Genomic DNA, 140,486 nt, shown 5'->3' on the forward strand with positions numbered 1-140,486 from the left:
GTTCTGGAGCCCCTATTACAAGAGGGATGTGGAGGTGCTGGAACGTGTCCAGAGAAGGGCCACAAGGATGATCAGAGGGCTGGAGCACCTCTCCTATGAGGACAGACTGAAGGAGTTGGGGCTGTTCAGTCTGCAGAAGAGAAGGCTCCGAGGTGACCTAATTGTGGCCTTCCAGTATTTGAAGGGGGCCTACAGGAAGGCTGGGGAAGGACTTCTCAGGATCTCAGGTAGTGATAGGACTAGGGGGAATGGAATGAAGCTGGAGGTGGGGAGATTCAGGCTAGATGTGAGGAGGAGGTTCTTCCCCATGAGAGTGGTGAAACCCTGGAATGGGTTGTCCAGGGAGGTGGTCAAGGCCCCGTCCCTGGGGGTGTTTAAGAGCAGGCTGGATGAGGCTCTGTCCAGCCTGATCTAGTGTGGGGTGTCCCTGCCCATGGCAGGGGGGTTGGAACTAGATGATCCTTGTGGTCCCTTCCAACCCTGAATGAAACTATGAAACTATGAAAGGCAAACCTCTGCAAGCCAGCATTGGGGCGTGCCATGTGCCTGGGCCCTGCCCACCTACATGTGCCATAGGCTGCTGTGCTCCCCTGCCTCTCAGCTCCCCACCGGGAGCTGCGAGTCTGCCGCAGCCATCTGTGACCTCCCTGTGTTTGCACAGCACCTGAGGTCTGATGCATGGCAGAGATCTTAGGATGTCAGCCTCTGAAGCCTTCATTTCTGCAGACTGTGGCATAGTTCAGGTCTTGCTGCCACTCTTCTGGGTCAGTGTTCTCCTCTCTCATGTGCTGGGCAAAGTGTACCCAGGGGTCAGAGCCAGCTCTGACATCATCAGTGGCCATCATCTGCTGTGAGAATCACACACAAGCACCGAGTCCTGCCTCACAACCTGAAACCTGCCCGAACTCTCAGGCTGCTTCTGGAGTAAACCCAGGACCTCCCCATGGCAGGCTCAGGCAGTGGCTGTGCGTTGTGTGTGCCAGCAGTGGCCCTTGGCACCAGTGATGACTTGACCATGGCAGGAGACAGTCCTCTGCACCAGCCAGAGGTGCAGCCTGTAGGCTGATGGACGCAGTGCTGGGCTATGGGGCAGCCAGGCAGCCCTCCCTGTGCCCCAGGGCAGCAAGGGCCCTGCCTGGAGGCAAATCGAGGAGGGGAAACAGCAGGAACATGTGGCCACAGTCTTCTGCCAACAAATGCTTTTCCAGTGCCCTCTTCTGGAAAACATTCTCGGCCCATGCAGCTGCATTTTGTGAGGGAACTTGAGACTGGTGGCGACTTGCAAGGAGCTGCAGGAGCATCTCCCAGCTCTTCAGACTCAGGATCTGCTCTGCCCCTGTCACCCGTGGGCCTGTGCATCTCCTCATGCCCTTGAACGCAGCTGGGGCAGACCCTCAGGGCACTGGCCAGAAAGCAGGCAGCGAAGGATGTGCTTCCTTGCTCCCCTGATCTGCCTGAAGGCTGTACTTGGTTGATTCCTGGCACCGAGACTCAAATCCAGATACCTTCCCTCCCTGTTCTGGGTCACGTCCTGAAACCTCATGCTCCTCACACCCAGCCCTTGCCACCAAAAGCTCTCAAAGAGCCTCCAGAGGCAAAAACTGGCAGCAGGGTAAAACGTTTTGGTTGATGGCTGATGGCACATTGCTGTTAATCACCACAGGCAGCTAAGGAATGCAGCAGCTGCTTGGATAATTGCACCCCATGGCTGCTCCTGCAGCCCCTGGAGCAGCCCAGGCTCAGGTACCAGTCCCTGTTGTCTCACATCTGTACCCGAGAGGTGCTCCCATCCTGCCCCAGGTGAGGTCGGTCAGCCCAGACTCTAGTGGAGCCAGAGCTGCAGGCTCTCCTCCAGCCTCAGCCTGGGGGTGAAAAGGGAAGGGGGAACAAAAGCTGGTAGCAGGGACATGGCGAGCACTGGGGCTGGGGGATATCATCATCCCTAACCTTTTCTGCCAGATGGTGGGCAGCTGGCTCCTGCCATGGTGGCATAGCCCTTCACTTCCCTTCTCTGCTCACTGTTCCAACACCTAACTTGCCTCTGTTGCCAACAGACCCAAATCCAGAGGCTTGCAAGCCCCACAATTTGCCCTGTTAACAGGCAGGGAAGGTGGTGTGGAAATCCTGCCTGATGTTGGTGAGTTAGCTCAGCACAGGCACTGCTCACACAGTGCCAGGGACAGCTGTGGAGGGGAGTGCCCTGGGAGCCTGCTGCTGTGGGTGGCACAGGCTGGCACGGGTCCTATTGCCTGCCTGCTGTTTTTTAGAAAACCTTCCCTGGTCGGTGCCTGCCTGTGGCTACCTACACAGGTGCCAAATGTGTATTTCTTAACCTTTCAGGAGCTTCTGCTCCTTTTTCAATGATTCTAACCAAAGGCAGTTTGTCTCCAGCCATTTCTCCTGGCCATGGCCCAACCTCCCTTTTGTTTTGTATCTGCTTGATCTTGGTGCTTCCCTTCATTCAAACCCTTCAAAGGATTCTCCTGCAGCCTCAGCCTTGCTCCCTCCCCGTAACCAGCTGAGGCAGCCAGGGCCTGGGCATGTGACACAGACATGCCCTTGACGGTTCTCCAGCTGGAGACCTGAGAGCTCAGTGGGCACAGAGCTCACCAGAGGATCCTGCAGCAGCTGGCACTGCTCAGCAGCTCTCCACCATATGCAGGCATTCCCTGCAGCACCATGCCCACCTGCCAGCTCTGAGGAGGGGCAGGAGCCAGCCACCTGTCTCTGCCTTCAGGAAGCCACCAGGGACTCAGAGGTGAGGAGCAGGAGCACTCCGAGCTCCATCCTGCAGCTTGGGCTGCAGGAAGGTTTCCTGCCCATCTTATCAATGCCCCAGAGCCACAGGGTGTGAAAACCAGCCCAATCCTTCAGAGCTCCACATGCAGTGCCAGGACAGGGGCCCAATTCCTAGGGCATCTCCTCTGCTGTGGGAGAGTGGAGAGGAGTTCTAAAGAGAGGGGCAGAAAGTGCCTGTTTCAGAGTGGTCAGAAAGTGCAGGCCTGGCAGGGCTGGAGCAAGAGGCAGGCTAAAGGAAGCAGGGCACTCATCCCAGCTTGTGCCCACATTGGTGCCTGCTCACCACCTCACCCAGAGCTCATTTTGTAAGTGCACAGGGACAGAGTGACCTGAGAGTGGGAACAGGTGTCCGTGTTGGAGCAAACCCGAGGGACAAAACCGGTGCCATGGGAAGTGTCTGGATAGCAGGGGGCATGGATGGTGCAGGAGCAGCAGCCAGTGCCAACAAGGGACATGCAGCAGCTGCAGGAATGGCTTTGCGCAGACCAGCGTGTCCAGAGCATCACCGTACTGACCCTGTGGGCATAACACTTCGGGTCTCTGGCACAGTGCTGCACTTCGGGTCCCTGGCACTGCGCTTCCTCTCCCCGCACCTGCCAGAGGCGCCGCTCGCAGCCGGAGCCCCGCGGCCGGGCAGGAGGTGCTGGGGCTCCGGGGCCGCTGCAGCGCTGGCGGGGTCGGGGCCAGGGCCAGGGCCAGGGCCAGGGCCGGGCACCTGCCCGCGGCGGGCGGCGCCGGGGGCGCGCACAGCGCTGCGCGGGTCCGCGCTCGCAGTCTGGGGCGGGTCGTGCGCGTGTCGCCGCCGACGTCACAATAGCGGCCGGGCCCAGTCCCCACCCGGTCGCGGCCGATCGGGGCTGGTTTGAGCTGGTGGTTGCCATAGCGACCGGCTGCCCTATATATGGCAGCGCCGCGCCAGTGGCGCTCCTGTCTCTGCTGGCCTCGCTCCTCTGCACCGGCTAGGGCGCCTCCTGCTCGGCTCCGTGCACCGCGCCCGGCTCGCAGGAGGAGGAGGCGGCGGCTCGGACCGACGGGACCGGCTGCTGAGGCCTGGCAGTCGCTTGCACTGAGGCGAGGTGAGGCGGGCGGCGGCGCCGTGCCGGAGCGGGACCGAGCCACGTGTACGCGGGGGCGCTGCCACTGGGCAAGGGGTCTCCATCTTCGCCCAGGAAATGTGCGGCCCCGCGGGCTCCGGGGCGACTGCGAACGGCTCGGGCCGGCTTGCCGGGGAAGGTGCTGGCGGCGCGGCCCAGGAGTGGGGGAGGCGGCGGCCCCGCTGAGGCCATCTTCCAGGCGGGGAGCGGCAGGTGCGTGGCGTGGGGCCCGGGCTTGGCCTGCGGGCCCAGGGCCGAGCGGCAGGGCCGTGCGGGCTCTGTTGGGGCCGTGCCGGCGCCGGGAGCTCCTGGGGAGCCGCCGTGCCCCCGGTCAGCTCGGGGCTGCGCGGATTTGGAGGGAGAAGGCCGCCAGCCACGGCGGGCGGGCAGCCCCGGGGCCGGCAGCGGCGTTGGGGCGGCGCCGCGGGCGTGACTCAGTGGCTCCAGACACCGCTGCGGAGAGGGGAGAATGTTCTGGAGAGCGGCTTCCAGAGGAGCAGGGATTGTCTCTTTCTGGGGAGCTGCAGGCGCTTTGCCCACAGCCCAAACAGCAGTACACACCGGAGGCTGCCGGTTGTCTCGTCGTGAGCGTTCTGTCTCTGCTCTGTGTAGAGTTGTGCCGCGGGGTGGAGGTGGAAGGGCTTGCAGGAACTTTTTGGCGGAGTCTGCCGTACCCGGCACCAGCGCTTCCCCATACCGGGCTCAGAGGAGAGCAGTGTTGGAGGCAGCTCTGGCTGTGCAGGGGGGGACATGCGAAGCCCTCCCTGGTGCTGCTCACGCAGCCACAGCCAGAAGCGTCTCAGCTGTTTGCGGAGCTGCAGCGTCCTGTTGAAGTCGTCTCACCATAGGATGCAGCTTCTCCTTAATCATCATTTCCCGAAAAGTATTTAATTTGCTTTTTCTTAAAATCCTTTCAAAGCGGCTTTTAACAGAGGACTTAAATCTAGCTTGTGCGGAATTAAGGCTGTATGTGAGTGAGAGCAGGGGGAGGATGAGGCTGTGTGGATTGCTGGGGTTTACTTCATTAGAGTTAAAGCTTAGTCTGGTTTGGTAAGTGATCAGATCACAAGATGTGAAGTAGTTCTAGACACTGACAGTTCAGGTGCCATACGCTTTTGAGGGCTGCAGTGGAGCTGAGGTGTCCCTGACTTCTCAGTCCTCCAGTAGCAAAGTTTTGTGACTTTTACTCCCCACAGTGTGTGGGATGGAGTCTGCTGGTCTTAGAGCCTCCTGAACCTCCAGCAGCAGCAGAATGCCTGAGTTTACATATGCTTGTACAAACAGACTTGGTGAGAATGGAGCAGTGGTCTGACCAGTAGTGAATAATTCTGAGTTTATACGGTCTGCAGGCACATCTGTGCCTAGATGGGTGCAAAAACGCTGAGAGAAGCAGAGGGCTGGACCTGGTTGATGAAACCAGATCCTTCAATGAGTCACTTGCAGTGATGAGGTCTTTAAAAGGTAGCACACTTCAGCTGGAGCTCATAGCTCCATAGAGACTGTCCTCTGGCCTGCCCAGGGAATGGATCACCCACGTGCTGTGCCATGGGCTTCCCGGGCCTGGGTGGCACAAGAATGTGCTTTTGCCCTTTAGTTCTGGTCCTCAAGGAGCTTTGTGAAGGCTTTATGAAGTGTTGGTTGGGATCACTGCTAGGAGACTGTCTGCATACCACAGGTAAGAGCCACTCTGGCAGAGTGTATCTGACACTCCTGACAGCTGAGACTTTCCTCCCATGTATCCTGGAGGTCTTGGGTAGAGCAGGGAAGCTCTGGCTACCAACAGAGCAACTTCAAGGAAAGCCCTGATCCCATGGCTGGCATTGTCTGACCTGTGGTGGGAATGTGGGTGCTCAGCTGGCTGTGAACTGGGAAGAGTTAGCTGTAAGTGCTGAAACACCTTCAGTGTCTCAGTGCTGATCCATGCAGGAGTGCCCAGGAGCTGTGGTGAGCGTGCTGGCATTGGCACTGGTTATGGCAGTATCAGCTGTGGTGTGGAGGTGAAGGCAGTGACAGTGGCACCTGCCAGGGACTTAGCCCAGTAAGCCTGGGCACCACTGATGTGGTTTGGGTTGGTGCATCATGCAGTTGGTGGGCAGGGGAGAACTTGGCCTTGGGCTGGCAGGGTTGTGGGGCTCCCTGGTCCTGATGAGCTCTGACCTGCCCTTGTGTACATTCCTGGTGTGTGCTGCTGCTGGTGGTCCCTGGAGGGGCTGTGCAGTTGTGGAAGAGAGAGGCCCCGTGGAGCAGTGAGCTGTGAGTGGGAGCTGTGGATCTCGGTGACAAGTGTTTGCTGGTGTGTGTGTCCACAGGTTGTGCTTGAGCCATTCCACCTGAAACTGATCCTTGGGAATCATGAGCAGCTGCAGCAATGAAGAGTTCGAATTCACCTTCCTTGACGAAGGCTTCACTGCCAAGGACATCCTTGACCAGAAAATCAATGAAGTGTCATCTTCTGTAAGTATGGCAGGAGGCTCCCTGCCTGCTGTGGTGCTGCCAGGGTTGGAAAGGGTGGAACCAGCTGTCTGCAGACCTCCTGCCAGGCAGCCTCCTCAGTGCTGGCCTCTAGGCTCATCCTGTTGGCCACTGCTAGGAGCTGCAAGCTGTACATTTGCTCTAGGATGACAAAGATGCCTTCTACGTGGCTGACCTCGGGGACATAGTGAAGAAGCACCTGCGGTGGCACAAGGCCCTGCCTCGGGTGACTCCCTTCTACGCTGTGAAGTGCAATGACAGCAGAGCTGTGGTGAAGACCCTGGCTACCCTTGGGGCAGGTTTTGACTGTGCCAGCAAGGTGAGGTGGTCTGTACTCTGCAGCAGCTGTTGGCATGCAGTGAAGGAAGTGCTGTCAGCTCTGCTGGGCTAGGAGTTTGCCCACCCATCATCAGTCCCTCACCAGTGGGCTCTGCTCTGTCTGCAGATGGAGATCCAGCTGGTGCAGAGCCTTGGGGTGCCTCCAGAGCGAATCATCTATGCAAATCCCTGCAAGCAAGTCTCCCAGATCAAACATGCTGCCAGCAGTGGTGTGCAGATGATGACCTTTGATAGTGAAGTAGAGCTAATGAAAGTTGCAAGGGCCCACCCAAAAGCCAAGTAAGTTCTTCCAGTTGTTCTGTAATTCCCCCTTGGGTTTGCCAGGGATGGGAGCATCTCCTGTTACCTGACACTTGGCCTTCACTGGCTGAGATGGGCTGCAGAGCTACAAGGACATAAACCTGCTGTCAGCCAGTGTAAACCCTGTAGTATGAAGAAATTCTGTAGAGTAAGGGTAGTGAGACAGGTTGGATAAGGCCTTGAGCAACCTGGGCTGGTGGGAGGTGTCCCTGCCCATGGCAGGGGGTTGGGACTGGAGGATCTCTGAAGCCCCATCCAACCCAACCCACTCTGTGAACATGAATTGTCTGCCCTACTGGCACGTTAGGGAAAGGCAGGGAGCTCAGCCTCATTCTAGGGTCATAGCTACCTGCTAGTGATGTCTTCTGTGGTAGAGCTGAGGCCCTTCTGTTCCCCACTTCAGGCTGGTCCTGCGCATCACCACTGATGACTCCAAGGCAGTTTGCCGCCTGAGCGTCAAGTTCGGAGCCACGCTGAAGGCCAGCAGGCTGCTGCTGGAGCGTGCCAGGGAGCTGCACCTGGCCATCGTGGGAGTCAGGTAAGTTGGTGCCCAGAGATGGAGGATTGCAGTCATCTGCCTGAAGAAGCCTTTCATGGTGGCTTGAGTTTTCTGTAAGCACCTTGACTAATACAGTGTGGGGCAGAGGGCAGGAGTAGGGGGGCACATGCAGGAGCAGGCAGCTCTGATTTTGTGTCTCTTTGCAGTTTCCATGTTGGCAGTGGATGCACAGACCCAGAGACCTTTGTCCAAGCAATCTCTGATGCCCGCTGTGTGTTTGATATGGGAGTAAGTCTGGTTCTGCTTGATCTGGAGCTGCTGCTCAGGGCTGGTGGCAAGACTGAGTCAGACATAGAGCCATGAGGGGTGGCCAGAGGGGGCTGCTTCCCCTGGCTGGCGTGCTAGGGGTCACAGAGGGTTCTGCAAAACTGGCTTATGGGTGTGCTGAAACTGGCAGCTGAGACTCAAGTGCTGCTGCTGGAAGAGGAGTTTGCTCTGTTCTGAGCATTAATTCTGTGGTGGGTGGTGGCCTTTGAAGCTAAAATAACTGAGAGTTGCTTTCTTAACAGCATCTCTCTTCATTTCACTTTAGGCTGAACTGGGCTTCAATATGCATCTGCTGGATATTGGCGGCGGCTTCCCTGGTTCTGAAGATGTCAAGCTGAAGTTTGAAGAGGTACAGCTTTGAAGACTCCTTAGCTTGCAGAGTCCTGCTGAGTGTTAGCTGGGGGAAGTGCTGTCTTGCTTCTCTACTGGTGTGCAGACAGGCTTGTAAGAACCTGCCTGCTTTGAGAAATGGAACCCAGGGAAAAGGAGGGGAATCTGTCTCAAGCCTGATAATGAGCTGCTGGGTACTCTTGTCACAGCTCCTGCCAGGCTGAAGCTGCATCGAGGGATGCCACATTTGCACAGGGAGACAGCAAATCAGTTACAGTGACTTTTCTGCTACTAATGATGGGGGCAGGCCTGGCCCAGCTTGGGGTGCTCCGGCCTGGCTCGGGGCAGTCTTTGCTCCATGGCACGCCACCAGCAAATATGTTGGGCTGTGGTGTGATTGAGTCCTGCTGCAGTTGGAGGGAGCTTCAGAGCTTGGGAGATCAGTGTTGATGGAGGCAGCTGGAAGCGAGAGCTGATGGCAGAACACTGTGGTGTTGAGGCCTTGGGGAACAGTGAGCTGGGGGTACTGCCATGGTCAGTAGAAGAGCTGAAGTGTGGGGCCTTGGGGGGCATCAGTGCTGGTTTAATAAGACTAGGACAGGCATTTCTCTGACCTCCAACTGAGCTGTTTGGTCACTTAAGTTCAAGTGATGTCGTTGCTGTGTGCAGGCTTAATCCCAGACAGAAGTTGGATTAAGAAAATAAAGACACGAAGAGGGGTTACAATAGCACAGACTGGCTCAGGGTGGGAGGGACTTCAGAGCTCCTCTGCTCCAACCTCCCCACCATGGGCAGGGACACCTCTCAACTAGATTCAGCTGCTCAAGGCCTCATCCAGCCTGGCCTGCAGCACCCCCAGGCAGGAGGCAGCCACAGCCTCCCTGGGCAGCCTGTGCCAGAGGCTCACCACCCTCCTGCTGAAGAACTTCTTCCTCAGCTCCACTCTAACCCTGCTCTGTCTCAGCTCCAAACTATTCCCCTTTGGCCTGTCTCTCAATCCCCTCAGGAGAAGTCTCTCTGCAGCCTTCCTGCAGGCTTCAGGTATTGGAAGGGTTAGGGAAGGCAGCTCTTAAGGTCCCCTGGAGCCTTTCCGAAGCTGAACACGTGCACAGTCACTGCAGCCTGGCCAGTTTGTCACTGCAGTTCCAGGTGCTGCTGTAGAACATCAGTGCTGTGGCAGTGTGAGAGAGCACTGAAGCAGTGGTGCTGCCACCTGCTTCCTCCCTAGATCACAAGTGTCATCAACCCAGCCCTGGATAAGTACTTCCCTGTGGATTCCAGTGTGAGGATCATCGCTGAGCCAGGCCGGTACTACGTCGCTTCAGCCTTCACACTGGCAGTCAACATCATTGCCAAAAAGATGGTGCTGAAGGAGCAAGCAAGTTCTGATGGTGTGTAAGCCCAGCCCTAGCCCTGCTGCTAGCCCCCTCTCCTGTTTCTTCCCAACATTCTCTTACTGCTGTCTTGCCTGCCTGCAGATGAGGAGGAGGCAGCTGACAAAACCCTCATGTACTATGTGAATGATGGAGTCTATGGATCCTTCAACTGCATCTTGTATGACCATGCCCATGTGAAGCCAGTCCTGCAGAAGGTATGTCCCTGCAGGGGGACACAGGCGTGTCATGGTGTAGAAGAGTCCCTGTCTCAGCAGTCTCCTCTCAGTTCACTGCTCCCTTCCCTCAGTTCACAGCCCACATGCTGCCAGAGTGTGGCATTTGCCCCACAAAGCCTGCAGTGGAAGGTTAATGCCAGGGTGCAGCAGGACCTGCAAGCAGCTCTTCCTCCTGGCTGGGAGGGGCAGTGTTGCACTGATGAGGATGCTCCTTCTGGAGCTCTGCCCTGCTGGTCTCACTGCCCTCCCCTCTCTCCCACAGCGGCCCAAGCCAGAGGAGAGCTGCTACTACTGCAGCATCTGGGGCCCGACATGCGATGGGCTAGACCGCATTGTGGAGCGCTGTGCCCTGCCCGAGATGCAGGTGGGTGACTGGGTGCTGTTTGAGAACATGGGAGCCTACACTGTGACAGCAGCCTCCACCTTCAACGGCTTCCAGAGGCCAGCAATACACTATGTCATCTCTAGGCCAGCCTGGTGAGTAGCAGTGCTTGTGCCACAGCCTGAAGGCTTCTGCTGTGTGCCTAGGACAGCCCTAGCCCTACCAATTACCCTCTCCTTTCTCTCATGGACTCTGCAGGAGAGCTGCTTTTAAAGGGGTAATGTTAGGAGTCTTGCTCTTTAACCTGGGCTGCCTCAGTCTTGCACAGCATACAGAATCATTACAGGCTCTTCACACTTAGCTTCTGCAACCAGTTACTAGTCCAGTCAGTCCTAGCTCTATCAGCATACTGCCCTCTGGAGTAATAGCTTGCTGAATCCTAACTGCAGGAACCAGGAGCACTCAGCAGCACTGCTTCATGATGGGATCTGTTTATCTGGGAGCTCTTCTGTGGTTTAGGTTCAGCTCTGGCTCACTGCTTGGTGTAGGGTGCTAGAGCTCCAAGGGAGTTACTTAAACAGGTGAACAAAGGGAGCAGAACTACCTCTGGACTTGGAGGGTGCTGTGAAACTGCCCCTTAAACAGTAGCTTAAAGTAACCTGTCTGCTGTTCTGTGCAAGGCTAACAGACTGCATCTGTGCCAAGATTGGGGGTGCAAGAGTCTGCCTGCTGAAGTGGCAGAGCACCTTGGAGCAGCAGGGTTATCCTAAAGCAGGATTCACTTTGCTCTTGGGCTCTTCTCAGTGCCACTGATCTGGCAATTCCTGCTGTAAAAGTAAGAAGAAGCTTCTTCCATTCCTTTGCCAGCCTTGCATTTGTAAGGCTTGGCTTCTCTCTAGTGAAACCTCCAACTGGAGCATTCATCAGACCAAAGGAAGCTTTTGGATTTCCCCCAAGACTCCAAACTGGTGTCTAATTGAACTGGAAGTGTCTCTGCAGGAGAAGAATTAGCTTTTCACTGCAGTACTTGGTGTGTGGTGAGCTTTATGCAGAGCCATCAGCTAGCTGCAGCCGTCTGCCAGCCCTGCAGGGCTGCCTGCCTGTCATGCAGCTGGGGAGGAAGCAGCAAAGTGGTGGTGCAGAGCTTTGTAGAACAAGCAGAGGCTTTTTGAAATGCAGTCGCAGAAAGGTGTGCAAATAAACCTGTGGGCAGAGAGCTGTGAAGGAACAAGGTGACTGCAGCTGTCAGTGGTCCCTGGGGAGCTTCCTGCCTTGGATGTGTTGTAGGCTGCTGCAGTGTGAGGTAAGAGTCCTAAATACTCAGCTGAAGTTCTGAGCTTGTCTTTCAGCACAGTTCCTGCCTGAGCATGGGAGGGGTTGGGTGCTCCTCACTGGTCAGCTCCTTTGCGTTCCCAGTCTGTTACCTGTGCTTTGACTTGAGTCAGGGGCCCCAGGAACATGGTGTGGGGCAAGGGAGAGCCAGTGGCGTGGCTCTGAAGTTCTGAACTAATGCCTGAGCCATTAACTCTGGCACATTAACATGGCACACAGGTGTGGGTGCAGCTTTGCAGGTCTAGATCCTGCCCAGCAACCAGCTTGGTGTTGGCACTTGCCCTGAAGCCTCAGCAGCCAGAGTGGGCTGCACTGGTTTCTTGGGTTTGGGTTTGTTTCTTTTCTCTGTCAGTGCTCCCTGAACTGCAGGTGATGAGCAAAGAGCTGATTAGAAGTTTCCTGGCACTTACAGATGCCTTGCCCAGCTGTTGGGGTACCTGGAGGTGAAATGCTCCTTTAACAGTTGCTCTTTTCCTTTCTAGGCAACTAATGCAGCAGCTGAAGGAGCAAGGGTTCCTGGCTGAAGCGGAGGAGCAGGATGTCAGTCTGCCACTCTCCTGTGCCTGGGAAAGCGGAATTGAACACCCAGTGCCCTGTGCTTCAGCTAGTATTAATGTATAGGTAATCAGCTATTATTGATGTATAGGTAATCATCAGTAATTCACTGCCAGGTCAGTTGTGGGGTTTAGGGCATTTGGGGGACCATTAACTTAATTCTTGCTAAAATTTCCAAGTGGGGTTGTTTGGGTTTTTTAAAGCTTAGGTTTGGCACAAATGAAACAACGGACTAGGAGCTGGGTCACAATTATCTGTGTTCCTATGGAAACTATTTGAATATTGTTTTATATGGATTTTTATTCACTTTTCATCTATGCTACTAAAGACTGATCCTCAACTGTCAGCCAAGTATTTGTAGCTTGGGTATGACAGACTGGGCTGAGCTTAGTGTTTTGTGACCTCCCTGTTTTAAAATAAAGTATATTGAAGTAACTGGTCCTGTGTTTGCCTCATCTGTAGGGAATGAGCCTGTCCTGGGTGGCTCTTGCAGCACTTCTAAAGGCAACCCTGGGTGCTGTGAGCTCTGAGCTCACTAACGAGTGAATTACAGAGTTGCCATCTCCTCCCTGCCCCTTGGTGGGCAGGGAAGCTCCTCTGTGTCTATTGCTGGGCTCTGCAGCAGCCTGGGTGCTGTGGGGGTTGTGCTCAGCTGTCACAGGGCAAGTGCAATGCTGGCCTGGCTCTGGCCTGTCCCTGCTGTGCCCAGGGTTGCTTCTGGCTGTTCAGACAGCCCCCTGGCTACCACTGACAAGCTGCTTGTTCTGTGTCTGAGGGTTCAGTTATGTCCTGGGGAGAGTTAGGAAGCTGAAAGTGTAGGTGATGGTTGCTCTAAGCCTTGTTGCTTTAGTATAAAATGGGCAAGAGCTGGGACTCAGCATCCTTTGTGCATGCAGTGGGGTTAGAAGCTCTTACTGAAGGTCATGACAGTGCTTGCTGGCTGTGGTAGGTGATAGTAAACAGCAGGAGCAGGGGGAGCTGCTGGCAAACCCAGTGGGTTCTGCCTGGAGCAGAGCTTTCTGGCTCCTGCTGGATTACTGCCAATTGCTGCACTAATACTGCAAAGTTTCTGCCAGACTAACTGGTGCCAGGCCTGGATCTCCCCAGTTGTCAGAAGGTCTTGGGTTGCAGGCATCCCTGAGCAAATGCCTGGTGTGTAGAGAGGAAAACCTTCAGGTGTCCAAGTGTATAAAGCCTAAGGTAGTGTGGTGCTTACAGGCTCACCCCTCAGGCTGAGAGGTTCTCATCAGTGCTTACAAGTACCTAGGGGCTGGGTGTCAGGAGGATGGGGCCAGGCTCTTCTCAGTGCTGCACAGTGACAGGACAAGGGGTAATGGGCATAAGCTTTGAAGGTCAGAAGCTCCATCTAGACATGAGGAACTTCTTTAAGGGTGTCAGAGCCCTAGAGCAGGCTGCCTGGAGAGGTGGTGGAGTCTCCATCTCTGGATATGTTCCAAACCCACCTGGATGTGTTCCTGTGTGACCAGGTTCCCCTGCCTTGGCAGGGGCTTGGACTGGATGATCTCCAGAGGTCCCTTCCAACCCTACCATTGGGTGTGATCCAAAAGGCAGCACTGCTGGTGGGAGCAGTGGCTCCAGCAGGGTGAGAAATTAAGCTGAAGGAGTCAGCCTCCCTTCTGTGCTTTCAGCTGAGGCCACTCCTCACTGGGGAGTAGTGCAGGGCAAAGAGGTGCTGGTGCCTCCTGCCTGAGCCTTCTGAAGCATCCCAAGGGATTTATTTTAATTTCTTTCTTTGCTTTATTCCTAGCTTCAGGCCTGTCCCTGAGCTGGCACTTGCCTTTGTTCTCATGCATGAAGGAGTTGGGGTTTTGCCATGGGTGGGAGGAGGGCTGGCAAGGAGTTGTCTGCTGGAGGCCAGGGCTGGCAGTGTGCTAATAATTAGCATTTTGATTAACTTCTCCCTAAAAGAGCTGTAGCTGACCTTCATTCTTTGCCTTCCTCTTCCAGGGCAGGTGTGTCATAACCTGAACTGGTGCTCTGTAAGTTGTGTCCATGAAGAGTACCCAGGGCTGCAGGAGCTGTTACTCCTCTTGGACATCATCTGTGTGCAAGCAAATAAAGAGCACCCCAAACCTAGAGGCCTTTGCTAGCTGACAGTGCTTGGAGGAGCAAATCCTGAGCAGGGGGTGGTGATTCTCGCTATGCTGAGCAGATGTTCTGGGCTTTGGACACTGAGTGGCCCTCATCTGACAGCTGCCCTGCTCTTGACTTCCAGAGATCTGTAGTGGTCCAGTTCCATTCTCAGAACACCCAAGTGGCAGGAGCTGGTTATGTCTGCAGGGGTTTGCTCCCACTCAAACTAGGGAAAGTGGTTTCCTAGTGCAAGCTGGAGCACTGTGTAGGCCAGCAAAGGTGGAGCAAGGCATGTACTGGACCCAGGGTTTAGTTTGACCTCTTCTCCCTGAGGCTTGGACCACCAAAGCTTTTGCCCTGTTTTGCCATGGTCATTGGCTAAATCCAGTTGTTCTAATTGCAACTCTTCATTATTCCTCCCTGGAGCAAGCCTGTCTGGGGGAGGGAGGAGCTGCATGTCTCATGGTTAGCTCAGCAAACAGCAGTGAGAGTCAGGAGCAGCCCAGGTCACTTCTTGCAGCACCATGCATCAGGGTTAGGTTCTGCCTTGCTGTGGCCATCTCTGTGCAGAGACTCTGGCATTCCTGCTCCTCACTTAAGCCCTGCTCACTTCTCTCTAGCACCTGTTCTCTTGGGCTCACTCCTGGAAAAAGGGAGGGACAGCTAAGGCCAATACTGGGCTAAGGGCACAGCTTCTCTTCACCCCACTTTGAGGCTTCAGGAGTGTTCCTCTGGCTGTACCTGGCCTGCCCTGGGCTCCAGCTGCTGTCCTTTGGGGCAGATGTAGTTTCACACACCAAAGGTGGTGAAGCAGGGGTCCTCTAAGACTGCCTCAGGTGGAAAGGCAAAGGTGGGGATATGTGAAGTAGAGGGAGAATACTCACCTGTGAGCAGACAGGGACAGGGTGGGGAGCTGCTGTGGCTGTGTGCAGGGGGCAGCCTGCTCCTAGCTTGCTGCAGGAATATTTAATGGAACTTGCAGGCTGCAGCATGGGTGCCTGAAGCCCCTGCAAGAGCCAAGTCTGTGGCCCCCTTTGCACCCCCAAACCAGAGGAAGGAGCAGCAGGAGCAGGGACCCCACAGCTCCACCTGCAGGAATGAGGCTTCCTCTGGGACCAGGCCTGGAGCTGGAGAGGGCTCCCCTCACAAGCAGGGGGCATGGTTTGGACTCAGAGGGAATTAGACTGGAGAGAAGGAAGATGAATGTTTGCACAGTGATGGTGGTTGAAAGCCTAGCCCAGGGTGCCCAGAGAGCTGGGAGCTGCCCCACCCCAGGAGCTGGTCTGGGTCAGGTTGCTTGGGGCTCTGAGCAGCCTCCTCTGGTTGGGGATGTCCCTCCTGGCTTCAGGGGCTTGGACTGGATGAGCTTGGAAGATCCTTTCCAATATAAACCTTTCTCTGACACTTGCTGTTCCTGCTCTCTCCTGGCCAAAGGCAGCCCTAGGCTGCAGTAACTGACTTGGGAGTTTGCTCTCCAGCTTCAGGCCAAACCTCTTTGGTCGCTGGCCACAGCTACTGCAGGAAGAGCTGAGACCAGCTGGGGTTTGACTGTTAGAAGGTGAACTATCATCAATGACTGCAGCAGTAATAATTGTTGTCTGTTTTCACTTGCAATAAGCAATGGGCAGTGCCAGGGGAAGTGAGAGTAACCTGCTGCAGGGCAGTGTCCCTGGGTTGGGCATGCAGCACCTGCCAGTCCCTATGGCTCTGAGGACAGTTGAGGCCTCTGGCTGTGGTCTGCTTTCAGTGGCCACCTTCTGAAGGTCTCCAGTTCATCCCTAGGTACTTAGAACACTGCTCTAGACTGCCCTGAGAATGTACAGATAGGTATGGGCCTGGCACTTGTGTTTGGGCACGATGAGCTTGTGGTCCTCTGTATCTGGGAGTGTTCAGAGCAGCTCAAGCACAGCAGTGCTGCTTTTGGGGAGCTGATGCTGAGCACTCAGAGCACTGCAGCCACCAAGATGTTCTTTGCAGGGTGAGAAGGTAGAATCTTGGGCATGAGCAAGAGTGGCCCTTTGCATCCCTGTTTTGGTAAGGAGGGGCTGCCCAGGTTACAGGCAAGTACTGGAGCCCTGGCAGAGGAAGGGAGGTCCCTTGGGAGCATGCTGCAGGCCTGTGTGCCCTTGCCTTGCAAGCATCGCTGTAGGCCGGCTCATGCTAGACCTTTACTTGCCTGTGTTCCTTGACACATCCACTACAGCAGCAGTTTCCCTGAGCCCACAGTGTGCCTTGGCACACTGAAACCTGCCCTCATTCCAGGGAGCTGGCCCCAGCCTTGTACACGCTTGTCCCCCAGAACAGAAGTGGCTTCATGCTCCTGAATTCCTGCTCTGGTCTCAGCCTCCCCTTGTGCTACTGCCCTGCTGCAGGCTAGAAAGTGGTCAAGCAGCAGCAAAGCTGAGCAGGGAAGGAAGCCAGGGCAGAAATGTTCCAGAGCAGTGCTGCCAGCTGATGCTCCACCATCCTGCTTCTCCAGCCACTTGCTGCCAGCTACACCCAGCAGCAGCATTTCACCACTGGGCTATTCTTTGCAGCCAGACTCACACCAAGCCAGCACAGCATCTGACCAAAGGGAAAAGCAAACCCCAAATCTGGCTTGCCATGGGGGGGAGTCCTCCTCCACTCGACAGAGGTGGTGGCCAAGCTCCTTGGATGGGTGCTGCAGGGCTCTTCTGCTTGTGCCCTGAGGGTGTCATCCCCCCATGGGTGCCTTTGCCTGGAACCTGGCAGGAGCCAGGGTGCTCCTCTGGGCAGGGCCAGCGCAGCTCCCCAGATGAGCCAAGCAGGAGCCACAAGGCGGCGCTCGGCTCAAAGGAAAGCATCGAGAACGCCTCTCCGACAGCCAGGGAAAGCTTCCAGGCCAATCCTACACCGAGTGCTCCGGGCTGCAAAAGACCCCCCAAGAGCATCTCGTCCAAGCCCCTGCAGTCAGCAGGGACAGCTGCAGCTAGAGCAGGCTGCCCAGGGCCACATCCAGGCTGGTCTGATATCAGCCTGTGGCATGAGCCAGCTGTGGTCAGAGCAAGTGCAGAGAAGGAAGGCCAAGGAAAAGAATGAGAACAAAGCCATAAAGGATTGCACAGCTCAAAACCCCCCACAGCTCCTGCCCCAGCTGTCCACTGGAACGGGAAACAGAGGGTTTGAGGGGTTTCATACACAGAAAGCATCAACATTAGTGACTTTTACAAGGGATTGAGTAGGGCATTACCTTCTATCAGCTTCCACCCTGCTGCCTAAGGCCCAGCCTAAGGCTTGGCTCTTCAGTCGCTGAGTGCCACTTTTTATTCTGCCCCTTGACTGCTGTGGGTGACTGCAGGTCAGTGTTGTCAGGGGCTCGGGGAAGTCCAAGCAGCTGATTCTGTGCTGTCTTTCATAGCGCTGCTTGGCAGGGGGGGCCTGATGTTATGTGACAGTGGACACAAGCTGGAGCCAAGGGGTCAGGCTGGGTGCAAGGAGAAACCAGGAGAGGACCAGGCTCTAGCTCTGGAGGCTTTTGAGACCTGATGGGCTGAAGTCTTGGGCAACCACCATCTTGCAGCTCATCCTGCTTGGAGCAGGAGCTTTTGATAGAGACCTCCTGAAGTCCCTTCCAGTGACAGCATAATTGTCCCCACCCTGCTCCCCAGTGGGGCTGGCAGTGCCATGGGGCTGAGCCTCTCAGTGGCTTTGCCAATGCTACCTCCTTGGCTGCCTTCCCACTGGTGGGACTCTGCTTGGTGAGGCGTCTGTTGCCCCAGTGCTGAAATGGATCTGAACTGGACAAGTGCCTTTGAGGAGCTGCTGAAGAAGGGGGACCCACTGCTGCCTCAAAGAAGTCAAATGGGGTAGGGCAGAACTGGCAGTGGCTGCTGAACCAAAGCCCAGTGTGGCTGTTGGGGGAAAGGAAGGAACCACAGCCTGGGCCATGGCCTGAAGCAGGTTCCTCACTAGAGAGCCCTGACCCTTGTAAGGTGGCATCTTGCCTTGCTGAAGCAGTTTCCCCATGCCCCCAGCTGCATGTGCTGCCCACCAGGCCAGGGCTGCTCCTCCTGGTTCAGCCAACAGCTCCAAAGGGCTCCCAGAGAGAGCTGCTGCCAGCCCCAGGACAGATCTGCTGGGACCAATGTGCACACCAGCACCAGGGCATAGCAGGTGTCTGTCCCCAGGGGAGGAGACTCTCACTGTGGGGGAGGATGCAACCCAGCAAGCACTGGAGCAGGGGAGAACAGCCACCATGTGCCATCCTGGTGTGGCCTCCCAGCTGCTGCCTGGCCTGGCCCTACCTAACACAGCAGCTCTGCCAGCAGCCTCAGGAGGGGTGGGCTCAGCAAGGAGGCCTTGGGAGATCTCTTCTCTTTGATGGCTCAGAAGGGGAAGGAGACAGTACCCCAGTGACTGCACAGACAGCACCCTGAGCAGGGCACGTGGGCGAGGGCTGTGCCCAGTGCCAGGCATGGCTAGATGACAGCAGCAGCCTGTGCTGCAGCCTCACTGCTCCCTGCTGCATCCCGAAGCTGGCAGCTGAGGCTTGAGCCCTTCCAGTCTGGGACCTTCCCGGGGCTCTGGGTACTGCCTGTGCACCTCACTTTGGGGGCAGAGAGGAGAGCTCTTCACTACCAGCAGATAAAGTGACCTGCCCCGAGGGAAGCAGGGGGGACCAGAGCTTGCAGGACAACTCCTTTGGTTTTTGAGTTGAGGGAGAGCAGTGGGGAGAAGGTCAGAGCAGGCAGCACCAGTGTGCCCTGCCCAGGATGCATCCCCCGAGAAGGGTTCCCAGCAGCTTCAGGCATCCTTCTGCCCAGCGCCACCAAGTCCAGAGGCTTGTGGGGCACAGGGAGGGCAGGCTGTGGAGCAAGGGCTCCCTTGCAGCCCAGCTAGCAGCCTCCACTCCGTGTGCAGTGCAGCTGCTTGGGCATGAGCCTGGCTGACAGCAGCCAGCAGCACATTTGGGGGCAGGGAGCTTCAGACCCCTGGCTCCCCACCATGGAGTGCCACCCACAGCCAGCAGGGCACGGCTTCCAGGAGCCATGGATGTTCATGCCACTGGAAATGCCAACTGCTGGCAACTGGGTATGTCTGAGAGTGCCACGGGCCATCAGAGAGCAAGCAAGCAGCAGATCCTCACCCTGGCAGGAGGCACAGCTGTCCCATGGCCACCTGCCACAGGCAGGTTCAGCTGCAAGGAGGCTTGCAAAGACTTGTGGCACACCCAGGCCAAGCAGGTGTGGCCTGGGGGGGAACCACCCTCAATTGGTGCTGGCTGAGGCGTGAAGAGGAAGGTGACAAACCACCCAGATGAAGGCACCAAAGTTTGTGGCTGGCACAGAACCAACTACAGAAATGTTGGTAGCACTGCAAAGGGCAGCAGGAACCTCAACAGCTACTGGAGGAGTGGTGTCAGCTTTGAGAACCAGCTACCAGCATATGGCAACTCATCAGAACTGTCCTCCAGCATCCCCTCTATCGCCTGCCCTGTGCCCTGGATGGTGCCAAATCCCACCCTGAGCCTCAGGGCAATGCAGGGCTCAGCTGCCCCAGCAGCAGCTCTGCCAGAAGGGTGCTGCAGTGCAGTCCCCTCTTGCCACCTCACTGGCTCATGCCAGGCATGGTCACACAGCTGCTGCTTGGTAGAGGCTTTCTGGCCCAGCCTGGATGTGTTTCCTCTGCAGAGCAGGTGGGCATGGGGGGGCTGCACATCACCCACGAGCACCTGAGAGCTTTCTACAGGAAGTTGCTTTGCTTTGGGTGGGGAAAATATCATCCAACTCCTGGCTGCTATTTGGGTGCTGCCAGAGCAGTGGAGCAGACCCCAGGCTCCAAGCAGTGGGCACAAGAGCTACATGGAGGTGTGGGCAGCGGGGGCAGCACAGGCAGCTGGTCCCTGCACAAGCACTATGGGACAGCATCACACTCAAGGGGGAAAAAGAAACTCCCTTTTTCCTGTTTCTGTTTTCCAGCAGCAGCTGCACTGGCAGGGACCAAGAGGGCTGGTCACAGAGTGGGGGTGGAGATCACCCAGTGCAAGCCCCCTGCCAAAGGAGGGTGATCTACAGAAGGTCACACAGGATCACACCCAGGTGGGTCTGGAATGACTCCAGAGATGGAGACTCCACCACTCCTCTGGGCAGCCTGCTCCAGGGCTCCAGCACCCTCACATTAAAGCAGCTCCTCTCATGTTTACCAGCCCCACCAGTCCTGGCAGCACCAAACACCATGTGTGGAGAGGAGCAGGGAGGGGACCTTGCTTCTCAGCTTCAGGTGAGACACAATTCCCTCTGGTGACAGCCCAGGCAGCTAGGATTTTGTTTGGGAAGGGCCAGCCGGCTGTGGTCCTGGTACACAACCTGCCCAGCCTCTGGCCATGGCCTTCCTCTTGTGCCTCTGAAGACAGCATGCAGCTTTTTGTCTCCTTCTGCCCAGTGGCTTCTGACTTATGTGCACTGGCCACCAGCCTGGGATTCAGGTGACCCTCTGGGGCTGCACTGGCTGCCCTTTAGCCACAGTGACCAGGAGGGAGGACCAGCGGTAGGGTCTGCTTGCAGGCTCACTGCTCCCAGCAGTGCAGGCACATCTCCCAGGCTTCCACACAGGGATGCTCTGCTCTCCTCACCTCCTCTTCCCTCCCAAAAGAGGCAACAGCAATCCTTGGGTTCAGCAGCAGCAGCTCTGCCATCACAGCTCAGGGAGCTCCAAATGCCAGCCTGCCCACGGGGCCATGGAAGCCAGTGACTGTTCCTAACCTTTAAATATTAATAGAGGGTGCCCTGCACCAGGGCCCATCCATGGAGACCATCTGCCTGCTGGCTGCAGAAATGCTCAGCCTGTTCTTTGCAGGAGTTTATTACTCAGAGGCTAATGCTAAAAATATGTTGCAAGGGCTTTACTTAAAACAAAGCCAATGGAACAGACCCCAGCGCGTGGCTGAGGAGAGAGGCAGCTTGAGCAGCGCAGCTCAGCCTTCTCACTGACAGGGAAAAAAAAAAAAAAAAAAAAAAAAGCCGCGTGGAGAGGGTGGTTGCTGCAAGATGGTCACCACTAGAGCAAAGGCTAGCAGAAGGACAGTGGGCACCCAAACAGAGACCACACACAAGCATGCAGATGTTCAGGCAGGTGGCTGCAGTGAGTGCTGGAACCTGGCACTCGACATGGAGGCTGGAGGGAGCAGCTCCTGTTTCAGGTGTGAGCAGGTCAGTGACCTGATGAGCATGGTGGTCAAACTAAAAGAAGAGGTGGAAAGGCTAAGAGCTAGAAGAGATGGCGAGCAGAAAATTGACAATTCCCATAATGTAATCTCTTCTAAAGCAGAACAGGGGGTAACACTTAGGGGAACAGGGAGTTTGATACCTTCCCAGAAGCAAGATTCTCAACCTCCCTGTAGTAACCCCCATGAGCAGGGCCAATGGGAACAGGTCTCTGCCCGACGGAAGAAATGCAAACAAAGGAAGTCTGCTCCTGTGAGCAGCACGCTGCCTCCAGTGCAGTTACAGAACAGGTATGAGGCTCTGCAGGAGGAACAGGTCATTGGTAAGGTCGAGGACCCAAGCAGGTCAGAAGCTGCACCAATGAGAGGTTGCCTCAGGCCAGCCATCAAAACTTACCCAGAAAAGAAACCTCGCAGGGTCATCGTCATAGGAGACTCCCTACTGAGGGGAACAGAGGGCCCAATATGCAGACCAGACCCATTTCATAGAGCGGTCAGCTGCCTCCCTGATGCCCAAGTAAAAGATGTTGTAGATAGAATTCCCAACCTCGTGAGTCCTTCGGACTACTACCCACTGCTGGTCTTTCAGGTGGGCAGTGACGATGTAACAATGAGAGGCTCACAATCTATTAAAAAAGACTTCAGAACCTTAGGGCAAATGCTAAAGGGATCAGGGGCTCAAGTCGTGTTCTCTACTATCCCTCTAACGTCAGCAATGGATGAGGACACACTGAGGAAGGGCCAACAGATCAATTCATGGCTCAGGGGCTGGTGCCATCGACAGGGCTTTGGGTTCCACAATCATGGATTGGTTTTCAAGGCACCTGAGCTGAAAACAACTCATGGGACACACTTGTCCCAGAGTGGGATAAGAATCCTGGGGCAGGAATTGGCAGGGCTCATTGATAGGGCTTTAAACTAGATTTGAAGGGGGAAGGGGTTAATAGTCTCCTGCTGGCTGGTGACAAACAGAGGGGCAGCTCACCAGCAGTAGAGAGAAGGAGAGCTGGTAAGGGCTCTCAACTTGCTACCCTGAGGCAAGCCACGAATGATCCATCAGGACATTCTGTGGAAACCGAGGGGATTTGGCACAAGAGGAGGACAGGGCCAGCCCAGCTGAAGTGCTTCTATGCGAATGCGCGCAGCTTGGGCAACAAACAGGATGAGTTAAGGGCCACTGTGCTGCTGGGATGCCACGACATAGTGGCTGTTACTGAAACTTGGTGGGATGAATCCCATGACTGGGATGTAGGCATAGATGGGTATAAACTCTTTAGGAAGGATAGGCAGGGAAGGAGAGGAGGAGGTGTTGCCCTCTATGTCAATAGCCAGTTGGAATCATTGGAGCTCCAACTGGGGAGGGATGATAAGCTAGTTGAGAGTGTATGGGTCAAAATTAAAGGCAGGACAGGGGAAGAAGATATTACTGTGGGGGTCTCCTACAGGCCACCTGACCAGCAGATCCAAGCAGATGAGGCCCTCCATAGGCAAATAGAAGCAGCTTCCAGGTCACAAGCCCTGGTCCTCATGGGTGATTTCAACCACCCGGATATCTGCTGGAGGGACAACACAGCAAGGCACCAGCAATCCAGGATGTTCCTGGACTGCATAGAAGACAACTTCCTCCTCCAAATGGTGGAGGAACCAACAAGAAATGGTGCTATGCTGGACCTTGTTCTCACCAACAGGGAAGGGCTGGTAAGCAATGTGAGGCTCATAGACGGCCTTGGCTGCAGTGACCATGAAGCAGTTGAATTTAACATCCTCAGGGCAATCAGGAGGAAGTATTCCAAGCTCACGACCCTAGACTTTAGGCATGCAGATTTTGATCGCTTCAGGGATCTGCTAGCCAAAGTGTCATGGGACAAAGCCCTGGAGGGAAGAGGGACCCAGGACAGCTGGTCAGTATTCAAGGACCACCTCCTCTGTGTCCAGGAGCTCTGTGTACCAACAAAGAGAAAAGCAGGTAAGAATGCTAGGAGGCCTGCCTGGATGGGCAAGGAGCTACTGGACACACTATTACTTAAAAGGAAACTCTACAGGAAGTGGAGGGAAGGACAGGTAGAACAGGGGGAATACAAGGAAGCTACCCGAGCAGCAAGAGTCCTGGTCAGGAAAGCCAAAGCAGAGTTTGAGTTGAATCTAGCCAGGGAGATTAAAGGGAATACTAAGAACTTTTACAGGTATATTAATGGGAAGAAGAAGACTAGGGAAGGTGTGGGCCCCCTCAGAATGGAAAATGGTGACATGGTCACATGTGATGAGGAAAAGGCTGAGGTACTTAATAACTTCTTTACCTCAGTCTTCACTGCAAGGGCCTCTAGCCACACTCCTGATGTTATGGAAGTCAAAGCCAGGGACGGGGAGGAAGAACTGCCCATTGTAAGTGCAGATCAGGTTCGTGATCATCTGAAGAACCTGAAAGTGTTCAAGTCCATGGGACCCGACGGGTTACACCCACGGGTACTGAGAGAACTGGCAGATGAGGTTGCTAAACCCCTCTCTATTATATTTCAAAAGTCCTGGCAGTCTGGTGAAGTCCCCACAGACTGGAAAAGGGGAAACATTGCCCCCATCTTCAAAAAGGGCAAGAAGGAGGAACCAGGGAACTACAGGCCAGTCAGTCTCACCTCTGTGCCTGGAAAGATCATGGAACAGATCCTCCTGGAGTCACTACTCACTCAAAAGAATAGTGAAGAGGTGATTGGGAACAGTCAGCATGGCTTTGCCAAGGGCAAATCCTGCCTGACCAACCTGGTGGCCTTCTATGAGCAGGTGACAAAATTAATAGATGAGGGGCGAGCAACTGATGTCATTTACCTGGACCTGAGCAAAGCCTTCGACACTGTCCCACACCACATCCTGGTCTCCAAACTGGTGACACATGGGTTTGATTGGTGGACCACTAGATGGATAAGGAACTGGCTTGATGGCCGCACCCAAAGAGTGGCTGTCAATGGCTCCATGTCCCAGTGGAGGCCAGTGACAAGTGGAGTCCCTCAGGGATCAGTCCTGGGACCTGTCTTATTCAACATCTTTGTGGGGGACATGGACAGTGGCATTGAGTGCACCCTCAGCAAGTTTGCTGATGACACCAAGCTGTGTGGTGCAGCAGACACGCTGGAGGGAAGGGAGGCCATCCAGAGGGACCTTGACAGGCTGGAGAGGCGGGCACAAGCCAACCTCATGAAGTTCAATAAGAGCAAGTGCAGGGTCCTGCATCTGGGTCGAGGCAATCCCAGGCACAAATACAGGCTGGGCAGTGACTGGCTGGAGGGTAGCCCTGAGGAGAGAGACTTGGGGGTGCTGGTGGACAAAAAGCTCAACATGAGCTCTCAGTGTGCACTTGCAGCCCGCAAAGCCAATCAGATCCTGGGCTGCATCAGGAGAAGTGTGGCTAGCAGGTCGAGGGAGGTGATCCTCCCCCTCTACTCAGCCCTGGTGAGACCCCACCTGGAGTACTGTGTCCAGTTCTGGAGCCCCTATTACAAGAGGGATGTGGAGGTGCTGGAACGTGTCCAGAGAAGGGCCACGAGGATGATCAGAGGGCTGGAGCACCTCTCCTATGAGGACAGACTGAGGGAGTTGGGGCTGTACAGTCTGCAGAAGAGAAGGCTCCGAGGAGACCTAATTGTCGCCTTCCAGTATCTGAAGGGGGCCTACAGGAAGGCTGGGGAAGGACTTCTCAGGATCTCAGGTAGTGATAGGACTAGGGGGAATGGAATGAAGCTGGAGGTGGGGAGATTCAGGCTAGATGTGAGGAGGAGGTTCTTCACCATGAGAGTGGTGAAACCCTGGAATGGGTTGTCCAGGGAGGTGGTCGAGGCCCCGTCCCTGGGGGTGTTTAAGAGCAGGCTGGATGAGGCTCTGTCCAGCCTGATCTAGTGTGGGGTGTCCCTGCCCATGGCAGGGGGGTTGGAACTAGATGATCCTTGTGGTCCCTTCCAACCCTGAATGAAACTATGAAACTATGAAACTATGAAACCTGGTGGCAGGGAAACACAAGACCAAATCTAAGCCTCTCTGCACCCCAGCTGCAGCTAAGGTGCAGCCAGACAGGTCCTGATGCAGTGTGAAAGGCAAGGGCAGGATCCTGACCAAGCTTAGCAGGGCCTGCAGCTCACACTCCATGGTGAGACAATAATTACACAGCTCATTAAGGGAGGTAAAAAGGGACCCCCTGATGGGGTTTGGTGCCAGACTCAGCTGTCACCAGTCCCACTTCATTTTTTGTTAACCATACAGTTCACCAAAACACCAAAGCCCCTTAACAAGTTGGAGCTTTCCACTGCTCACTTGGACATCGTTGCACAAGTGATGAAGCCCCAGCATGTCAGTGCCTGCCCGGACAGTGACCCTGGCAAAGCTTTTCCTTGACTTCTCCATCGGTTTGACCTCTGCCTGGACCAGCTCTCCAATGACACATCCTGGAGCAGCAGTCTGGAAACTGCTCTCCCCTCCTTGTCCTGATTACCAGCCAGGGAAGCAGCCATGTCCTCAGAGGAGCTCTTCAAAGCACAGCTGGGATGTTCAAAGTCACAGCTTCAGCCTCTGCAGCAGGTCTGATTTTCTCAGGAGAGCTGCTTGGCAGCAGCAGGTGAAGCCTTCCCCAGTACTGAGCTGGCCTCTGATCAAAAGGTTCCTGGTATCAGAAGCCACCTTTGAAGAGCTCATCCTGGTGGGTCCTAAGAGCATCTCCCTGACCTGGCCAGCATTCCATGTGTGCCCACCTCTCCTGGGAATCCTCCCCACTGGTTTTCTGAAGGCCAGCTGGCAGTGCCTTGGCCTATGCCAGCCCATGTCCAGCTGACCTGCTCTGCCCTGAAAAGAAGAAACTCCTTAAAAGCTGGGAAAGCAGTGGGGGAACAACCTAAAAACCATCAAAGCTGAGACTGGGATGTTTGAAGAGGTAGAGAAAGGCAGGAGGAAGTGGGTGGGGTGAAGCAGGACACAAGCCATGTGTCTGCAGGGCCCTGCTCCTCAGCCCATGGCAGGCAGCAAACCGCACTGGCACAGCTCAGAGAAAATGAGAAAGGCACAGAAACAGGAAGTCAGTGCCCACTGGATACAGACTCCTGCAGTTTGTTACTGCAAAGACAAGGACAAAATGAGCTCTTGCAGGGAGATGTTTGTCCTGCTCAAATGAGAAGAGCTTGGGCTTTGTTATGCTGCTCCTTAAACCTGCTGCTCACTGCAGACTGAAATGGAACCAGGAGAGGGGCGATGCCAGGAGAACGTGGCAAAGCTGCCAAAAGCCTCAGTTCCAGGAGCAGCTCAAGGATGCCAGAGAGCTGCTGCACTTGTGAGGGCCACAGCCAAGCAGCTTTCATGGCCTTGGGTACCCAAGAACAGGACTTCATGCCTGACACAAACCAGACTGCAGTGCTGTGGCCCTCGCAGAGGCACCATCCTGCCACAAGGTCAGAGATGCTTTCCCAGGGTGCCCCTGCAAGGAGCTGCCAGAGCCCATGGTGCCCACCAACAACTAAGTCTTGTGCACCTCAGCGAGCACTGCCCAGCTAGGGCAGAAAGCCATCAGTGTAAGAGCATCTGCAGCACCTTCACCACCAGCACATCTGCTGGCAGCCAGCCAGGCCGCACCAACACAAAGGGCTGCAGACAGACTTTAAGCACCCATTAATTGCTTTTTTTAATTAACTTTTCTTGCTGGGTCCTCCTGGGAAAGGCAGGCAGGCTCCTGACTGCCCTCCCTACCTCTCAGGGCTGCAGCCCCCAGTTCAAGGTTCTGTAGCTCAGATACAGATTGCCAGGAAAAAAATGAGCACAGTTCTCTGCCTGGCAGTGCCACACGACCCTGAGCTGCAGACCATGGCTGGCCCAGCAGGGCCTTCCCTTTGGACATGGCATCCACCTCTCTTCTGAGAGCAGTGGCAGCTGCCCACTGCCAGGACACTGCACAAAGGACTTAGCTGTGTGCCAAACACTTCCCCAGGCCACAGCCTTTGACACTGAGCCCTGCACCAGGGGCAGGCTGGAGCCTGCAGACTTGAAGCTGGGAGATGCTCTCCAGGCTGCCAACGCCAAAGGCTGCTGCAGCAGCACATCCCTGGTACCTGACAGGGCAGAGATGCCATTGCTCCATAAATCCCTGGTCATAGCAGCCCACACATGGGCCAGCAGCTTCCCCTGCATGGCCTTGAGCTGCCCTACGTCCAGCACACCCTGAGTTGTCACCTTGCTGCCATCCTCACCATGGAACTGCCCAGCTGGCATGGAGCAGGAATGGCGTGGCCAGGAGGAGCAGGGAAGTGACCATGGCTGTGTTGGGCACTGGGGAGGCCACAGCTTGAGTGCTGGGTTCAGGTTTGGGAGCCTCACTCCAATAAGGACATTGAGGAGCTGGGGCAGGTCCAGAGAAGCTGGGGAAGGGTCTGGAGAACAGGGCTGTGGAGAGGGCCCTGGGGATGCTCAGTGTGGAGAAGAGGAGGCTGAGGGAGACCTCATTGATCTGTACAGCTCCCTGAGAAGAGGCTGCAGGGAGCTGGGGTTGGGCTCTGCTCCCCAGTCTCAGGTGAGAGAAGGTGAGGCAATGGCCTGGAGTGTGCCAGGGGAGGGCTGGGTTGGAGAGGAGGAAAAATGTCTTTGGTGCAGGAGTGGTCAGGGACTGGCAGAGGCTGCCCAGGGAGGTGGTGGAGTCCCCATGGCTGGAGGGGTTCCAGAGCCCTGTAGCCATGGCACTTTGGTTTAGTGGCCATGGTGGTGTTGGGCTGCTGGTTGGACTGGATGCTCTCAGAGGGCTCTTCCAACCCAAACCATTCCCTGATGCTGTGGAGCAGGATCCCACAGCACCAACACTGCTGCCCTACCCCAGCCACAGCCGCCGCTGTGCGCCGTGGCGAGGCTGGGAGGCTGGAGCAGGCAGGCCAGTCCTGCTCCCAGGCACATGACACTGGGAGCTTGTGGGTTAGGCAAGAGAGGCAGTGACAAGAAAAGTAGCCTTTTATTTTAATTAATATCTCTTGGCATTAGGCAGATATTAAATAACACTGGAATGCACGAGACTACCACAGACAGAGAGCAGGTGAGGAGGTGCAGCCAGGTGCAGCACAGCAGTGGCAGCCACCTCACCTCGGGGCACCAGAAGCCACTGAACCACCAGCGAGTTGGACTCCAGTGAGAAACACAACATGAGGGGGGGCTCCTGCCAGGCCTTGGTTAATGCAGAGGTGCTGGAGCACTGGCAGCAGAGAGGGACAAAGGTTTGCATTCAGGAGTGACAGGGAACCAGGGACTGCTAGGCATGCACTGCTGCAACAGCCACTTGCTAAAGCATGAGCACCACACACGAACCCCAGCCCCAGAGCTGGACCAGACACAGACAGCTAGAGGAAACAAAGCTCAGGTTCTATTTTATGCCTTAAATAGATGCCCTAAATATTTAAAATTTGACTTCACCATATATATATAATTTATATCTATTAAAAGAAACAGAAGACCATTAGGTAAGTGCAAGCAGTTCCCTCAAAAGAAAATTGGAACCATGCCCAGAAAAGCTTTTTTTTTTGCCTTTTTTGCCTTTTTTTTGCCCTCCCTACTCCACTCAGTCCATTTTCATTTAACACAGGAATTCCTCAAGCAAAATAAATTATCTGCATTGGTCAAGGCCCTACCCAGCATCCAGAGCATCTGCAAGCTCCCTTCCAACCCAAACCACTCTACGAACCTTCTTGGACACCACCCTCCCAAGGGCCTCGATGCGGTGTCCCAGCAGTGCCTCGCGCTCCTCCCCAGCTGCATGTGAACACCTTCTGATGAGCACTGGACATGCCTGCAGCAGCAGCACTGCATGGAGGTGCAGCATTGCTTGGAGCTGCGGCGCTGCACGGAGCCACAACACTGCATGGAGCCGCGGCGCCGCACAGAGCCCAGGGGAGCTCCCAACAGGGAGCTGCACTGGTGTCGCTGGGGACGCACATGGAGGGTCTGCCAGTGGGGAGGTGGGGGAGAAGGCATCCATTTGTGAGCAAAGCCTGGGGCAGGCCAGCCGGGGCAGGCCGGCTGGGGCCAGGCCAGCCAGGGGGGAGGCCGGCCCAGGGGGAGGCCGGCCTGGCGTGCTGGGCGCAATGTCCGCTGCAGTCAGAACTGGCTGGTGCTGCTGGGGTCGCACTGTAGCAACCGCACGATGGAGGGGTCGCTCTTGGCACCTTTGATGAACTCTTCCAGGGATAGCTTACCTGAAAGGCAGGAAGAACAAAGCTGTCTCTTTTCTAAGGTCACTTGATGCCACCAACCAACATTTAAACCGCCAGACGAACCCGAGGCTCAGCAAGGCCAAGTGCAGAGTCCAGCACCCAGGCTGGGTCTGCCATGGGCAAGGGGAAAGGACTGAGCTTGGTGGCCAGCACCCAAGCCCGGTCAGACAGGGAGGGATGAGCCAAGCTCCTTGCAGCAGGCACAGAAACTCAAAACCTTGTGGCACACTTCTGTCCACAGGTCTGGCTTTCAGGCTGTGCTCCCAAGCTATTTCCCAAAGTTTTTATCATCTTGGAAAGGAATCCTTAAGAGCCGTCAGGACATCTATCAGCTTCACCCTCTCCTTGCAACACTGCAAAGCACAAATCAAAACCTTTCTGCGATGTGCCACAGCCAGATGGGGCAGCAGAAACGTTTCCAGCCACCAGGAGCACTTTCCCACGCTTGGCACTGCAGGGCTGGCACCTTCTGGGGAGCAGGAGGGATTTTTCTCAGCAGCAAAGTGCAGCAGATGGAGGCTGCCTACAGCCGGTGCTGCGGCCACCTCTCTGTTGCATCTCTGCCGGTGCCGCAGCTTTCTGCAGAGCAGGAACACTGCAATGGTCTTGTTTGAGGGCCCTCCATGTGTGGAGCCACGGGATGAAATGCTCCTTTGGATGAAGTCAAAGATCAAATACTTGAGTACTACATCAAGGAATCTGCCCCAGGGGCTGCAGCAGCAGATGCAAAATGCAGCCATCAAATTACCTTGGTGGGTAGCAAGTTCTGCATGGGACAGCAATGTGCCCTGGTGGCCAAGAAGGCCAATGGGCTCCTGGGGTGTATTCAGAGAGTGTGTCCAGCAGATCCAGGGAGGTTCTCTTCCCCTCTACTCTGCCCTGGTGAGACCTCACCTAGAATATTGCATCCAGTTCTGGGCTCCCCAGTTCAAGAGGGACAGGGATCTGCTGGAGGCAAGGGTGGTGAAGGGACTGGAGCACTGCCTGGTGAGGAAAGGCTCAGACCTGGGGCTTTCTAGTCTGGAGAAGACTTGAGAGGGGATCTAATAAATCTCCAGAGGTCCCTTCCAGTCCCTAACATCCAGTGATCCTGTGAGCCAAACCCTTTCTCTGATAAGGTCACATCTTTCCAGCTCAGTGCTGGGACCAAATCTTTGCTCCTGCTGAGCACAGCAGTGGGACACAGCTCCATGATTTGGACATGGGCAGCTGCTGCCACCTCTGCCACTACCATTCCACCTTGGCTGGGATGAGAGGAAACACATCAGCAGGGCAGAGGGAATGGCTCCACTTTCCCTGGTGTTTCTGAGCCTAAGGCAATAAACCAGCTCAGGTGGAGGGGCTATGGGGGGCAGGCTGTCAGATCACTGCTCAGGTGGCTCCCTCACTGGCTCGGGAGCTGCTGTGATCCTCTGCTGTGCACACTGCAATGGAGTGAACACTGCAGGAGCCATGGGGACAGGCACACGTCACACACATGCACAGGAAGCATCATGGAGCCAGAGGATTTTTGTCATTCAGGCACCCAAGCACACCCCCAGCTTTCATCACTAACAGCCAGCACTGCAGAGCAACCCTACCAAGGGCATCAGGAGCAAAACCTGCCTGGGTCATGCTGCCCCCAGAGAAAACAACCAAAGGCCCTGCACTCAGAAGAGTTTCAGAAGAGCCTTTGCAAAGGGTATTAACCATGAAATGCTGGGGGACTGCCTTCCCACCACCCCTTCCCCTGCTGCCCACTTCCTCACCCTGTCTGTTATGGACTGGAGGTGCTCACCGAGGCCAGGCAGAGACCAAAGGCACTGGCAGGGACACCCTTGCTCTCCACCCCCTGTCCCCAAATACCCTCCCTCTGCCTCTACTAATGCTGGACCTCTATTTCCAGAGCCTCCCAAGGGGTGCTGGTGGAGACCCTACCATCATTGTTTGTGTCCATCTGTCTGAAGATCTTGTCTGTTCGCTTCTCAGGAGTGGATTCGTCCTCTGGCATTTTCATTACTGATGAAACCATTTTGTAGATTGCCTGAGTGTTAAAAAAAGGAAAACCCAAAAGATACAGAGAGTCGGGATTCGACCAGCAAAGCACCAGGGCTGAGACACAGGGCTAAAGAATGCAAGCCTGTAAGCAACACAAGAGGTAGCTGCCCACGGCAGGGCTTCACAAACCCCAATGGGCAGCAACTTCTGACCGCAGCTTTTGTGGCGTTCACTCTGCTCCAGCAGGAGCTCCCATGCTGCTGGGGCAGCTGAACTGAGAGTCAGGGCCCAGATGAGAGCTGAAGTACAGGAGGCAATGGTCTGTGGTTGTGCTGGCTGCAGCTGGGCTGAGCCCTTGCCCCTCTGGTGGCTCTGGGGTGGACGTGTGGGGCCAGCAGCAAATCTGAGCAAGCAGAGTGGGGAGCGCCAGCTGCACAGGGCCCTGTTTGTCTCCTGGGCCCCTTCCTCATCTGCACCCCAGAGGTCCCACCATAGACCCCTGCCCAGTGTCCCTCTGGGGACCATGTGCCCAGCAGCCTCCCCAGGGCAGGAGGAGCAGAGGCTACAGCAGAGCCCATCAGGGCCATCCTGTGAGCCAGCCCAGCTCAGTGCTGAGCTGAGGCTATGGCAGAACCCACCCACAGGGGTCGGGGCCTCACCTGCACGATCTCAAGCATCTCGCCGCGGCTGATGTAGCCATTGCCGTCCAGGTCGTACATGCTGAACGCCCACTTGAGCTTCTGCTCCAGCTTGCCGCGGGAGGTGACGCTGAGCGCAATGATGAACTCCCTGAAGTCGATGGTGCCGTCGCCGTTGGTGTCGAAGGTGCGGAAGACGTGCTCGGCGAACTTGGAGGCATCGCCGTAGGGGAAGAAGTTGGCATAGATCTTCTTAAACTCCTCCACGGTCAAGTGGCCTGTGGGGCAGTCCTTCAGGAAGCCCTTGTACCACTCCTGCAGCTCGTGGTCTGTGAACTCGGTGTTCTCACGCAGGTCCTGCAGCACCTCGGGGCGCAGTTTGCTGTTCTGCTTCCCCATCCTCTGCCAGGCGCGAGGGCAGCACTGCAGGGCGGAACAGCGGCAGCCTGAACCCCAGCCCCATGGAGCCGACCGGCAAGGGGCCGGGCAGCCCAGCGAGCATGCAGACCCTGCCTAGCCAGGCTGGGGAGGAGCAGAGAAAGGCTGGCACAAGCCACCCTGAAAACACCTCCTCTCCTCTGGCCTCCTCTAGGCTCTCAGCTACCAGCAAAGACGAGGGCAGGCGGTTTGGGAGGGACTGCCTGGGACATACTGACCCTTGTCATTGATCACTGGTATTTGGTTGATAATCACACTCATCATCTGATCTCTCTGCTAGGGTCTTGCTCCTCTGTCGTGCCCAGGTCTGGGTCCCAAAGCCTGGCCCAGCCCAAAGGGTGCCCTGCTGCCATGATGGAGCAGAAGGGGACAGCAGTGGCCATACAGAGTCAAGCCTGTCTGCTCCCAAGTGAAAGCAGGGAGGCATGAAGGAAGGGGCAGGCAGGGCAGGTGGCTCTGTGCCAGCTGCATGTGCATCAGCCTGATGCTCTCCAAACTCCCTGACTTAGGGAGCATCTCCTCCCTCCTGCAGGGATAGCAGCACAAGGGGCTTTATCCTTTCCAGAGTGAGACCCTCTGCCCCCAGATAAGCACAGCAAAGGTTTTTGAAAGCAGGTTTCCACAGCAGCCCTCTCCAGGTCTGTGGGGTGAAGCTTCTTCAGTAAGCTCAGGATGCCTGATGAAGGCAGAGGGCAGTCCAGCTGCAGGATTTTATGGGGATCCTGGGAGGGGGCTGGGTTTGTGCCCTCCTCTGGCAGTGCCTGTGGTGCCTGGGTGACAGTGCAGGGGACACTGCCCAGCCACAGGACAGTTCCCTCAGCACGATGAGACATGGTCAATCTGCACTTGTGAAACAACAGCAAAGAAGGGAACCATGAGGTACTTTTGGCTTTCATCCCTTCCAGCCTTTCATGGCTTCCCAGAAACACCAACTGGAGCTGCCAAGCCAGAGGCTGGGCTGCACCTCCTCCCCCAGGCTCCAGAGCCTTATTCACAAGCTTTGTACAAGGCCACATCCATGCCCCCACAACTGGTCCAGCACAGACCTGGTGCACAGCCTGGTGCAAAGGCAGGTAAGCAACACTGCGCTGTGTGACTGTTTGAGGCTGTCCCTTTAAGAAAGGGGACATTGTGGCTGAATGTTTATAAACGAAAGACAGATCTAAACTAATTTCATTGGCAGATTGGTAGAAAGCACCTTTGAACTTGTAGTACAGTCGAGTATTCTAGGCAGTCTTGCACTTCTCCCCCTTCCTTGAGCAGCTTGCAGCTTTTCTGGGCTTTCGGCCAGGCTGACCTTGGAGCTGATAAAGCGTGAGGCCTCCACTAACAAATTCTGCTTAAATTAATAGTCTCTCTTTTTCTCTATTTCTAACGTTCTTCGGGAAAAAGGGGGAGAGAAGGGGGTACAGGGGTGGGGAACCCTCCTCAGCGGAGGAGGGGGATCTCATTCCTGTGTGACTTTGTTGTATATTTTTAGAATAAACCTTTATTTAGAATAAACCAAACCAGGTTGGAAGAGACCTTCAAGATCATCACGTCCAACCCATCAACCAATCCAACCCACCCAAACAGCTAACCCATGGCACCAAGTACCCCATCAAGTCTCCTCCTGAACACCTCCAATGACGGCGACTCCACCACCTCCCCGGGCAGCCCATTCCAATGGGCAATCACTCTTTCTGTATAGAACTTCTTCCTAACATCCAGCCTAAACCTCCCCTGGCGCAGCCTGAGACTGTGTCCTCTTGTTCTGGTACTGGCTGCCTGGGAGAAGAGACCATCATCCGCCTGTCTACAACCTCCCTTCAGGTAGTTGTAGAGAGTGATAAGGTCACCCCTGAGTCTCCTCTTCTCCAGGCTGAGCAACCCCAGCTCCTTCAGTCTTTCCTCATAGGGCTTGTGTTTCAAACCCCTCACCAACTTTGTTGCTCTTCTCTGGACTCGTTCCAGCAAGTCAACATCCTTCCTAAACTGAGGGGCCCAGAACTGGACACAGTACTCGAGGTGTGGCCTAACCAGTGCAGTATACAGGGGCAGAATGACCTCCCTGCTCCTGCTGGTCACACTGTTCCTGATGCAGGCCAGGATGCCATTGGCCCTCTTGGCTGCCTGGGCACACAGCAGGCTCATGTTCAGCCTACCATCAACCAGTACCCCCAGGTCCCTCTCTGCCTGGCTGCTCTCCAGCCACTCTGACCCCAGCCTGTAGCACTGCATGGGGTTGTTGTGGCCAATGTGCAGAACCCGGCACTCGGATGTGTTAAATCTCATGCCGTTGGATTCTGCCCATCTGTCCAGCCTGTCGAGGTCCCTCTGCAGAGCCTCTCCTACCCTCCAGCAGATCAACTCCTGCCCCCAGCTTGGTGTTGTCAGCAAATTTACTGATGATGGACTCAATGCCCTCATCCAGATCATCAATAAAGATGTTAAAGAGCACAGGGCCCAGCACTGATCCTTGGGGCACACCACTAGTGACTGGCCGCCAGCTGGATGTGGCACCACTCACCACCACTCTCTGGGCTCGGCCATCCAGCCAGTTCCTAACCCATCGCAGTGTGCTCCCGTCCAAGCCATGGGCTGACAGCTTGGCCAGCAGTTTGCTATGGGGGACGGTGTCAAAGGCCTTGCTGAGGTCCAGGTAGACTACATCCACAGGCCTCCCCACATCCACCAGGCGGGTCACCTGATCATAGAAGGAGATCAGGTTGGTCAGGCAGGACCTGCCCTTCCTAAATCCATGCTGGCTAGGCCTGATCCCTTGGCCTGTAAGTGCTGTGTTATTGCACTCAGGATGACCTGTTCCATGATCTTGCCTGGCACTGAGGTCAGGCTGACAGGCCTATAATTCCCTGGCTCATCCAACCGGCCCTTCTTATGGATGGGCACCACGTTGGCCAGCTTCCAGTCCTCTGGGACCTCTCCAGTGAGCCAGGACTGCTGGAAAATTATGGATAGTGGCTTGGCCAGCTCACCTGCCAGCTCTCTCAGCACCCTAGGATGAATCCCATCTGGTCCCATGGACTTGTCGGGATCCAAGCTGCTAAGGAGAGTTCCAACCACCTCCTCATGGAACATAGGGAAACTGTGCAGCTCCCTGGCTCCTTCTGCCAGCTCTGCAGGCCAGCTGTCAGGAAGACGTTCTGCCCTTCTAGTAAAAATTGAGGCAAAGAAGGTGTTAATTATCTCTGCCTTTTCCTCATCCTTTGTTACAATGTTCCCCTCCGTGTCCACCAAGGAGTGGAGGTTGTCCTTGCCCTTCCTCTTGCTATTAATGTATTTATAGAAGGACTTTTTGTTGTCCTTCACAGTAGAGGCCAGTTTAAGCTCCAAGTGTGCTTTTGCCTCCCTAATTCTCTTCCTACAAGACCTAGCAACATCCTTAAACATTCTGTGGGTTGCCTCCTCTCTCTTACAAAGGTGATACACCCTCTTTTTTTCCCTCAGTTCTATTAAAAGTTCATTACCCATCCAGGCTGGCCGTCTGCCCCGGCGGCTCATCTTCCGGCACATTGGCACAGCCTGTCCCTGAGCCTTCAACAATTTTTCCTTGAAGTAGGTCCAGCTCTCCTGGACCCCCTTATTATTAAGGGCTTTATCCCATGGAACCCTCTGAATTAGTTCCTTGAGTAACCCAAAGTCTGCCCTCCGGAAGTCCAGAGTGGAGGTCTTCTTGCCGCCCCTCTTGGCTTGACCAAAAACCAAGAATTCAATTATCTCGTGGTCACTGGACCCCAAACACCCTCCAACCACCACATCACCCACCAGCACTTCCCTGTTGGTGAAGAGGAGGTCAAGCATAGCCTTGCCCCTGGTAGGCTCTCGCAGCACCTGGGATAAGAAGCTGTCCTCCATGCATTCTAAGAACCTCCTAGACTGTCTCCTCTCTGCTGTGTTGAGATCCCAGCAGATGTCGGGCAGGTTGAAGTCGCCCATGAGAACAAGGTCTGGATATCTTGAGACAGCCCTAAGCTGCCTATAGAATGCTTCATCAACATCTTCCTCCTGGTTGGGTGGTCTATAACAGACTCCAACCAGGGTGTCTGCCCTGCTGGTCGTCCTGGTCTTCCCTCTAATTCTTATCTACAAGCATTCAACCTGATCGTCCCCAATCTCCATCTCAATGGCATCTAGTGCCTTCCTGATGTACAGGGCCACCCCTCCACCTCTTCTTCCTTGCCTGTCTCTCCTGAAGAGCTTGTAACCGTCAATTGCAGCTCTCCAGTCATGTGAGTCATCCCACCACGTCTCTGTGATGGCAACTACATCATAACTTTCCTGCTGCAACAAGGCTTCCAGCTCCTCCTGTTTGTTACCCATGCTTCGTGCATTAGTGTACATGCACTTCATCTGGGCTGCTGGTTTCACCTCTGACTCTTGCTTATTGCCCCCAGGCTCTTGTCTGAGGGGACAAGTTTCAGCCCCTTCCCCCTTCGAAACTAGTTTAAAGCCTTGTCGATGAGACCTGCTGTGGCCGGTTGACGTTGCCCCCTTAAGAAAGGGAATATGGTGGACGGAAGTTGGTAAACGGAAGGAATAGTCTAAACTAATTTCATTGGTGAAGTGGGAGGAAGCACTTTTCGGAACTGGGAGTGAACTGGACATTTCCACGACTTTTCTATCAGTCTTGCTTCCGCCTTTCTACGGTGCAGCAGCTCTGCAGCTATCTCTGTGCTGGGCTTTCTGCCAAGGCCTCGTCCTTGAAATCCAGACACCAGGCCTGTATACTAACTCCCTTCCAATTTACACGAACTGCTTCTAACTTTTTTTTCCTCTCTTTCTCTTTCTATCCCACTCTGGGGAAAGGGGGGGGAGAGAGGGGAGAGCGGAGGTGGGGGACCCCTCTGCCGAGGGGGGATTACTCTCATTTCTGTGTTGCTTTGTTGTATATCTTTGTATATATTGTAGATATTGTAAATTTGTAAATATTCCCCTGCATTCCCTACATCGCTTTGTAAATATAGCTCCACTGCTTTGCTAATTCAGCTTGCGAGTTTTTTTTTCCTTTCCCTTCAATTTTTTTTCCCTTTTACCTTACAAGGGGGAAGGGAGGAGGCTTCTTGGCCTTACCCTTTCACCCACCACATTTTTTTTTATTGGCGCCCAACGTGGGGCAGATAATTAGTTCAATTTATTATTTGATTGATTTAGTGTTTTCCAGCTGAATTAGCAAACATGAAGGTATTGTGGTTTGTGGAGCGATTATTCTTTTCAATTTTTGGGGCTCTGGTTTACAGGTATTGTTTGGGTTTGATTTTGGATTACCTGGGTAAATATTTGGTGCGGACAATTTATATGTGGGTTATGTATAGAGTTAAATTATGGTATGGAAAATGTATTAATTTGTTATGGCCAGTGAGATACAGGAATGTTACCTCCACCACTCTCCCAATTGAGATAAAGAGTTTTAAGATTCCGCCTGAGGAGACAGTAACTTTAGGTGATGCCTGGGATCCAAAGGTGATTTATGTGATGTGTATAAATCTGTTGCTGGTGATGGTAATTGCATATTTACTGTTCTCTCTGCGGCGAGAGAGAAAGATATCCAGAGCTTGTTTTGTTATTAAAACCAGATCAAAAAGAAAACGCCGTGGCTCTCGATCAGTCCCAGAGTCATCTAGTGACGAGGACTGTGGAGAACCCGTGTCAGTTAAAAAGAAGGCTAAAAAGTTAATTGGTAAAGCAGCTCTAAATGACTTTGCTGATTCTGGCAAGCAGCCAAGGGCATCGGCTGGTATCAACATGGCACCTACTCCTTCTCCCACTCCTTCTCCTTCTTCTTCTTCTCCGTCGGCCATTAACGGAGCAACGTCACTTCCACCCACTTCCTCGGTGGGATCGGAAGTCACTGCCCCAGCAGCTGATTTATCTCAGGACCTGTCAGCTTCCATTAAGGTGGCTGTAAATTCGAACACAGCTCCAGTTAAGGTGGCTCCTTTAAAGACTAGAGCTGGAAAGGGCAAAGATGGAGAAGAGGAGGAGGAGACTGATCCTGGTGAGGGGCCCTCTACTCTAAAAGATCCTGCTCAGGAGGAAGAGAAGGTTTGTTTTAAAGATCTAGCTAACCTAGTGAGATCAAAGCAGGATAGAGATGAAGCTAGGAAAGCAGCTGGCAAAGGTGGTTCTCAGCTTAAAGAGATCCTTAGGAGAATGACAGCAGGATTTTATGGGCAAAGAATTCAGGGAGATGAAGATGAAGATGACATTACGGACTGTTCTTCGCCCCGGGAGGAATTGCGAAATGTCCGTAAAGATTTCACCAGGGCAGATAAGGAGCCAGTTCTAGCTTGGCTTAGTAGATGTTATGATACAGGTGCTTCAGCTCTAACAGTTGGAGACAAGTCAGCAGCTCAATTAGGAACTCTCTCAAGGGACAATGGAATAGATAGACATCTAGGTGAAGCTCTCGGTAAGGTTAATCTGTGGATACGCCTTATAATAGCGGTTGCCCTGAGATACCCTTCCCGAGATGATCTTCCCTGGAATCCTAAACCCTGGACTACCATAGATGAGGGAATTAAGCGCTTGAGAGAATTTGCTGTTAGAGAGCTACTCTATGGTGAACATGAAACTCTGAATCCTGATGACGTTCCTGTGGGTATTGGTCTTGCTAAAAAGATCATCAAACTTGCTCCTTCTAATTATGCAAACATTCTGGCAAGCAGAATTGTGTCAAGAAGTTATGGTGGAGCTTCTCCTACGGTTGGCCAATTCAGTGATCAAATGAGACAATTGGAGGATAGCATGACACGTGGTTCTTTGGTTTCAGCCATCAAAACTATGTCTGGTGATATTCAGAATTGCATAAGAGAGTTAAAAGATGAATTTAGAAATTCCATATACCAATTGGCACAGAAGGATAATTTCAATTCTTCCTCCAGATGGGTACAAGTCTCATCTGTGAGGAATACACGTCCTCCAAGGAGGTCATTCCAAAACAGGACATTCCAAAACAGGTCATTCCAAAACAGACCACCAAGGCAATCACGTAGAACTATTTGGATAACTCTGCGTGATCAGTTTGGTGAGAACATGAACCGCTGGGATGGCCAACCAACTTCTAATCTTTTCAGGAGACTGAGGGAATTGCAAAGTGGCAGAACCCGAGGTAGCAATACCAGAAGGGTAGCTGTTACTTCCACAGTTCCCCAGAACGACTCTTATGGCTCCAACAGTGGCTCCAGTTATAACATGCAAAGTTATAACCCTGCAAACTATGTGCAATGCACATGTGCGCATGTTCCCCATAACTAGGGGTGCCCTGCCTCCCGCCAGGGGGAGGAGAGGGATAACAGAGATAACAGAATCTATTGGGATGTGTACATCCAGTGGCCTGGCACTTCGCAATTTCGGAAGTACAGGGCCTTGGTTGACACAGGAGCTCAGTGCACCATAATACCATCAAATTATCAGGGATCAGAGTCTATAACTATTCTGGGAGTCACTGGTGGATCTCAAGAGTTAAGTAAGGTAGAGGTTAATATAAGTTTAACTGGTAAACAATGGAGGAAGCATACAGTTGTGACCGGACCTGACGCACCTTGTATTTTGGGAATTGATTTTCTGAGAGAAGGGCGTTTCAAAGACCCTAGAGGTTACAAATGGGCTTTTGGAGTAGCTTCAATAGAAATTGATGGACAAAAATTGAAGCTGTCTGCCAGACCTGAACTTTCTGATGAATCTGCAGTTGTGGGACAACATAAGATACAGGACATTCAATTGCCCATTGCTTCTCAGACTGTGCATCACAGACAATACAGAACCAACCGTGACTCTTTGTTGCCCATTCAGAATCTGATTCGTCAGTTGGAGAGTCAGAAAGTCGTCAGCAAAACTCATTCACCTTTCAACAGTCCAGTGTGGCCTGTGCGGAAGCAGAATGGAGACTGGCGTCTGACGGTAGACTACCGAGCCCTAAATGAGGTTCCACACCACATCATGCCACAGACTCAACATGGTCTAAGTGGATGGCTCTGATAACACAGAGAGCTCGAATGGGAAATCTTGAAAGACCTGGTCTAGTGGAGGTGATCTCAAGTTGGCCTGAAGGCATCAACTGTGCTAAACCTCCAGAGGAGAAAGTAACTCGTGCAGAGGAAGCTCCTCCTTACAATGACCTTTCTGATGATGAAAAGAAATATGCTTTGTTCACAGACGGTTCCTGTCGTCTTGTTGGAAACAAGCGAAGGTGGAAGTCTGCAGTGTGGAGTCCAACACGCCGAGTTGCAGAAGCGAAAGATGGAGAAGGAGAATCCAGTCAGTTCGCGGAGGTAAAAGCTGTCCAGCTAGCTCTCGACGTGGCTGAACGTGAGAGATGGCCAAAGCTTTATCTCTACACCGACTCATGGATGGTAGCCAATGCTCTATGGGGTTGGCTAAAGAACTGGAAGAAGAGTGGTTGGCAGAGGAAAGGAAAACCCATTTGGGCAGCCAACCTGTGGCAGGACATTGCTGATCGAATCGAGAGAATTCCAGTGAAAGTGAGACACATCGATGCTCACATTCCTAAGAGCAAAGCTACTGAGGAACAGCAACACAACCATCAGGCAGATCTAGCTGCAAGAGTTTCTCAAGTAGACATGGACTCTAATCTTGATCTCGACTGGAAACACCGAGGTGAGATGTTCTTAGCTCGGTGGGCTCACGATTCGTCAGGACATCAAGGCAGAGATGCAACATACCAATGGGCTCGTGACAGATCCATAGACATTTCCATGGATGCTATCACGCAAGTCATCCATGACTGTGACATTTGTGCTGCTATTAAGCAGGCAAAACGACTTAAGCCCTTGTGGTATGGTGACAGATGGTCCAAGTACAAGTATGGTGAAGCTTGGCAGATTGACTACATCACTCTACCACGTTCTCGTTCTGGTAAGCAATACGTGCTTACTATGGTAGAGGCAAACACTGGATGGTTGGAAACTTATCCAGTTCCACATGCAACTGCACGCAACACCATTCTCGGTCTGGAGAAACAAATCCTGTGGAGACACGGAACTCCAGAGAGGATTGAGTCAGACAACGGAACTCATTTCAAGAACAACCTTGTAAAGAACTGGGCAAAAGAGCACGGTATTGAGTGGATATTCCACATTCCCTACTATGCACCAGCTTCAGGGAAGATTGAACGCTACAATGGTTTGTTGAAGACCACTCTCAAAGCCATGGGAGGTGGATCTTTGAAAAACTGGGAAAAACATTTAGCACAAGCAACCTGGCTGGTAAATAGTAGAGGTTCAGTGAACCGAGCTGGACCTGCACATTCAGATTTGCTACGGAAAGTAGAAGGTGATAGAGTTCCTGTTGTTAGAGAAAAGAATCTGTTAGGTAAAACTGTTTGGGTATTTTCACCCTCAGGAGAGGCTAAACCTGTCCGAGGGGTGGTTTCAGCTGAAGGTCCGGGTCACACTTATTGGGTAATGCAAGAGAATGGTGAAATTCAGTGTATTCCACAAAGAAATTTAACTTTAGCTGAAAGAGGTTAATTTTGAACTGCTGTACAGCTACATCGCGTCCAAAGGAAGAATCAACGAAGACATCTACGGTGCACGAACCCTGAGATCCCTGAGAGCCCTGAGTCAACTAAGAGACCCTGAGAATCCCTGTTTCCCTTTTCTTCGCTTCATCAGTGAAGAAATGAACTGTTTTCCATTTTTCTCATTTTCTGATTTTCTTGGACTTTTGAATCATCTACATCTGAGCATAGCCGGAATGGACTATGAGCAGCCAATGAAATTGTTTAGAAGGGGTGGACTGTGGCCGGTTGACGTTGCCCCCTTAAGAAAGGGAATATGGTGGACGGAAGTTGGTAAACGGAAGGAATAGTCTAAACTAATTTCATTGGTGAAGTGGGAGGAAGCACTTTTCGGAACTGGGAGTGAACTGGACATTTCCACGACTTTTCTATCAGTCTTGCTTCCGCCTTTCTACGGTGCAGCAGCTCTGCAGCTATCTCTGTGCTGGGCTTTCTGCCAAGGCCTCGTCCTTGAAATCCAGACACCAGGCCTGTATACTAACTCCCTTCCAATTAACACGAACTGCTTCTAACTTTTTTTCCTCTCTTTCTCTTTCTATCCCACTCTGGGGAAAGGGGGGGGAGAGAGGGGAGAGCGGAGGTGGGGGACCCCTCTGCCGAGGGGGGATTACTCTCATTTCTGTGTTGCTTTGTTGTATATCTTTGTATATATTGTAGATATTGTAAATTTGTAAATATTCCCCTGCATTCCCTACATCGCTTTGTAAATATAGCTCCACTGCTTTGCTAATTCAGCTTGCGAGTTTTTTTTTCCTTTCCCTTCAATTTTTTTTCCCTTTTACCTTACAAGGGGGAAGGGAGGAGGCTTCTTGGCCTTACCCTTTCACCCACCACACCTGCCAATTCCCTTCCCAGGATCTTTTTACCTTTGGGGGACAGGCTGTTCCCATATACAGTGATCTTTCCCCTTCTCTGGGACAGATGTTCTCCATCTGTTGCCAGCTGGCCTGGTGCAGTAGAAAGTTTCTCAAGATCAAAAAACCCAAAATTCTTTTGACTGCACCAGCCTCTAAGCCACTTGTTAACTATAGCTGCTGACCTGTTCCTTACTGTATTCCCTCCTGCAGCTAAGGGTATTGATGAAAAAATTATTTGTGCCCCTGACCCCTCAACCAGGTCTCCCAGGGCCCTGACGTCATCTTTGATAGCCCTGGGAGTTCTGGTTGCAACATCATCATTCCCTAACTGCATAACTAGTAAGGGGTAGTAGTCAGAGGGCTGCACCAGTCTAGGCAGGCTACTGGTAACATCATTAACTTGGGCTCCTGGCAGACAACAGAGTTCTCTATGAGATGGGTCAGGCCGACATATAGGGCTCTCCATTCCCCTCAGAAGGGAATCACCAATAACAATTACCCTCCTCTTTTTTTTGAGGGAACAGGTCCTGATGCCAGCGGAAGGCTGTTTAACCTTAGGCTGCTTTGCCTTAGGCTGTTTAACCTTAGGCTGCTTTGCCTTAGGCTGTTTAACCTTAGGCTGCTTAGCCTTAGGGAGAATCCCAAATGGTGTGTCCTCCGGCATCAGGACCACCTCACCCTCAATTTCCAGTGCTCCATATCTGTTTTCCAAGAGCAGCGGGGAAGGTGAGGGGAGGCAAGGAGGTTTAACTTTGCGTCTTTTGAGAGGAACCTGCGTCCATTCCCCTCTGCTTTTTGAATAACCAGCCTCTGCTGGGGGAGCCTGCAGAGCCTGCTTACTCCGATTCAACTCTTTCCTCTTCTGGTTCACCTCTCTCCTCCTTTGGTCCATCTCCTTCCTCCTCTGGTTCATCTCTTTCCTACATTTCCTTACATTTCTAAGGCTAGCAACCTTATCCTTCAGTCTGGCCACCATACTAAGCAGATAGTCAACCTGCTCACACCTTATACAAGAGTTGCCCCCACTACCCTGCATCTCAAGTGCCAGGCTCCAGCATTCTCTACAGCCAGATACCTGGACAGCTACCTGCTTCTGTTCTACCTCGGTCTGGGTCGACACTGATTTTTTTAGGGAGATTTTGCTGCGAGTTACAACCATGGCTGTCCCTGGCCACAGCACCTACTGCCAATTAAAAAAAAAAAAAAGTGGGGCGGCTCGTGAGAGTACAAGAGAATACGGGCTGCCCGATGAAGAGAGCCCGCGTGAGCCGCAGCTGTGCCTTTTAAATTCAGCCACTCCTGCCGCTGGGATCACGAGTCTGACCACGTGAAAGGTCGGCTGCTCCTTCCTCGCGGCAAAACTCGGCAGCGATGGCGATTCCCGCAGCCCGAAAAGGAGAGCAGCGGCTGGTCCCCGGCAGTTGCTGGTCTTGGTGCTGTCCTGAGCGAGCTGCCCGACGTGTATATATTGTAAATGTTGTAAATTCTGTATATAAACCTGCATTCCCTAAACTGCTTTGTAAATATAGCACATTCCTCTTGCTAATCCAGCTGTGTTTTTTTTTTCCTTTCAATTTTCTTTCCCTTCACTTTACGGCGGGGGAGAAGGCCCGGCCTTCCCCTTCAACCCTCAACATTTTTTTTCTTGGCTTCCCAACGTGCGGCAGATAATTAGCTTGATTTATTGCGTTAGTGTTTTATAGCCGGATTAGCAAACATGAAGGTGCTGTGGTTTTTAGAACGTTTATTTTTTTCAATTTTAGGGGTCTGGTTTACAGATATTCTTTGGGTTTGATTTTGGATTACCTGGGTAAATATTTGGTGCGAACAATTTATCTGTGGTTTATGTATAGAGTTAGACTATGGTATGGAAACTGCGTGGATTTCTTGTGGCCAGCGAGATACAGAAATGTAACCTCTAGCACTCTCCCAATTGAGATAAAAGGCTTTAAGATTCTGCCGGAGGAGAGAGTAACTTTAAGTGATGGCTGGGATCCAAAGGTGATTTATTTTATGGGTGTAATTCTGCTGCTGGTGATAATTATCGTGTATCTGCTGATTTCTCTGCAGCGGGAGAGAAAGGTGACCAGACCGTGTTTTGTTATTAAAACTAGATCAAAGAGGAAGTGATGTGACTCTGGGTCAGTCCCAGAGACATCTAGTGATGAGGAATGTGGAGAATCTGTTTCAGTAAAAAGAACAGATAAAAAGTTAATTGGAAAAGCTGCCTTGAACAGTTTCGCTACTGATTCTGGCAAGCTGCCAGGGGCGGCGGCAGATATCAACATGCCCCCTACTCCTTCTCCTCCTCCTTCTTCTCCGTCGGCCATTAACAGAGCAACGTCAGTTCCGCCCACTTTCTCGGTGGGACCAGAAGTCACTGCCCCAGCAGCTGATTTATCTCAGGACCTGTCAGCTTCTATTAAGGTGGCTGTAAATTCAAACACAGCTCCAGTTAAGGTGGCTGTTTTAAAGACTAGAAGTGGAAAGACCAAAGCTGATCCAGGAGCTGATGGAGAAGAACAGCAGGAGACTGATCCTGGTGAGGGGCCCTCTACTAGAAGAGATCCTGCTGAGGAGGAATAGAAGATTTGTTTTAAAGATCTAGCTGATCAAGTGAGAGCAAACCAGGATAGAGATGCAGCTAGGACAGGAGCTGGCAAAGGTGGTTCTCAGCTTAAAGAGATCTTTGAAAAAATGGCAACAGGATTATTAGGACAACAAATTGAGGAAGAAGGGGATGACATTTCGGAATGTTCTTCACGATGGGGAGAATTGCGAAATGTCCGTAAAGATTACACCAGGGCAGATAAGGAGCCAGTTCTAGCTTGGTTTAGTAGATGCTATGATACAGGTGCTCCAGCTCTAACAGTTGGAGACAAGTCAGCAGCTCAGTTAGGAACTCTCTCAAGGGATAATGGAATAGATAGACATCTAGGCAGGGTTCTTGGTAAGGTTAATCTGTGGATACGCCTTTTAATGGCGGTTGCCCTGAGATACCCTTCCCGAGATGATCTTCCATGGAATCCTAAACCCTGGACTACCATAAATGAGGGAATTAAGCGCTTGAGAAAATTTGCTGTTAGAGAGCTACTCTATGGTGAACATGAAACTCTGAATCCTGATGACATTCCTGTGGGTATTGGTCTTGCTAAAAAGATCATCAAACTTGCTCCTTCTAATTATGCAAACATTCTGGCAAGCAGAATTGTGTCAAGAAATTATGGTGGAGCTTCTCCTACAGTTGGCCAATTCAGTGATCAAATGAGACAATTGGAGGATAGCATGACACGTGTTTCTTTGGTTTCGGCCATTAAAACTATGTCTGGAGATATACAGAATTGCATAAGAGAGTTAAAGGATGAATTTAAAAATTCCATAGCCCAATTGGCACAAAGGGACAATTTCAATTCTTCCTCCAGGTGGGTACAAGCTTCATCTGTGAGGAATACACGTACTCCAAGGAGGTCATTCCAAAACAGGTCATTCCAAAACAGACCACCAAGGCAATCACGTAGAACTATTTGGATAACTCTGCGTGATCAGTTTGGTGAGAACATGAACAGGTGGGATGGCCAACCAACTTCTAATCTTTTCAGGAGACTGAGAGAATTGCAAAGTGGCAGAACCCAAGGTAGCAATACCAGAAGGGTAGCTGTTACTTCCACAGTTCCCCAGAACAACCCTAGTAGCTCCAACAGTGGCTCCAGTTATAACATGCAAAGTTATAACCCTGCAAACTATGTGCAATGCACATGTGCGCATGTTCCCCATAACTAGGGGTGCCCTGTCTCCCGCCAGGGGGAGGAGAGGGATAACAGAGATAACAGAATCTACTGGGATGTGTACATCCAGTGGCCTGGCACTTCACAATTTCTGAAGTACAGGGCCTTGGTTGACACAGGAGCTCAGTGCACCATAATGCCATCAAATTATCAGGGATCAGAGTCTATAACTATTCTGGGAGTCACTGGTGGATCTCAAGAGTTAAGTAAGGTGGAGGTTAATATAAGTTTAACTGGTAAACAATGGAGGAAGCATACAGTTGTGACCGGACCTGATGCACCTTGTATTTTGGGAATTGATTTTCTGAGAGAAGGGCGTTTCAAAGACCCTAGAGGTTACAAATGGGCTTTTGGAGTAGCTTCAATAGAAATTGATGGACAAAAATTGAAGCTGTCTGCCAGACCTGAGCTTTCTGATGAATCTGCAGTTGTGGGACAACACAAGATACAGGACATTCAATTGCCCATTGCTTCTCAGACTGTGCATCACAGACAATACAGAACCCAACCGTGACTCTTTGTTGCCCATTCAGAATCTGATTCCTCAGTGGGAGAGTCAGAAAGTCATCAGCAAAACTCATTCATCTTTCAACAGTCCAGTGTGGCCTGTGCGGAAGCAGAATGGAGACTGGCGTCTGACGGTAGACTACCGAGCCCTAAATGAAGTGACACCACCTATGAGTGCAGCAGTGCCAGACATGATGGAACTACAGTATGAGCTGGAATCCAAAGAGGCCAAATGGTATGCTACCATAGACATTGCTAATGCATTTTTCTCTATTCCCATAGCAGAGGAATGCAGGCCTCAGTTTGCTTTCACCTGGAGAGGAATCCAGTACACTTTCAACAGATTGCCAATGGGCTGGGTCCACAGCTCAAGCATCTGTCATGCAGTGATCCATGATGCTCTGGAGAAGGGCGGTGCTCCAGAACACATCCAGTTCATCGATGATATCATCGTCTGGGGTAAAACTGCTGAAGAAGTCTTCAGGAAAGGTAACAAAATCATTGCAGGTTTTGCCATCAAGCGAGACAAGGTGAAAGGACCTACCACAGAAATTCAGTTTCTGGGAGTGCGGTGGCAGGATGGACACCAACACATTCCAGTGGATGTGGTAAATAGAGTCTCCACCATGGCAAATCCCACAAACAAGCAAGAGACCTTACGTTTCTTGGGGATATTGGGATTTTGGAGACTGCACATTCCTGGATACAGTCAGATTGTGAAACCTCTGTATGATGTGACTCGAAAGAGAAACCATTTCCACTGGGGACCTGAACAACAAGCAGCCTTTGACCAGATAAAGCAAGAGGTAGTTCAAGCAATGGGTCTGGGACCTGTCTGAGATGGTCCAGACATGAAGAACATTTTGTACACGGCTGCAAGTGACAATGGTCCAACCTGGTGCTTGTGGCAAAAAGCTCCAGGTGAGACACGTGGACGACCTCTTGGTTTCTGGAGTCGAGGTTACAGAGGTTCAGAGGCTAATTATACTCCAACAGAGAAAGAAATTTTAGCTGCCTATGAAGGAGTAAAAGCATCTTCTGAAGTAATTGGAACTGAATCACAACTTCTCTTAGCTCCCCGATTACCACTTTTGAATTGGATGTTCAAAGGCAAAGGCTCCACACCACATCACGCTATAGACTCAACCTGGTCTAAGTGGATGGCTCTGATAACACAGAGAGCTCGAATGGGAAATCTTGAAAGGCCTGGTTTAGTGGAGGTGATCTCAAGTTGGCCTGAAGGTATCAACTGTGCTAAACCTCCAGAGGAGAAAGTAACTCGTGCTGAGGAAGCTCCTCCTTACAATGACCTCTCTGATGATGAAAAGAAATATGCTTTGTTCACAGACGGTTCCTGTCATTTTGTTGGAAACAAGCGAAGGTGGAAGTCAGCAGTGTGGAGTCCAACACGCCGAGTTGCAGAGGCGAAAGATGGAGAAGGAGAATCCAGTCAGTTCGCAGAGGTAAAAGCTGTCCAGCTAGCTCTCGACGTAGCTGAACGTGAGAGATGGCCAAAGCTTTATCTCTACACCGACTCATGGATGGTAGCCAATGCTCTATGGGGTTGGCTAAAGAACTGGAAGAAGAGTGGTTGTCAGAGGAAAGGAAAACCCATTTGGGCAGCCAACCTATGGCAGGACATTGCTGATCAAATCGAGAGAATTCCAGTGAAAGTGAGACACATCGATGCCCACAATCCAAAGAGCAAAGCTACTGAGGAACAGCAACACAACCATCAAGCAGATCTAGCTGCAAGAGTTTCTCAAGTAGACATGGACTCCAATCTTGATCTCGACTGGAAACACCGAGGTGAGATATTCTTAGCTCGGTGGGCTCATGATTCGTCAGGACATCAAGGCAGAGATGCAATATACCAATGGGCTCGTGACAGATCCATAGACATTTCCATGGATGCTATCACACAAGTCATCCATGACTGTGACATTTGTGCTGCTATTAAGCAGGCAAAACGACTTAAGCCCTTGTGGTATGGTGACAGATGGTCCAAGTACAAGTATGGTGAAGCTTGGCAGATTGACTACATCACTCTACCACCTTCTCGTTCTGGTAAGCAATACGTGCTTACTATGGTAGAGGCAAACACTGGATGGTTGGAAACTTATCCAGTTCCACATGCAACTGCACGCAACACCATTCTTGGTCTGGAGAGACAGATCCTGTGGAGACACGGAACTCCAGAGAGGATTGAGTCAGACAACGGAACTCATTTCAAGAACAACCTTGTAAAGAACTGGGCAAAAGAGCACGGTATTGAGTGGATATTCCATATTCCCTACTATGCACCAGCTTCAGGGAAGATTGAACTCTACAACGGTTTGTTGAAGACCACTCTTAAAGCCATGGGGGGTGGATCTTTGAAAAACTGGGAAAAGCATTTAGCACAAGCAACCTGGCTGGTAAATAGTAGAGGTTCAGTGAACCGAGCTGGACCTGCACATTCAAATCTGCTACGGAAAGTAGGTGATAGAGTTGCTGTTGTTAGAGAAAAGAATCTGTTTGGTAAAACTGTTTGGGTATTTTCACCCTCAGGAGAGGCTAAACCTGTCCAAGGGGTGGTTTCAGCTGAAGGACCGGGTCACACTTATTGGGTAATGCAAGAGAATGGTGAAATTCAGTGTATTCCACAAAGAAATTTAACTTTAGCTGAAAGAGGTTAATTTCAAACTATTGTACAGCTACATCACGTCGTGAGGAAGAATCAACGAGGAATCTACGGTGCACGAACCCTGAGATCCCTGAGAGCTCTGAGTCAACTAAGAGACCCTGAGAATCCCTGTTTCCCTTTTCTTCGCTTTGTCACCGAAGAAACAAACTGTTTTCCATTTTTCTCATTTTCTGATTTTCTTGGACTTTTGAATCATCTACATCTGAGTATAGCCGGAATGGACTATGAAATTTGCTCATGAACTGTAAATATCGTTCTGGATTGAATGAACAGTATGAACAGCCAATGAATTTGTTTAGAAGGGGTGGACTGTGACCGTTTGAGGCTGTCCCTTTAAGAAAGGGGACATTGTGGCCGAATGTTTATAAATGAAAGACAGATCTAAACTAATTTCATTGGTAGATTGGTAGAAAGCACCTTTGAACTTGTAGTACAGTCGAGTATTCTAGGCAGTCTTGCACTTCTCCCCCTTCCTTGAGCAGCTTGCAGCTTTTCTGGGCTTTTGGCCAGGCTGACCTTGGAGCCGATAAAGCGTGAGGCCTCCACTAACAAATTCTGCTTAAATTAACAGTCTCTCTTTTTCTCTCTTTCTAACCCTCTTCAGGAAAAAGGGGGAGAGAAGGGGGTACAGGGGTGGGGAACCCTCCTTAGCGGAGGAGGGGGATTTCGTTCCTGCGTGACTTTGTTGTATATTTCTGTGTATATATTGTAAATATTGTAAATTCTATATATAAACCTGTATTCCCTAAACTGCTTTGTAAATATAGCACATTCCTCTTGCTAATCCGGCTGTGTTTTTTTTTCCCTTTCAATTTTCTTTCCCTTCACTTTACGGGGGGGGAGAAGGCCCGGCCTTCCCCTTCAACCCTCGACACCCTGCTATTCAGACACTGCAAGAGCTGAGCAACAAAGCAGGCAGAGAGCAGGGAAAGTGCAGCAGGGGCTGAGCACTTCCCAGAGAGTAAAAATCCCAGGCATGCACAAGAACCTAAAAAAAAAGTTAAAGGTCAACCAAAATGAAGCTGCTCTCCAGCAGAGAGGCTTTCCACGACTGAAGTGAAGCTGCTTTGCTTTGTACTCCACTTGGTCTGTGTCCCCTCAGCAATGAGAGCAATCCACATCCTGCTCTGTGCTCAGAGACAGCAGCAGCTGCTCCAGCCCAGCAGCTGCCTGCCCATCACCAGCCCTTCCCTTTGCTAGCAGAGCTGCCCACAGCTCAGCTCCAAAACTGCCTTCTTGCTCTTTGCCAAGCCTTCCCCAACATCCCTCTGCTTGCTCCCAACAGGAAGGGATGCCACAGCTCCCAGTTCCTGCCAGCACCACTCCTGGGACAGCGCTGGGCTGCCCCCCGGTTCCACCAGTAACTCCCAGCTGCTTCCACTCCCTCTGACTGTGCCCTGCTGCAGCCACTGTCCCCACAGTGCCCAGGGCAGGAAGCACAATGCTCTACTCTGCTGCTGCCAGTGGCACAGTGGCTTGGAGCAGGTGACAAAGGTTGTGTTCTGCTTTTGAAGAGCAGCAACTCTGCTACCGTGTTCCTGTCCTTGGTCAAGTAGGTGCCTCCGGTGCCCTCCTTCAGCGAGCTCCCTTGGCTTGGTGATGCCTGGTGCCACAGCAGCTCCTGCCTCGCTGGCACAAGCTCAAGTTCCCTGGGAGAGGGGCAGGGGCAGCAGCACTGGCTCAGCGCAGGAGCTGCATGTGAAGCAGAAATAAGCTCAGCTTTAATCACTCACAGGGTTGGGCAATGCATGGTGAAGCTGCCAGCTGGCAGTGGAGAGCCCCATAGCCCTTTATGCCTGTTCTGGAATGCCTTTAGTACCCCTGTGCCCTCCAGAACACAGCCCCCAGGCAGCAGAGAGCCACTGACTGGATGTCACTCCTCTGCTGGCTGTAAGATTCATAGATCCATGGAATGGATTGGGTTGGAAGGGGCCTCAGAGATCCTCCTGCTCCAGCCCCCTGCCATGGGCAGGGACACCTCCGTCCCCCCAGCCCAGGCTGCTCAAGGCCTCATCCAGCCTTGTCTGGAACACCTGCAGGGAGTAGGCAGCCACAGCCTCCCTGGGCAGCCTGTGCCAGAGTCTCCTCACCCTCACTGCCAAGAATTTCTTCCTCCTCTCAAGTCTCAGTCTCCTCTCTCCCAGCTCAAAGCCATTGTGCCTCATCCTGGCACTCCCAGCCCTAGTCACAAGTCCCTCCCCAGCTCTCCTGGAGCCGCTGCAGGTACTGAAGGCTGCTCTGAGGTCTCCCTGGAGCCTTCTCTTCTCTAGGCTGAACAGCCCCAGTGGATGCTCATTTAACACCTGTGGTAATGGTTGTGACAGGCAGTGTGAGCAATCTGGCAGTGTAGGCCTAGAGCCTGACATGGTGGTAGGCCATGCCCAGCATGAGTGCGGAAGTGGCTAGCAGTATAGCAGAACAGTGCTGTGCCCGCACTGTGTAACCAAAGCAGGGCACTGGTAGCCATAAACATAGAGAGTTATCTTGGAATGACAGGACGCACACGTATATCAACAATCCCGCGTGTTAACCAATAATCCACAGTAGTACAGTGTGTGGTCACTCGTGAGGGGCCAATGAAGCCATGCCAGCAATGCCCCCCGAGCTTATATAAGTTGTAAAGTTTTTCTTAATACGCACTTCTGCGCACTTCTTACTAGCCTGTCAGCTCTACTGTCTGCTTTGCACTATGCTTGCTTTATAACGGAACAATGATGAAGCAATAAAGGAACAATACTAGATCATATTGATCAGTCGTATTGATTCCAATCTCCGCCATCCCCAGAAACACCAGCCTCAAAAGCTCTACGTTGAACAAACTGCAGGTGGCTTCATAGAATCATAGAATTGTTAGGGTTGGAAGGGACCTCAAGGATCATCTGGTTCCAACCCCCCTGCCATGGGCAGGGACACCTCACACTAGATCAGGTTGCTCAGAGACGCATCCAGCCTGGCCTCAGAAACCTTCAAGGATGGGGCTTCTACCACCTCCCTCAGCAGCCTGTTCCAGTGTCTCACCACCCTCATGGTGAAGAACTTTTTCCTAACATCCAATCTGAATCTACCCATTTCTAGCTTTTTTTTCCATTCCCCCTAGTCCTATCATTACCTGACACCCTATAAAGTCCCTCCCCAGCTTTCTTGTAGGCTCCCTTAAGATACTGGAAGGCCACAATAAGGTCTCCTCAGAGCCTTCTCTTCTCCAAACTGAAGAGCCCAAACTCTCAGTCTGCTCTGGTGTTCCACACCTCTGAAGTTTATTATCTTTAGAAGTCATCTTACATGAGTAGTGATTCTGATTCTGTAGCTGTACATGTTTGTCTTCAAGTATGTGTAGATCACATCCACTTTATATGCTTGAACTTAATCTGTCTTAGTATTTCTTATTCTTTCCGGAATGTGGAAGAGACTATGAACTTCATTGTTGGGAACTTTTGTCATAAAGAGTGGTTTGGAAGGAAGAAAATTAATCAGCTGTGTTTCAGGCTGAGAATATCTGTATGTTTGTCCAGGAATTTTGGGATCTGTGTTTACAAGACCACTGCAAAGTTTAGAAAGCTCTCCTGTGTACCATGCAAGCAGGAGCAGAAAAGACCCTTTATATGAAGAAGTCTCACAAATCATGAAAGCAGGCATTTCTTTAATGTTTTTGCCTTGATCAGTGCATTAAAAAAAGAAAAATTAACTAACTTTTCAGATGGTTGAGCTGCTTAAGACTCCGAATGGACCCTTTGTACTTCCTGTCCCAATTAGGAATAAATTTTTAATTATATCAGCTGAACTTTTTTTTTATTATGAGCACTTGTATTAGCCTGAGACTTCTGACTATTCCTTTAACAATGAGTGGCACTGGTTTGTGTATTATTGTCTGCCCCGTGGTATTCTATGTCATTCTTTCTGTCTTCATTATCTGAGTATGTTAAATAAGTGTTTGTGGAAAATCTGGTGTAACTTTGATTAAAACATGATGTGAGTTTACTTTTCTCAATCATTTAGATAGATCTCAGGAGTACTAAAATACCACTTACTGGATAGTTTCTTGCTCAGTGCTTTGATTTACTGATAAAGGTTTTCATTTGCATTAAGAACGCTTTGCAGCTCTGGAAAGAGGGCTGGCAGCTTGAGCCTTGATAAACTAAGAATGTTACTCCCAGAGCTGAAAAATGGTAAGTATTGCCTTTGAAGTAGTCTTTGACATGGGGAGGTGTAGAGTGTAACTTTTCTTTAGATTTGGACTCAGCAAAGCAAATCTCCACCCAGACCTATGTGCTTGGTACAGGGAGAACTTCTATCAACTTCATTGAGATTTTATCTGGCAGAATCTGGCCCTGAACATTTTTTTGTCTTCAGTCCAACCAAGTTGAAGACAAACCACTGCTGACAATAGGAAGTCTCTTTTGGTACGTAATACATGAAAAAGTACTATGACTCAACTGAAACACACAGCAAGGTTATTTTCTGGGCTGTGTTGCCAAAGCGTACTTACTGTATGTGTAGGTGGAAATTGCAGCATGTATTTTGAAAGGCAGTTTATTTAAGTTACTTCCTCTTTACATCCTTTATAGCTCCTCCTTATGCCCCCTCTGAGTTCAGGCCTTTGAGCTTCCATTGCCACAGCAGTGGGGGAATTCACCACCACCTCTAAATCCACTACACTACCTTCTGGGTGTTAGGCAGCCAGGGGGACAACAAAAGCCTGATGTATGCTGGATAATTGCAGTATGGGTCTCAGGAATTCTGAGGGAAAAGAATGGAAAAGGTTGAGGTGTTCAGCAAGTTTCTGGAAACTATAATCTTTTCAGTTTTCTCAAGCAACTAATTCCCCAGTGATTCATTGGAGTCTTCCCATGGTTGTGGACCTGCAGAACCAGGACACTGGAGAAGCTTGGTCACAGCAGTTGGTATAATGGAGGGCAGTTTTTCAGTAGCTGGGTTGTGGCTATGCTGGAGTTCATGTGGCACATTCTAGCCTTCACCTTGCAGTGCACCTGGAAATGAAACCCTGTTTCTACTCTAAATGACTGTCAGGCAGAAAACAGCCTACTCTTGGCCAGTGTGCTTTCATCTGCACTGGCACAGGTGTAGCCTCTGTGAAAATCACACAGGCTGCACACACCTTTTGTAGTTGGGGGTGCTGGAGTAATGTCTTCTGTGGGCTGATTGTGTTTTGTCTGTTCCTTAGATTGCAAACTAATACCAGCTATGACACTTAATTTTGGTCATGTGTAGTATAAAATCAAATTAACTCCAGTGGCTTTGCTTCAGCCCTTCCTCCCCTTACAGCAGAGCAGCACTGTGCAGTGCTCTAACTCAAGCCCTTGGTGCTTGTGAGGCTTCTGAACGGCTTTGGATGAGCTTGACCCAAACATGTCCCTGCAGCTGTTGTCACAATTTGTTTACAGTAATTAAATATCCAAGGCTAATTTATCAGAGCCCATCTCAAACCTGCTGCCATGTGAATGGTGTTGCAGGTAGCTCCTCCAAAGTGAGCTGCCTGAAGATCTCATTAGTGCTGGCAGCAGCCCTGCTGCTGGCACCCAGCTGGCTCCATTGCTATCAAAGGCTTCCATCAAGCCCCTTCCCAGCAGCACTGCAGCTGATTCAGCCCCAAGACCATTTGGAGGAGAGCTGCTAATGGAGATCATGGGGAGCTGGGGGCAGTCCTGTGAGCAGGGCTGGGGGTTTAACCAGCCAAGCCACTCACTGCAGTGGGTGTGGGAAGCAAGGGAGGAGAGACAATCCTGCACCCAGCACTGCAGAGACCCAGCTCCAGCTCAGCTGCCTGCCTCTCGCTCCCCACCCTGCCAGGGCTACAGCCAGGGAAGCCCAGACTCAGCTTGGTGTCATCTGCAGGCTTGCTGAGGGTGCACTCAATCCCACTGCCTACATCACTGATGGTACCACTGACACCCCAGCAGGGACCCCTGAGGGACACCACTTGTCACCTGTCTCCATCTGGACATTGAGCCACTGCCCACCACCCTCTGGCTGTCACCAGCCAGCCAATTCCTTACTTACTGAACATCCACCCAGCAAATCCACCTCTCTCCAGTTTAGGGAGCAGGATGCTGTGGGTGACCACATCCAGTGCCTTGCTGATGTCCAGCCAGATGACCTCCACTGCCCTTCCCTTGCCTACTCCATTGAAGAAAGCCACCAGGTTGGTCAGGCAGGACTCACCTTGGTGAAGCCATGCTGGCTGTCCCCAGTCACCTTCCTGTCCTCTGTGGGCCCTATCAGAGCTCCATGATCTTCCCAGGCAAGTAACAAAAACCATCTAAAGGATGCCCTTGAGGTGATGAGACAAGGAAAAGCCTGGGTTCAGGACTGCAGACCAGCAGTGCCTCACTCCCCACTGGCATGAGCTGCCACACTTCAGGAGCACCATCACTCACCTCAGCCATGGCACACAGGCCCTGAGGACCCCAGCTGCAGCAGGGAGATGACTGCTGGTGGGAAAAGGTCACACAGAACACAGGCTGATAACAATGTCCTCTGGCCACATTGTAGCTGGGGTCAGCCAGCAGCCCTGGTCTGAACTGGGAGGGAAAGGTGCAGCTCCCTGGGCCTGGCACAGCCAATGGCCCCTGGAGAGCCGTCTGGTACCTGCTCCAAAGCCATCACCCAAAGTGCTGAGTGCTGCAGCAGAGAGAGCCCAGGATGCAGACAGGGTCCTGTGGACACCTGGTCCTGCCCAGGGCAAGCAGTGCCCAGCTCACACACCACCAGTGCCTGCTCAGAGCCAAAGGGACACCTTGTGACACAGCCTAAAGTGCAGGGAGGAGTGCCCTCACCTCCTGGGGACAGGGGAAGCAGTGAGACAAAAGAGAAACCTCCACCAAGAATGCCACCAAAGCCCCAGCCTGGGGCTGGAGGTGCACAGGGCTGGTGCCAGAGAGGCTGCAGCTCCAGCCCCTGACCTCCATGGAGCAGGAACCAAAGCTGCCCAGTGAAGCAGCAACCACACTGAACACACCAATGATCTTCACAACCCTCTCCCTCTGGCTGACTTCACCACACTGCTGAAGCAATCAGCTCACTTTGGAGCTGCATCCTTTCCAGCAGCTTACTGAGAGCAGGGGGTGCAGGGGAAGGACCATCCCCCCTCTGTCAGCCACACCTTCAGCTCCAGCAAGGTCAGGAGCAACTCAGGTGTGTCACTGAAAGTCCTTCTGGTGACAGACCTCACCCAGCTCCCTGCCTGAGTTTATGCATAAACAGGGACCCTGGGACTGTGTGGTCCCAAGAACCTGATCCCTGTCTGGGCTAAACCCCACTGCAGAGCAGCAGCTCCTCCCTGGCTTGCCCAAGAAAGGTGATGACAGAAGTCCCAAATGGCTGTGCAGAAGGAACCTTCCCAGGCTGGCAGTCATGGAGTCAGCTGCAGAGGCTGAAACCTGAGAGCCACTTGCAGGTCCCTGGACTGCTCCTGTCTGCTCAAGGCACTTTACTCAGGATCACATTCCTGATTTACAGGGTGTCGTAGTTTGGGCTGGGTGCCCTCTGCTACAGGGGTGTTTCCTGTGTCCAGAAGTCCAGCCCAGTGGGTGGACACAGGAAATTAGGTTATTTCCTACCATGATCCCTTGCACCACTATAAGTCTCACGGCGGGGTCTGGCACTTCCTCTTTCCTTCCTCCTCGCCACCTGGTAACTGGGGAAGAGATCTCCTGGCCATGGACCTGGTTAGGCCCAAGGCCACAGGGGGAGGGGCAGTCTCAGATCTGGCCAGCTGAGACTAGCCTAGCAGTGGGGGGGGGGAAGGAGGAGCCCTGGGGGTTTGGGTGCACCCTCAGGTGGGAATGGGATCTCTCTGGGTCTGTTTTGGGTCTCTCTCTTGTCACTGTATTTCTAGTTCTCTGCACGCATTCACTGTTCTATTTAAACTTTCCATCACTTTTGCAATCCGTTTGTCTGAGTCGTTATTTCTGCGCGTGGTGGGGAGGGGGTCTGCCCCAACCCATTACACAGGGAAAAATCATTTAGCCTCTGACACTGAGCATCAGTGCCTGAACCTGAGGACCATCTGATGCTTGCCCCATGCACAGGCACCTGCAGGTGAAAGTGGCAGTGTCTGCCCAGCTGCTGCAGCCACTGCACGAGGCAGGGCATGCTGGCACTGCTGTGCCTGCCAGTGCTGCCCCTCACTGGAAGAGGACCTTGCCAGAGAGTCACAGAATGGTGGTGGTTGGAAGGGGCCTCTGGAGACCATCGAGTCCACCCCCCATGCCAAGGCAGGGTCACCTAGACCAGGCTGCACAGGAACACACCCAGGTGGGTTTGGAATCTCACTTAGAGAAGGAGACTCCATGACCTCTCTGGGCAGCTTGCTCCAGGGCTCCAGCACTCTCACACCAAAGCAGCTTCTCCTGCATAGTTACAAATTCACTACAAAGACACAAAAGAACCACAAAACTCCCCAAAACATTCCTGAATTGCTGCTGGTGAGAAAAAGATGAGCTCTGAGCTGGGACCATAAAAGCAGCAGCTCCTCAGGGAGCTCTCCATAATGGTCTCCTGTAACTGTAAAGGGCAAATATTCCCCAGGCAATGAGAAAAACACAGAAATATTTCAAGTAAATTAGGAAATTAGGTTAATTTGGGTGGGAGCAGATTGGGCAGCCTGTGCCTGCAGCCAGCAGCAGAAAGCATGAGTGGGATTTTCCTCATCTCCTTTCCTTTCCTTTTTGGTTTGTTTTCCCTACTGAAACCAAGGGAGAAGCAGCCAGCCCCATTTCATCTGCAGATGTTGTGCAAAGCTGGCAGGGCTTGGAAAGCAATAATTGGAGTTTGTTTACACAACACGGGAGCGCAAGGAAGACGTCTGCACACCGCCTCAGCAGCCAGCTCCCTCCCTGCGGGCTGGGCTGCAGCAGGCAGAGCCCAGCGCCGGCCTCACCTCGCGGGGCTGCCGCCTGCAGGCTCCGCCGGGCTCTGGGGGCGCAGCACAGCGCAGGCAGAGGGAGCTGCAACCTTTCGGAGAGGGGGGACAGCCCAGCACCCAGCGCCCCACTGCTGGTGTGAGCGGCACGGCTGGGCTGCTCTGCCCGGGACAGGAAAGCTCTGCTCCATGCACTCATCTGGTGTGCAAGGGCCAGCCACAGCACCACCCTCTGCAGAACCAGCAGCCCTGGGTTACAGTGCAGGAGAATTAGCCATGGCAGCATCCAGAGCCAGCCCCAGAGCACCACATCCATGGCTGGGAAGATGGAGAGCCTGGGGACAACGACACTTGTTGAGACAGTGGCAGGGTGCAAGCAGCCCTCAGAGGCTGCTCTGTGAGGCCACCCTCACTGCTAGGGATGCCTGAAGGACACCCAGGTGAGAGCTCTGACATCCCTCCCTTCTCCAGCTGTGCTGAGGAACCCAGGGCACACAGAACACAGAATTAACCAGTTTGGAAAAAGCCTTTGAAATCACCAAGTCCAACTGAGTGCCTCATCCAGGCTCTTCCTAAACACCCCCAGGGATGGTGACTCCACCACCTCCCTGGGCAGCACATTCCCATGGCCAATCTCTCTTGCTGGGAAGAATTTCTTTCTCACCTCCAGGCCTAAACCTCCCCTGGCACAGCTTGAGACTGTGTCCTCTTGTTCTGGTGCTGGTTGCCTGGGAGAAGAGACCAACCCCCACCTGGCACCTGCTCCCCAAGCACTGTGTGAGGATTTGCCCAAGGCAGTGCCTCAGGGGTGCCCTCCAGAGCTGGTGGTGGCAGGGATGGACACTGCTGCTCCTGGCAGGTAGATCCTGCACACAGGGCTACAGAAAACACTACCAAACCAAACACCTTCCCCAGCTGCTGCATCTTCCACAAACCAAGACCCAGGCTGCCCCGGGTCTCCAGTCTCCAGGGATGCTATAGCTATTCTCCTGGCAATTCTCAGCCACCCTTCTGCGTGCGGTGCAGGTCTCCCGTGTGAGAAACCACAGTAGCAGGACCTTGCCCCCCATGCACCCTTTGCCTAACATCAACACAGTAATTTATCATTTATTTCTTCCTCTTGAGAGGAACAGGAAAGGTTGTTCAAAGGCTGTGGCCTCAGTTCAAAGGAGGGCAGTGAGGGTGGGGGCTGGTGCAGGACTGGAGGCTTCTGAGGGCTGTGTGGACATCCCTGTCAGCACAGCATGGCAGGGCTGCTTCCCTTCACCTTGGAGCCTGCCAACAGCTTTTGGGTGGCTGCACCTTTGTTGAAAAGGGAAGGCCAATGAGTGCTGCACTTTCATGGTTAGGAGAGTCAGCTCCAAAACTGATCTGGCACTGGGGAAGAGGATCGTGCCAGAGGAAGGAGCAGCAGAAGGCCATCTGGACCTTGGAGGCACCAGGCAGCTCCCAGCTAAGCCTCCTGTTCTGTCTTTTCTCTGCAGACACAGGCAGGACCCCAGCAGGGCAGAAGTCCCACATTTCCCCTGCACACTGGGTTTCACAACCAAACCACAGCAGCAAGCATCAATCAGGCTGCCAGAGGAAGGACAGCTCCTGGATTTCCACTGCAGCTTCTGCTGCTGCAGGAGGGGTGGTTGGGCAGAGGGGGCAGATTAGCGTTTCTGCCTGATGGTGCAGGCCAGGGCAAGGCTCTCAGGCCACTGAAGTGCTGACAGCCTCTCTTCTGGAACAGGAGGAGCACCCGGCGCGGCTCCAGGCAGGATGGGACTGTCCGGAAGCAGAAAAAGCTCTGGGCAGAGATCTGTGGGGAGGAAGCACTTCCTACTTCCCATGGCCATGGAGAGGACCAGGGCTGTAAATAGCCTCCTCCCAAGCCCTGCTAAAGACCAAAAGAGCTGCTGCTGGAAGAAAGGCCTGGCACCCACCTGGCACCCAGCTGAAGGTCTCCCATGGGATGCAACTCCCCCACTGTGGTCCCCACTGCCTTGGTGGGAAAGGGAAGGTTGGGCTGTGACCAGCCTGGGACAGGGCTCTCAGCTTCCCCACCCAAAGTGCAGAGCCAGCCCTGCCCCCCAGGAAAACCCAGAAGCTCCATTTACACCCTGTGATGCCAGCTCAACACCTATGCTCTCCCCACCCATACCTTTCAGCCCTTCCTCACATGGCCCAGAGGGATGCAGCAGCCCCTTCGCTGCTGGGCAGAGACTCTTGAGCTGCACCTTCCACCCCTCCCAGCTGCTGTCCTCCCTCCCACCTCTGCAGCCACACAGGACCTTCCCCCCAGCCTCCTTCCTGCCTTTTGCATGGTCCCAGGTGTAGACCACAATCCCCGGCGCCAGGAAGAGCTGCAGGTTGGGAGTGGTCCTGGTAAGCAAAGAAATGGCACTAGCCAGAAAAGCCCCACTCCAAGTGAGCACCAGGGGACTGCTTGCTTTCCATGGATGCTGCACAACCAGACCCTGAACACAGCAGCACATCCCTGCAGCCCACTCATGGCTCCTCTGCACACTGTGCTTATCCCACTTGTGCCCTTCCATGGACACCTTCAGCTGTCACCTCTCCCCTGCCGTGTTCCCAGAGCACTGGCCCACTTTGGCCCCCTGCCCACTGACCTTCCATGAGGCAAGACTTCTGCTCAACCAAAGCTGCTCCAATCTACATCTCAAATGTTTTCAATGGCCTGGAAGATTTCATAATGGAAAATAAGGGAGAAGGAAGGAAAGTACTGGCTTGGAAAATCCCTGGCTAGACAGACGAAGCAGCAGTGTGCAGAGACCTTATTCCAGCCTCTGTCCTCAAACCCAGCCAAGGATCCAGGCAGGTGGGGAAGAACCAAGCTGTGCAGGCACTTCTGCTGTGGCCTCTGGCAGGAGACAGCACTGAAAGAACCAACCTCAGCCTCCTGGAGGCCAAAACTGGTTGGTGAAGTGCTGTGCACAGGCAGCCATTCACCAGCCTGGAGCTGTGGTTGTGACCTGCTGAGAGCCACCAGGCTGTACAGGGGCCAGAGCCAGGAGGGGTGAAGCCACAGCACCCCCTCAGCTTTGCAAGGGAGCAAGAGGCAAAGCTGCTTCCCCCTGCAGTTATCTGCCAGGTGCTGGGCAAAGCAACCTGTGCTCAGTGAAGGTGCTGCTGCAAGGCTCCTGTGCTCTCTCTGGTTCCTGCTGTGGCACTGCTGGGCTGAAGGCAGACAACGTGCAGCCAGGAACAGCCCGTGGGGGGCTGCCTGCACAGCCAGGGGGGCAAGGGCAGAGCTGCCCTGCTGCTAGCCTGGCATGGGCTGACTGCATCCAAGGCACTGAGTGCCACCATTCCTGCAAGTCCCATTTGGCTACCAGAGCTTTCTGCTCTTTTTCACCCTTGTTGCTTCCAAGCTGCCTCAGTGTCCTCTCATCTTCTGCTACTCAGCTCTGTCCTAATGGCTTCTGCACCCAACCCTGCCAGGGTGGCTGCATCTCAGGACACCTGCACTTGAGTGCAGTCCATCCTCTAGAGCCAGGATTTCTGAAGGCTCCTCTTGAAAATGCCACATTCAGGCCCTGAGGTGGCTGATGCAGTGTCACTGCCTGGCTTTCGCCCTGAGCTCTGTCCCAAGAGCCATCCAAGATCTGCTCCCAGATCAGCCATCCAGAGGGACCTTGACAGGCTGGAGAGGTGGGCACAGGCCAACCTCATGAAGTTCAATAAGAGCAAGTGCAGGGTCCTGCATCTGGGTCGAGGCAATCCCAGGCACAAATACAGGCTGGGCAGTGACTGGCTGGAGGGTAGCCCTGAGGAGAGAGACTTGGGGGTGCTGGTGGACAAAAAGCTTAACATGAGCTCTCAGTGTGCACTTGCAGCCCGCAAAGCCAATCAGATCCTGGGCTGCATCAGAAGTGTGGCTAGCAGGTCGAGGGAGGTGATCCTCCCCCTCTACTCAGCCCTGGTGAGACCCCACCTGGAGTACTGTGTCCAGTTCTGGAGCCCCTATTACAAGAGGGATGTGGAGGTGCTGGAACGTGTCCAGAGAAGGGCCACGAGGATGATCAGAGGGCTGGAGCACCTCTCCTATGAGGACAGACTGAAGGAGTTGGGGCTGTACAGTCTGCAGAAGAGAAGGCTCCGAGGAGACCTAATTGTCGCCTTCCAGTATCTGAAGGGGGCCTACAGGAAGGCTGGGGAAGGACTTCTCAGGATATCAGGTAGTGATAGGACTAGGGGGAATGGAATGAAGCTGGAGGTGGGGAGATTCAGGCTAGATGTGAGGAGGAGGTTCTTCACCATGAGAGTGGTGAAACCCTGGAATGGGTTGTCCAGGGAGGTGGTCGAGGCCCCGTCCCTGGGGGTGTTTAAGAGCAGGCTGGATGAGGCTCTGTCCAGCCTGATCTAGTGTGGGGTGTCCCTGCCCATGGCAGGGGGGTTGGAACTAGATGATCCTTGTGGTCCCTTCCAACCCTGAATGAAACTATGAAACTATGAAACTATTGTTGCCAGTGGTGGGGAAGGGGGCTGCCTCAACCCAGCACATTCTTGGTAGAAGAGGATGGTTTCAACCCATCGATCCATCCATTTTAAGAACTTTTACAGAAAACCAAAAGCGCAGTGACAAAGAAAAATCCCAAAACAGACCCAGAGAGATCCCATCCCCACCTGAGGGTACACCCAAGACCCCCAGGGCTCCTTCTTCCCCCTCCCACTGCTAGGCTAGTCTCAGCTGGCCAGATCTGAGACTGCCCATCCCCCCATGGCCTTGGGCCTAGCCAGGCCCAAAGCCAGGAGACATCTCCCCCAGTTACCGGCTGCCGGAGGAGGAAGAAAAGAGGAAGTACTAGACTCCACACTGCATCTTATAGCGGTGCAAAGAATTGTGGTAGGAAATAACCTTTATTAGAATAAACCAAACCAGGTTGGAAGAGACCTTCAAGATCATCGTGTCCAACCCATCAACCAATCCAACCCACCCAAACAGCTAACCCATGGCACCAAGCACCCCATCAAGTCTCCTTCTGAACACCTTCAATGACGGCAACTCCACCACCTCCCCGGGCAACCCATTCCATAGCGCAATCACTCTTTCTGTATAGAACTTCTTCCTAACATCCAACCTGAAACTCCCCTGGCGCAGCCTGAGACTGTGTCCTCTTGTTCTGGTACTGGGTGCCTGGGAGAAGAGACCATCATCAGCCTGTCTACAACCTCCCTTCAGGTAGTTGTAGAGAGTGATAAGGTCACCCCTGAGTCTCCTCTTCTCCAGGCTAAGCAGCCCCAGCTCCCTCAGCCTCTCCTCGTAGGGCTTGTGTTCCAAACCCCTCACCAACTTTGTTGCTCTTCTCTGGACTCGTTCCAGCAAGTCAACATCCTTCCTAAACTGAGGGGCCCAGAACTGGACACAGTACTCGAGGTGTGGCCTAACCAGTGCAGTGTACAGGGGCAGAATGACCTCCCTGCTCCTGCTGGCCACACTGTTCCTGATGCAGGCCAGGATGCCATTGGCCCTCTTGGCTGCCTGGGCACACTGCAGGCTCATGTTCAGCCTACTATCAACCAGCACCCCCAGGTCCCTCTCTGCCTGGCTGCTCTCTAGCCACTCTGACCCCAGCCTGTAGCACTGCATGGGGTTGTTGTGGCCAATGTGCAGAACCCGGCACTTGGATGTGTTAAATCTCATGCCGTCGGATTCTGCCCATCTGTCCAGCCTGTCAAGGTCTCTCTGCAGAGCCTCTCTACCCTCCAGCAGATCAACTCTTGCCCCCAGCTTGGTGTCGTCAGCAAATTTACTGATGATGGACTCAATGCCCTCATCCAGATCATCAATAAAGATGTTAAAGAGCACAGGGCCCAGCACTGATCCTTGGGGCACACCACTAGTGACTGGCTGCCAGCTGGATGTGGCACCATTCACCACCACTCTCTGGGCTCGGCCCTCCAGCCAGTTCCTAACCCATCGCAGTGTGCTCCCGTCCAAGCCATGGGCTGACAGCTTGGCCAGCAGTTTGCTATGGGGGATGGTGTCAAAGGCCTTGCTGAGGTCCAGGTAGACTACATCAACAGGCCTCCCCACATCCACCAGGCGGGTCACCTGATCATAGAAGGAGATCAGGTTGGTCAGGCAGGACCTGCCCTTCCTAAATCCATGCTGGCTAGGCCTGATCCTTTGGCCATCCTGTAAGTGTTGTGTTATTGAACTCAGGATGACCTGTTCCATGATCTTGCCTGGCACTGAGGTCAGGCTGACAGGCCGGTAATTCCCTGGCTCATCCAACCGGCCCTTCTTATGGATGGGCACCACGTTGGCCAGCTTCCAGTCCTCTGGGACCTCGCCAGTGAGCCAGGACTGCTGGAAAATTATGGAGAGTGGCTTGGCCAGCTCATCTGACAGCTCTCTCAGCACCCTAGGATGAATCCCATCTGGTCCCATGGACTTGTGGGGATCCAGGCTGCTAAGGAGAGTTCCAACCACCGCCTCATGGAATATAGGGAAACTGTGCAGCTCCCTGGCTCCTTCTGCTAGCTCTGCAGGCCTGCTGTCAGGAAGACGTTCTGCCCTTCTAGTAAAAATTGAGGCAAAGAAGGTGTTAAGTATCTCTGCCTTTTCCTTATCCTTGGTTACAATGTTCCCCTCCGTATCCACCAAGGAGTGGAGGTTGTCCTTCCCCTTCCTCTTACTATTAATGTATTTATAGAAGGACTTTTTGTTGTCCTTCACAGTAGAGGCCAGTTTAAGCTCCAAGTGTGCTTTTGCCTCCCTAATTCTCTTCCTACAAGACCTAGCAACATCCTTAAACATTCTGTGGGTTGCCTCCCCTCGCTTCCAAAGGTGATACACCTTCTTTTTTTCCCTCAGTTCCATTAAAAGTTCATGAACCATCCAGGCTGGCCGTCTGCCATACTACATAATTTCCTGTGTTCACCCCTCTGGGCTGGACTTCTGAACACAGTAAGTAAACATTGCAGGGGGGCACCCAGCTCAAACTGCAACAAGTCTGAGAGTGCCAAGGGGCATGTGGTGAAGGCACATTATGCCCAGATACTGAATCTTGTCCCAGCATGTGGACAAGTTCCCCCTCCTCCAGGAGGAAGACAAAAGCCAAGGCATTAGCCAGGCCAGCACACACCCAGCGCATGCAGTGCTCGTGCTGACACCAAGTATGGGCATAATTCTAGCTTCACGCTTTCTATAGGCTGAAGCCAGTTGTTTATGAGAGTGCCCATTGGTCAAGCCCAGCCTCGAGGAATCTATAAGTATCACCCCCAGTTGGTAAACAAGTTGCCCCCTCATTCACTTTGTCTCTGTGCTTGCTCGAGAGAGCAACTCTCGAGCTGCAGCCTTTGCCATTGAGCTTATTGTTGTTAGCTTCTGTTATACATGCACGCGTACTGAAAGCCTCTGCATCGGGAGAAGCACAGAGGGAGGACCTTAGCGACGCTGAGGAGCCCAGCGTTGCTGCAGCCAGTTGTACCGACCGGGAGAGCCCACCGTGCCACCGGAGGACTGGACCGACCCCTGAGGGTAAGATCTGCCCAGTAGCCGGGGAGAAGGGACTTGATCGATACTGAGTCCACGTATGCCTAGCCCCCCCGTAGCGGAAGAGGAGCCGCCATATGCCGCTCTGAGCCCTGTGAACCTCAGGGAAGACTAAAGCATTGTTCGTGCCTATACTGCACCGAACCCGGGACCACTCCGAGGGTCCTGCTGCTTCCTTTAAGCTCAGTAAATGAGAATCCGCCGCCTAACGCAGCCGCATTCTCTCCCCGAGGCTGTTTGCATCAGCCCCGAGAATCGCCATGGTTGGGCCGACCCCATAGCTTTGCCTGCTGCCACATCCTCCGAGCCTGCCTACCAGCAACCGTCGCCCCACCCTGTCGTGTGAGCCGACTCTGAGGGCCGACCCCACGGGCCGACCCCAACCAGGACCGATCCCTGTTATCTGGAGGGAATCAACCGTGTCCTGAAGGGAACCTGCTTCCGAGCTAAGCCCAGGTTCCATTATTCCCTCTCCACTGCTGCAGAGAGAGGAGACAGTAACCCAACAACGCCATCCAACTCGACTAGGAACCAGTCCTGTGGCAACCGTCTGCAAGGACCCACGCCTTGCTACAAACAACAGCTACAGAATATTGTCCACGTGCTTTCCATCCACTAGCACTCAGTTCAAAGTATCCGCGTCTAGCAGAGTAAGCGCTGATGTATACTGCTGTATATGGCCAGAAGCCGCCCGCGTCCTGTCGAGTCGCCATCTAGTGGCCAAGCAGTGGAGCTGCACCATTTATTATATACATATAGAAATAGTCTGTAGATAGTTCAATTAAGTTCTAATCATACAACTAAGCCACTTATGGAATGTATTTCACGAACGTGCACTAGAACATGTATATAAGTTGGTGATTAATTGGTTATTAATAATTTGATAATTAATAAAGCTAATATTTTCATAATTCATATTTCATATTCATAAATGTAATAACCTCTTCACAACAGGGCAGCCAGGGAGGTTCCTCATCCCACTGCAGCTGCTGCAGCCTGGCCACCAAGCCCAGGGCAAGGTCAAGGCATGGGCACACCAAGGAGCATCCCTGAGGGCCCCCACGCCATGAACAGCTCCCAGTGAATGAGCAGCAGCACCCCCCCCAGCTACAGTGCCAGCAAGGACAAGGCGATGGCAGCCCCTGGTAACCACCCAGCCCCTGTGTCACCACTCCAGGGTGCAGGAGCACCTCCTTCCTGGGGTACCAACCCCACAGGGCCAGAGGGCACAGACAGAGCCCCCAGAGCTTGGCTTTCCAACAGGTTGTGCCTCTCACCCCCCACCTTGCACCTTTCTCTTTCCCCTGGCTTCTCCTTCCTGCTTACTCAGCAGCTTCAGTCCTGCTCAGATAGCCCCAGGGACAGCCAAGTGCTCCTTGCTCCAGGTGCTGTGCCAGGGAGAGGACAGCACACAGCCCCCGGGCACTTCACTCACAGCACCTTTACACACAGGTGTAAGAGCCACTCTCCATGGATGCTGTCCAAATGCTAGATGCTTCTCCTCAGCTGCCACAGCTTGGCAACCCTGCACCTTCCCAGGGCCATTCTGCCAGCCTGCTGCTGACCCTGCAAGTGCCACCTCCTCTGGGCTGGGGAGAGCTGTGGCTGCAGGTCAGAAACCTGAGCTCATGGAGCTATGGAATGGGTTGGGTTGGAAGCGGCCTCAAGTCCAACCACCAACCCAGCACCACCATGGACACCAAACCATGGTTCCTGGAACCCCTCCAGCCATAGGGACTCCACCACCTCCCTGGGCAGCCTCTGCCAGTCCCTGACCACTCCTGCACCAAAGAAATTGTTCCTCATATCCAACCTAATCTTCCTTGCTCCCTCATTCCACCCTGAGCAGCATCCAGACCTCACTACCACCACTCCACACCAAGCCACTCTCTGGGATGCAGGTTCAAAGCCAACCACCACCTCCTTCACCACCAGAGCACAGGCTCAGGACCAGTGTTGGTTCACACCAAGCCAGGCACCTGCAGCCATTCAGGGACTTCATGGAGCCCCTCCACAGGGCACAGCCTGGCAGGGTGCTAAGTGACGGCAGTGATCTGGGGCAGACAGCCCCAGATCCTCCCCCACAGCCTCATTACCCTCCCCAGCAGCCCCACTCATGCTCATGCAAAACAAGAGCCTCTCAAACACCAAATGAAGTCTCTCCAGCAGGCAGGCAAAGCCTGAAGAGCTCAGAGGGGGAACTTGACCTTAGAACAGCTACAGCACAGCTATGGGCAGGGGGCTCCACCCCCAGCCTCTCTTCCACAAACCACCCAGGCTCAGGACATGCAGGAACACTGGCAGGAGGTGCAGCTCACCCCTCCCCAGGCTTTGCTGCAGACATTTCAGGGACAGAAGAGGCAGCACAGGATGATTTGTCACTTCCCACCAGCCCAACCACAGCTCTGAATCCCTGCTAGCCAGGAGCTGCCTGCTGCTGCTGTCCTGCAGCCCCCCCTGCAGCTCTCAGAGCTCTGCTTGACCAAGCTGAGGGATCTGCAGAGGTGCCCCAGGCACCAGTGTCAGGGTCCAGGCAGGGCTGAAGGGTCCCTGAGCTGTTGATGGTTTCTCGGTCTCCCCCAGGGCGGGATTTTTGGAGCTGGGAGCCCAGCTGGCTGCTCAAACACCACTGTGGCAATGCCTGGCACAGCACCTGGCTTCTCTCCAAGGTAAAACAAAGACAGAAGCCTGAAAATTCCCTTGGCTTTCCAAACTGTCTCCTGGAAATGCCCAGAAGGCACCAGGCCAGCACCCACACCAGCAGCAAGGCTTTGGCAGCACAGAGCAGAAAACCTTCCAGGAACAAAGGAATCTACAGGAGGCTCAGCTTGTGCCCACAGCCTGATGTAGCTCAGCCTCCAGGCTCTAATGGCAAAATCACCTGCATCAGTCTCTGCTGAAAGGGCAGCCCTGGCCCAGAAGCTATCAGCACTGAAGTGCCTGCTGCGGAGCCCTGGAGCCTCATCACCACAGAAGCCTTTACAGGGTTGATCATCTGCAAGTGCCAGCTCCACAGCAGCCTGGCCTCACCCCAGCAGGAAAAGGCCTTCACTGCTTGCAGGAGACACCCAGCCAGGGGTGAGCTGTCCCCTGGGTGAAGGACAGCTGAAAGGTCACAGCAAGCCATGAGGAGAAAGGCTTCTGTCTCAGGGCTGGCAGCTCCCTACTGACCTCCACCACCCAGACAGTGCAGGGGATGCAACTGCAGAGCAGCTCAGCAGGGACTGCACAGTTCCAAGCACTGCCAGGCTTGCAGACACCAGGCTTGCTCCACCTCAGCAGTAGGGACACTCTCATGAGTGCACACAGCTGGAGCACTCCAAACACTCAGAGGTCCTCCAGGCCAGGACACAGAGCAGGTTCAGTGCAGCCTTGCAGAGACCTCAATGAATCAAAGAGTCCCGGGGGAAGGCTGGGAGATGCTCCTGCTGTGCTTGAGGCAGCAGGGCTGACTGAAGCATCTTTTCCCAGCCCAAAGCACAGCCAGGAGGGAAGGCACAGGCTGGCTACAGGACTGCAGATGCCATCAGCTGACCACCCCCAGCCCTTGTGAGGGTCCCACCCAGCCCGAGTGGGGGCAGTGCATGGGGGCAGGCTGATGCCCAGGGCCACCCTGGCCAGGCAGATGGTCTCATCCTGTCCCAACAGCACTACAGATGTCCCTTTATCCTGCCTGGGGGGAGGCCTGGCAGTTTCCTACGCTGCCAACAACAATCAAATCTTTCTTTGTAAGCAGCCAGAAGGGAGAGAGGCTGCTGAGGAGTTCTGGGCTGTGGCTGCACTGGGGATGTTCCACAGGACCATGGCTGCAGGTGCCATTGCCCCAGTGCCACCTCTGGGTGCCCCATGCCTACAAACTGACTTTGTATGGAAGGATGGAGAGGTGCTGGGTGAAGGGGAAGCCTCATGCTGTGCCCTGTACCCTGAAGGAGACTTGGATTTAGGCCTAGTGAGTGCAATCTGCAAGGAGCATCATCCTTACCCCAGAAGCAGCCCAGTCAGCTGCAAGTCCCCACTCCTCTGCCTCAGCAGCAGCATCTTCCCCTTTCCCACGGTGCCAGGCTCTGCTGTGTGGCTTTGCAGTGGCACCAGCCTGCTGCTGCCTTCCTGCATGACACCACCTGTGACAGGGCAGCTGCTTCTCAGCTCCCCACCCAGGCACAGAGACTACCAACACTCAGCCCCAGCCCTGCAGAGCAGCACCAGGGGCTGGAAAGGGCTGACAGCCCCCACGAGGGATGCTGGCACAGACCCTCCATGCCAAATGTGGGGGACTCCCATGGGAAAGGCACTTCAGTGTCCAGACCTCTCCTTTCCAGCCTCCAAAGAGGCCTCCAGAGTCCCCCAGCAGGCTACCCAGGGGTAGAGGTAACCTGATGATTCTAAATCCAGGGCCATGGCAGCTCCCTGGCAGACCATCAGAGCTCCTCCTGAGGCCAGGCTGTGCACAGCTGCTCCCTGAGGAGCTGCTGGGCTACCCCAGGGTGGGAACCTCTGGCAGCTGAGCCCAGACCCTAAGGCCAGGGGCTAGCACAAGCTGCCCAGGCCCCTGGTCAGCCTCAGGGCACAGCCCTGCATACCATGCTCCTGCTGCAGCTGTCAGTCCCCTGGGCAGAGCTGGATGAGGGGAGGACACTCCACACTTCATGGCATTTGCCAGGTCACCCCAAGCAGATGCAGGAAACCCTTGGGATGCACCCCCTTCATCACTGCCTCATACCAACAACCCTGGGGAAGGACTTGAGCAGCAGAGCTCTGTGTGGTGCACTGCCTGCTGACCCTGGCACCCTGGGGAGCATTCCCTGCTGCCCTGGCTCCCTCAGAAGCTGCATGAGCAGCAGCAGCACAGGAAGCAAGCAGGACAGCTGCAGAGGGCCAGGCCTGCAGGTGACTGAGCTGCTCAGGAGCTCTGGGCACGCTGTGCCTCTGGGGCTGCAGTCTGTCTGTGCAGCACTCCTGGGTTTTGCTGGGGTGAGGAGTGGCTGCTGGGAGCACTGGGAATTGCTGACAGGAGATGACAAAGCTGACCACAAGCTGGCTCAACACATTCACTGTGAAACTGCAGTAGCTAGAACGTGCTGCATGGCTTCTTCCTACCACAGTCTTAGCTGTAGTGCAAAGTGCAGTAACCACGAGAGGAGGCAGCTGGAGAGCTGACCTGAGCTGCCTGCAGTCCAGCTGCTCCTCTGGCATGTGCTGCACACCCTGCAAGAGCATGCCCAGCCTGATCTATGACTATCCAGGGACCTGGGCAGGAAAGACTGCAAGGAGACACTGAAAGGCCATCCCAGACAGGGCTGTGATGCAGCCACAGCTCAGCCAGCACCCTGCATGTTGCTAGGGAAATCATCACCCTGCAAATGTCCTCACCTGCCCACAGCACAGGAAGAGCCAGAGGGTTAACAGCAGCTTTCTGCAGCACAGCTACCAGACCAGAGCAAGCAAGAAGGGGATTACAACAGAGGCCAGAAAAAGGTAGGAAGCCTCAACAAGCCAAGTGAGGCAGGAATGAGGCTCCACCAGCCATGCCTTGCCTCTAGACCCCTCCTAGGAACCCTTCTGTAGGAGCTGGAAGGACATTCTGCTCACCAAGAGCTTCAGGATGCTGGCAGCTAGCTGCTGCAGAAGTCATTTTCTACGTCCTGCACGAGTGGTAGCTCAGCTCAGGGGAGAAAAGAAGGGGAATACAGGAGGGGCAGTGAGGAGAACTCTTGGCTGTTGGAAGAGACCAACTGCTGGGCTGGAGCACCAGCACCAGTCAGCCTTCCTGCAAGCCTGCCACAGGGAAGCAAGCAGCTCCCCTCAGGAAAGCCAGCAAGGGAGCTTGTGTACAAGGGCAGAAGGCAGCAGCAGGGCTGGCTCCCAGGAATGCAGAAGGTTAGAGCCTTTGCAAGCCAAGCACAGGCTGGAAGCACACAGCCCCCTAGGGGGGGATCTGTGGCTGCCCTATTAGAATAAACTTTATTAGAATAAACCAAACCAGGTTGGAAGAGACCTTCAAGATCATCGCGTCCAACCCATCAACCATCCAACCCACCCAAACAGCTAACCCATGGCACCAAGCACCCCATCAAGTCTCCTCCTGAACACCTTCAATGATGGCGACTCCACCACCTCCCCGGGCAGCCCATTCCATAGCGCAATCACTCTTTCTGTATAGAACTTCTTCCTAACATCCAACCTGAACCTCCCCTGGCGCAGCCTGAGACTGTGTCCTCTTGTTCTGGTACTGGGTGCCTGGGAGAAGAGACCATCATCAGCCTGTCTACAACCTCCCTTCAGGTAGTTGTAGAGAGTGATAAGGTCACCCCTGAGTCTCCTCTTCTCCAGGCTAAGCAGCCCCAGCTCCCTCAGCCTCTCCTCATAGGGCTTGTGTTCCAAACCCCTCACCAACTTTGTTGCTCTTCTCTGGACTCGTTCCAGCAAGTCAACATCCTTCCTAAACTGAGGGGCCCAGAACTGGACACAGTACTCGAGGTGTGGCCTAACCAGTGCAGTGTACAGGGGCAGAATGACCTCCCTGCTCCTGCTGGCCACACTGTTCCTGATGCAGGCCAGGATGCCATTAGCCCTCTTGGCTGCCTGAGCACACTGCAGGCTCATGTTAAGCCTACCATCAACCAGTACCCCCAGGTCCCTCTCTGCCTGGCTGCTCTCCAGCCACTCTGACCCCAGCCTGTAGCACTGCATGGGGTTGTTGTGGCCAATGTGCAGAACCCGGCACTTGGATGTGTTAAATCTCATGCCGTTGGATTCTGCCCATCTGTCCAGCCTGTCGAGGTCCCTCTGCAGAGCCTCTCTACCCTCCAGCAGATCAACTCCTGCCCCCAGCTTGGTGTCGTCAGCAAATTTACTGATGATGGACTCAATGCCCTCATCCAGATCATCAATAAAGATGTTAAAGAGCACAGGGCCCAGCACTGATCCTTGGGGCACACCACTAGTGACTGGCCGCCAGCTGGATGTGGCACCACTCACCACCACTCTCTGGGCTCGGCCCTCCAGCCAGTTCCTAACCCATCGCAGTGTGCTCCCGTCCAAGCCATGGGCTGACAGCTTGGCCAGCAGTTTGCTATGGGGGACGGTGTCAAAGGCCTTGCTGAGGTCCAGGTAGACTACATCCACAGGCCTCCCCACATCCACCAGGCGGGTCACCTGATCATAGAAGGAGATCAGGTTGGTCAGGCAGGACCTGCCCTTCGTAAATCCATGCTGGCTAGGCCTGATCCCTTGGCCATCCTGTAAGTGTTGTGTTATTGCACTCAGGATGACCTGTTCCATGATCTTGCCTGGCACTGAGGTCAGGCTGACAGGCCTATAATTCCCTGGCTCATCCAACCGGCCCTTCTTATGGATGGGCACCACGTTGGCCAGCTTCCAGTCCTCTGGGACCTCGCCAGTGAGCCAGGACTGCTGGAAAATTATGGAGAGTGGCTTGGCCAGCTCATCTGACAGCTCTCTCAGCACCCTAGGATGAATCCCATCTGGTCCCATGGACTTGTGGGGATCCAAGCTGCTAAGGAGAGTTCCAACCACCGCCTCATGGAACATAGGGAAACTGTGCAGCTCCCTGGCTCCTTCTGCCAGCTCTGCAGGCCAGCTGTCAGGAAGACGTTCTGCCCTTCTAGTAAAAATTGAGGCAAAGAAGGTGTTAAGTATCTCTGCCTATTCCTCATCCTTGGTTACAATGTTCCCCTCCGTATCCACCAAGGAGTGGAGGTTGTCCTTCCCCTTCCTCTTACTATTAATGTATTTATAGAAGGACTTTTTGTTGTCCTTCACAGTAGAGGCCAGTTTAAGCTCCAAGTGTGCTTTTGCCTCCCTAATTCTCTTCCTACAAGACCTAGCAACATCCTTAAACATTCCGTGGGTTGCCTCCCCTCTCTTCCAAAGATGATACACCCTCTTTTTTTCCCTCAGTTCCATTAAAAGTTCATGAACCATCCAGGCTGGTCGTCTGCCCCGGCGGCTCATCTTCCGGCACATTGGCACAGCCTGTCCCTGAGCCTTCAACAATTCTTCATTGAAGTAGGTCCAGCTCTCCTGGACCCCTTTGTTTTTAAGGGCTTTATCCCAAGGAACCCTCTGAATTAGTTCCTTGAGTAACCCAAAGTCTGCCCTCCGGAAGTCCAGAGTGGAGGTCTTCTTGCCGCCCCTCTTGGCTTGACCAAAAACCGAGAATTCAATTATCTCGTGGTCACTGGACCCCAAACACCCTCCAACCACCACATCACCCACCAGTCCTTCCCTGTTGGTGAAGAGGAGGTCAAGCATAGCCTTGCCCCTGGTAGGCTCTCGCAGCACCTGGGATAAGAAGCTGTCCTCCATGCATTCTAAAAACCTCCTAGACTGTCTCCTCTCTGCCGTGTTGAGTTCCCAGCAGATGTCAGGCAGGTTGAAGTCGCCCATGAGAACAAGGTCCGGAGATCTTGAGACAGCCCTAAGCTGCCTATAGAATGCTTCATCAACATCTTCCTCCTGGTTGGGTGGTCTATAACAGACTCCAACCAGGGTGTCTGCCCTGCTGGTCTTCCCTCTAATTCTTATCCACAAGCATTCAACCCGATCGTCCCTAATCTCCATCTCAATGGCATCTAGTGCCTTCCTGATGTAAAGGGCCACCCCTCCACCCCTTCTTCCTCGCCTGTCTCTCCTGAAGAGCTTGTAACCGTCAATTGCAGCGCTCCAGTCGTGTGAGTCGTCCCACCACGTCTCTGTGATGGCAACTACATCATAATTTTCCTACTGCATCAAGGCTTCCAGCTCCTCCTGTTTGTTACCCATGCTTCGTGCATTAGTGTACATGCACTTCAGCAGGGCTGCTGGTTTCACCTCCGACTCTAGCTTGTCGCCCCCAGACTCTTGTCTGAGAGGACTATTTTCAGCCCCTTCCCCCTTCGAAACTAGTTTAAAGCCCTGTCGACGAGACCCGCCAATTCCCTACCCAGGATCTTTTTACCTTTGGGGGACAGTCCGTTCTCATATACAGTGATCTTTCCCCTTCTCTGGGACAGATGTACTCTATTCCCTAATGGGGAATGAAACCCTCACAGCAGCCTGGATCCTTAGTCCTGGGGGAGAGGTGCTCTGAGAGCCTCTGCATGATGAAAGCTTTCCAGCTGCTGCAGCTGGAGACCTCGTGCTGCCACACTCTGCATCTCCATCTCCTTTTCTGCCCCCAGCTGCCCCAGGGTGCTATCCTCAGCTGCTCTCTTACACCACTCTTCTGGTCCTTACTGCTAAGAGTATTCTGGCTCCTTGCTCCCCAGGAGGTTTGTCTTTGGTCTTCCAGTAAGAGATGAAGGGCTCCTGTTCTCAGCATGCAGATGGAGAACTCAGCCACAAGCATGAACAAGGCTCAGCTAAATTTAGCCCGAAGAGGACAGTCTCTGTCACAGGGAATACATTAGGAGGCAATTCAGAGCTGAGCCTGTTTTAGATGCTCCCTGGTGGTGCCCATCTGCCTCTAGGCGACAGAGAAAGCCTGGGGAGACCAGGCTTAGCCTCAGAGCATCACCCCACAGGCTTGCTTTCAATGCTACCAAAGGAAGGAGAAGCCACCCCCAGGTCCTGGCGTGCTCATGGCTCAGGCACTGACACTACAAGGGACGTTCCAGGCTGTCCCACCGCCCTAAGGCATTCGTGGAAAGGGGACTGAAGTGGTGTTCTGTGATCACAGCAGGCAGAGCTGAGAGCTCTGAACTGGAGCTGGGAGAATCAGAACCATCAGTCAGTTCCCACAGCTGGCTTTGACAACCTGCCAGGGGGACGCTGGGGAAGGTGGAGAAGGAAAGCAGAGGAACAAAGAGCACACTGAGTGCAGCAGGCAGAGGGCAGGTAACAGCCAGAGACTCTTAAGTGATTACAAAAGAAGCCAAAGCAGTAACAGTGGCACCGGGGCCAGGGCAACTCCAAGGTCAGGAGGAGAAGAAAGGCAGGAGGGCAGCATCTGACCCACAGCTGCTGCTGGATCCAGGCTGCCTGGGAGGAGAGCAACCAGGGCTGTCCTGCCCCTGGAGAGTCTGCATGGGACAGAAGTGCTCTCAGGGTTTATCTCCCTGGGGGGCTGCAGCTTCCCGAAGGGCTCAAGTGAAGAACCTGCTCTTGACATGAAGAGCTGACTGCAGGCAGAGCCCTGGGGTTGCTGACCCAGGGAAGGGCAACACTCACTGAGCCGCTCTGAGAGCTCTGAGTGCTCACAGAAAGCAGCTCTGGAGGCAGCTGCAGGCACGAAGGGGTGGCTCAGGTAGAAGAATACTCCGAAGGGGAACACAGAAAGTCACATTTTCAATTTCCCACAGGACCCTGGGGTGAAGTGCTCAACCACACAGCTGGGAGTATCCTGATAGCAAAGATGGTAAACAGCAGAAAGAAAGAGCTGTGGCACTTGGAACTCTAAGCAAAGTGGGGGAGAGATCCAGGGAATGATCACTCTAACTGGAGGAACAGCCACAAGAAAAGGGACTGCCAGGACTAAGCAGAATGCCTGCAAGGAAGGCTGCTCAGCAAAGCTGTGTCACAGAGGTCAGGAAGCAAAAGGGTAAAGAGAAGTTGCCAAAGTCAAGCAGATTCAGATCATGCAAATAAACAGAGAGCAAAACGTTCTTGAATGACACAAACTAAAAAGAAGAAGAAGAGGAAGACCAAGGGAAGTGGCAGCCCAGCAGCCCTTGCTGAGGTCTTCAAGGAAAGCCTAAGAGGGGAGAGGGGCTGCTGCTGCAACCACACCAGGATGGTGAGCAGCAGATGTCAAAACCAGCCCCAGAGCGCTCACCAGAACCTGGCCTGTGAAAGAGCCCTGAGGAGCTAAAACTGCAAGTGGGGCAGGTTCTGATCTGGGAGAGAGAAGAGGCATCCCCACACTCCTCTACCCCCAGCACCCCATCGCTCCTACCTGCCCTCCCTGGGCAGCAGCTGCAGCACAGGCTCCCACACCAGGGGGGCTGGAGGGTGACCTTTAGGCAGTGGCCATCAGCTCCCCTCGGCACAGGCACCAAAGCTGCCTCTAAACAGCCACATCTGTTCTCGAGGGGAGCAATCTGTGCAACCTCTGCTTAGGAGGCTTGGGTAGCAGTGGCCTTAAGGGAAGAACTTGGCTGCAAACCCCCTTAAGCATGGCACAGGTACTGCCTGGACTTCAGGGACACTTCCTGCCCCAGGGTCCTGAGCACACTGCACCAGCTGCAGGCGCTGCAGTGGCTGCTTCTCCCACCACAGGGAGCTAAGGAAAGGGAATTCATTTACCTGGAAAGCTAGGATGGAACCTGTGCAGAATCAGCCCAGCTCTTCCCCTTCTCCTTCTCCAGCAGTGTCACTCTCAGGGCACACAGGGTTGCCCTTGGGAGACAAGGAAATATTTCCCAGTGCAGACAAAATACTCCCTAGGAGATGTAGCTCCTTCCTACACCAGCACCAGTGGAATCCTCCCTACCTTTTCAGGCAGCAGATCTCTGTAGTTCCACCAAGCCCCACAGCCTGCTCCATGGCTTCACCAACCCAGTGCCAGCCATACCTGGCAGCAGCTGGCTCTGTGCCTGTGGTGCACTGAGTCAGGGCCCTGCCAGCACAGGGCCAGGCAGGCAGCCCTGCCCCTGCCCAGTGCTGCTCCACTGCTGCTAACCAGAACAGCTCCAGGGAAGGGTAAGAAGCTCTCTGAGCAGCTGTACAACTTGGGTCCGGCTCCACTGCTGCTGACCAGCTCTGAGCCAGCCCAGCTGGGCACACCCCCAAAGGTTCCATGGCTACTGACTCCTGAGACAGCTCAAGGCCATCCTGAGCAGGCACTGGGGGGCTGGGGCAGAGGTTCTCTCAGCGTCACTGCTTGCCTGCAGAGGACACAAACCATCCTGCAGCTGGCCTGTGGCTGAGCAGCCCCCGGCCTGACCCCAGCAGCCACATTCCAGCCCCAGCTGCACAGCAGCAGCAGACACCAGGGAAAGCCAACCCCAGGGACAGGCTGCACCGGGACAGATTTAGTCTCTCCTCCACTTTCTGGGGGACCAGCATGGAACACTCCCCACAGAGACAGCTCCCAAGCACCTCACAGTTGTTCTCCATCCCTGGCATCACTCATCCCAGCACAGAACCACAGCATGGAGGGTCTGGAAGGGACCCCCAGAGATCACCCAGTCCAACCCCTGCCAGGGCAGGGCACACAGAACACATCCAGGGGGGGTTGGAAGCTCTCCAGAGCAGGAGACTCCACAACCTCTCTGGGCAGCCTGCTCCAGGGCTCAGCAGCCTCACACCAAGGAAGTTTCTCCTCATGCTGAGGTGGAACCTCCTGGGTTCCAGTTTGTGTCCCTTGCCCCTGGTCCTGTCTCAGGACAGCACTGAGCAGAGCCTGGCCCCTTCTTGCCCCCCACCCCTCAGATCTGTACAGACATTGCTCAGATCCCCTCTCAGCCTTACCAAGACTAAACCACCCCAGGTCTCTCAGACTTTCTGCATAGCAGAGATGCCCAAGCAGGCATCCAGGACAGTGCCAAGCACTTTGTGTGTGGCCACCATGCAGATGCTGCTCTTCCAGATCAGCAGGCAGGAGCCTGAAGCACAGCCCCTGGGAACGTGCTGTGATCTCACCAAGAGCGTGCACCTGAGTCCTCATCCCTGGAGGTGTTCAAGAGGGGATTGGATGTGGCACTTGGTGCCAGGGTTTAGTAGCCATGAGGTCTTGGGTGACAGGTTGGACTTGATGATCTTTGAGGTCTCTTCCAACCTTATTGATTCTATGAATTCATCTGGTCCAGGATCTCCTGACCCAAGAACTTCTGCAGCCAGCCACCACCCACCCAGCCTGCACCAGCTCTGCTCTCAGGAGATTCACCCTGATTCAGATTGCATTGGGTTGGAAGGGACCCTCCAAGGGCATCTTGTCCAAGCCCCTGCAGGCACAGGAACAGCTCCAGCTGGAGCAGGCTGCCCAGGGGCACATCCAGGATGAGTTTGAGTGTCTGCAGGGATGGAGCCTCAAGCACTTCCCTGGGCAGCCTGTGCCAGTGTCTCCCCAGCCTCACTGTGCAGAACTTCCTCCTCATAATTGCAGAACTTCCTCATAGTCCTGACCTAAAAGCCTCCTGAGGATGGACAGCCCAGCACAGGCTGATGCTCCTGCCCTGCTGCATGGGCACAGGGGCTGCAGGCAGGAGGGGGCTGCTGGGGCTGAGCACCTTGTGCCCTGCTGGTGCCATTTATAGCTCAGCTCTCACTTGGGTGTCTCCTTGCTAGATTAGGAGCCTGGCTCAGGCAGGTCAGGGGAGAGCCTTAAGAGGGTTAAGTGATTTGGGGCAGGATCAGCTCTGTCTCTGCCCTGCCCACAGTTAACCCTTCTATGGCACTGCCCACGCTGGGCAGCAGGAACTGAGCTCCTTCCAGCATGGCCAAGAGTAGCAGCCCTCCTCCTCCTCATCCTCCTCCTCTTCCACCAGCTTCCAGGCATTTAAAGAAACTTGGCACAAAGGGAGCTGATGCCATCGAGGGAAAGGCAGCTCCAGGCAGACCTCAGAGCAGCCTTCCAGTACCTGAGGGGCTCCAGGAGATCTGGGGAGGGACTTGTGACAAGGGCTGGGAGTGATAGGATGAGGGACAATGGCTTGGAGCTGGGAGAGAGGAGACTGAGACTGGAGATGAGGAAGAAATTCTTGGCAGTGAGGGTGAGGAGACTCTGGCACAGGTTGCCCAGGGAGGCTGTGGCTGCCTCCTGCCTGGGGGTGTTCCAGGTCAGGCTGGATGAGGCCCTGCTGAGCAACCTGGGCTGGTGAGAGGTGTCCCTGCCCATGGCAGGGGTTGGAGCTGGAGGATCTTTGAGGTCTCTCCCAACCCAACCATTCCACGACTCAGTGAATCCTGCTCACCCCAGCCACAGCTCAGGGATCAAAGAGCAGGGAAAGGAAGCAACAGAGCTCTGCATAGCCCAGCAAGTGGTACTGTGAATCCAGGCTCAAATGGCTGTGAAGAGCACAAACTCCAGAGCCTGCACATACCTCAAGTCAAAGGGTCCTTGGCCTGGAGACATCTGCTCAGCTCCTCATGTCATAAGGAACCTCTCTTCCTCCTCTCTGTTCTCCTGGCTCACACACAGTGCCCAGACATCACCCCTGCAGCCAGCTCTGCCCTCCCACACAGCCCCAAAGCAGCTGTGCTGAGGACAGCCCAGGGAAGCAAAGGGTAGAGACAAGCTGTGGGGAGCAGCAGCTGTGGCCCGGGTGCCACGAGAGAGCCTGCAAAGAGCTGGGAATGCAGGGGACAGTCAGAGAAGAAGCCATCAGCTTCTGCAAGCTGTGCTCAGCACCCCTGATACAGCAGGAGACCTCCAGCACATCCTCCCCAACCTCTGCTCAGTCCTGCAGGGCTCCTAGGAGAACACTGCAACAGCCAACTGTACCTGGTACCTCATGGAGGGCTTCAGAGGGAACCATGACTGCTGGCAAAGGATTCACCTCCACCTCCTAGGGAAATGTTTGCTTTAAGAGAACAGTAACTCAAAAAGTGTGATTAAACCCAGTCTGGAGGCACTCAGCAAGCAAGGTCAGACCCAGGCTGAAGCTGGGACAGGAAGGGAAGTGGCTCTGAGCTGTGTGGGGCACCAGGAGAGACAACACAAGGCAGCTGAACTCTGCTGCTCAGCATCCCTCCACACCTGGGCTCTGTCCTCTCCTCTGCTCCTTGCAACAAAGGAAGGAGAAAAAGGGGAAGGAAAATGATGATGAGCTCAGATGGAGCTGAAGAATAAGGGAGAGAGGAGAGAGAGCTGAAATGAGCTATTCACAGGAAGCAACCAAGTCTGGTCAGGGAAAGGTAAAAGCTGAAAAGCAGATGGCTGGGAATGGGTTTGGCTTCTGCCCCTGCCAAACCTTCTTGAAATGCCCTGCTGAGGGAGCTGGCACTCAGGCCATGGGTAGCCCCTGCCCACCAGGTCTTCTTTGGAAGGCCAGGACAATGCCAGCCCCAGGCTTCAGAGGGGACCACACTGCTTTGTTGTGCAGCACTGCAAAGCAGCAGGAGCTGCAGCAGGCTCTGGTGGAGGTGTTTGGGTCCAACTCTGTAACAGAGACTGCAGAGAGCTCCTTGCTGGGTTAAGCACAGCTGAGCCTGCAAGCAGGAAAGCCCTCCCCTGGCAATGCATCCAATGCAGCTGTGCATCCTTGGTGCTGCAGCGGCTGCCTTCAGGGAGCAGCCCAGCCCCAGCAGCAGCCTGAGCTCTGGGATGGAGGCAAGAGCAGTGCCACAGGCCCTGGCTCTGTAGAGCCACTAGGCCCTGTGCTACCTGCAGAAGGGCAGCCCGAGGGGATCAGCTGCACTGCACAGCTCTCAGGCAGCTGCCACTGGTTCACAAGTCCCTTCCTGTCCCATGGCTGCAGCTCCACGCTGTCCCAGTGCCATGCATCAGAACTGGCACCCCCAAACCTCAGGGTGATGAAAGCATCCAGCAGCAGCATTGCACTCAGGGGGCTGCTGGCATCCCCAGGACTAAAGCAAAATAGCTCCTGGGTTGTGCCCCTGTGGGGATGTGGCTCCACTCCTGGGGTGCCTGAGACAGGCAGAGCCACCACCACCCCTGACCAGGGCACCTCAGAGCACAGGAGGCTGAAGTGAGAAGAAGACCAAACTTTGACATTTGTTGAGCTAGAAGCAGAGTAGCTGTTTGCCCTGGAGGGGTGAGCATGGTAGAGCTCCTACTAAGTCACACTGCCCAGGGGGCTGCTACCCCCTGGAAGCAGATGAAGAGCCAAAGACTGCAAAAGCAGACCCAGGCTGCTGGCTCTGGAGGCACACTGATCCCAGAGGACAACCTGAAGCCACTTCTCAGGCACTCCACCAAGCAGCTCCTTGCTGTGCACCTGCTGCCACCTCCCAGCCCTGCATTTTGCAGGGGAGTTCTGCTCCCACTGCAGTGGGGGACGTGGACCACTCAACCCTCCCTCCTGAGCCTTTCTGAGGAGCAGCCTCCCTCAGTTTGGTGACACTCAAACAAAAGCCCAAGAGGACAAAGCTCTTCTCCCGACTCAGAGCGCAGGGCGGCTGCAGAGGAGGCACTTCCAGCACCTTCTGAAAGCAGTCCCCAGGCTCCTGCTTCCTGCTCTCACACCAACAAAACTCTGGTGCTCCTCACTACAGCACTGCAACACTCCAGAGGCTCAGAGACTGTCACCTGGAAGCAGTTCCCTGGTGGCTGCAGTGGAAGGGATCAGAGCCTGAGAGCTGCACTGCTGTGAGGTGTGGGCAGGGACAGCAGCTGGCAAGCATGGAGCTGCCCCCTGCCCTCACACCCACCCCACACAGAGCCCTGCAGGGACCTTTGCTGCTCACATCACAGAGTTAACCCTTTCACTGCATGGCTTCTTTTTCCTCCACCTCCCTGAAGAAAATGCCAAACTGTGCCCCTGGAAATGCCACACAGGCCAAGCATTTTGTGCTGCGGAAGGAGAACTCTGTCCTGCAGTCCTCTCCATTTCCACCACAGTGGCTTCTGCCTGATTAAATCAACAGGTAGGCAATTAATTTTCAGCCTTCATGGTGTAAGCCAGCAGAGGAAATCTCTCCCACCCCTCCTGCACCAAAGCAGGGACAGAGAGCAGCATTTCCAGCCCAGGCCTCTCCCAGCTCTCCAGCCCTGCCTGCACTTGAACAGAATGGTTCAGCTGCAAGGGACCTGCCCTGGTGAGCTGGTCCAGCTGCAGCCCCTGGTGCTTCACCTCAGCCACAGCACCACTGGACAAGGGTCTGGCGGCCACACCAGCTGCCCCCAGCAGTGCAGGGCAGCCCCTGGGACTCTGAGAAGGTTTTCTGGTAACCCAGGGGCAGTAAAGCACCAAATGCTTAGGGAGAGGGAAGCAAAGCTGCGTGGCTGAGCTCGCAGGAAGGCCAGCCTGCACCCCAACCCCACTGCTGCCCTGCTGGGACTTCCTCTGCACCCTGCTCTGGACACCAGAGCAGGTGGAGATGCAACACCTGCTGCTGTTGGGGTAAAAAACTTTATTAGAATAAACCAAACCAGGTTGGAAGAGACCTTCAAGATCATCGCGTCCAACCCATCAACCATCCAACCCACCCAAACAGCTAACCCATGGCACCAAGCACCCCATCAAGTCTCCTCCTAAACACCTCCAATAACGGCGACTCCACCACCTCCCCGGGCAACCCATTCCATAGCGCAATCACTCTTTCTGTATAGAACTTCTTCCTAACATCCAACCTGAAACTCCCCTGGCGCAGCCTGAGACTGTGTCCTCTTGTTCTGGTACTGGCTGCCTGGGAGAAGAGACCATCATCCGCCTGTCTACAACCTCCCTTCAGGTAGTTGTAGAGTGTGATAAGGTCACCCCTGAGTCTCCTCTTCTCCAGGCTGAGCAACCCCAGCTCCCTCAGTCTTTCCTCACAGGGCTGTGTTCCAAACCCCTCACCAACTTTGTTGCTCTTCTCTGGACTCGTTCCAGCAAGTCAACATCCTTCCTAAACAGAGGGGCCAAGAACTGGACACAGGACTCGAGGTGTGGCCTAACCAGTGCAGTATACAGGGGCAGAATGACCTCCCTGCTCCTGCTGGCCACACTGTTCTTGATGCAGGCCAGGATGCCATTGGCCCTCTTGGCTGCCTGAGCACACTGCAGGCTCATGTTAAGCCTACCATCAACCAGTACCCCCAGGTCCCTCTCTGCCTGGCTGCTCTCCAGCCACTCTGACCCCAGCCTGTAGCACTGCATGGGGTTGTTGTGGCTGATGTGCAGAACCCGGCACTTGGATGTGTTAAATCTCATGCCGTTGGATTCTGCCCATCTGTCCAGCCTGTCGAGGTCCCTCTGCAGAGTCTCTCTACCCTCCTGCAGATCAACTCTCGCCCCCAGCTTGGTGTCATCAGCAAATTTACTGATGATGGACTCAATGCCCTCATCCAGATCATCAATAAAGATGTTAAAGAGCACAGGGCCCAGCACTGATCCTTGGGGCACACCACTAGTGACTGGCTGCCAGCTGGATGTGGCACCATTCACCACTACTCTCTGGGCTCAGCCCTCCAGCCAGTTCCTAACCCATCGCAGTATGCTCCCATCCAAGCCATGGGCTGACAGCTTGGCCAGCAGTTTGCTATGGGGGATGGTGTCAAAGGCCTAGCTGAGGTCCAGGTAGACTACATCCACAGGCCTCCCCACATCCACCAGGCGGGTCACCTGATCATAGAAGGAGATCAGGTTGGTCAGGCAGGACCTGCCCTTCCTAAATCCATGCTGGCTAGGCCTGATCCCTTGGCCATCCTGTAAGTGTTGTGTTATTGCACTCAGGATGACCTGTTCCATGATCTTGCCTGGCACTGAGGTCAGGCTGACAGGCCTATAATTCCTTGCCTCATCCAACCGGCCCTTCTTATGGATGGGCACCACGTTGGCCAGCTTCCAGGCCTCTGGGACCTCTCCAGTGAGTCAGGACTGCTGGAAAACGATGGAGAGTGGCTTGGCCAGCTCATCTGCCAGCTCTCTCAGCACCCTAGGATGAATCCCATCTGGTCCCATGGACTTATGGGGATCCAAGCTGCTAAGAAGAGTTCCAACCACCTCCTCATGGAATATAGGGAAACTGTGCAGCTCCCTGGCTCCTTCTGCCAGCTCTGCAGGCCAGCTGTCAGGAAGACGTTCTGCCCTTCCAGTAAAAATTGAGGCAAAGAAGGTGTTAAGTATCTCTGCCTTTTCCTCATCCTTTGTTACAATGTTCCCCTCCGTATCCACCAAGGAGTGGAGGTTGTCCTTTCCCTTCCTCTTGCTATTAATGTATTTATAGAAGGACTTTTTGTTGTCCTTCACAGCAGAGGCCAGTTTAAGCTCCAAGTGTGCTTTTGCCTCCCTAATTTTCTTCCTACAAGACCTAGCAACATCCTTAAACATTCTGTGGGTTGCCTCCCCTCTCTTCCAAAGATGATACACCCTCTTTTTTTCCCTCAGTTCCATTAAAAGTTCATGAACCATCCAGGCTGGCCGTCTGCCCCGGCGGCTCATCTTCCGGCACATTGGCACAGCCTGTCCCTGAGCCTTCAACAATTTTTCCTTGAAGTAGGTCCAGCTCTCCTGGACCCCTTTGTTTTTAAGGGCTTTATCCCAAGGAACCCTCTGAATTAGTTCCTTGAGTAACCCGAAGTCTGCCCTCCGGAAGTCCAGGGTGGAGGTCTTCTTGCTACCCCTCTTAGCTTGACCAAAAACCGAGAATTCAATTATCTCGTGGTCACTGGACCCCAAACACCCTCCAACCACCACATCACCCACCAGCCCTTCCCTGTTGGTGAAGAGGAGGTCAAGCGTAGCCTTGCCCCTGGTAGGCTCTCGCAGCACCTGGGATAAGAAGCTGTCCTCCATGCATTCTAAGAACCTCCTAGACTGTCTCCTTTCTGGTGTGTCGAGATCCCAGCAGATGTCAGGCAGGTTGAAGTCGCCCATGGGAACAAGGTCCGGAGATCTTGAGACAGCCTTAAGCTGCCTATAGAATGCTTCATCAACATCTTCCTCCTGGTTGGGTGGTCTATAACAGACTCCAACCAGGGTGTCTGCCCTGCTGGTCTTCCCTCTAATTCTTACCCACAAGCATTCAACCCGATCGTCCCTAATCTCCATCTCAATGGCATCTAGTGCCTTCCTGATGTACAGGGCCACCCCTCCACCTCTTCTTCCTTGCCTGTCTCTCCTGAAGATCTTGTAACCGTCAATTGCAGCGCTCCAGTCATGTGAGTCGTCCCACCACGTCTCTGTGATGGCAACTACATCATAATTTTCCTGCTGCATCAAGGCTTCCAGCTCCTCCTGTTTGTTACCCATGCTTCGTGCATTAGTGTACATGCACTTCAGCTGGGCTGCTGGTTTCACCTCTGACTCTAGCTTGTCGCCCCCAGACTCTTGTCTGAGAGGACTATTTTCAGCCCTTTCCCTCTTCGAAACTAGTTTAAAGCCCTGTCGATGAGACCTGCCAATTCCCTTCCCAGGATCTTTTTACCTTTGGGGGACAGTCCGTTCTCATATACAGTGATCTTTCCCCTTCTCTGGGACAGATGTACTCCATCTGTTGCCAGCTGGCCTGGTGCAGTAGAAAGTTTCCCAATATCAAAAAACCCAAAATTCTTTTGACTGCACCAGCCTCTAAGCCACTTGTTAACTATAGCTGCTGACCTGTTCCTTACTCTATTCCCTCCTGCAGCTAAGGGTATTGATGAAAAAACCTTCACACCACCCCCAAAGCCCCAAGCCAAGCCCCCAAAGATGAGAGGGAACAAAGCCAAGGCAAGCCCCAGGCACTGGCTGCAGCAGGTGCTGAGCTGCCCTGGGAGGGGGAAATGCTTCCCTTGGCTGCCAGGCACAACCCTGCAGCTGAAGCACCTTGAGCACGCCAGGGGTGCAGGAGACAAGGTCCTTTGTAGCTAACACCTCAGACAGGTCTGTTCTCAGCACATCTTCTCTGGAGAGCCCCACCTGGCCACTGTGATCCTGGGCAAGCTGCTGCGGGTGACCCTGTGCTCCAGGAGGCTGGACTGGGTGACCCCCCAAGGCCCCTGCCACCCCCACCCTGGCACTGTGTGAAAGCAGGATGGGGCTTTCAGCCTTCACCTCAAAACCACCATCCAGGAACCTCTGCCTGCCTCCAAGCCCAGCCGCTCCCAGAGTCAGCATCACCCCACAGCAGAACTGCTCCCACACTGTATATGGCAGCGCTGCCAGCTGCTGCCCCTCCAGCCTGCCTGACACCAGAGATCAGCCCTTGTCAGCCAGCTCCCATGCCCAGCTGGACAGCTTGTGCTCAGCAGGGAGCAGGACTGAAAGCCTCTGCAAGAACTCAGCCCTGGTGCTGCTGATGGCAGCCCTACAGCATCTTCTCTCCTCTGCAGTGGTGCCCACCCCAGCCTGGGCAGCACCCAGCCACCACCACTGCCTGTTGTTCTGAGCAGCTACTGAGAGGTCTGCACTGCTGGCAAGTGAGGACTGTGATTAATATACTGGTGATTTGTGTTAAAATTATAAGACTTAGAGTGCACTGGGACAGGGGGTCAGAAGCTTGCAGGAACCTGTTCTGAGGACAAAGGGGGAGCCGCATATTTTACAGACTTAAACAGAGACAGTGTGTTTGGCTAATTGGAGACACCAAGGCTGAGGAGAAGAACTAGGAATTTGTTTTCTTCAGATAAGAAGCCTGCACAATTGAGCATGCGTGAAAGTGGATGCTCTGACCCTTACCACACCGAATGTAGGGAGAAGGGATTTGATCACCTATTCTAAGACTCATTATCATATGCCTGCCTTCTATTTAGCATAAGTTTGCTTATGTAGATGATGTAACTATATAAGAGGAAGAAAACTATTGTAAGGCTACTGTGGAGGTGGAGTTTTGTCCCCTTCCAAACCCAGCGCGCTGCTTTGCTTGCTTTTATTGCCTTTTTACAATCTTTTAGTGCAAATAAATCTGTTACCAAAAACTTTTACCTGGAGTCATCTATAACAGGACAAAGCTGCAGAGCTTCCCTGCTTCATTTCCAAGGCAGGTTTGGAGGGGTGCAGGTGCTCAGTGAGACCCCCCATGCCCTGGGTGTGTTTGTGCTCACAGGACTGCCAGCCACACCTGGCACACCCAGGACTGCCCACTGCAGCCTTCCCACCAGCACCCCAGAGCCCTTGGGTGCCACAAGCCAGTGACAGCAACTAAGCTGCTGACCAGCCAGGCTGTCCCAGGGTGCAGAGCCAGGAGGATGCCCACACTGCACCACTCCATCCTCCCTCCTCCACCACCTCTCCTTCCAAATGCCAACGAAGCCAAAGGATGCCCAGAAACACCCCAAGGACACCGTGCTGTGGAGCAGCCTCCACCCCAGCAAACTGAAGGTGGGAAGCTTAGAGGTGGGCAATGTCCTTCCTGCTGCACTCCCCAGGAAGGGGCTGCAGCCAAACCACCTGCAGGAAACCATCCCTGGCCAGGTGACTCTCCTACAGGTGATTCCTCCAGCCCCCAGGCATGGTTCAAAGCCACAAGACTCTGGCACCCGCTACAGGGCACAACCCACACTGCCCTGCAGTGCTGGCTCCTGAGGACACTCATCCTGACCAGCCTCCTGTCTGCCCACACTGAGGGGAGCCAGGTCCCACTCCTCCCTTCCCAGAGAAGGCCATGGCTCGCCCTCCCCCTTTGCAGAGGGGCTGGCAACCTGCCTGACCCCAGGGATCCTGCAGCCAGATGCTGCCCATGGCCCCCTCTGCCTGCTGCCCCCAGCCCACCTCACCACCTCACTGCTGGGATGGATGCTTGCTGGGGCTCTACCAGGGGAGGAGAGCAGAGAGCCAAGGTTCCACACTCAATTCATTCATTTTTCATTAAGAGGGGTGCAACCTTTGCTGAGGAACAGGAGTGCTGGGGTGATCTCCACAGGAGGTCTCTCCTTCAATCAGACAACCCTGGCAGGGTTCAGATAGATGACTCCACAGCACTCCCTTGGTGGCTGCCCAGGAGCCCCAGGAACAGCCCCAAACCTTCTGCCCCCAGCCCCCACTTACACTAAAGCTCCTTCCAGCGAGTCCCCAGCCCCCGGCCTCAGGCCAAGGCTCCCTCTCCTCTTCTTCCCAGCCTGGCCACCATGATGGAGAGGCCACAAGCAACTGCAGAGCAGGGCTGACTGCAGGGCAAGGGAGCAGCAGCAGTGTTGAGCTGTTGACTAATCTGAGCAGGCCTGGCTGTGCCCAGGCCCTGTGCCCATGCTGGGGTGCCACAAAAATAGCAAAGTGCCTTAGCCCCGCTGCCAGCCCCACGACTCGCAGCCATACCTTAATGCAGCTTAGCCAGGAATAGCCCCACCTGAGTCCATCCCAGCAAGTAATGCTTGGTAATCCCACAGTGACAGGATGAGCAGAGCTGTGCCAGGGAGCCCAGGGGCCAGGCCTGCATTAGCAGCCTCCTGCACGCCGCACAGCACCACGGCAGGGCACAGCCCTGAGTCTGGCGGGCAAGGGGCAACACCGACCAGCAGTGGTGTGAGGAACAAGCACCCAGCACCCCCACGCTCTGCAGGAGTGGAGCAGCAGCCCAGCTTTCCCCAAAAGGCCACAGGACCTTCAGGGATCTGCAAGTGTCACCCAGAGGAGGTGCCCAGGAGAAAGGACAGCAGCCTGGCATGCAGGGTCTGGAGGCCCCGATCGCTCCCCCCCTGCACAGGTGCCAGCAACAGCAGCAAACCCAGGGGCAAACACAAATGCAGCTGGCAGCTGGTTATTGCCTGGCTCTGCACACAGAGCATTACAGCCTCCAGCCCCACAGCCCCTGCCCTCAGGGCAGCAGCTTGATGCACCTTGCAGCACCTCAAAGCCCAGCTGGTGGTCCAGGTCCCAGAACAGAACCACCACCAGGCCAGTGCTCTGGCAGCAGGTCCATCAGGAGGCTTTTGGGTCACGTTCCAGGGCTATGAGCCTCAGTCAGAAGCAGCTGGGGGTCAGCCAGCACAGCAGTGATGCTCTGGCTGAGGAGGGCTGTGACTGACAACCAGTACAAGTGAGGGGCACTAGACAAGCCCCCTGTAAATGCCAACCAAGCAACTCCTGGCCAGAATGAGCATGCACTTGGGTGGACACAAGCACAGCACAACACCAAACCACAGCTTCCTCCCCTGCCCCAACAAGGAAGCCTGGAGGGCTGCACTCCATCTGTGCAGGCACTTGGGATCAACCTGGGACCACTGCCCATGGAAAACTGATCTGGAAGCTGGAGAGGTCTATTAGAGGTTTGGGACATTCAGCTGTCAGCCATTAGTGTGTCTGAACACCCAAGAGCTCTAATAGCTTCTGTCCTGTGCTTCAGGGAAATGCAGCTGGAGAGTGAACTTCCTGAGCAATTAAGGGGCAGAGCTATCACTGGTTAATTGCACTGGAATGAAATCCAGGACTGAAAGGGGAAAGGAGAGCCCACATTGCTCTAGAACCAACACAAACACCAGCACAGGCTGCTACAGGGCCCAGACCTGCCTGGGACCTCCTGAATGGCATCAAGATCCAGTTCGGTGGGCATGGGAGTGGGTGAAGTTGGACTGGATGACCTCTAAGGTCTTTTCCAACCTTAATGATGCTGTGAAACTGCACTGGGCAGCTCCAACCCAAGAGGAGCTTCTCCAGCTGCAGCAGCCCAGCACCAGCACTGCTCAGCGAGCTCAGGCTCCTGAAGCCCTTCACTGCCCTCAGGTCACACACAGGTGACAGGAAGGAGCCAGTGAAGTGCACACAAAGGAGGTACAGGGAGGGCTTGGGTGCAGGAGGACAGAATGAGTCCCAGGAAGGCACATTCTGTGATTCCTTTAGAGTGGCACAGAGGCAGGAGGGAACAAGGTCCCTGTCAGGGTCCCACTGGGCAGTGTGAGCTCTCAGCACAGTGCAGTCTGCAGACTCTCCCCAGCCAAGCAGCTCTGAAGCTGTGACACTGATGCCACTGATCGAGGCTCAGGAAATTAATGTTGGTGCAAAGGTGAAGTTCAGCCCTCTGCTGCCAAACCTCCACAGCCCTGCCGGCTGCAAAATGGTGCCAGGAGCTCGGCAAACACAAACCTCTGCACCCAGCCTGGAAGAGAAGACAGCAGCTGCAAATGCTGGGGTCGAGTCCCTCTCCTGCCGACCCCAAGGGCGCCCCGAGGGACTGGGCAGTACTCACCACCTATCTTGGAGCCTCTTCAGACAGAGCGCACAGGACTCAACCGCCTGGGGGAGGAGAGACAAAGCAAACATCAGGAGCAGCACAGCCTTCTCCTCCCCCCCTGCGGCCCCCTGCAGCGAGCTCTGTCCCTGCCACAGGAGAGCTCAGGCTCGCCCTGAACAGGCAAACCCTGCTCCAGTCCCCCTGCACTGCACAGCGGCTGCTGCCCGCAGCTGTGCTTCAGCCTCTGGCCTGAGGCAGAGCAAAGCAGCTCCCAGGTGGGAACACTCAGCTCCCTCTCAGACCGCTACAGGAAGACTATTCCAGTGTTTGAAATCCTGCACAAAGCATCCCTCTGCTTTCAGTCTTCCCTCTAAAGCTCATCCTTCACAATAAGCATCGAGTCTGAGCTCCAAAGGGCTGCTCAGCTTTACACTGCCAAGTGTCACTGCCAGGGCCGTGAGCTAAAGCCAGGAGAAAGAGCCAAGCCAGAAGCCCAACCTCAGGCTTCCTGGAGCCAGCACTGCTCTGAGGCTAGCAGCCACTTCTCCTTCCCTGCAGCAGGGAGTGGGACAGTGTGCATCCTTTCAGCATCTCCCAGGTGTGAATCCTGATGCCAGCAGTGCCTGAGGAGTCAGGAGAGCACCAGCAGGGAGCCCACCTGCTCCTGCAACTCCTCATCTCAGAGGGTTAGCAGATCACAACCAAGAGCCTGGCTGTGACTCCCACCCTCCCACAGAGCTGACCAGGACTCCTCCACTATCAAGGCCAGGGAAGCATCATCCTCTCCAGCCCCTTCACACCAGCTTCCCTGCTGCCAGACCCCTGTCTGGCACACTGACCCCACACCTTCAGCAGACAAAACCCCAGGTGCCTGCAGCCCAGGTGCCACCCCCCAGGATAGTTTCCTGGCTCTGTCCAAAGCCATCCCTCCTCACAAGTGCTTCCAACCTCCCCCAGTTCAGTGCTGCCTACTGAACCTCAACCAACACTTTCAACTGCAAGGACCAAAGCCACAGGGTCCCCCCTGGCAGCCCCCCCCCCCCCCCCCCCCCCCCCACTCCCCCTCTTGCTGCCACACTGGAGCAAAGCCTGGAGCAGGGCAGCACAGTCACCCTGCACCAGCCAGAAGGCAAAAGTTTCACCCAAGCTTCTTTTCCCTCCCTTCCCTCCGAGGACACCAACCCAGAGGCAAAGCCCCAAGCAGGGCTGAAGCACAGCTGCCAGCTGCCCTCCCAGGCACAGGGGTTTGTCCCAGGCTCCTCCATGCTGCTCACCTGGGCATCTTCAGGAGGAGCCTGCAGTGCCAGGGCTGCCCTGCAGCTCTGTGCCCTCCTTGCCCAGTGCCCAGCACTGCCTTCTCTGCTGCTCCACACCTCTCCCCAGCTGCTCAGAAATGATCACCCAAAAGCAGCTGAACAGAACCAAAGCCAAGCTCCAGCTCCCCTACAACCACGAGAGCCTGGCAGGTGCCATGGAGGTGCCATCTTGCCCTGCCATGGGGTCACCAGCCACCCCCTGCAGATGTCCCCTGCTCCAAGCACTGCTAGGGCTGACCAAAGAGCTTTCCCTGGAGGCCAAGCCCACCACAGGTGTCCCCCCACAACTGGAAGGGTGCTGGAAACAGCCCTCCCCAAGGCCCAGAGAACCTGGCACACAGACAAAGCAAGAGAGGAAAACTCTTCAGTGAGTGCTGCCCAAGAGGCTCTGCTCTTTGTCCTGGCACCTGCCCTCCCTGCAGCTGCTGTCTGCAGCTGCTGTCTGCAGCAGTCCTCTGCTTATGCTTAGGAAGACCCAAGGCTGCCCTGCTGCTCTCGAGGCCATGGGGCAGGCATCATGGAAGTTACCCCAGCAGCAGTAGCAGCACTGAAACAAATCCTTTTAGCTCCATCAGCTTTTTAGGAAGACAACCTAAGCCCCTCACTTACACCAGCTCTGCAGGCTGCCAGCCCAAGGGGCAGGAGCTGAGCCTGGGCAGTGGCAGAGCAGGGAGCAGCTCAGAGGCTCTCCTGATGTCTTTGCTGCACGGCTGGCACCAAACTGCCACCTTCTCCATTCAGCAGCCCCTGTGGAACACTGCAGGATCCTCTGGCCATGCCTGCACAGCCCACAGAACAGCACTGCCCAGCCCTTGGCCGGGCTCTGCCATCCCAACAGACTTCTGGGGGCTAAAAAGGCTAAATTCTGATCCTGTCAGAAAGCCTCAGGTCCAGCCACAGGGAGCAGAGGGCAAGCGGCTGCCCAGAGTGCTGTTCATGGAGCAGCTCAGCTCAGGGCCAATTAGCAGCCAGGGGTAATTGAGTTAGCAGCAGCAGCTCAGGGCAGAAGTGGAATTCCTGAGCAGAATCAGAGGAAGAGGAGTCAGTGAGTTCTGCAGGCTGGGCAGGGAGAGCAGCCAGCTGCTGCCTGCAGGGCTGCCAGCAAACAGCCTGAGGAGGAGCCTGCTCCAGGCTCATCTGCTCCAGGTCCTCCTTACAGGCAGAGCTCCACTGCTGGGCTGGAGGGACCAAGGTGACAGCTGGGCTGTGTCAGACCATGCCTTGACCTACCTGGCAGGGATGAAACTCCAGTGGTCACCTCCCCCACAGGCACTGCAGCTCTGCCACATCCTGCAGCACCCTCAGGCCTCCTCAGCTTGCTCCAGAGCCCCTGCAGACTCCTTTGCTCTTCAGTTCAGGAGGGGGCTGGACCTCCACCCCCTGCCTTGAGTCAGATGGGACACATTCATCTGATTTCCTTCCACATGGTGAAGAAACCTCAGGTGCTGTGGGCACCTCTCCTCCTCTGATGGCCACCATGGCAGCCTCCCTGTCCCAGCCCCCACAGGTTTCCCTCTGGTGATGCCACACTTGGCTGATGCCACACTTGGCCAATGCCACCCAGCAACCACAGCCTGCCACAGCTCCGAGGCTTCCACCACGGCACAAGGACCAATCCCTGCTGTGGGAGTGCCCTGTCTGTGGTGAGGACCTGCCTGCAAACACCCTGAGCAGTACTGCAGACAGCCCCCAGCTCCAGGGGAAGCCTCTGCTCCCCCTTGCTGGCCAATTCCCCCACCAGACTCTGCTGGGTGGCAGAATGTGGGGGAGGTTCTTATTGTCGTCTTTACCTTGCAGCCCAAAGTGCCTCAGCAGCAGTCCATGGACAGCCAGGGAAGGGACTGGACTTGTCCTCACCTGCTATGCAGTTGGGCTGGACTCAGATGCACAGAATGGATTGGGTTGGAAGGGACCTCAAATACCATCCAGTCCCAACCCCCTGCCCTGGGCAGGGACATCTCCCCCTAGAGCAGGTTGTTCAGGACCCCATCCAGCATGGTTCCCACTGCTGGCACCTCACCTTTGGCTGCTGCACTTCTGCATATGCAGCTTGGGGGTGCAGCCAGACTGCACATGCAGCTGTGCCTGTGCTGGCTGACAACTGCCCTGGAGCACCTCCACCTCCCCCATCACACAGCCCTCTCATCCCTTGCCCCCTTTCTCCTCACCCCTCACACCAGGGCAAAAGTCACCATCCCAGAGCCCAGGCAGCAGCTCTCTGAGGCCTCCCCTCAGTGCAAGGATCCCAGAGGGCTCTGTCCTCCAGGTTTGCTTTCTGTAAGGCTCCTACATCCCAGGAGAGGAGTCTCTCACTCTGCCCACCTAAGGGTGTCTCTGCCCATGTCCAACCTGCCCATCTCCTGGGGATGGCTTGCCCTGCTTGGCATGACTCAGGGAGCACAGATGCCACCACAGCCCAGCACTGCCTGGTTCCTGGGCAGGTTCTCCAGCCCATGCAGCTCTTCTGGCAGGGGGGACTGGGGCCAGGCAGCTGCAGAGCACAAGGGAAGCATCAAGCACCAACAGCATCAGGAAACGCAGCAGGGAGGAGCTCCCAACGTGCCTCAGAGGCTGATTGCTTCCCTGGAGAGCCTCCTGCCTGCACCTACTGCCTGAGCCCAAACAGGCTCCCAGGCTACTCTGCCTCCTCATGCAGCACTTCAGGCATCCAGCTCCTGCCAGCTCTCTGCCTGCAGGCTTTCTGTCTCTGCTCTTTATTTGGACAGCTTTCCAATACAAATTCCTGCAAGCTGCAGCCTGTTGCAGCACCAGCAGCAGTTACACCTCAGCTACACCTGAATTGCAGCCTTGCCCTGCTTGGCGGTTTGGGCTCTTCCCCCAAAAGACAACTGCTCAGTGCCCCACACTGCCCAGTCTGCCTGGCACAGCAGGGCACAGGCAGCTGGGGACAGAACCCTGCCAGTTATTTCCTTCATTTCCCCAGGACAGTTCCCTGGACTGCCACTGCATGCTCCCCACCCAGGAAGTTTCTCTCTCCCCCCTCGCAGCTCCTCTCCCAGCTGCATGTCCCTGCTCCACAGGATGCTCCAAGCTAAATATCTTATTTGTGCGACACAATGAAGGTTTGGGAGGGCTGGAGCGAGCAGGGGAGGTCATGGGAAGGGGGCTCTGCTAAAATAAGATCTGCCAGGACCCAGGCAGCAGAGGGTCAGCTGCCTCTCCTCCAAGGAGGCTCTGGAGCCCGGCACAGGATGCTCGGCGCAGGAGCTGGAAGAGTTCAGAACCTCTCCAGGGGCTGAATTCCATCAACCCCCAAACTACAGAGGCAGGAGCTGTGGTGGCACAGCCAAGGTGCCTCAGGCAGCCTTAACTCTCTCTGCACACGGAGGCTCTTCCACACCACGCAGACTTAGACTGGGAGGGAGCTGACCACACTGCTGCTGCTGCTCCTGGGCACTTCTCCTGGCCAGAAACTCACTCGCTCAACTTTGCCGTGCAAGGGGAAAGCCCCCCCACGAGCAAAGCACACCCCAGAGGCACCAGTGCCCTGCCAGCCTCCAGGCAGCTGCAGGAGCAACACCAACTGCAAAATCTCCTGCAGGCATCCCCTGCAGTTTGGAGTTGTAGTGGGTTGAGAGAGAAGGCCTAGCTTTCCCTCCCCCACAAAGAGGGGAAAAAAAACCACAGCTAACTCAGCCAGAGAAGTGGAAGGGATGCTATATTTTACAAGCAATGTGGAAAGGCAGGTTAGATATACAATATATACAGTATTTACAATATATGTACAGAAATATACAGCAAGGGAAAAAAAAGAATACAGGAATGAAATTCCCTCCTCCAGACAGAGGAGGGTTCCCTCCTGTACCCCCTTCTCTCCCCCTACCTCCTTTTTTTCCAAAAAAAGGGTTAGAGAGAAAGAAAGGCAGTTATTAAGGGAGAAAAGTATTAGTAGGCCTCATGCGAATTAGTGCTTATCTGTTATCCAAGGTCGCTCTGGCTAGGAGCCCAGAAGCAGGCAAGCTGGAAGGGAGAGGGAAAGGAGCAAACTGAGAAAAATTCCAAGTGCACTAAAACTTAAAGCTGTGTTCTACCAATCTACCAATGAAATTCGTTTAGACCTGTCTTTGTTTACAAAACATTCAGCCAGAGTGTCCCAGCACTGTCCCTTTCTTAAAGGCACAGCCTCAAACAGTCACAGGAGCTCAAGCAACAGAGACCTCTGCAGCCAATGGCTCCTCCCTGCTCTGCCAGGGCTGGGACTGCCTCCCCCACGGGCAGCCCTCCCGCAGCTCACCTCGGCACACCCCCGGGGCATGGAGCTGGGGGCTGTGATACACAGCTGAGTGAGCCCCTCCTCGGGAGCTGGCAGGCTGGAAGCCCCCTCCCCTCTGCAACCATGTCAGAGCTGGCACCTGGAGGAGGCTGATCGGTGACCACCTTGAAGTCAAACTTAAGGATCTGTCACCACTGCTATGCCAGTGAGGGACCTCTCCTCCCACCCCTGATCGACACTGAGGAATGGGGTTCAATGGAGGCTGACAACAGAGCCTGGCACCTGCATGGCTTGCCGTGGGCATCAGGGTGGATGGGGGTGGAGGACACAAGCAATGGCAAATGGGTACCCTGCAAGCCCCACACCAGCCACAGCCTCCAGCCAGAACAGCAGAACCTGGCACTGGGCTGTCACAGACACTGTCACCAGCCCCCTTTGGAGGACTGCTCATGACCTCAACAAGGCAGGACAGACACTGTGCTCCTTGGCAAGGTGCCATCAGGGTCAGGAGGTTTCTCTTCCATGGCTGGACAAGCCAGGCTCCAGGGTTCAGGACATCCTCAGGGAGATGGGGGAGAAGGGCTAGGGAATGAACTAGAGATGCAGGTTGTCTTCCCTCACCATGTGCATCTCCTGGGAGCAACACTCCTGGGAGCAGAGCTTTGGAACAGCCTCCCTCAGAGTGCCCAAGCACAACACAAAGTTGTGGCTGCAGCCCAGAGGTTTTTCTCCCTGGCTCTCAGTCCACTGCCACAGCTCCAACCACCCTCAGCTGGAAGGAAATAAAATTTCCCCTTGAAAGAACCAACAAAAACTACTGACAGACCTTCTGACAAGCCTCAAAGAGGCCCTGCCTAAGCCAGGCAGAGCTGCTGCTCCTGAGACAAGCCTGGCATGGGGTCCCAACAACCTGAGGTGGGGCCACAGCCACTCCTGAGGGTACAGCACCCAGTGGACCCCAGCTGATGAACTGCCAGCAGCCAAGAGTCAGTGGCAGTGCACAGGTCTCCCATAGCTGATCTCAGTGAGCTGGCTCCACCTAAGCCAAGGGGAATCGTTTGCCATGGGATCTGGGGGATCCTTACAGCAGGGCCAGGCTGGGCACACCACCCAGGCTGGACCCTCCAGGCTGCACTGCACAGAGCCAGGAGAGGGGCTGGGCACAGGCTCCTTCCCACTCACAGGGCTCTGGCTTTCAGAGACTGGTCACAAGTAGGGGAGAGTCAAATACCTGCACCTCCAACCCCTTTCCTCAAGTGCCTCCTTCAGTTAGCCCTCAGCACGGCAGTACTCACTGTCTGGAGAGGCTCTGGAGCAGAGCTGACAGGAGCTCAAGAGGAGGACACCAGGGAGAGGAGAAGCAGTGCAGGACTGTAATGGGTTGGGGCAGACCCCCTCCCCACCACGCGCAGAAATAACGACTCAGACAAACGGATTGCAAAAGTGATGAAAAGTTTAAATAGAACAGTGAGTGCGTGCAGAGAACTAGAAATACAGTGACAAGAGAGAGACCCAAAACAGACCCAGAGAGATCCCATTCCCACCTGAGGGTGCACCCAAACCCCCAGGGCTCCTCCTTCCCCCCCCCCCCACTGCTAGGCTAGTCTCAGCTGGCCAGATCTGAGACTGCCCCTCCCCCTGTGGCCTTGGGCCTAACCAGGTCCATGGCCAGGAGATCTCTTCCCCAGTTACCAGGTGGTGAGGAGGAAGGAAAGAAGAAGTGCCAGACCCCACCGTGAGACTTATAGTGGTGCAAGGGATCATGGTAGGAAATAACCTAATTTCCTGTGTCCACCCACTGGGCTGGACTTCTGGACACAGGAAACACCCCTGTAGCAGAGGACACCCAGCCCAAACTATGACAGGAGCCACCCCTTATTTCATACCATAATCCCTGCACCCAAACACATCATCAAAATCAGAAAACTGATGACATGTCCAGCGAAGTCCGTGTCTTCATCTGGGCGTCCACTCAGTCTCTCAGTCATGCTCAAGTGTCTGTCCATTCCAGTTCTTCCTCCTTCATCCAATGGAACCTCCCTGCGATGCAGAGCTCATTCTCCTGCAGTGCAAGTTCTCCATGGATCCATTGGGCATCCTGGTCACCTGGAAAAGCCTCACGACTTCTCAGCCAAGCCTTTATTTTTCACCTATTTTCACTCGGCGGCATATTCTCCACCCCTGGGGCAGGCCAGTCGAAACAATCCAACCCACGACTGCCTTTTTCGATCCATCCAGGGTGCCGCAACCAACCGCTTCCAACTGCGGTCCAAACTACACGGATGCGTGTCCGAGGTACTCCGCCCCCCCACTGGGCGTTCGTGTACCGAGGCGTGACAGCATCCGGCTGCACACACACCCCCCAGAAAGGGAGGGGCTGCACCACAGCTCACTGAGAGGAAGGGAGGTGGAGCCAGGTGCTCGGCGCCATTTTCAGAACTCGTCCGAAAAAGTCGGGGAAGAGACTAGGGCCGGCCCCCGCTGCAGCCCGAGCACACGGCCGGGTCCACCGCCGCCGCTCGCCATGCAGCAGGGCTCCGTCCACCTCTGCCGCCGCGGCACAGAATCAAAATCACCTCCACCCCTCGGACACTCAAACGGCTTCTCCAGCGAAAGCCATACACGCGTTCTCAGAGCCCTTGAAAACAGCTTTCCAGCTGGAGTCCCCGTCGGCCCCCCGGGGCTTCGGGAGCTGGCTCGCCCGCTCGCAGCGGCTGGCTCTATCCCCGCAGCGAGAACGGACCTGACTCTGATCTGCTCACCGCTGCCCCTCCCCCACTACGCTTCCCGCCGCGGAGGAGGGGCAGGTTCCGCATTCTCAAGCGGTACCCCCGATGCCGATGGTCGAGCACCACCCCTGCCTGAAATAGCAGGAGAGAGTCCGCGCCACCGGTAGCGCACCAGTTATCCCCCCACAATCCACAAGAACTCACACGGTCGCCCCGGCAACATCACTTGAGCCCCAACTGCCAAACCCAAACCGACGCCCAGAACTAAATTTAAACTCTCCATCCTTTGCAATCGATCTGCAGAGTGGGCACAACAGCCAGCCCCACGTTGGTGCGCCAAAATGTAATGGGTTGGGGCAGACCCCCTCCCCAACACGCGCAGAAATAACGACTCAGACAAACGGATTGCAAAAGTGATGAAAAGTTTAAATAGAACAGTGAATGCATGCAGAGAACTAGAAATACAGTGACAAGAGAGAGACTCAAAACAGACCCAGAGAGATCCCATTCCCACCTGAGGGTGCACCCAAACCCCCAGGGCTCCTCCTTCCCCCCCCCCCCACTGCTAGGCTAGTCTCAGCTGGCCAGATCTGAGACTGCCCCTCCCCCTGTGGCCTTGGGCCTAACCAGGTCCATGGCCGGGAGATCTCTTCCCCAGTTACCAGTTGGCGAGGAGGAAGGAAAGAGGAAGTGCCAGACCCCGCCGTGAGACTTATAGTGGTGCAAGGGATCATGGTAGGAAATAACCTAATTTCCTGTGTCCACCCACTGGGCTGGACTTCTGGACACAGGAAACACCCCTGTAGCAGAGGACACCCAGCCCAAACTATGACAGGAGCCACCCCTTATTTCATACCATAATCCCTGCACCCAAACACATCATCAAAATCAGAAAACTGATGACATGTCCAGCGAAGTCCGTGTCTTCATCTGGGCGTCCACTCAGTCTCTCAGTCATGCTCAAGTGTCTGTCCATTCCAGTTCTTCCTCCTTCATCCAATGGAACCTCCCTGCGATGCAGAGCTCATTCTCCTGCAGTGCAAGTTCTCCATGGATCCATTGGGCATCCTGGTCACCTGGAAAAGCCTCACGACTTCTCAGCCAAGCCTTTATTTTTCACCTATTTTCACTCGGCGGCATATTCTCCACCCCTGGGGCAGGCCAGTCGAAACAATCCAACCCACGACTGCCTTTTTCGATCCATCCAGGGTGCCGCAACCAACCGCTTCCAACTGCGGTCCAAACTACACGGATGCGTGTCCGAGGTACTCCGCCCCCCCCACTGGGCGTTCGTGTACCGAGGCGTGACAGCATCCGGCTGCACACACACCCCCCAGAAAGGGAGGGGCTGCACCACAGCTCACTGAGAGGAAGGGAGGTGGAGCCAGGTGCTCGGCGCCATTTTCAGAACTCGTCCGAAAAAGTCGGGGAAGAGACTAGGGCCGGCCCCCGCTGCAGCCCGAGCACACGGCCGGGTCCACCGCCGCCGCTCGCCATGCAGCAGGGCTCCGTCCACCTCTGCCGCCGCGGCACAGAATCAAAATCACCTCCACCCCTCGGACACTCAAACGGCTTCTCCAGCGAAAGCCATACACGCGTTCTCAGAGCCCTTGAAAACAGCTTTCCAGCTGGAGTCCCCGTCGGCCCCCCGGGGCTTCGGGAGCTGGCTCGCCCGCTCGCAGCGGCTGGCTCTATCCCCGCAGCGAGAACGGACCTGACTCTGATCTGCTCACCGCTGCCCCTCCCCCACTACGCTTCCCGCCGCGGAGGAGGGGCAGGTTCCGCATTCTCAAGCGGTACCCCGATGCCGATGGTCGAGCACCACCCCTGCCTGAAATAGCAGGAGAGAGTCCGCGCCACCGGTAGCGCACCAGTTATCCCCCCACAATCCACAAGAACTCACACGGTCGCCCCGGCAACATCACTTGAGCCCCAACTGCCAAACCCAAACCGACGCCCAGAACTAAATTTAAACTCTCCATCCTTTGCAATCGATCTGCAGAGTGGGCACAACAGCCAGCCCCACGTTGGTGCGCCAAAATGTAATGGGTTGGGGCAGACCCCCTCCCCAACACGCGCAGAAATAACGACTCAGACAAACGGATTGCAAAAGTGATGAAAAGTTTAAATAGAACAGTGAATGCATGCAGAGAACTAGAAATACAGTGACAAGAGAGAGACTCAAAACAGACCCAGAGAGATCCCATTCCCACCTGAGGGTGCACCCAAACCCCCAGGGCTCCTCCTTCCCCCCCCCCCCACTGCTAGGCTAGTCTCAGCTGGCCAGATCTGAGACTGCCCCTCCCCCTGTGGCCTTGGGCCTAACCAGGTCCATGGCCGGGAGATCTCTTCCCCAGTTACCAGTTGGCGAGGAGGAAGGAAAGAGGAAGTGCCAGACCCCGCCGTGAGACTTATAGTGGTGCAAGGGATCATGGTAGGAAATAACCTAATTTCCTGTGTCCACCCACTGGGCTGGACTTCTGGACACAGGAAACACCCCTGTAGCAGAGGACACCCAGACCAAACTACGACAAGGACAGAAGGGTATCCAACGTTGAAGAAACTCAAACTGAAAGGACCAACAGAAGCCCTGGGCCTGTGTCCAGGTGGTGCTTTGACACCTGCTGGGCAGGCATTCCTGAGCCCATCTCAAGCTGCTGCCTTCCCTTCAGCTCAGGTGAAGGACACCCAGGGGGTTCTACCCTGTTTAACGGATGTGGCTCCAGGCCCTCCCCTGTGCCCTGCAGGGCAGGAATGCTGTCCTCTGAGCACAGCTTTCACCTCTCCAGCCATGCTGTGGTTGTGCACCTACCATGTCCTCCCCTGTGACCCCCCAAACCCCTGCAAAGGAAGCCTGCTTCTCCCCAGGGCAGTGCTGAGACAGACCCAGCAGTGTCCCTGGACAAACTCCATCCACCTGCTGAAGAAGCTTCCCTGAAGAGCCAGGGAAGGCTGTGCCCAGCACGAGCTGTGCCACTCGCCCTGTGGGTGAGCTGCCATGGGCAGAGCATCCTGGACACGGTGCCTGCAGTAAGGAGAAAAGGATCCTGACCAGCTCCTGCTGGCTGCCAGCAAGGAGCAGCATCCCCTCTGCACACCTCCAGCCTGGGCGCAGCAGAGGTGGATGGAAGCTGGCAAGGAAGACTTGCAGCAGGCTTGCAGCCCCCTAAGGCATTGCTTTGCCTCCCTCCTCCCACCACCACCCCCAGCTCTTCCAGAGTGATTCTACAGGAGCCATGTGCCAACCCTCAGGTGTGAGCACGATGTGCTTCCTCCCCCCATCCCAAGGCTGTGCCACCCATCACATGCCAGCCTTTGCAAGAACTTGCACAGATTTGGGGGTTGCCCACGGAAGCAGACACGGGAGCACTTGGTGTGGAACGCTCCTGGCACCTCCACCGGTGGGAAGCACCTTCCCCAGGCTGGTGCCCTGCACAAACACCCCCCCTGTGCCACCCTGACCAGTCTGGCAGCTAACTCGCTACAATAACCTCTTTGTCCCAGAGGGAAACCACCTGATGGCTAAAGCAGCTGCCCGAGCCATGCCAGGGCTGTCAGCAGGCACCGCTGGAGCCCAGCGCAGGGTCCCAGCACAGCGGCAGGGCCCCGGGCACAGTGGCTCTCCAGCCGCTCCTGGACACCCACCAACGCCTTCCCCCCTGCAAGCCTCCAGGTCTCCCTGTTGCCCACATCCAAAGCTCTCCAACTCAAGTGGCAATTCCAAGGGACACCACCAGCTCCCCTCTTGGAACACAGAAAGCCTGCAGCAAGAGCACCACCAGCAAGCAGCCTTTCCCCCGCCGTTGAAGAGGCATTGATCCAGCTGCAGCCCTTCCCGTTCAGACAGCCTGAGCCCCCTCGTCGAGAGCCTGGAGAAGAACACAAGGTGAAAACCCTTGCAGAAGTCACCAGAAGAGCTGGCAGGAGAGCTCCAGGGCTGGTGTGTGACCTGTGTGTAACTGCAGCCACCTCTCAGTGTTGCTCCTGGGCTTGTTCTTCCTGGCCAGACCCCACAGTGATGGTGCCACCTGATCCAGTTGATCCAGTCATCTCCACCACAGAGTGCCAGGGAAGAGGGAAGCAGCTCAGGCTGTGGCTGGCATCTCCTGCATGCCAGGCTGCCAGCATGGGTTTCCACAGTATCTGAACCAACACAGATCATCATGGAGAATCCCTTACACCACTTGCTGCTCGCTTTGCTTTTAAAGAGACACATGCCCACAGGACATGGGATGCTGAAGCAAAGTGCTGCTGCCAGCTCACTCACCCTGGTTGCCAGGGGTACCTCCAAAGCTGCACTGTGCGTTACAAGCAGCATTCCTTAACAGCAACAAAGGCACACTGTATGCACGGCAACCCACAACACTCCTTAGGTGACAAGATAGATTTTCTCCCCCCAGCTCCTGTCTTCCAATTGCAGTGCAATCAATGCAGGACTCATCCCAGGGGTCTTCCACTCACTAATCAGCTGAGCTTCCAGACAGGTCACGCTCCCGGGAGGTTCAGCTAAAGGATGTTCCTCCCTGCCCACGGCCAGGCTCAGGGAGGAGAGGAGCTCCTTCACGGAGCATTTGTCCCCATTGCTTAAGGGTTCACAATTACTTTGCCACCAGAGTGTGACAAGAGGCAGGAGACATCCATCTGGGGGAGGCACACAATGCAGCAATCAATTAGCAGGTTAGCAAAACACCAGCGACCCGTGAAAGCTTTCACACAGCAAAGGGCTGCTGAAATGCAGATAATGGTCTGCGTTTGTTGCCCTCCCGGGATTACAGGGAACTTCGGGCATCGATTTTCAACATTTTCTGCTTATTAAGGCTGAAACTCAACCATTTTGCAAGAGCAAAGCCCGCCACAGGCAGGATCCCGCACGGTGCAGATCGACACTCAGCAGCAGCTAAGGCAAATCTCTTGCCACAAGAAACGGGACTTCAGTCCAAGCTGAGCTCCATGTAGCTGCTGAAGTCGGGCACAAACTATTCCCCGACAGGGAAGCTGATCCCACACGATGGGAGGTGTCCTGGGGACGTGAGGAAAACGCATTTCAAAGAATTAAGCCTGGGTTTCCTCCGTGCCTCGGAGAACGCTGCGTTTGTTACTGACGGCACCCCGAGCCGTGCCCGAGGGCAAGCCCAGAAGCCCCCTCCCTGCCAGGGGGCTGGGGGGACCCTGCACACGCAGCTCCACCCAGCAGTGGAGAATTTGAACGCAGATTGCCCCCTCGGCCCAGCAGCGCTCTTGGCTGCTCACACAGCACTCGGCACTGCACAGAGCATCGCCTGGCTCGGTGCAATCCCTGCAGCTCGCGTTGCTAATCACAGCCATCTCCAACCACCTCCAACCGTCGCCAGCCACCCGCATGTGCCTGCTGCCTGCCTTTGCCTTTTTTCCTCCCCAGAGCCATAATCCAAGTTGAACGTTGATTAGGCTACGGGGGAAATCTCTGCCATCAGCCTCCAAAGACCAGCCCAGGTTATCGCTATGCCCACGGCTCGGGTGGCAGAGGAGGCACCAGGGTGCCGGCTACGATGCGGCGAGCCGAGCAGTGCCCGCGCCGACATATGCCCGCTGCCTGCCAGGGTCTGCCCGAGCCTAGACGACTTCAGCATCCGGATGCCAGAGCACCCCCCGCCGCCGCTGGCAGCGCTCTGCTCGCCGCCGCTGGCAGCGCTCTGCTCGCCGCCGCAGTCCTGGGCGGGCTGCTCCGTGCCAACAAAAGCCCCGTCCGTGTCAGCGCGCCGGCTGCTCGGCAGGGCTGCTGCCAGCCTTGCGACGGCCACACGCTTCTCCCCCGCCCGGTTTCCTGCACTTCCACCTCCACACTGAGAGATCCAAACCCGAAGGCAAAAGCCACAGAGCAGCGGAAAATCGGCGTGAGTAAGCAGCAGCACACGCTCCGCTGGCTGGGCAGCACCTCCCTGCCCAGCCCAAGGGGAGGAGATGCAGCTTTGCCATCTGCCTTTGCCCGGCCTTGCCACGCTGGGTGCAATAACACACAGCAGCTTAAGGATCCTCTTGCCTGAGTCCAAGCAGCTGGGCAGAGCTGGGGCAGCTGCAGCAAGGTGGCCTCAGAGCTGGCAGGGCCCACGCGGGGGCTGCGATCTCCAACCCAGCGATGCCGGCAGGACCCCGGAGCAAGGCAGTGGTACCGTGCCAGAAGGCTGCTGGCACAGCCCCTGCTTAGCTACAGTTTCACCTCAGGGGAGCTGTTGAACCCCAGGCCATGACAGATGGCTCCTGCTGGGAGAACCGCAGAAGGGTTTGGGGGGCAGTGATTGATTCCTCTCCTCCTTCCCCCACAGAAAGTCATCTCCCCACCAGCCCCTCGCTTGTGGCTAGCACTGCCGGGCAGTGCTCCTGCAGGTGTTCCCCTGAAGGAGTTCAGGGGCTTGTCCCAAAGGTATCAATCAGCCAGCTGCAGACAGGAGACAGAGTCCTGCTGAGCGCCAGCTGCTCTCCTCAGCCACCCTCCCGCTCCAGAGGATGCATCCTGACCTCTTCCCAAACCCAGCACAAACTTATCCACATGGAACCCGGCTCGCAAACGCCCTCGCCTTGCTGTATTCCCTAGCTCTTGCCACCCCGGCTATTCCGACAGCTGCTGCACCCGGTGCCCCCCGCTCCCGCCGCTGCCCGAGCAGCTCGATGCAGACCACAGCTGGCAGCTGTCACCACCTCCTGCAACCGACTGTCCCCGCAGGGACAGGGGACACAGCGGCACCTCAAAACCCCCGCAGGCTAGGGGCAAGCGCCAGCGTCTCCTGGAGATGGCACTCAGGGAGCGCGGGTCCCGGGAAGCCGGCTCCAGGCAGCGCCCATGCGGCGGGAGCTGGACCGTCAGCCGCCGACGGGCGGGAGCGCGGATCCCCCACCCTGGGCCGGGCTCCTCCCGGGGGGCTACATGTCCGGGCACAGGTACGGACACAGCCATAGGAGCTGTGCGGGCAGCACTCGCGGCTCCGCTCCGGGGCAGGGCCACTGCCGCTGTCCCTACTCGGGGCTCCCGGCGGCCCCACGTCCCCACGGGCCAAGGGCACTCCTGCCCCGCCTGCTCCGCGCCCCACGGACTCCATCGAGCGCTCCCCACCGTCATCCGCCGAGATCTTCCCACGCCTGGCTCCCAAACGGCCCTCTCCGAAGGGGGGGGGGGGGGGGGGGAGGAGAAGTCTCCCCGCCGCCCGCCGGCCCCGCTCTTCCGCAGCCCCTGCGGCGGAGGGCGCAGCGCGGCCGCCGAAGTTCCCGCGGGCGGCGGCGGGGCGGCCCTGGTCCTTACCCGCCTGGCGAAGCGAAGTCCGGCGGCGGCCTGAGAGCGGCGGCAGCTGCGTGAGGGCTTCGCAAGGGCTTCCCGGGGGGCTTCACAGCAGCTTCCCGGCGGCTTCCAGGCAGCTCAGAGCCCGCGGTGGCGGCGGGGCGAGCCGCACGCCTGCAGAGCGGCGGCGAGCGGGGCGGGGGAGAGGAAATGGGCGGGAGGCGCACGGAGGGAGAAAGAGAGGACGGAGCCGCCGCCGGGGACCGGGGGCAGCGGGGGCCACGACTCCACTTCCCCGGCAGGGCGGGGCGCGGGCGGGCCGGGGGCGGAGCGCAGCGCGCAACCGCTCCGCGTTGTGCGCAGCCCCGGGCCCCGCGCCGGAGCCGCCCTGCCGCCTCCGCTCCCGCCCCGCTGGGGCACTTGGTACGGCCCTGCCCGCCCCCCTGTGCTGCCGCTGGGCAGGAAGTGCGGGGCCGGGGGGCAGCGCAGGGAGGCAGCTCCGGGGCTGCTCGGCCGCGCCCGGTCCCGCCGCCGCCCGCATGGGCGCGGGGCGGGGAAAAAGTTTGGGGGTTTCGGGGCATTTTCTTCCCCTTTTTTTGGTACTAAAGTAACCGAGGAAGGATGGAGCGGGACTCCCGCGGCACCGACACCTCCGGGACCTGCGCGCCTGGCCAGCGCGGCGGGGACGGTGGTACCGCAGCCTGGCAGCGCACTGCCCCTGGCGAGTATAGGGGTGCGGACATGTCCCTCTGCCACCCGGAGTGCCCCGCTCCGTGCCAGCAGTGCCCTCTCCGAGGCTGGCCGCGGTGCGGGTGGGTTTGGCGCAGGTGAATGCAGTGCCATCGCCCGGGCCTGTGGATGGCTGCGGCCTCACCCGGATGCGGACACGGACTGGCGGTGCGGTGCCAGGCAGGGACTGGCACTGCCTGCTCGCGGCCCCATCACAAAATGGAGGGATTTAGGGATTGATGCTAATCTGCTTCCCGAGGGGGCAGCTGGGACAGCGGCTCAGAATCGCGACCTGCAGCAGCACAGGGAGGGGAAGCTTCCCCTTGGGGTTTTCTGTTCTGCCAGGTCCTGCCCACCACATTTTCAGGTCAAAATCAGAGAATTCCCTGTAGCTGCCACCATGCCTTATCTCGCTGCCTTCACCCTGCCTCCCCTTGCAGGAGGCTGAGGACGTTCAGTGCAGTCTCCAGATAAGAGCTGAATGGACCTGAAATCAAGGCCACAATAGCATAAAAAGATACTTAAAAGTTTTTAGCGACCAACCCTGGGGGGGGGGGGGCGGGAACGAACAACCCCCCATCCCCACCGCAGCAGCTTTTCACAGCTTATCTCCACACCAAGCCAACAGATTTCTGTAAGGAAAGCAATAGCAAACAACACCACCACAAAAGCAACCAACCAAGCCCCAAACCTTTCATGTGTGCTCCAGAGCCTGAACGCATTGAACCTGCACACAGTGATGTGAGGAGATTAAAATGTTCCTCAGCAACAACCGCTGTCCCTAAGGCCACTCAGAAATGGCTCAACCTGAAAAAAAAGAGTAATAAAAACGTCAGCCCAGGGCAAGGGACCAGCCTGGAAGGTGAGGAACCTGAGCAGTTACACTGCAAGCAGCTCCACCAGGAACACGTGAGGGAAACCTCTCTGTGCCACCGCTGCTGCCAGCCTCCTGTGCTGGAGGCTGGGCTCTAGCAGGAGATGATGGCAGGGCAGCAGCTCCCTTGATGCCCACACAAGCCCTCCCTGCATAGTATTGTCCAGGAATGGATGGTCATGGGGCTGTGGCTTCACTGTGCCTCTCTGGCTGCCCTGCCAGATGGCATCACTAGGAATAGGTGGCAAAGGAGCAAGTACCTGCTTGAGGCCTCCTGGCAGAGTCAGTCTGTGGCACTCAGTGCTACTCTCATGTGTGACACAGCTGTGGCACTTGGTCCTGCTTCCATTTTTAACATGGCTGCCACCCAGCTGCTCATGCTGGGAGACTTGGGGGCACTTTCTGGGCAGTGGGAACTTGCTGCAGAAGCAGCCCTGCTGCCCCCTCCTCGAGCACCCTGCTGCCCTGTGGATCAGCTCACAAGGCACTACATAAACGCTGAAAGGAGTTCTGGATTCAGCAGGGGCCCACACAAGAAGGACCAAATGGGACACTGGCATCAGTCCTACCCATGCTGCACCCTTCCAGCTGGGACCAGGTGCAGGATGGTGCAGGCCAGACAAAGAAGCACAGCCAAGCCTGCAGGCAGCTTTGAGCCCTGATGCTTGGTGAGGAGCAATTCCTGAGCTACAGAAAGCCTTGGGAAGCAAGGAAGGGTGCACTGGAAAGTCACCAGCTGCTCACCAACAGCCTGAGATGAAAAGAAGCTGCAGGTCCATCCCTGCAGTGAGTTTGTGAGTGCTGCTGCTCCCACACTGCAGCCTTCCAGCTCTGCTCTCTGGAGAGTGCCACATGGAGACAGCCAACCCTGCACCTGCTAGGTCAGAGCCACACTGAGGCAGCTGCTTTCCCAGGGCATCCCTGAGCATCCTGCTGCAGGAGCTGCATGGCCTGGGAAATGCTGTGGGCAGGGCCAGGTGGGTGGTCAGAGAGCATAGCTCCACCACAACACTTACTGTGGCCTCTGCTTGTGCCTTCATCTGCAGTCTGCCTGCTGTGCCAGCAAGCCAGGCAGGTGTGACAGAGACAGTGGCACCAGGACACCTGGACACCAGCCCCTGTGTGGGGCTGCTCTTATTCCTCTTAGCAAGACATTGTTTCAGGTGCCCCCCTGCCAAGGAAGAGGAATAGTGAGAGCTGTGATGATTGGCACTGAGCCTGAGAAGAGCAGATGTGAGCCTGCACAGCTGGACAAAGGGCAAAACCACACTCTGGTACCTGCCTTTGTATGGAGGCTGCCCCAGGGTACCCCAGTGCCCTCAGGAGGACTTGGCACTGGAGCAGCCAGGCCACCAGGCACATTGCCACCTGTCAGAGCACTTGGGGTCCTTTCAGGGAGAGAGGGCTGGAAGCAGCACAAAGGAGCCCTGGCTGCCTGCTTTCCCTCGCCAGGAATAGAATGGCTGAGGGTGGAGAGACTAAAAGCAAGGAGAGGAGTCTGACAGATGAGAGATGCATCAACTGCAGCAGCACATTGCCAGGGGGTTGCTGCTGCCTGCTCACCTGCAAGAGACTTGGCTTTGCCTGCCAGGCTGCAGTGCTGTGCCAGCCACTGAACTCAGGTGGTTTAGATTTCATATGGAAGCTTCTTGGGCAAGAAGGGGAAACCCTTGCAGACAGGGAAAACCAGAAGTCTCCAGGGCTCCCTGGGGCTTACCACAGCGTTTGATGGGACTGAGCATCAAAGAGTGTGGGGCAGGAAGTGTCAACAAACGCTGTGAAAACCCTGGCAGGTCCTCGGCAGCACAGCCTGCACTCCTGAGCTGCTCCTAGCAGAGCTCAGCCTTCCCTGGCTCTGACCTTGATCTGAGCTGCTCCTTGCAGAGCTCAGCCTTCCCTGGCTCTGACCTTGATCTGAGCTGCTCCTACCAGAGCTCAGCCTTCCCTGGGCTCTGTCCTTGATCTGAGCTGCTCCTAAAGGAGATCAGCCTTCCCTGGGCTCTGTGCACCAGGACAGCCACTGCCAGCACACAGCAGCAGGGCTTTGGGTGGCCACCTGTGGTCCTGGGGCACACAGACAGCCTCAGCACTTTTGATCTTGGTGTTCCCAGCTGGGCCTCTAACCCACACCAGGAGCTGGCTGATCTTCAAGGTCCCTTCCAGACCAAGCAGCCCTTAGCTCTATTCCATCAGTAAGGAATTCAGTTAGTCCCTGCTGGGGGACCCAGCGACAGCAGTTGTGCCTGGCAGATCCTGGAGACACTGCTTCTGCTGGCAGAGGTGAGAGGTGGTGAAGTGCTGCCAGTGAGTTCCTAAACCTGATGCACTCCCAGAACATGCTGGGCTGGGGCAGCTTTTCCATACCACCTTCACAGTGCAGAACTGGTGAGCAGTTTGGCTCCAGCTGTGCAAAGGGCTCCCGAGAGGGCCAGTGCTCCTGCCCTGGCTCCTGCTGGCAGAGACCAGGCTTCAGTGCCAGACAAAATTCCATTATTTGGAATAAAAAAGGGGGGCACAAAACTTACAGCAGCAGGGGCAGGCAGGAGGAGGTCAGGACTCTGCAGCCTTTGGGGTCTTCCAGTGCCTTCATGTCTGTCGTAGGGTTGGGGGAAAGGCCAGGCCCTTCCCCCCCCCCATGAGCAGAGGGAAAGAAAGATGAAAGGGAAAAAAAAAAACCTCACGGCCAGATTAGCAAAGGAGTGGGTGCTGTATATTTACAAAGCAGTTTAGGAAATGCAGGTTTATGTACAGAATTTACAGTATTTACAATATATACATAAATATACAACAAAGTAGCACAGAAATGAGAGTTCCCTCCTCTGCTGAGGGGGGCTCCCCACCCCTGCTCCCCCTTCTCTCCCCCTTTCCCCAGAGAGGGTTAGAAAGAGAGAAAAAGAGAAACTGTTAGTTAAAAAGCAGTTCTGTGTTAGAATGTTAGAAGAGGCCTTATATTATCGGTCAGTCTGGCCGAAAGCCCAGAAAGCTGCTGTGAGCTGCAAAGGGGAAGAAGCAAAGTGCAGGAATGCCCAGGATTCTCTGCTGTACTTCCAGTTCAAAAGGTGCTTCCTCCCAATCTACCAATGAAATTAGTTTAGATCCGTCTTTCGTTTACAAACATTCCACCACAATGTCCCCGTCCTTAAGGGGACAGCCTCAAACGGTCACAGTCCACCCCTTCTAAACAATTTCATTGGCTGTTCATATTGTCCATCCAATCCAAGACGATATTTACAGTTCGTGAGTAAAGTTCATAGTCCATTCCACCTATGCTCAGATGTAGATGATTCAAAAGTCCAGGAAAATCAGAAAATGATAAAAATGGAAAACAGTTTGTTTCTTCGCCGACAAAGCGAAGAAAAGGGAAACAGGGATTCTCAGGGTCTCTTAGTTGACTCAGGGCTCTCAGGGATCTCAGGGTTCATGCACCGTAGATTCCTTGTTGATTTCTTCCTTTGGACGCAATGTAGCTGTACAATAGTTTGAAATTAGACTCTTTCAGCTAAAGTTAAATTTCTTTGTGGAATACACTGAATTTCACCATTCTCTTGCATTACCCAATAAGTGTGACCCGGACCTTCAGCTGAGACCACCCCTCGGACAGGTTTAGCCTCTCCTGAGGGTGAAAATACCCAAACAGTTTTACCTAACAGATTCTTTTTCTCTAACAACAGGAACTCTATCACCTCCTACTTTCTGTAGCAGATCGGAATGTGCAGGTCCAGCTCGGTTCACTGAACCTCTACTATTTACCAGCCAGGTTGCTTGTGCTAAATGTTTTTCCCAGTTTTTCAAAGATCCACCCCCCATGGCTTTAAGAGTGGTCTTCAACAAACCGTTGTAGCGTTCAATCTTCCCTGAAGCTGGTGCATAGTAGGGAATATGGAATATCCACTCAATGCCGTGCTCTTTTACCCAGTTTTTTTCAAGGTTGTTCTTGAAATGAGTTCCATTATCTGACTCAATCCTCTCTGGAGTTCCATGTCTCCACAGGATTTCTCTCTCCAGACCGAGAATGGTGTTGTGTGCAGTTGCATGTGGAACTGGATAAGTTTCCAACTGTGGCCGGTTGACGTTGCCCCCTTAAGAAAGGGAATATGGTGGACGGAAGTTGGTAAACGGAAGGAATAGTCTAAACTAATTTCATTGGGAGAGTGGGAGGAAGCACCTTCGGAACTGGGAGTGAACTGGACATTTCCAGCACTTCTCTGTCAGTCTTGCTTCCGCCTTTTCTTCGTGCAGCAGCTCTGTCTCTGTGCTGGGCTTTCTGCCAAGGCCTCGGCCTTGAAATCCAGACACCAGGCCTGTATTAACTCCTTTCCAATTAACACAAACTGCTTCTAACATTTTTTTTATTTTTTTTTCCTCTCTCTTCTTTCTCTTTCTATCCCATTCTGGGGAAAGGGGGGGGAGAGAGGGGAGAGCGGAGGTGGGGAACCCCCTCTGCCTTGAGGGGGGTCACTCTCATTTCTGTGTTACTCTGTTGTATATCTTTGTATATATTGTAGATACTGTATATTTGTAAATATTCCTCTGCAAACCCTACATTGCTTTGTGAATATAGCTCCATTGCTTTGCTAATTCAGCTTGTGAGGTTTTTTTTCCTTTCCCTTCAATTTTTTTTTCCCTTTTACCTTACAAGGGGGAAGGGAGGAGGCTTCTCGGCCTTACCCTTCCAAACCCACCACATTTTTTTTTATTGGCGTACCCAACGTGCGGCAGATCATTAGTTCAATTTATTATTTGATTGATTTAGTGTTTTCTAGCTGAATTAGCAAACATGAAGGTATTGTGGTTTGTGGAGCGATTATTCTTTTCAATTTTTGGGGCTCTGGTTTACAGATATTGTTTGGGTTTGATTTTGGATTACCTGGGTAAATATTTGGTGAGGACAATTTATATGTGGGTTATGTATAGAGTTAAATTATGGTATGGAAAATGTATTAATTTCCTATGGCCAGTGAGATACAGGAATGTTACCTCCACCACTCTCCCAATTGAGATAAAGGGTTTTAAGATTCCACCGGAGGAGAGAGTAACTTTAGGTGATGCCTGGGATCCAAAAGTGATTTATTTGATGTGTATAAATCTGTTGCTGGTGATGGTAATCGCATATTTACTGTTCTCTTTACAGCGAGAGAAAAAGGTGTCCAGGGCGTGTTTTGTTATTAAAACTAGATCAAAAAGAAAACGCCGTGGCTCTAGATCAGTCCCAGAGTCATCTAGTGACGAGGACTGTGGAGAACCCGTGTCAGTTAAAAAGAAGGCTAAAAAGTTAATTGGTAAGGCAGCTCTAAATGACTTTGCTGATTCTGGCAAGCAGCCAAGGGCATCGGCTGGTATCAACATGGCGCCCACTCCTTCTCCTTCTTCTTCTTCTCCGTCAGCCAGTAATGGAGCAACGTCACTTCCACCCACTCCCTCGGTGGGACCGGAAGTCACTGCCCCAGCAGCTGATTTATCTCAGGACTTGTCAGCTTCTATTAAGGTGGCTGTAAATTCAAACACAGCTCCAGTTAAGGTGGCTCCTTTAAAGACTAGAGGTGCAAAGGGCAAAGATGGAGAAGAAGAGGAGTTGGAGACTGATCCTGGTGAGGGGCCCTCTACTCTAAAAGATCCTGCTCAGGAGGAAGAGAAGGTTTGTTTTAAAGATCTAGCTAACCTAGTGAGATCAAAGCAGGATAGAGATGAAGTTAGGACAGGAGCTGGCAAAGGTGGTTCTCAGCTTAAAGAGATCCTTAGGAGAATGACAGCAGGATTATATGGGCAAAGAATTCAGGGAGATGAAGATGAAGATGATATTTTGGAGTGTTCTTCGCCCCGCGAGGAATTGCGAAATGTCCGTAAAGATTTCACCAGGGCAGATAAGGAGCCAGTTCTAGCTTGGCTTAGTAGGTGTTATGATACAGGTGCTTCAGCTCTAACAGTTGGAGACAAGTCAGCAGCTCAGTTAGGAACTCTCTCGAGGGACAATGGAATAGATAGACATCTAGGCGAAGCTCTCGGTAAGGTTAATCTGTGGATACGCCTTTTAATGGCGGTTGCCCTGAGATACCCTTCCCGAGATGATCTTCCATGGAATCCTAAACCCTGGACTACCATAGATGAGGGAATTAAGCGCTTGAGAGAATTTGCTGTTAGAGAGCTACTCTATGGTGAACATGAAACTCTGAATCTTGATGACATTCCTGTGGGTATTGGTCTTGCTAAAAAGATCATCAAACTTGCTCCTTCTAATTATGCAAACATTCTGGCAAGCAGAATTGTGTCAAGAAGTTATGGTGGAGCTTCTCCTACGGTTGGCCAATTCAGTGATCAAATGAGACAATTGGAGGATAGCATGACACGTGGTTCTTTGGTTTCAGCCATTAAAACTATGTCTGGTGATATACAGAATTGCATAAGAGAGTTAAAAGATGAATTTAGAAATTCCATATCCCAATTGGCACAAAGGGATAATTTCAGTTCTTCCTCCAGGTGGGTACAAGTCTCATCTGTGAGGAATACACGTTCTCCAAGGAGGTCATTCCAAAACGGGTCATTCCAAAACAGGTCATTCCAAAACAGACCACCAAGGCAATCACGTAGAACTATTTGGATAACTCTGCGTGATCAGTTTGGTGAGAACATGAACCGCTGGGATGGCCAACCAACTGCTAATCTTTTCAGGAGACTGAGGGAATTGCAAAGTGGCAGAACCCAAGGTAGCAATACCAGAAGGGTAGCTGTTACTTCCACAGTTCCTCAGAACGACTCTTATGGCTCCAACAGTGGCTCCAGTTATAACATGCAAAGTTATAACCCTGCAAACTATGTGCAATGCACATGTGGGCATGTTCCCCATAACTAGGGGTGCCCTGCCTCCCGCCAGGGGGAGGAGAGGGATAACAGAGATAATAGAATCTATTGGGATGTGTACATCCAGTGGCCTGGCACTTCGCAATTTCAGAAGTACAGGGCCTTGGTTGACACAGGAGCTCAGTGCACCATAATACCATCAAATTATCAGGGATCAGAGTCTATAACTATTCTGGGAGTCACTGGTGGATCTCAAGAGTTAAGTAAGGTGGAGGTTAATATAAGTTTAACTGGTAAACAATGGAGGAAGCATACAGTTGTGACCGGACCTGATGCACCTTGTATTTTGGGAATTGATTTTCTGAGAGAAGGGCGTTTCAAAGACCCTAGAGGTTACAAATGGGCTTTTGGAGTAGCTTCTATAGAAATTGATGGACAAAAATTGAAGCTGTCTGCCAGACCTGAACTTTCTGATGAATCTGCAGTTGTGGGACAACATAAGATACAGGACATTAAATTGCCGGTTGCTTCTCAGACTGTGCATCACAGACAATACAGAACCAACCGTGACTCTTTGTTGCCCATTCAGAATCTGATTCGTCAGTTGGAAAGTCAGAAAGTCGTCAGCAAAACTCATTCACCTTTCAACAGTCCAGTGTGGCCTGTGCGGAAGCAGAATGGAGACTGGCGCCTGACAGTAGACTACCGAGCCCTAAATGAAGTGACACCACCTATGAGTGCAGCAGTGCCAGACATGATGGAGCTACAGTATGAGCTGGAATCCAAAGAGGCCAAATGGTATGCTACCATAGACATTGCTAATGCATTTTTCTCTATTCCCATAGCAGAGGAATGCAGGCCTCAGTTTGCTTTCACCTGGAGAGGAATCCAGTACACTTTCAACAGACTGCCAATGGGCTGGATCCACAGCTCAAGCATCTGTCATGCAGTGATCCACGATGCTCTGGAGAAAGGCGGTGCTCCAGAACACATCCAGTTCATCGATGATATCATCGTCTGGGGTAAAACTGCTGAGGAAGTCTTCGAGAAAGGTAACAAAATCATTGACATTCTTCTGGATGCAGGTTTTGCCATCAAGCGAGACAAGGTGAAAGGACCTACCACAGAGATTCAGTTTCTGGGAGTGCGGTGGCAGGATGGACGCCGACACATTCCAGTGGATGTGGTAAATAGAGTCTCTACCATGGCAAGTCCCACAAACAAGCAAGAGACCCTACGTTTCTTGGGGATAGTGGGATTTTGGAGACTGCACATTCCTGGATACAGTCAGATTGTGAAACCTCTGTATGATGTGACTCGAAAGAGAAACCATTTCCACTGGGGACCTGAACAACAAGCAGCCTTTGACCAGATAAAACAAGAGGTGATTCAATCAATGGGTCTGGGACCTGTCCGAGATGGTCCAGACATTAAGAACATTTTGTACACGGCTGCAAGTGACAATGGTCCAACCTGGTGCTTATGGCAAAAAGCTCCAGGTGAGACACGTGGACGACCTCTTGGTTTCTGGAGTCGAGGTTACAGAGGTTGAGAGGCTAATTATACTCCAACAGAGAAAGAAATTTTAGCTGCCTATGAAGGAGTAAAAGCATCTTCTGAAGTGATTGGAACTGAATCACAACTTCTCTTAGCTCCCCGATTACCACTTTTGAATTGGATGTTCAAAGGCAAAGGATCCACACCACATCATGCCACAGACTCAACATGGTCTAAGTGGATGGCTCTGCTAACACAGAGAGCTTGAATGGGAAATCTTGAAAGACCTGGTCTAGTGGAGGTGATCTCAAGTTGGCCTGAAGGCATCAACTGTGCTAAACCTCCAGAGGAGAAAGTAACTCGTGCTGAGGAAGCTCCTCCTTACAATGACCTCTCTGATGATGAAAAGAAATATGCTTTGTTCACAGACGGTTCCTGTCGTCTTGTTGGAAACAAGCGAAGGTGGAAGTCTGCAGTGTGGAGTCCAACACGCCGAGTTGCAGAGGCGAAAGATGGAGAAGGAGAATCCAGTCAGTTCACAGAGGTAAAAGCTGTCCAGCTAGCTCTCGACGTAGCTGAACGTGAGAGATGGCCAAAGCTTTACCTCTACACCGACTCATGGATGGTAGCCAATGCTCTATGGGGTTGGCTAAAGAACTGGAAGAAGAGTGGTTGGCAGAGGAAAGGAAAACCCATTTGGGCAGCCAACCTATGGCAGGACATTGCTGATCGAATCGAGAGAATCCCAGTGAAAGTGAGACACATCGATGCTCACATTCCTAAGAGCAAAGCTACTGAGGAACAGCAACACAACCATCAAGCAGATTTAGCTGCAAGAGTTTCTCAAGTAGACATGGACTCTAATCTTGATCTCGACTGGAAACACCGAGGTGAGATATTCTTAGCTCGGTGGGCTCATGATTCATCAGGACATCAAGGCAGAGATGCAACATACCAATGGGCTCGTGACAGATCCATAGACATTTCCATGGATGCTATCACACAAGTCATCCATGACTGTGACATTTGTGCTGCTATTAAGCAGGCAAAACGACTTAAGCCCTTGTGGTATGGTGACAGATGGTCCAAGTACAAGTATGGTGAAGCTTGGCAGATTGACTACATCACTCTACCACGTTCTCGTTCTGGTAGGCAATACGTGCTTACTATGGTAGAGGCAAACACTGGATGGTTGGAAACTTATCCAGTTCCACATGCAACTGCACGCAACACCATTCTTGGTCTGGAGAGACAGATCCTGTGGAGACACGGAACTCCAGAGAGGATTGAGTCAGACAACGGAACTCATTTCAAGAACAACCTTGTAAAGAACTGGGCAAAAGAGCACGGTATTGAGTGGATATTCCACATTCCCTACTATGCACCAGCTTCAGGGAAGATTGAACGCTACAACGGTTTGTTGAAGACCACTCTCAAAGCCATGGGAGGTGGATCTTTGAAAAACTGGGAAAAACATTTAGCACAAGCAACCTGGCTGGTAAATAGTAGAGGTTCAGTGAACCGAGCTGGACCTGCACATTCAGATTTGCTACGGAAAGTAGAAGGTGATAGAGTTCCTGTTGTTAGAGAAAAGAACCTGTTAGGCAAAACTGTTTGGGTATTTTCACCCTCAGGAGAGGCTAAACCTATCCGAGGGGTGGTTTCAGCTGAAGGTCCGGGTCACACTTATTGGGTAATGCAAGAAAATGGTGAAATTCAGTGTATTCCACGAAGAAATTTAACTTTAGCTGAAAGAGGTTAATTTCGAACTGTTGTATAGCTACATCGCGTCCAAAGGAAGAATCAACGAGGAATCTACGGTGCACGAACCCTGAGATCCATGAGAGCCCTGAGTCAACTAAGAGAACCTGAGAATCCCTGTTTCCCTTTTCTTCGCTTCGTCGGCGAAGGAATGAACTGTTTTCCATTTTTCTCATTTTCTGACTTTCTTGGACTTTTGAATCATCTACATCTGAGCATAGCCGGAATGGACTATGAACTTTACTCATGAACTGTAAATATCATTTTTGGATTGGATGGACAGTGTGAACAGCCAATGAAATTGTTTAGAAGGGGTGGACTGTGGCCGGTTGACGTTGTCCCCTTAAGAAAGGGGATATGGTGGACGGAAGTTGGTAAACGGAAGGAATAGTCTAAAGTAATTTCATTGGGAGAGTGGGAGGAAGCACCTTTGGAACTGGGAGTGAACTGGACATTTCCAGCACTTCTCTGTCAGTCTTGCTTCCGCCTTTTCTTCGTGCAGCAGCTCTGTCTCTGTGCTGGGCTTTCTGCCAAGGCCTCGGCCTTGAAATCCAGACACCAGGCCTGTATTAACTCCTTTCCAATTAACACAATCTGCTTCTAACATTTTTTTTTTTTTTTTTTTTTTTTTCCTCTCTCTTCTTTCTCTTTCTATCCCATTCTGGGGAAAGGGGGGGGAGAGAGGGGAGAGCGGAGGTGGGGAACCCCTTCTGCCTTGAGGGGGGTCACTCTCATTTCTGTGTTACTCTGTTGTATATCTTTGTATATATTGTAGATACTGTATATTTGTAAATATTCCCCTGCAAACCCTACATTGCTTTGTGAATATAGCTCCACTGCTTTGCTAATTCAGCTTGTGAGTTTTTTTTTTCCTTTCCCTTCAATTTTTTATTCTCTTTTACCTTACAAGGGGGAAGGGAGGAGGCTTCTTGGCCTTACCCTTCCAAACCCACCACACCAACCATCCAGTGTTTGCCTCTACCATAGTAAGCACATATTGCTTACCAGAACGAGAACGTGGTAGAGTAATATAGTCAATCTGCCAAGCTTCACCATACTTGTACTTGGACCATCTGTCACCATACCACAAGGGCTTATTCGTTTTGCCTGCTTAATAGCAGCACAAATGTCACAGTCATGGATGACTTGTGTGATAGCATCCATGGAAATGTCTATGGATCTGTCACAAGCCCATTGGTATGTTGCATCTCTGCCTTGATGTCCTGACAAATCATGAGCCCACTGAGCTAAGAATATCTCACCTCGGTGTTTCCAGTCGAGATCAAGATTAGAGTCCATGTCTACTTGAGAAACTCTTGCAGCTAGATCTGCCTGATGGTTGTGTTGCTGTTCCTCAGTAGCTTTGCTCTTAGGAATGTGAGCATCGATGTGTCTCACTTTCACTGGAATTCTCTCGATTCGATCAGCAATGTCCTGCCACAGGTCGGCTGCCCAAATGGGTTTTCCTTTCCTCTGCCAACCATTCTTTTTCCAGTTCTTTAGCCTACCCCATAGAGCATTGGCTACCATCCATGAGTCGGTGTAGAGATAAAGCTTTGGCCATCTCTCACGTTCAGCTACGTCGAGAGCTATCTGGACAGCTTTTACCTCTGTGAACTGACTGGATTCTCCTTCTCCATCCTTCGCCTCTGCAACTCGGCGTGTTGGACTCCACACTGCAGACTTCCACCTTCGCTTGTTTCCAACAGGATGACAGGAACCGTCTGTGAACAAAGCATATTTCTTTTCATCATCAGAAAGGTCATTGTAAGGAGGAGCTTCCTTAGCACGAGTTACTTTCTCCTCTGGAGGTTCAGCACAGTTGGTACCTTCAGGCCAACTTGAGATCACCTCCACTAGACCAGGCCTCTCAAGATTTCCCATTTGAGCTCTCTGTGTTATCAGAGCCATCCACTTAGACCATGTTGAGTCTATAGCGTGATGTGGTGTGGAGCCTTTGCCTTTGAACATCCAATTCAAAACTGGTAATCGGGGAGCTAAGAGAAGTTGTGATTCAGTTCCAATCACTTCAGAAGATGCTTTTACTCCTTCATAGGCAGCTAAAATTTCTTTCTCTGTTGGAGTATAGTTAGCCTCTGAACCTCTGGGTTCAGAGGGGGCTGCAGGGCAGACAAGTGCAGCAGGCACTGAACACCTTCTGCATGAACAGCAGCTGCAGGCAGGGCAGGGCTTAGGCTCTGTGTGCCAGGCCTGAAGCCAACCACCCACCCCTGTGTGCTGAACCCTGGCACTTCTCTGCCACCCGGGGTAGGGATCTGCCTGTCTTGGACAGTAGAGGCAGGGTGCACAGATGCACAGAATGGGATGCTTGGGTTGGAAGGGACCTCAAAGATCCTCCAGCTCCAACCCCCAGCCATGGGCAGGGACCCCTCCCACCAGCCCAGGCTGCTCAAGGCCTCATTCAGCCTGGCCTGGAACCCCTCCAGGCAGGAGGCAGCCACAGCCTCCCTGGGCAGCCTGTGCCAGAGTCTCCCCAGCCTCACTGCCAACAATTTCTCCCTCCTCCCTGGTCTCCATCTCCCCTCTGCCAGCTCAAAGCCATTCCCTGCTGGTTTCAGAGCCAGCAGCACTCAGTCTCCAGCAGCAGAAGGAAGAGCATCAGCATGGAGCTGAAATTGAATTCTCCCTCTTTTAGGCTTCTGGGTTTGCATTTCTCCTGTAATCTGTGGTCACTCCTCAGGAGCTCCCACTGGGAATTTTTCCTCCTCCTCTTCCCTGGGAAGAAGGGGAGGAAGGAGAGTTCCCCAGGAGTCTGCAGCTGTGCTTCAAGTGCTCTGTAAATATGAACTTAAAAAAATCAATCTGTCTCTTCCCAGGTGAGAGTCAGGCACCTCTGCAGAGCTCAGGCGGTGAGGGATGGACTCTGGAAGCTTGTTCCAAGCCTCAGTCGTTCTGCTCCCTGCTCTGCTTGCTTTGTGCCTAATTGTGCCTGAGCTTTAAATGGAGCAGGGTGCCAGAGCTGTCAATCCAGCCTGGGAATGTGGCTGCAGAATTGCTGCTCAAGGCAGCCTGCAGCAGCCAGAGCAGGAGCTGGCCCAGGTGCTTCTCCTGCCCGCAGGCAGGTGCTGGGCAATGTCTGTGCTGCTGGGATCAAAGCTGCTGCCTGCGCCCCTGCAGCTCTGAAGCTGGCTGTTGTGATCCTGAAGTTCTTCTTCCTGTTGCCTGCAAAAGGCACAGCTGGGAGCTCCCGCAGCATCCCCTTCCCTGCAGGCATTTCTTTCAAAGGCTATTCCAGCTCTGGGGTGTCCCCTGCAAAGGTTGGGGGCTTCCACCTCCTTTTCAGATAGAAAGCAGTGAGCCAGGCCTGGACCAGCAGACTGTGGGTGGGAGGCTGTGAGTGAGAATGAGATCCTGAACACCTCTGAGCATCTGTGGGGGCAGCTGATAGTGCAAAGGTGGTCCACAAGCCACACACCTTGCTTTGTTCTTGCCGAGCTAAACCAAACCAGTTCAGGCTGCCCAGAGCTTGTGCAGTCTCCATCTCTAGAGGCATTCAGCATCTGCCTGGACATGTTCCTGGGTGCCCTTCCCTAGGTGCCCCTGCTCTGGCAGGGGGTTGAGCTGGATGACCTCCAGAGGTGCCTTCCAGCCCCACCGCTGTGATGCTTCCCATGCAGCAGATGCCATCAGCATGGCAATGCCCACTGCCAGCACGCTGCCATGGAAAGCTGCTGCAGTCCCCATGGGAATCTCTGGGAACTCCTCAGCTGTGGCTTCTCTGACTGGCACTTGGTGATATTCTCCCAGGCAGAAGGGGAGAGGAGTTGGCATAGAGCATGCTCTGCCAGGCTGTGGTGGCACAGCAATGAGAGAGGGGGTGAACATGGAGCCCTTTGGGGTTGCTTTTGTAAAGAGCCTTTTGGTGTGGGGGCCTTGTTTGTGTCCTGCTGTGATGAACCAAAGCAGGAGAGTGAAAGGTTTGTCCCTGCCAGCCAGAGCCCAGAGCCAGGGAGGGCTGAGGACTGGGATGTGATGTGGGCAGGCCCAGCAGCAAGTCCTGGCACAGTGCTTGGTGGCACTGGGGAGGGCTGAGGCAGCCTGGGCACCCTTGCCAGCTGTGGTCAGCTGAAACAGAGTGTCGTAGGGTTGGGGGAAAAGCCAGGCCCTCCCCCCCCACTGAGTAGAGGGAAAGAAAATTTGAAGGGAAAGGAAAAAAAAACCTCACAGCTGAATTAGCAAAGCAGTGGGTGCTGTATATTTACAAAGCAATACAGGATATGCAGGGGAATACACAGAATTTACAGTATTTACAATATATACAGAAATATACAACAAAGCAGCACAGAAATGAGAGTTCCCCCCTCTGCTGAGGGGGTTCTCCACCTCTGCTCCCCCCTCTCTCCCCCTTTCCCCAGAGAGGGTTAGAAAGAGAGAAAAGAGAAAAAGGTTAGAAGCAGTTATGTGTTAATTGGAAAGTGGTTAATACAGGCCTTGCAGCTTATCAGTTTCAAGGTCAAGCCTTGGCCGAAAGCCCAGGAGCTGCGAGCTGCAAGCCACCCAAGGAGCGGAAGACAGACTGACCAGAAAAGTGCAGGAATGCCCAGGATACTCTGCTGCACTCCCAGTTCAGAAGATGCTTCCTCCCAATCTACCAATGAAATTAGTTTAGATCCGTCTTTTTGTTTACAAACATCCGACCACCATATTCCCTTTCTTAAGGGGACAGCCTCAAACGGTCACACAGAGGGGCAGTGTGCTGTGGGCATGGGGCAATGTGGGGAACAGTGCTAGCAGGACACAACCAGGAGCCCTCTGTTTTGCCTCTGCTGGCATCCCAGAGCAGCCCTCTGGGGTCACGGTCCCTCCTCTGCCCACAGCACAGCCAACCTCAGCACTCAGTGAGGTTGTCCAAGTCCTCATCCCACTGAGTCTGGGGATTCCAGGCTGGAGACACCTCCACTGCCATGGACAGCTTTTGGCTGTGCCCTCCTGAGGAAAACTCCCTCCCCACTTGCAGCTGGAGCTTCCCCTGCTGCAGCTGTGGCAGCTGTCCGCCATCCACCCCCTGCACTGCTGGGCAGCAGGAGCCATCGTTGCCTCCCCCTACAATGCCAAAAGCAGGAGCTGGAGCTGAGCCACAGTGGCTCCTGGGGCAGGGGAAGGGCACCTGGGCTCCAGCTGGTGAACCATGCCCGTTGTGGGAGCAGAGGGAGTTCAGAGGGGTCACCTGCCTGGCAGGGCAGGAGTTGGAGGTTTCTTTCACCTTGACTTTGAGGAGACCTGGCTGCTGAGCTGGGGCTCTTGTCTGGCCCCACTGTGACTTGCTGCTGGTGTTTGAGCTCCGCAGGACCTGGAGAGAAAAGCTTTGCAGGTTACCCTCTCAGGTGCTGAGGAGAGCAGAGCACAGCTCGCTGTAACTCCACAGGGGCTTTACTCCCAGGGGTCCCTGGCCTCAGGCTTCACACTCCCCCGGCAGCTCCACTGCCCTGCTGGCCACTGCAGCTGCCTTTTAAACCCTGGACATGTGGAAAGCTGCAGCTGTGAGCCCTCGGATAAGTCACAGCCAAACGAGGACTCATTGCATCTCCCCTGCAGCTCCAGGGCAGGCTGCAGCTCTTGATCATCAACAGCACTCCTGCAGCCTGATGGCAACGCCAGGCCCCACGTCCCCCCCAGTTTGCTGCCCTGGGCTGCAGGATGGTGTCCCCCTGCTCCCTCTGGCTCTCCCTTGCTGCGAGCTCGCTGCTCCTGCTCAGCACAGGCTCCCCCCCCCCGTTTAAGCCCCGGTTTTACATGGCTGGAGGATGGTTCTCCCTCTGGGCTCCACAGGTCTGGGTTACCCCCCAGCTCAGCCTCTGTTTCCCACCTCCCTGCTTGGCAGCTCGGGGCTGCAGGTGCCTCAGACCATGAAGCTTGGCTCCAGCTGCTGTGGCTCTGCTCCTCCTTGCTCCACCCTGGAGCATCTCTACACCAGTGTGGCACTGTGGGCTCATCTTCACCTGCAGCCCACAGCCCCCTTCCAGGCACCTTTTTGGCAGAGCCACTGCCCAGCTGCTGGCTGCTGCCCACCTCTCACAGCTCTGCTGCACCCCCTCCTTTTCCCCAGGCCTGTTCCCAAACCTGTTACTGCTTCGCCATCCTGCCTTCTCCTGTGCCCCAGTGACCTCTCACCCTGCCTTGCTGGGAGCTGTAAGTGATCTCCAGCTGTCCCTCAGCTGTACTCTTGCCAGGTGCTCTTCTCTCCAGCTGCCCCTGGGCAGGAGGGACCTGCATGGTGCTTTACCTGCCCCCCACTCCCCAGCTGAAGAGCTCCAGGGAACTGAGTCCCACGGGAGTGGCTTTTTTGCCCCCTTGCAGCAGCAGCCTCATCAGGGCTGGATGCCCTCCTGGCTGCTGCAGCAAGCTCTGCTCTGCTGCTCTGGGTGATCTCAAGCAGCTCCTGCACTTCCATGGAGGACATCTGCTCTTGTACCAGGGAACTACACCTGAGGGCCAGGGTCTGTGCTGGGGAGCCCTGTGCAGAGCCTTGGGGAGCCCACTGGTGTGCCAAGGATGCTCAGGTGGCGCAGTGCCAGCCAAAACCCAGTCACCCCATGTTGGCTCCTCCAGTATTCAATTAAAATGGGACCAGTACAGAGCCTGCCCATGTGTGCTGGTGTGGAAATGCCACAGCCTCCTGCCTGAGAGCAGTGCCCAAGGCTCAGCACCCCAGAGTGGGCACCACAATGGCTCCCTGGAAACTGGGAGCAGACCTCTGTGTTTGCTGGCTGCTGACTCAGGGCTCCTGGTTCAAACCTGCCATGAAGAACAGGGATGAGGAGACTAAAGGTCTGCACTGGCAGGCAGCAGGTGAATTCCAGCAGCTGGAGTTTGATAAGGTCTGCAAACAAGCTGGGCCTGGGTAGGGCCAGCTGGAGCCCAGCAGAGGTGGTAGTGGGGGCAGGGTGGGGGGTAGCAGGTTAGGCTGGCAGGAGAGCAGCTGCAAGCATCGCTCCCTGGCTGTAGCTGGGGCATGGATGCTGGCCTGAACCCCCTCTTTCCTGCTCTCTGTATCCAGAGCTGCTCTCTCAGACTGCCCCTTGGTCAGGCCCAGTGCAGGCTCTGCTGGCTCTGGGCTGACTCCATCCTGGGGGCACCTCTGCAGGAGGCTGGCAGGGGCAGGAGCCAGACCCAGTACACTCTGATGTCCTACTAATGCTCTCCTGCCTTGTGCTATAATTACCCTCAAACTAGATTTCTCTAACTTTGATTCCCTTGTAGCTTTTTATAGCTCTGGGAATTAATTATTCAGAGCTTGGAAGGTCTCAGCAGCTCTCCCCAGCTCTGCTGGAGCTGCCTTTGGCTCAGGCAGGGGGGGTACAAGGGAAGGACTTTGGCAGATGCTGGGCACGCTGCATTCAATGCCTCCTCCTCTGCCACCATCCCCTCCAGCCTGTGGAGGCACAGACAGCCTCTGAGCCCCACAGTGTCTGTGTTCCCTCCCTGGCACTCACAGGCTTTGGAGTCTCCCTTTGCCCATCACAGGCTGATGGCCTCTGCAGGTAGTGGGGTAGGAGGGGCTGCACAGCTGGGCACCTCCAAAACCCCTCAGGTTTTAGCTGGGATAGGAGCGAGGTGGAGCAGGGGTGCAGTGGGGAGGCTGAAGGAGAGCCCAGACTTCCAGCCTGGAGCCAGAAGCTGGGGAGAATTCAGCAGTCACCAGCCTCACTGTGGTGGCAGAGAGCAAGCAGAGGTGGGCAGGCTGCAGGGGGCACATCTCTGGGGGGTAGAAATCATCCTTGCAGCATTCTTCCCCAAATTCACCACCCTGGCACTCTCCCTGCCCAGGCCTTTGGGCTTCCTGGCACTGCACAGCCTAGGGAGGGGCATCTGGGTACCCACCCTGCATCAGGGGCCAGGTACCCTCTAGGCACAGCTCTGGGCAGGCAAAGGGCTGCTGCTCACCCACGGGGAGGGGGCTGGGTGGCAGCAGGCCCTGCAGCAAGCCACCCCCGGCAGAAGCAAAGCACAGTGGGGCTGGAGCTTCCCTCAGGGACAGAGCTTCACCTGCCCACCAGCCTGGCTCCTCTGTCCTATCACCTGGCACTGTTGGGGGGCTGTGGGTGCTCTCTGCCCCCACCTTGCACCCACCTCTGCTCCTGTGCTAAGGCAGTGCCACTCACAGCTGTGAGCCCTGAGCTGATGCCCATCCCTGGGGCACCCTGAGCATCCCTTCCCCACTGGCATAGGCAGGGAGTTGTAACTGAGTGCCTGGGAGGCTGCACACAAACATTGCACCTGTCAGGAGGAGAAATGAAGGCTCCCTGGAGCAGAGCTCAGCCTCCCCCTCCCAAAGTGGTGTTCTGGAGGGCCTGGTTTCCCCTGTGCCCAGGTGAGAGATGCCAACAGCAGAGCGCTGAGGTGCTGGAGAGAGCCTGTGGCTCCTGATGCACCTGAAGCTGGTAGATGCCAACCCCTCATAGCCCCTGGCTACAGCTCCTCTCCAGTACCATGGGGTTGGTGTTCCAGCATGAGTCAGGCAGCAGCACAGCAACTGCTGAGGACATTTAGCTGCAAACCTCTCTGAAAAGCCAATGAGTCAGAAATGCAGCCCAGCTCCACTGCTGCAGGCCTGGCCTGCCCGGGACTGCCAGCCCGGCACACAGACTCCACAGCTGGAGTTGCCCACAGCTGGACTGTGCAGAGGTTGGATGCATTTTGACCTCAACACCACCACCAAGGGAGGAGACCTGCTGTGGGGATGCTGGCAGCTGCCAGCCCCATTGCTGCCTGGTGGAGAAGACCTCTCCAGAGCAGGAGAGTTCCTGCAGAGGAGGCTCAGAACCGTGCTCCTAGCGGGGAAAAAACATTGCCAACGTGAAAGGAAAACACAAAGAGGAGAGCTGAGAGAGTGTGACCGTTTGAGGTTGTCCCCTTAAGGAAGGGGACATTGTGGTGGAATGTTTGTAAACGAAAGACGGATCTAAACTAATTTCATTGGTAGATTGGGAGGAAGCACCTTTTGAACTGGAAGTACAGCAGAGAATCCTGGGCATTCCTGCACTTTGCTTCTTCCCCTTTGCAGCTCACAGCAGCTTTCTGGGCTTTCGGCCAGACTGACCAAAAAGATAAGGCCTCTTCTAACATTCTAAAACAGAACTGCTTTTTAATTAACAGTTTCTCTTTTTCTCTCTTTCTAACCCTCTCTGGGGAAAGGGGGAGAGAAGGGGGAGCAAGGGTGGGAAGCCCCCCTCAGCAGAGGAGGGAACTCTCATTTCTGTGCTATTTTGTTGTATATTTCTGTATATTTTGTAAATACTGTAAATTCTGTACATAAACCTGCATTTCCTAAACTGTTTTGTAAATATACAGCACCCACTCCTTTGCTAATCTGGCCGTGAGGTTTTTTTTCCCCTTTCAACATTCTTTCCCTCTGCTCATGGGGGGGGGGAAAGGGCCTGGCCTTTCCCCCAACCCTATGACATTCTTTTCTTGGTGCTCAACGTGGGGCAGATAATTAGCTTAATTTATTACTTTATTGGTATAGTGTTTCATAGCCGGATTAGCAAACATGAAGGTGTTGTGGTTCGTAGAACGATTATTCTTTTCAATTTTTGGGGCTCTGGTTTACAAATATATTTGGGTTTGATTTTGGATTACCTGGGTAAATATTTGGTGCGGACAATTTATCTGTGGTTCATGTATAGAGTTAGACTATGGTATGGAAAATACGTGGATTTCTTTTGGCCAGCGAGATACAGAAATGTAACTTCTACTACCCTCCCGACTGAGATAAGAGAGTTTAGGATTCCGCCGGAGGAGACAGTATCTTTAGGTGATGGCTGGGATCCAAAGGTGATCTATTTCATGGGTGTAATTCTGCTGCTGGTGATAATTATCGTGTATCTGCTGATTTTTTTGCGGCAAGAGAGGAAGATATCCAGACTGTGTTTTGTTATTAAAACTAGATCAAAGAGAAAACGCCGTAGCTCTGGGTCAGTCCCAGAGACATCTAGTGATGAGGAGTGTGGAGAATCTGTGTCAGTTAAAAAGAGAGCTAAAAAGTTAATTGGTAAAGCACCCCTGAATGACTTTGCCGCTGATTCTGGCAGGCTGCCAAGGGCGGCGGCTGGTATCAACATGGCGCCTGCTCCTTCTCCTCCTCCTTCTTCTCCGTCGGCCATTAATGGAGCAACGTCACTTCCACCCACTCTCTCGGTGGGACCGGAAGTCACTGCCCCAGCAGCTGATTTATCTCAGGACCTGTCAGCTTCTATTAACGTGGCTGTAAATTCAAACACAGCTCCAGTTAAGGTGGCTGTTTTAAAGACTAGAAGTATTACTTAAAAGGAAACTCTACAGGAAGTGGAGAGAAGGACAGGTAGAACAGAGGGAATATAAGGAAGCTGCCCAAGCAGCAAGAGTCCTGGTTAGGAAAGCCAAAGCAGAGTTTGAATTGAATCTAGCCAGGGAGATTAAAGGGAACACTAAGAACTTTTACAGGTATATTAATGGGAAGAAGAAGACTAGGGAAGGTGTGGGCCCCCTCAGAAAGGAAAATGGTGACATGGTCACAAGTGATGAGGAAAAGGCTGAGGTACTTAATAACTTCTTTACCTCAGTCTTCACTGCAAGGGCCTCTAGCCACACTCCTGATGTTATGGAAGTCAAAGCCAGGGACGGGGAGGAAGAACTGCCCATTGTAAGTGCAGATCAGGTTCGTGATCATCTGAAGAACCTGAAAGTGTTCAAGTCCATGGGACCCGACGGGATACACCCACAGGTACTGAGAGAACTGGCAGATGAGGTTACTAAACCCCTCTCTATTATATTTCAAAAGTCATGGCAATCTGGTGAAGTCCCCACAGACTGGAAAAGGGGAAACATTGCCCCCATCTTCAAAAAGGGTAAGAAGGAGGAACCAGGGAACTACAGGCCAGTCAGTCTCACCTCTGTGCCTGGAAAGATCATGGAGCAGATCCTCCTGGAGTCACTACTCGCTCAGAAGAATAGTGAAGAGGTGATTGGGAACAGTCAGCATGGCTTTGCCAAGGGCAAATCCTGCCTGACCAACCTGGTGGCCTTCTATGAGCAGGTGACAAAATTAATAGATGAGGGGCGAGCAACTGATGTCATTTACCTGGACCTGAGCAAAGCCTTAGACACTGTCCTGCACCACATCCTGGTCTCCAGGCTGGTGACACATGGGTTTGATGGGTGGACCACTAGATGGATAAGGAACTGGCTTGATGGCCGCACCCAAAGAGTGGCTGTCAATGGGTCCATGTCCCAGTGGAGGCCAGTGACAAGTGGAGTCCCTCAGGGATCAGTCCTGGGACCTGTCTTATTCAACATCTTTGTGGGTGACATGGACAGTGGCATTGAGTGCACCCTCACCACTCTCATGGTGAAGAACCTCCTCCTCACATCTAGCCTGAATCTCCCCACCTCCAGCTTCATTCCATTCCCCCTAGTCCTATCACTACCTGAGATCCTGAGAAGTCCTTCCCCAGCCTTCCTGTAGGCCCCCTTCAGATACTGGAAGGCCACAATTAGGTCACCTCGGAGCCTTCTCTTCTGCAGACTGAACAGCCTCAACTCCTTCAGTCTGTCCTCATAGGAGAGGTGCTCCAGCCCTCTGATCATCCTTGTGGCCCTTCTCTGGACACGTTCCAGCACCTCCACATCCCTCTTGTAATAGGGGCTCCAGAACTGGACACAGTACTCCAGGTGGGGTCTCACCAGGGCTGAGTAGAGGGGGAGGATCACCTCCCTCGACCTGCTGGCCACACTTCTCCTGATGCAGCCCAGGATCTGATTGGCTTTGCAGGCTGCAAGTGCACATTGAGAGCTCATGTTGAGCTTCTTGTCCACCAGCACCCCCAAGTCTCTCTCCTCAGGGCTACTTTCCAGCCAGTCACTGCCCAGCCTGTATTTGTGCCTGGGATTGCCTCGACCCAGATGCAGGACCCTGCACTTGCTCTTATTGAACTTCATGAGGTTGGCTTGTGCCCACCTCTCCAGCCTGTCAAGGTCCCTCTGGATGGCCTCCCTTCCCTCCAGCGTGTCTGCTGCACCACACAGCTTGGTGTCATCAGCAAACTTGCTGAGGGTGCACTCAATGCCACTGTCCATGTCACCCACAAAGATGTTGAATAAGACAGGTCCCAGGACTGATCCCTGAGGGACTCCGCTTGTCACTGGCCTCCACTGGGACATGGAGCCATTGACAGCCACTCTTTGGGTGCGGCCATCAAGCCAGTTCCTTATCCATCTAGTGGTCCACCCATCAAACCCATGTGTCACCAGCCTGGAGACCAGGATGTGGTGCAGGACAGTGTCGAAGGCTTTGCTCAGGTCCAGGTAAATGACATCAGTTGCTCGCCCCTCATCTATTAATTTTGTCACCTGCTCATAGAAGGCCACCAGGTTGGTCAGGCAGGATTTGCCCTTGGCAAAGCCATGCTGACTGTTCCCAATCACCTCTTCACTATTCTTCTGAGCGAGTAGTGACTCCAGGAGGATCTGCTCCATGATCTTTCCAGGCACAGAGGTGAGACTGACTGGCCTGTAGTTCCCTGGTTCCTCCTTCTTACCCTTTTTGAAGATGGGGGCAATGCTTCCCCTTTTCCAGTCTGTGGGGACTTCACCAGATTGCCATGACTTTTGAAATATAATAGAGAGGGGTTTAGTAACCTCATCTGCCAGTTCTCTCAGGACCCGTGGGTGTATCCCGTCGGGTCCCATGGACTTGATCACTTTCAGGTTCTTCAGATGATCACGAACCTGATCTGCACTTACAATGGGCAGTTCTTCCTCCCCGTCCCTGGCTTTGACTTCCATAACATCAGGAGTGTGGCTAGAGGCCCTTGCAGTGAAGACTGAGGTAAAGAAGTTATTAAGTACCTCAGCCTTTTCCTCATCACTTGTGACCATGTCACCATTTTCCTTTCTGAGGGGGCCCACACCTTCCCTAGTCTTCTTCTTCCCATTAATATACCTGTAGAAGTTCTTAGTGTTCCCTTTAATCTCCCTGGCTAGATTCAACTCAAACTCTGCTTTGGCTTTCCTAACCAGGACTCTTGCTGCTCGGGCAGCTTCCTTATATTCCCCCTGTTCTACCTGTCCTTCTCTCCACTTCCTGTAGAGTTTCCTTTTAAGTAATAGTGTGTCCAGTAGCTCCTTGCCCATCCAGGCAGGCCTCCTAGCATTCTTACCTGCTTTTCTCTTTGTTGGTATACAGAGCTCCTGGACACAGAGGAGGTGGTCCTTGAATACTGACCAGCTGTCCTGGGTCCCTCTTCCCTCCAGGGCTTTGTCCCACGACACTTTGGCTATCAGATCCCTGAAGCGATCAAAATCTGCACGCCTAAAGTCTAGGGTCTTAAGCTTGGAATACTTCCTCCTGATTGCTCTGACGATACTAAATTCAACTACATGACAAGTTGTTGAGACTACTGAAGGAGAAGGTGAATCAAGTCAATATGCAGAGGTGAAAGCCATCCAACTTGCTCTAGAAATTGCTGAAAGGGAAAAGTGGCCAGTATTTTATGTTTACACAGATTCTTGGATGGTGGCTAGTGCCTTGTGGGGATGGCTACAGCAGTGGAAGAAGACCAATTGGCAACGCAGGGGCAAGCCTATTTGGGCTGCCTCACTGTGGCAGGACATTGCCGCTCGGGTGGAGAACATGCCTCTGAGGGTACGTCATGTTGATGCTCACGTGCCTAAGAGTTATGCTAATGAAGAACATCAAAACAATGAGCATGCAGACAAGGCTGCCAGGATTGATATAGCTCAAGTGGATCTAGACTGGGAGCGAAAAGGTGAACTGTTTGTAGCTCGATGGGCCCATGAAACATCAGGACATCTAGGGAGATATGCTACGTACAGGTGGGCTCGTGACTGAGGGGTGGACTTGACCATGGAAGCCATCGCACAGGTCACACATGACTGTGAAACCTGTGCTGCCATCAAGAGGGCCACCAGAGCCAAGTCTCCCTGGAACAGAGGGCGGTGGCTGGGTTTTCGCTATGGCGAGGCCTGGCAGATTGACTATATTGGACCACTGCCACGAACACGCCAAGGCAAGCGCTACATCCTCACCATGGTGGAAGCAACTACAGGCTGGTTAGAAACATACCCTGTAAATCATGCTACTGCCTGGAACACCATCTTAGGCCTTGAAAGGCAAATCCTGTGGCGGCACGGTACCCATGAACGTATCGAGTCTGACAACGGGACTCACTTCAGGAACAATGCCATCAGCTCCTGGGCCAAGAAACATGGCATCGAATGGGTGTATCACATTCCCTATCACCCACAAGCCTCTGGGAAGGTTGAAAGATGTAATGGACTGTTAAAGACTATGCTGAAAGCATTGGGTAATGGAGCATGGAGGCACTGGGATGTAAATTTAGCAGAAGCCACTTGGCTGGTTAATTCTCGAGGACCTGCTAACCGTCCTGGTCCTGCCCAAACAGAACCCTTGCACACTGTGGGGGGAGATAAAGTCCCTGTAGTACAACAGGGAAGGACTGGTGGGCGATGTGGTGGTTGGAGGGTGTTTGGGGTCCAGTGACCACGAGATAATTGAATTCTCGGTTTTTGGTCAAGCCAAGAGGGGCGGCAAGAAGACCTCCACTCTGGACTTCCGGAGGGCAGACTTCGGGTTACTCAAGGAACTAATTCAGAGGGTTCCTTGGGATAAAGCCCTTAAAAACAAAGGGGTCCAGGAGAGCTGGACCTACTTCAATGAAGAATTGTTGAAGGCTCAGGGACAGGCTGTGCCAATGTGCCGGAAGATGAGCCGCCGGGGCAGACGGCCAGCCTGGATGGTTCATGAACTTTTAATGGAACTGAGGGAAAAAAAGAGGGTGTATCACCTTTGGAAGAGAGGGGAGGCAACCCACAGAATGTTTAAGGATGTTGCTAGGTCTTGTAGGAAGAGAATTAGGGAGGCAAAAGCACACTTGGAGCTTAAACTGGCCTCTGCTGTGAAGGACAACAAAAAGTCCTTCTATAAATACATTAATAGTAAGAGGAAGGGAAAGGACAACCTCCACTCCTTGGTGGATACGGAGGGGAACATTGTAACAAAGGATGAGGAAAAGGCAGAGATACTTAACACCTTCTTTGCCTCAATTTTTACTGGAAGGGCAGAACGTCTTCCTGACAGGTGGCCTGCAGAGCTGGCAGAAGGAGCCAGGGAGCTGCACAGTTTCCCTATGTTCCATGAGGCGGTGGTTGGAACTCTCCTTAGCAGCTTGGATCCCCACAAGTCCATGGGACCAGATGGGATTCATCCTAGGGTGCTGAGAGAGCTGGCAGATGAGCTGGCCAAGCCACTATCCTTAATTTTCCAGCAGTCCTGACTCACTGGCGAGGTCCCAGAGGACTGGAAGCTGGCCAACGTGGTGCCCATCCATAAGAAGGGCCGGTTGGATGAGCCAGGGAATTACAGGCCTGTCAGCCTGACCTCAGTGCCAGGCAAGATCATGGAACAGGTCATCCTGAGTGCAATAACACAACACTTACAGGATGGCCAAGGGATCAGGCCTAGCCAGCATGGATTTACGAAGGGCAGGTCCTGCCTGACCAACCTGATCTCCTTCTATGATCAGGTGACCCGCCTGGTGGATGTGGGGAGGCCTGTGGATGTAGTCTACCTGGACCTCAGCAAGGCCTTTGACACCGTCCCCCATAGCAAACTGCTGGCCAAGCTGTCAGCCCATGGCTTGGACGGGAGCACACTGCGATGGGTTAGGAACTGGCTGGATGGCCGAGCCCAGAGAGTGGTGGTGAGTGGTGCCACATCCAGCTGGCGGCCAGTCACTAGTGGTGTGCCCCAAGGATCAGTGCTGGGCCCTGTGCTCTTTAACATCTTTATTGATGATCTGGATGAGGGCATTGAGTCCATCATCAGTAAATTTGCTGACGACACCAAGCTGGGGGCAGGAGTTGATCTGCTGGAGGGTAGAGAGGCTCTGCAGAGGGACCTCGACAGGCTGGACAGATGGGCAGAATCCAACAACATGAGATTTAACACATCCAAGTGCCGGGTTCTGCACATTGGCCACAACAACCCCATGCAGTGCTACAGGCTGGGGTCAGAGTGGCTGGAGAGCAGCCAGGCAGAGAGGGACCTGGGGGTGCTGGTTGATGGTAGGCTGAACATGAGCCTGCAGTGTGCCCAGGCAGCCAAGAGGGCCAATGGCATCCTGTCCTGCATCAAGAACAGTGTGGCCAGCAGGAGCAGGGAGGTCATTCTGCCCCTGTACACTGCACTGGTTAGGCCACACCTCGAGTACTGTGTCCAGTTCTGGGCCCCTCAGTTTAGGAAGGATGTTGACTTGCTGGAACGAGTCCAGAGAAGAGCAACAAAGTTGGTGAGGGGTTTGGAACACAAGCCCTGTGAGGAGAGACTGAGGGAGCTGGGGTTGCTTAGCCTGGAGAAGAGGAGACTCAGGGGTGACCTTATCACTCTCTACAACTACCTGAAGGGAGGTTGTAGACAGGTGGATGATGGTCTCTTCTCCCAGGCACCCAGTACCAGAACAAGAGGATACAGTCTCAGGCTGCGCCAGGGGAGGTTCAGGTTGGATGTTAGGAAGAAGTTCTATACAGAAAGAATGATTGCGCTATGGAATGGGTTGCCCGGGGAGGTGGTGGGTCGCCGTCATTGGAGGTGTTCAGGAGGAGACTTGATGGGGTGCTTGGTGCCATGGGTTAGCTGTTTGGGTGGGTTGGATTGGTTGATGGGTTGGACACGATGATCTTGAAGGTCTCTTCCAACCTGGTTTGGTTTATTCTAATAAAGGTTTATTCTAACATGGGAAAGTGGCTAGGAAAGGGAGTGTGGGTTGCTCCTCCCATGGGGAAAGGCAAACCCATTCGTGGGATTGTCTTTGCTCAGGGGCCTGGATGTACATGGTGGGTAATGAGAAGAAATGGGGAGACTCAGTGTGTGCCTCAAAGGGATCTAACACTGGGGGAAAGGTAATTTGGAATGTGAATAATGTGAGTTGCATGTTGCAGAAAGTAATGAAGTAAGAAGAACACAGACTGATGAAGTTTTGCAAGGATCAAGAACGACACAGCGGTTGAGATCAGCTGGAGTTGGTGTCTAAGAACAGAATATCCTGCTTCTCCTGTCTTGAATATTTCCAAATGTCATCTGCAGGAGCAGAAAAAACTTTCTTTAAGAGAGGACTGAGACATTGACATAAGTCTCTATATGTTGGAGTATTGAGATAGCTTAAGTATGTAGATCAGGTTGTGAATGTAAGCAAGAATTTTTTTTTTTTGTGTTCTTTTGTTATTTTGGTGTAAGAATCAAATGAGATGGTTAAATGTATTGAAATGTGTAGAACCTGAGCTTGATGCAAATGGTATGGAATAAGGGGTGGAGATTGTATTGGATTGAGCTGAGGTGGAGTTAATTCTCCTCACAGCATCGTTCTAGTGCTGTGGTTTTTTTGCAGCAGTAGTTGATAACACAGCAGTGTTTTGGCTACAGCTGAATCCGGTATCCGAGCTGTGTCCTTTCAACATTTCCCTGCCCCAAGAGTACATTGAGGGGTGGGCAGGATCTTGGGAGGGGACACAACTGAGCCAGCTGACTCAGACTGGCCAAAGAGGTATTCCATACCATATGACGTCAGCTCAGGTATAAGAAAGACGTGAAAGAAGGAAGTGTGGGGATTCGTCCATGGCATTTATCCTCCCAAGGAACCACCAAGCTTAGAGAGCCCTGCTTCCCGAGACTGACCACCGTCCTGCTGATGGGAAGTAGAGACTAACATCTCTCTCTCTACTTTCTTTGCTTCCGCGCGGTCTATTTGCTGTTTGCTTATTAGTGTTATTAAATTGCTCCTATCTTATCCCTGGATTCTGTTATATTTTCTTTCCCTTCTTCCCCTGTTCACTTAAGAGGGAGAGTGATAGAGCAGATTGGTGGGTATCTGGCCTCCAGGCCAGAGCCAAACCACCACAGCTAGTCTCAGCTGGCCAGGTCTGAGACTGCCCATCTGACGAGAATGGAGACAGGGATGACAGCACTCAATATGAGTGATAGTAATCATCCAACTTTATTGTTCCACACTTCAATATTTATAGTCTTATCTTATGCATAGTTAATTCTATTCTAATTTAACACATACTATTGGTTTCTCTCTAAAAGGTTACACCATTGTTTTCACTACTCTGTGGAGTTTTTCTACTCAGTCTAATTGCTCTTTTTCCCAGATCTCACCTCCTCCTTATCTTGCTTGCCTCCCTTCTCAGGGGCAGCTGGACTTCAGCATACCAAGCAATCAGCACTTTCCCACAGCTCCTACTCCATTGCTATATTATCAACAGAGAATCCTTCAAGGCCTGAACTGCACAGGTGTTTCTGGGACCCATGTCCCCTCTTGCTTAAACCAAACCCCAACACCCATCCCCCCATGGCCTTGGGCCTAGCCAGGCCCAAAGCCAGGAGGCATCTCCCCCAGTTACTGGCTGATGGAGGAGGAAGAGAAGAGGAAGTGCTAGACCCCGCACTGGATCTTATAGTGGTGCAAAGAATTGTGGTAGGAAATACTACATAATTTCCTGTGTCCACCCCTCTGGGCTGGACTTCTGGACACAGGAAGTAAACATTGCAGGGGGCACCCAGCTCAAACTGCAACAACTCCCTTGCTCAGGTCTCTGCTACCCTGCACCATGCTGCAGACACTGCCAGGTCCATGGGGCCTGCCATGGGCTTTGCCCTTGGGCAGAAAGGGCACCTCAGCTGGCACAAGCCTGACCTTTGCTCTCATCTGCTGATGGCAGTGATGATTCCCTAGCAGAGCCCCAGGTTTGCCCTTTTGGAGGCACAGCTGTGGCAGGCAGCAGTGTCACCTCCCTCTCAACAACACAGCTTTGCTCCAGCTCCCTCTCTCCACCCTCACAGACCCAGGAGCCATTGCTCTCACTCCAGCAGCAGCCCCTGGCTCCTGCCCCATCCCCTCCCCAGGGCTGTGCCCTTCCTGTGCCAGCCTCTCTCACACTGCAGCCCCAGGGATGTGTCTCGAAGCAGGGCTGGGAGCTCTGCTCTCCACGTGGGAGCTGCAGCTGCCTTTGGAGCAGCCTGGCACACCAGCTTAGGGTCTGCAGTGCCAAAGGAGAAACTCCAGTGCCCTTGGCTTAGGCAGCTGCTGGGCTTTGCCTCAGCTCTTCATACAAACCTTCCTCCTTGGAGGCCATGCCCAGACACAGGCACCCAAGCCTGGCTCTGAGCCTCTCTGCACAGCACAGCCCCTGGGCAAGGTGGCTTTATCCCAACACCCTCATCCTTAGCTCTCTGTCTCTTGGATCCTTAGCAGAGAACTCCACCTTCACGGCTTCATCTTCACTGCTGCTGTCAGCCTTGATGTCACTGCCCCTCAGAACCAACCCCTGCAACGCTCTGGTGATAGGGCAGGAGGCAATGGCTTTGAGCTGGCAGAGGGCAGATCGAGACTGGAGATGAGGAAGAAATCCTTGCCAGTGAGGCTGGGGAGACTCTGTCACAGGCTGCCCAGGGAGGCTGTGGCTGCCTCCTGCCTGGAGGGGTTCAAGGCCAAGCTGGATGAGGCCTTGAGCAGCCTGGGCTGGTGGGAGGTGTCCCTGCCCGTGGCAGGGAGGTTGGAACTGGATGATCTTGAAGGTCCCTTCCAACCCAACCCATTCCATGAATCTATGTGTGCTAGGTTGGACTGGATGATCTTGGAGGTCTCTTCCAACCTGGTTGATTCTATGATCTATGCAATACCCTTCAGAGAGCCAAGCAGCAGCTCCAGCTGACCTCCTGCAGACCAGCATGGGGCTGCAGACCTGCAGAGCAGGACTGGAGGAGCCACACACATCAGGCAGAGCTTCCACTGCAGGGAATTCTGATACAGAGTGTGGTGGGTTTGGAAGGGGTAAGGCCAAGAAGCCTCCTCCCTTCCCCCTTGTAAAGTAAAAGGGAAAAAAAAATTGAAGGGAAAGGAAAAAAAAACTCGCAAGCTGAATTAGCAAAGCAGTGGAGCTATATTTACAAAGCAATGTAGGGAATGCAGGGGAATATTTACAAATTTACAATATCTACAATATATACAAAGATATACAACAGAGCAACACAGAAATGAGAGTAATCCCCCCTCGGCAGAGGGGTCCCCCACCTCCGCTCTCCCCTCTCTCCCCCCCCCCTTTCCCCAGAGTGGGATAGAAAGAGAAAGAAAAGAGAGGAAAAAAAGTTAGAAGCAGTTCGTGTTAATTGGAAGGGAGTTAATATACAGGCCTGGTGTCTGGATTTCAAGGCCGAGGGCTTGGCAGAAAGCCCAGCACAGAAAGCTGCTGCACGGAGAAGAGGCGGAAGCAAGACTGAAGATAAGGTGCTGGAAAAACCCAGTATAGTCCCAGCTCAGAAGGTGCTTCCTCCCACTCGTCCAATGAAATTAGTTTAGACTATTCCTTCCGTTTACCAACTTCCGTCCACCATATTCCCTTTCTTAAGGGGGCAACGTCAACCGGCCACACAGAGCCAGGGAGCATCCCCAGCCACTTAGCACAGAGAAGGACACAACTTTCAGGAGCAAAATTGAGCTGCTGGTATCCATCAGGCAGCAGGAGATGTGCTCCCTCAAGGCTCCCTGGATCCATCTTCCCCCATTATACAGAATCCATTTCTGTGTCAGAGCAGGCTGAGGAGCTCTGAGGAGGAAAGGTCACTCCAAATGCTCTGTGTTGCTGATCCTATCAGCTCCTGCTCACAGCTTCACAGCAGTCAGTGCCAGCTAGGAGTGTCCATATTTCATCCCTGGGGAAATCTAATAACTGCCAGGAGCAGCCTGCAGGGCCAGGCCTGCTTGGAAGGCAAAAGGCAATTCTGAGAAATTGAATTTGAGCAATAAAAGACAGAAAATGGTGAAAACTGGCTGAGAAGGTGCATATGTACATGGAAGGGGAGAAGAAACCCAATTGTGGTGATGAATAGGGAGAAGATCTTACCAAGGGCACAGATGCCAGCACCAAATAGTCCTTGTCTGTGGAGCTGGCAAGGGGAGGCAGAACACTGCTGCACTGCAGGGAGAGGAGAAGGCTGAGAGGGGATCTGGGCAATGCTCATCAAGGGAAGGTAGGGGGCAAGGGGATGGGGCCAGACTCTCCCCACTGTTGCCCAGGGACAGGACAGGGGGCAATGGACACAGAGGACCCTAGGAGATTCCACCTCAGCATGAGGAGAAACTTCTCTGGTGTGAAGCTGCTGAGCCCTGGAGCAGGCTGCCCAGAGAGGTTGTGGAGTCTCCTCTGGAGAGCTTCCAGTCCCACCTGGATGTGTTCCTGGGTGCCCTGCTCTGGCAGGGGTTGGACTGGTTGAGCTCTATAGGTCCCTTCCACCCCTCCATGCTGAGATTTCACCTCTGCCCCAAAGGAATTTGGTCACTGTTGGTGCTGCCTCCCTGCCCCAGCGCCTTCTCCCAGGCACAAATGAGCTTCTTTGCTCCTCTCTGATGAGCTAAGCAGGGTGGGCTCAGGATTCAATTAGCATGCAGATATCAGAGCTGCCACCTCTGCCTAGCCCTTGGTGAACTTATTTCATAAAGCAATTGTAAGCCAAATAATTGCTCCTGCTCTGAGGCTGTAATTGCTGAGGACATTCTTGGTGCTGAGGGAGCAATGATCTCTGTGCCATCAGACACAGAAGCAGCAGCCAATGGGAAATGCACAACTTTCTGCCAGGGAAACACAAAACAAGGGCTGTAACTCCTGCAGGTAGTGGTGATCATGTAAGGCCTCGTCCTACACGAGCAGCAGACTCAGCCCCTCAGCAGGAGCTGCTCAGCCCAGCAGCAGGCTCCCAGAGAGAGCAGTCCTGAACAGCCCTGCTGGCCACACCTGCCCTAGGAATTGCTGCTCCCCAGTCTCAGGTGGTGGAAGGAGAGGAAATGGCCTGAAATGTGCCAGGGGAGGCTTAGGTTGGAGAGGAGGAACAATTTCTCTGCTGCAAGAGTGGTTAGGGACTGGCAGAGGCTGCCCAGGGAGGTGGCGGAGTGTGGTGAAGGCACATTATGCCCAGATACTGAATCTTGTCCCAGCATGTGGACAAGTTCCCCTTCCTCCAGGAGGAAGACAAAAGCCAAGGCATTAGCCAGGCTTGCACGCACCCAGCGCATGCAGCGCTCGTGCTGACACCAAGTATGGGCATAATTCTAGCTTCACGCTTTCTATAGGCTGAAGCCAGTTGTTTATGAGAGTGCCCATTGGTCAAGCCCAGCCTCGAGGAATCTATAAGTATCACCCCAGTTGGTAAACAAGTTGCCCCCTCATTCACTTTATGCTTGCTCGAGAGAGTAACTCTCGAGCTGCAGCCTTTGCCATTGAGCTTATTGTTATTAGCTTCTGTTATACCTGCACGCATACTGAAAGCGTCTGCATAGTGAAGAAGCCCAGAGGGAGG

The 140,486-nt window shown here is 54.0% G+C and overlaps 2 protein-coding genes across 4 annotated transcripts; one reads left to right on the forward strand and one right to left on the reverse strand.

The window, feature by feature from the left end:
- Positions 1–3,723: 3,723 nt before the first annotated feature.
- Positions 3,724–14,069, forward strand: ODC1 (ornithine decarboxylase 1). 3 transcript variants are annotated; one of them, XM_068155325.1, is made up of 12 exons: positions 3,724–3,875; positions 6,203–6,347; positions 6,511–6,684; positions 6,811–6,983; positions 7,408–7,542; positions 7,710–7,791; positions 8,096–8,179; positions 9,389–9,551; positions 9,639–9,751; positions 10,035–10,249; positions 11,909–12,047; positions 13,950–14,069. In XM_068155325.1, exons 2-11 carry the CDS (start codon positions 6,246–6,248, stop codon positions 12,045–12,047), a joined length of 1,380 nt encoding a protein of 459 aa, XP_068011426.1. In that variant the 5' UTR covers positions 3,724–3,875; positions 6,203–6,245; the 3' UTR covers positions 13,950–14,069. The 3 variants fall into 3 exon arrangements, with proteins under 3 accessions (XP_068011426.1, XP_068011424.1, XP_068011425.1); XM_068155323.1 differs by lacking the exon at positions 13,950–14,069 and having other exon boundaries at positions 3,725–3,875; positions 11,909–12,416; XM_068155324.1 differs by lacking the exons at positions 3,724–3,875; positions 13,950–14,069 and adding an exon at positions 3,924–4,106 and having other exon boundaries at positions 11,909–12,416.
- A 14,131-nt stretch (positions 14,070–28,200) lies between these two features.
- HPCAL1 (hippocalcin like 1) lies at positions 28,201–106,734 on the reverse strand. The gene is made up of 5 exons (XM_068155327.1): positions 106,468–106,734; positions 90,931–90,977; positions 32,108–32,509; positions 31,389–31,494; positions 28,201–29,453 (listed from the first exon to the last, which is right to left on the reverse strand). Exons 3-5 carry the CDS (start codon positions 32,483–32,485, stop codon positions 29,356–29,358), a joined length of 582 nt encoding a protein of 193 aa, XP_068011428.1. The 5' UTR covers positions 32,486–32,509; positions 90,931–90,977; positions 106,468–106,734; the 3' UTR covers positions 28,201–29,355.
- Positions 106,735–140,486: the final 33,752 nt, after the last annotated feature.

The sequence above is a fragment of the Melanerpes formicivorus genome, unplaced genomic scaffold (genome assembly GCF_026170545.1).
Source record: "Melanerpes formicivorus ecotype bairdi unplaced genomic scaffold, bMelFor1.0.p_v2 SCAF_31, whole genome shotgun sequence".
NCBI lineage: Eukaryota > Metazoa > Chordata > Aves > Piciformes > Picidae > Melanerpes > Melanerpes formicivorus.

Excerpts from the sequence above, each read along its gene's own strand:
- ODC1 (XM_068155325.1), top strand. The coding sequence starts at position 6,246 with ATGAGCAGCTGCAGCAATGAAGAGTTCGAATTCACCTTCCTTGACGAA. Across the intron at positions 6,348-6,510 it reads TCAATGAAGTGTCATCTTCT|GATGACAAAGATGCCTTCTA; the intron begins GTAAGTATGGCA and ends CATTTGCTCTAG. Across the intron at positions 8,180-9,388 it reads TCAAGCTGAAGTTTGAAGAG|ATCACAAGTGTCATCAACCC; the intron begins GTACAGCTTTGA and ends CTTCCTCCCTAG.
- HPCAL1 (XM_068155327.1), bottom strand. The coding sequence starts at position 32,485 with ATGGGGAAGCAGAACAGCAAACTGCGCCCCGAGGTGCTGCAGGACCTG. Across the intron at positions 31,495-32,107 it reads AGATGCTTGAGATCGTGCAG|GCAATCTACAAAATGGTTTC; the intron begins GTGAGGCCCCGA and ends TTTAACACTCAG. Across the intron at positions 29,454-31,388 it reads GATGGACACAAACAATGATG|GTAAGCTATCCCTGGAAGAG; the intron begins GTAGGGTCTCCA and ends CCTGCCTTTCAG.